General features: G+C 51.3%; 1 protein-coding gene and 1 long non-coding RNA gene across 5 annotated transcripts; both read right to left on the reverse strand.

Annotated features, from left to right (window-relative positions):
- Positions 1–707: 707 nt before the first annotated feature.
- Positions 708–60,773, reverse strand: PRIMA1 (proline rich membrane anchor 1). Of its 3 annotated transcripts, XR_003134844.3 has the most exons (6): positions 60,494–60,627; positions 59,683–59,808; positions 52,288–52,423; positions 15,910–16,039; positions 6,556–6,724; positions 708–3,726 (listed from the first exon to the last, which is right to left on the reverse strand). XR_003134844.3 is itself a non-coding variant. In XM_035720132.2 (5 exons), exons 2-5 carry the CDS (start codon positions 59,773–59,775, stop codon positions 3,624–3,626), a joined length of 462 nt encoding a protein of 153 aa, XP_035576025.1. In that variant the 5' UTR covers positions 59,776–59,808; positions 60,647–60,773; the 3' UTR covers positions 708–3,623. The 3 variants fall into 3 exon arrangements, 2 of the variants coding, with proteins under 2 accessions (XP_035576025.1, XP_025298646.1); XM_035720132.2 differs by lacking the exons at positions 6,556–6,724; positions 60,494–60,627 and adding an exon at positions 60,647–60,773; XM_025442861.3 differs by lacking the exon at positions 6,556–6,724.
- Positions 60,774–116,098: 55,325 nt separating this feature from the next.
- LOC112657388 (uncharacterized) lies at positions 116,099–125,181 on the reverse strand. Of its 2 annotated transcripts, none has more exons than XR_003134969.2 (3): positions 125,062–125,181; positions 120,347–120,762; positions 116,099–116,315 (listed from the first exon to the last, which is right to left on the reverse strand). It is a non-coding gene; the product is annotated as an uncharacterized LOC112657388 (long non-coding RNA). The 2 variants fall into 2 exon arrangements; XR_004818272.2 differs by having other exon boundaries at positions 125,034–125,150.
- Between the last annotated feature and the right edge of the window lie 17,169 nt (positions 125,182–142,350).

A 142,350-nucleotide genomic window follows, 5' to 3' on the forward strand; every position in this document is an offset into this window, starting at 1 on the left:
CCTCTGACCCGGCTCCTCACCCCTCCACCGGGAACGCTGATGCTGCAGAGGCCCTGCTTTCTTCACTGCTGCTGGCCCATCGGACAGGGACCTCCCAGAAGCGCTGGGAAGGAGTCCGCCCTCACAGGCTGCTCACCCTCCACTCCATCCAGGGGGCCGGGGACCCCGGGGCCAGCCTGCGCCCTTCGGGCTCCCTCTGCTTACGGTTGCTCTGGGGAGGGGTGCTGCGGACCGACTCTGGGGGAGAGGGGCTGGAGTCTGGCCAGAGGGAGGACACAGCGGAGGCCACAGGCCTGACCTATCTCCCCTCCAGCCTGGCCCGATTCCTAGCAAATCAGGGAAACTGGCCTGTCCTGTTTGCCTGGCGCTTCTCTGGTTTTAGCCCTGGAAGAGCCACGTTTTAGGTAAACCTCCCAGTCCTGGCAAACTGGGACAGTTGGTCACCCTCTTCTCAATGGAGTCAAGGATCAAGATAGCTGGGTCGGGGGAGAGGGGCAGGATTGGGTACCTTAGAGTCCCCATAGACGCCGGCCTTGCGGTAGTAGGAGAAAACTGAACGGAAATAAGGCAGGCGAGTCACCTAGCCCGGCCCTGGGTTTGTAGCAGGGCCTCAGGGCAGGAGCACCCCCCACACTCAGCACCCTCCCTCCTTCCCACGCCCCCCACCGCCCAGGACCAGCCCCCACCCCAGAAGACAACCAACCATCATCTTTATAAGTACATTTTTATTGAAAATAAAAAAGGCATGGTACTTCCGTCCTTGTAAGTAGCGTCCATGGCCCCCCAGTGCTGGCGGTCCTGCTCCGGCCACAGCAGCGGCTCGCTGGTGGACAAGACGCACAGACTTGACATCCGCCCCTGGAGTCGGGACTCCTAGAGACAAGAGGCCTCTTCCTGCGTGCACCTGGCGCACCGTCGGGAAGGCAGGCCTCAGGGTATTCACATTCATGCATTAGACAGCGCACGCGACCCGGGTGTCGAGGTCGGCCTTTGTACGGAGCCAGAGAGTACGGGAACTTTGTATAGATATAGATATCTCTTTAAATATATATATATATATATATAACTATATATAATATATAGGTCTATATTTTTTACAGCTATTAGTCTTCCAAAACTTGCTTTAGAAGCTTCTAAGGAACACCTAAAAACTCTGGGAGATCCTATATGCCATTCTAAGCTGGGCTCAACTAGGAGACAGTTAAAAAATATCTATTTGAGAAAACGCAGAGAAGAAATGTGCATTTCGTTCTCAGCTTCAAAGTCTGGGCAAGTCTGAGGATTGGTCTGTGTCGAGGGACTGCAGATACATTCCTTAAATGAAAGTTCTGAGCTCAAATGCCAGGCTGTGGGGTTTTTTTTTTAGGGACACTTTTTGTCACTGAAGCCAAAAATCCGGTGAAGTTCTCTTGCAGCACGTGGGAGAGTTTCCAAATGGCCAGTTCTAGGATTGGTGGGTTGAATTCTCATGTGGGTATTTTTTCTTTTTTTAAACTGGGTTCTTCTCTTGGTTTCACTAACTGAGCAAGAGGCTTTACACACCCAATTTGGGGGAACTTACGCACAAATGTTTGCTTTTCCCAGAGCCTTGGCTGTGGCCCCAGGGAAGGGGATGCTGGCCCCAGAGCGTGGTGGGTGGTCGTCAAGGTTCCTCATGGGGAGCCTTGCCAGGGCCTGAAGGATTTGGCCAATTGTAAAACCTCCTAGGTTGAAGCCTGGGTCAGGGAAGGTGGGGCCAGTGGGATTGTGCAAAGCTGGCCTGTGCCCTGCTTCCCTGGATGTCTCTCCAGGCTGGCTGCCCACTGCTCCATGACCCCTTAGACCAGGTTCTCCCTTTTCCCCCTCACTTCTGAGCCTGGGGTGGCCTGTGCACAGGGCGGGGGTCCTGCTTGGGTATCTGTTCAGGAAACGGCTGGGGACTCAGCGTGAGGGAAGGCGCCTTGCTGCAGACCTGCACCCTCTAGCCTCTTGTCACTGGCTCTGCATCCCTCTGGGAAGTGGAAGGCATGGACGGAGAGGACCACAGAGCACTCACCGGCTTGGGGCAATGGCCAAGGTCACGGTGGCACAGTGTCACGCTAAGGTAGGCAAGGAAAGCAAAATCCAAACTCAAACCCCAAACAGGTCCTCGCACAGAAGGAGAACTGGAAAGAAAGACCCTTTCTGCGAGGGTGTGGGCCTGGGCCTATCCTCAGCCTCCTCCTGCTGACCTTGGGGAGAGGACCTGGGTTGGAGTCACAGCAACTCACCTTCTCCCCTCTGCTCTCTGAAACACAACGGAACACAGGCAACTCCAGGGGCCCAAGGGCTCCAGGACAATGGATTTCCAAGGTCTGGGCTCACATGGGGACTCGTGTGCTGTCAGGCTTACCTGTATGGGCAAGTCTCACCATGGCCCAAATGACCTCCTGGGAACTACACTGGTGGCCTGGGCGGCAGGCAGGGTCCGCCTAGCTAAGTCCCCACGCGGGGAGGGTAGAGCCGTTAAATGTGTCTGGTTCCTTCTGAGCAACTGGATGGGACGTGAGGGAACCCTCGGGTGGGGAATGTCCTCCCAATCCACCGGGGGAGGCCAAGCCACAGGCCACGGTCTCCACGGGGCTAGTGACATGCCCACGGGGCCAGGGGCCACCTGGGATTCCCAGGCCTGGAGAGGCCTCACCTTCCATCCTCCTTCCTTCCCTTTGTCCACCAAGCCTTCTGGAGGTTTCGGCACTTTCAGAACACAGGACCTCGGGAAGAGACATTCGAGAGAACACCAGTGCCTGGTGGGTGAGGGGAGGCCGAGGGCACTCGAGAGGGGGGCTGAGTACCCGGCCAGGGCCTCAGGGGGTCGTAGGGGTGACCCAGTGCCAGGCCGGGTCAGCCTAGCCCAGAGTGCCCACGGTGGGCTTGGCACAAGGGTGGCCTCCGCCGGGGGAAGGCAGGGCCTGGCTCACACCGAGGCATCAGCTCCGATGAGGATCAGGTGTGGGAATGAGTCTGAGGACAGGCAGAGGGGCCTCTGTCCTTCCTGGCGCCTCGGCCTGGTGTTCGGGGAGTTGTTTGGCCCCTGGAAGGTCAGACACTAGGTCTGGGTGTAAGAGCCCCTCTGCGTGCTCAGTCAGGAGGGGGCTTTGCAGGCTGGGCTCACAGCCCTCCGTGGCAGGGGGTCAGGAGTCAAGAGCCAGGGGTCGGGGTGTGGTGGGAACGGGTGGGAGACAGTCACAGAGGGGGTGACAGACAGATGGGTGGGAAGCACCTTTGGAAGGGGACATCTCATGGCTGTGCCGACGGCTTCCGTGGGGATACAAGGTGAATGGAGAAGCGGACGGGCTTGCTGGGGAGGAGGAGAGGTTTTCCAGCTGGGGAGGGATCCCCGGATCACCTTTCTCTTGGCTAAAGTGGGAGGCCTCCCCAGCCCAGCAGACAGATTCCCTGGCTTCGTCAGAGCGCGGCTGGGAGATGGTAAATCAAATACAAGCCAGGAAAGAGACGGGCAACCTGGGGCAAGGCTGGGGAGAGGATGGTGTCTTCTTCAGAAGTCCCAGACAAGCCCGGTCTCAGCTCCTGTCACCTGCTCTCCCGTGTTCACTAAAGCCACCAATGTGCCCCTCTGACCAGCAGGTCCAGAGTCTGCAGACTCACACCACGGCGCTGTTCACGTCGGCCCCTTTGTTGCTCGGCGAGGAGGTCATGGGATACTCAGCAACACTGGTGCCGTTCTCTTCTTTTCTCAGTGGTTTCCTGGGAGGGGAGGCAGGGACATCCATTAATGACCAGTGACTGGGGTGGGGGTATCGTGTCCTTCCAGTGAGCCCACCGGGTTCTGTTCCAGGTTAGCATCCTTGGGCTGCTGGCCCTCTTTGGGGCCAATAGGACACTGGAGGTGGTCTCAATGAGGGTGACCACGTAAAGTGTCATACACACCAGGGCACGGTTGAGGGCGAAACAGGGGAGCTTTTAATAATGAAGCAGGGACAACAGGCATGGATTGGGACTATTCTGGACAAATGAGAATGGAGAACGTATGGTCAGCCTAGTAGGACATGTAGTCAGGCTTTGCTCTCTTTGATTATGAGCAAGCAGATGTGAGGATGAATATTTGGGGGTGAAAAGAGGAGAGGTGCCAGAGATTGGATTTTGCAGCCCCCTCTGTGTGATCAGAGGTAAGTGGAAAACGTGATGAAGAAGATGGCGGAGGAGGTGATGCTGGTGGCAGTGATGGGGTTTGAGGTGGTGGGAATAGTAATGTGGGTGGAGGTGGTGACGGTGGTGGCTATGGTGACGACAGTGGTGACAATAGTGGTGGCTGTGGTTGTGTTGATGGTGGTGGTTATGGTAATGATGCAGCTGATGCTGGCATTAGTCACGGTGGTGGTGGTGGTGTTGGGTTGACGGTGGCAGAGGTGGTGGTAGTAAAGTTTCAAACTAAAGGAGTGCACCCTAGTGGTTTTCGAACACTTGATGTTGGGCCACTTGAAGCTCATTCCAGACTTGAGAGTCTGGTGCCTATGGGATAGAGTCTTAGGTGAATTAGTTTAGGGGAGGCAGGGTCTGCAGGGTGGTTGTTAGCAGTTTCACGGGTGGGATTCTCAGGCCCATTCGGAGGCGACACCCTGAGATCATAGCTATTAACTCTTCCCGTTTTTCTTGCAGCAGAATTAGCTCACGAAACAGAGAGAAACTGTGTGCTCTCAGTTTCTCTGAGACCGAGTGAGCAAAATGGTGGCTTCTAGAAATGTGAGATGCAAACCAGCACTTCCTCCTGCGGTGCATCACGCTTTGTGCAAAGCACTCTCCGTTACAGATTTTCTTGTCCCCTCTCCCAATGGTCCCCTGGAGAAGCTAGGCCTGGGGTTAAGGGATTCATCTCATGGAGAAACTGAGGCTTAGGGAGAGCGGTGACTTGCCCAAGGTCCCTGAGCTGGTTGGTGTCTGGGCCTGGACTGCTACCTGCTCCTACCATATCCTTGCCCAGACAGCTTTTCATGAAGTCAGCATCCCCCAGCAAGGGTTGTCCCCTGGCTCGGGGTCTGGATCCTATCACCTCCCACCACCCTCCTCCTGGAGAGTTCCAAAAGTTTTGCTTTAACCCAGCACATCCCCCAAACCCTATTTATGGAGATACTCACAGACACTTCCCAGAGGCCCCGGGTTGGTAGGGGTCAGACAGTTGCCTTGTTTGTTATGGGCTCGTGGAAACCAGCCTTTGTCCCTGGGTCTCCTTCCTCGCTCCCCTCTGCCCACCTACCTCTTCCCAGGGGCTTCGAGCAGTTCTGACTTTGCTGGGTGGGTTTCATCTCCGACTCTGAGTTTGCAAGGTCTGGGAAATTGGGGAGGGGGTGCGTTTTCTTATAGGGAGAGCCCACGCTGATGGGCTCCAGCCAGAATCCTACATTTGTCATCAATATTCGAGGGGGAGGGTGGGCATCAGAAATAGGAGTCCAGGAACCACGAATGGGAAAAACCTCGGAGCCCAAACCCACACGGCTTTCTCCCTAATAAATGTTCAGTCTTGGGCCAGGTCTGAAAGATCAACTGGAGCAGGCAGGTCTGGGTCAGGGGAGATAACGCTGAAGAGCCTTCCAGAAGGGATACTGGAGAGATGAAGAAAGGGGCCTGGAACCCCATGGAAATGGGCAAAGCATGGAGGGCACAGAGTTTCCACCTCTTTAGGGTGAGGGGAGGATATCAGCGGGATTTCTTCTGCGGGAGAAGAGGTGACATTTCCACGGCCAGCCTGCTGGCTAGGAGAGCCTTCTGCAGTCCCCGGGGCCTTGGAGGGAAACGCTGGCACAGAGGGCCTGGCAGGAAGCAAGCCTGGCTGGAGGGACACTGAGGACAAGGCAAGGGGACAGCCCCAGGGCCTTGTCAATGGTCCTAGCCAGCTTCCCAGGCAGGACAGGACGGGGGTGGGGTGGGGCAGGGGCTCCACCCAGCAGAGTGGCACCTGTGGCTGGCACAGCCTCCCCCCCCCCCCCCCACCGCCGGGAGCATTCCTAGAGCCTGGGCACGGCAAGGGGAGAGGGGGACGCTATCTCGAAGGTTCTCCTGAGAAATGGACTTGGTCTGCTCGCCTCCTCCACCAGAGCTGAGGCCCCGACCACTCTACTCTCTGGGCTGCTGCCCCAGCCCACTCCCCAAGCCCTCCTGGGATTCACGGAGGCCCAGTGGAATCTGGGGTTTTATCTACAGCGGGAGATGGCTCCACCTGGCCCCTCCCTGCGCTGTCCTTCCACTAGCAGGGCACTTCAGGGGGACGCTGCCCAAGGGCTGCGAGGTCACGGCTCAGTAAACCCAGGCCCCACCACGTCGAGCTGTGTGATCTTGGGCAAGCCACTTAACCCGTCTATGCCTCAGTCTCCTGACCGGTCAAATGGGTACCATAAGGGTGTCCGTCCCATAGGCTTGTTGAGAGGAGGAGGGACGTTAATGCAGGTCGGCACTCAGACGAGCACCTGGCATAGAGGAAGTGCTCCGGAAGTGTCTGTTAGCTCCGGTACCGCTGCCGGAGGGGTGGCAGCAAGGCGCGGGCCCGGGCACGCTCCACTGCCGTCTGCACAGACGTCCTACCTACTGTGTACCCGTGGGGCTCCGGAAATGCCAGAGAGGCTCGCTGGGACCCAGCGTGGCTCCGCGGCGCTCTGAGCCAGCCTGGGCCATCCCGCTAAAGCAAAGAAAGGCATCTGCACCCTGGTGCAGGAAGGGATGGCCACAGACGACTCCCTACAAGGCCTGGTTCCTAAAACCAAGAGAAAGGGAAGTGAGCTTTTCCTTGGCCGCGTCTGGGGTTCCTGCCTGCAGGTGGTGGCTTCTCCACCTGGGACCCCTGTGCCCTGGCCCAGGGCTGGTCAGGAGTGGACCCTCCGTGTTCTTTGCACGGAGCCCTGGGCCTGCAGCTCCGGGGGCGCGTGCACCAGCCACAGCCTCTGCAGGAGCAGCCTTTGCCGGCGTGGCAGGCCTGGGTGGGGGCAGGCTCCAGGCACCCCTCTTGGGTCCCACTGACAATGATCTGACCAGTCCCCCCCTTATCCTGTTGCTCTGCTGTGGGAGCTGGAGGTAGGGACAGCTCTGAGGAGCTTGAGAAGGGAGGGCTGCTGGCTCGCTTCTTGCCTCCTGTGCCCCACGGAAGGGTCTGTTTTCAGCAAAGTTCAGAGGCCTCGGACTCCCCTTTCCAAAAGCATTCATCCTCCCCTCCACCCGCACCCCAGAACACACACTCATGCAAATACACCCCACTCACACAGACACACACACACACACACACACACACACACACACGAGTGCCCATACACTCTCGCCCATAGCCACCCCCTCACACACACACACACACACACACATCCACCCACAATGAGCTGCCTTTGTGGCCTGCAGAGGTCTCCAAACCTGGGTCAGAAGCCAGGAAAAGCCCGTGTGAGCCACCAAGGGTGTCGCTGACCGTGAGAAGCAGCAGACTCCTTTCTAACCCGGCGCCACTTCCTCCCTCACCTGGGGGAAGGTGAGCCAGGGATGCAGCTGACGAGCATCCTCGCGCTCCAGCTGAGCCCACTGTTGGACCACCTCCCTAGGGTGTCCTTGTTCAGGCATCTCTGGCTGAGCAAGCCGAAGGCTGGCGTCCGTGAGTCTCATGGGCTTCTGCTCGCCCCTGGGACCCAGCCAGCAGGGCCAGGCGTTTGGATCTCATTCCGAGTGCAGCGGGGAGCCATCGGAGGCCTCCTTAAATCAGGGATTCCTGTCTAAGCCCTGGCCCTGCCCCACATCCTCCACCTAGCCTGTCTACAGAGATGAGTTCAGTGAGGGATGGAGCTTCCTGGTGACAAAAGGGCCCCCCCAAAAGCAGGACCCGTCTGGGTCTCCCAGCCATTGGGACTGAGCATGCCCACAATGGGCCTGTCTGTCTGTCAATGACTGGCCTGCGGTGCCAAGTGGCTCCACTGCTCGAGGCATGCCAGGCAGACAAAGCCGCTCACCCCTGCCTGCCTCCTACCACCAGGATGGCATTCCATCTCCCACTACAGCAGGTGGGTGCCTTGTCGGGGGCAGGGCAGGGGGGATAAATGCGCCCAAATAAGCATCTCAGCCCAAGGCAGATGGGGACACACAGAGCCCTTGCCCCTTCTGGGCCCAATCTCTTCTCAGAGGGAGGACTGTGGCGGGGGATAATCAAGAGATACTGTGGCATGTGGGACTCAAAAGAAGCCTGTGTGTTGACCCCCCACTGAGGAAAAGCAAGCCCTGGACTGCCTGGGCCCCGGGGAAAAGGGCACCGGTGCTGAAATTGGAAGACTGAGGCTTGATCCTACAGCAAAGCACAAGAATCCAGCCGAGGTCCCGAAGGAAGGAAGATGGTCCCGGAGCAGCCACGGCCATGTGTCGGTGCTTGGGGCCCGGCCAAAGGCAGTCCCTCCTCGGAGCACCCCAGCTTTGACCTGGCTCCCGGTACAGTTAGACGCGGTGCTTTCCACTTGCAGCGGGGAGGTTGGATTTGGCGCCTGGGGGCGCGGTGTTGTTACAGGAACGGAGGGGGACAGCAGGGAAAAGTGACAGATGGGAGCGGCTGCGTCTCAAGTGTCTGCATCGGGCCCCACCTGGCCCAGGAGGTTTTGGTGCAGAGACAGCTCCAGTCTCAAGACCCCAGGGATCCCAGGCGCACTCAAGGTGACTGTCTCGCTCCTGGAAGCTCAGCGAGAGGCGGCTGGGCGCGGGGCTCCACTCCCGTCCTCAGCCCCCGGGCCCCAGCGGTCTCGTCCTCCTCCCGCCCAGCTCTGATCCCGACTGTGCAGGTCGGCGGGAGGCCGGGGGCGAGGGCTGGGCTGGTGGCCTGCGCGCTGGGCAGGAGGAGGCGGCAGCAGATGGCGGGGCCCGAGGGTGTCACCCGGGCGGGAGGGAGGCCGGGTCACTCGGGGCGCAGGTGGGGGGCCGCTGAGTCACTGAGCACGCACGCAGTCCAGCTTGAGCCCAGCAAGAAGGCGGAGGAGCCTAGGGCTCGGAGGGAGGGCAGAGGGTGGAGGACGCCCCAACTGGGACAGGCCAGGCATCGAGAACCGGGCACATGCCACCCGAAAAGCAGATTTTACTTCACTCACCCGGAGGGAGAGAAAACACCGAGTTTACCAAAAATCTCAGTAGAGTTTGCTAATTTATTTTTTTGTTTTTATTTTTTTTTTAATTTTTATTTATTTATTTATTTATTTATTTATTTATTTATTTATTTATTTGAGTTTGCTAATTTAAAAGGTAGGATCTGGGGGCGCCTGGGTGGCTCAGTCAGCTAAGCACCCAATTCCTGATTTCGGCTCAAGTCATGATCTCAGGGTCGTGGGATCGAGACCCGTGTCGGGCTCTGGGCTCAGCTCAGAGTCTGCTTGAGAGTCTCCCTCTCTCTCTCTCTCTGGCCCTCTGCCCCTCCCCTCTCTGCGCAGGTATGTGCTGTCACTTTTTAATCAAATAAATAGATGAATAAATAAATAAAAAGTAGAATCTGGCAAGTCTGTGTAAACAAGCCTCCATTCAAGCCACAGAAAGTCATGGACTAGTGACTACGTGCTGGACACAGTCAGGGAGAGGGACGAGGAAGGCGAGATGGCCACCCCCCCTTCGCATGTTTGTGCAAGTGTGCACGCAGTCCCTGACACACACGCGGGGGCACATGCACCTGTAGACACCAACATCAACCTGCCTAGAGCAGAAAGCAGAGACGGGAATCAGGCAAAGTGACAGCTCCAGGGCTTGGGCTGGGGAGAAGGATCCAAACCAGCCCAGGAAGCCCGTCAGAGGAGGCGGCGCTTGGCCTGGGGCTTGAGTGAGGAGCAGGAAGGGCTCAGCTGGCAGTGCTCAGCCGGAGGCAGCTCCCTGCGAGCTCCAGAGCACCCAGGAGGGCTGGGGACCTCTGTGACCTGAGCCGCTCTCCTCCCCAGCCAGGACTCGGTTTCCTCCCACGACCTTGGAGGCTCATTTTGGCTCCGACCCCACAGGAAACTCATTTCCACCCCTCGGTGGCCTTCCATGGCCCCAGGCCACCCGGTCTTCTCTACCTGCCACACTCTGTAAGAACCGACCCTTCCTGGCCACCGCCCCTCGCCCAAAGCTCCAAAGAGAAAGTCAATTCTGGAAAGAACATTAACTTCCCTGGCTGACTGCTGTGGAGTCTGTGATTCAAGAGAGATCTTGAAAAAAATCCCCACCACAGCATCAGGCTGGAGAGAGAAACGGAAGAGGGGAGAGGGAGGGCGGGAGGGCCGAGTGTGCAAGTTCCCGGGGACGGGGACAGAGCCACCTGCCGCTTCCAGAGGCACTGCTGACTCCAGGGGAGCACGTCCATCACCTACGAGGGGGCTCCGCAGCAGACAGGACGCGGTCCCGCTAAGGTGGACGCGAGTCAGCGCCCCCCCCCCCCCCGGGGACACCTGTAGGCAGGGGTGGGGACGGGGCGGCGCTCTGTCCGATCTTGGCACGTCAACAGGTAATGTGCGAAATGGAAAGAGAATTCTCATAAGGGCACAGTCCTCGCTTAGAGCGTGGAGGGAGGACGGGGACAGCTGACACCCGAAGTGGTTGTCTCTCAAGGGTGTGACTGGGGGGGCGGGGGGCCTTTCAGGGGGCTTCTGCTTTTCTCACTAGGCTTGTGGCACGTTTCAAGCTATGTGCATGCATTACCTCAATAACCATTAAAAAAGGCAGTGGTGGGTGCACAAAACCCTAAGCTTTCTCTCTGATCATAAAGCTGCATCAGGAAGGCCGAGCACTCCTGAGCCTTGGGGTGGGAGGAGCACCCCGACCCCTTCTCCTTCTCCCTTCCAGCACCCTGGTCCTCCCCCTCCTTCACAGCACTCACACTTTTTAAAAGCATTTATTTATTTATTTGTGTAACAGCTTGCTTTCTTCTTTCTTTCTTTCTTTCTTTCTTTTTTCAAAAAGATTTTATTTATTTATTCATGAGAGACACAGAGAGAGAGAGGCAGAGACACAGGCAGAGGGAGAACCAGGCTCCACGCAGGGAGCCCAACGTGGGACTCGATCCCGGGTCTCCAGGATCACGCCCTGGACTGAAGGCAGTGCTAAAGCGCTGGGCCACCTGGGCTGCCCCCTTTTTTTTCTTTAAAAGATTTTTTTTTTTTTTTTTTGAGAAAGAGAGTGAGAGAGACATGAGCTGGGTGGGGGTGGGGGGTAAGAAGGGGGAGAAGGAGAAGCAGACTCCCCGCTCAGCATGGGGCTTGATCCCAGGACCCTGAGATCACACCCTGAGCCAAAGGCAGATGCTCAACCACTGAGCCACCCCGGTGTTCCAATCACCTCATTTATTAACTTGCTTGTGTGTGTGTGTGTGTGTGTGTGTGTGTGTATTTAATCCACATCCCCCCTCGTGAGGGGGCAGAAGCTCACCTCGTGTATCTCTACATCCCTGCCGTCTAGTCTCATCCCCAGCACACAGTAGGTGCTCAGTATCTGTAGAGCAAGCTGGGGAGCCCCAGGGCACACATGCGCACATACACACATGTGCACCTGAGCCCACCCCCAGGGAGCAGCACGCTTGCTCACTGTCTGCAGTTAATGGTGTGCGGGACCGGCCACACTGGTGGCCACACCGTTCTGTAGCCTCTTCCGTCTGTCAGCCAATACCCTTAAATCAGAATGAGGCGGCCGTCAAATGGCTTAATTGGCAAATCGATGGCAGAAGGTGAAGGCCTGGGCTGCGGACAGCTGGAGGAGGAAAGGTGTGCTTCGTGGGCCGGGGGTGTGGGGGCGACTCGAGGCAGGGGCCCCCAAGGGGATGGGGATGCGTCCTCTCTCTGCAGCACAGGTGTTCTCCGCACCAACGGTGTGGCTGTCAGAGAAGCTGAAGACACCACCCTGGGACGGTACCCCCGTAAGAGTCCAGGGGCCTGGGAACTTCCTTCCCCTGGCCGGCTAGGGGTCTGAGGCCTGGCCCTCCTACCTGGGCGCTGGGCACCTTGCACCCTGGAGCTTTATCTCGGTGACTGTCACGGATCATTGTTGTTTGAGGTCCCCATCCCATCCTGGACCAACGGCTTCTTTCATTGTGTCTGCTTACAACTTATTTCTGCTTGATAGTCCCTTCGGCTACTCCCCTTCAGAGGGTGGAACACCCTCTCCTCCCCCCATGAGGTGGGTACCCCGTGGGCAGAGACGGTGCCCAAAGCACCCAGGATAGGAGCCCCTGTGCCAAGCACGGCCCCACCGCCTGGCCTAGACTTTGGCAGGCACTTCCGTCTGCAGGGATGCCTCTGAGCAGTGAAATGCCCTAGGTATTCCCCTACAGGTAAGGGAAACAGGCCAGGGAGGGCAGCGACACCTGCTGAGCTGGGGGGGGGCAGCTGGGAATGGGGCACAGAGCTCTGGACTCCCAGTCCTGGGTTCTTGGAACAACTCCAGGCTGTCTGATGCCATGTGCACATGCCAGGCCTGGGGGTGGGGAGGAGCCCTGGGTGGAAGCACAGGGTGCAGAGCACACAAGGGCTCTGGGGCTCCATCACCCTGCAGCTGTGAATAAAGAAGCTGCTGAGAGTGTCTGGGGGTGTGATCGGTTAAGTATGACTCTTGGTTTTGGCTCAGGTCATGATCTCAGGGTCCTGGCCACTGCTCACCTCGGGGTCTGCTTGCTACTCTCTCCCTCTTTGCTCCACACCCATCCCTGCCCTTCTCACCCTCCCCCCATGTAAATAAATAAATCTTAAAAAAAAAAAAGAAAGAAGTTGTTCACAGCAAGCTCAAGGCAAGGAGGCCACTGAAATGCAAGCTGTGTGGGCTCCCGGGCTGGGGACCCTGCAGAGGTTGGGGTCATTGGCAGGGGACCTGGGGGCCACTGCATGCGCCAGTCCCAGTGTGAGCGGCTCCCCTCCTCAGGCCCTTGGTCTGATAACTCCCTCCTGCTTCCTGCTTCCTAGAAACCGCTTGGGGCCCTGGGTCTGGGGGAGGTGCTCCTCCTTGGGCTCCTCCCCTTGGAGCCCCTCACCCCCGAGCACCATATCATCTAGCACAGAGTTGGGACTCTGGATGCATTTTTTGACTCAGGCTGCAGTTCGATTCACTGAGTCTGTGAGTCCAAAGTGCTAATGAGACCCCATCTCCCACCAAGGTCAGGCCCGGTGGGGGCTCTGCGGGGTGCCGCTCTGCACCTGCTCCCGTCTCCTCCCACTCCTGCAGAAGCTGTGGGCCCTGTGGCCTGCACCCCAGATGCCAAACCAACCTGGGATCTCCAGAACCACCTTCCTACCCCAGCTGATTCTAGAACCATCCACCCGGTGAGCTGGCTCCCAAAGGCTGTGTGGGGGCCCTTCACAAAGATCTCTCGGAAATCCTCCCCCAGGACTCCAGGCTGTGAGAGTTAAAAAAAGACCCGGGTTCATCACTGAATTTTCCTTTTAATGGTTTTACAGTGACATGAAATGCTTTTGTTTCCTGAGAGAAGAGGCATGTTTCAAATGAATTATTAACCAAAAAGAATTGGCCGTGAGCAAGACATCCTCCGTTGACTCCGGAGAAAAATGCAGACAGACAGCTGGCTTGCATGGTGCTATCTCTTACAGCCCCCAGCAGAGGTCAGCCTGGGCAACAGGAGGGGGCATCGGCTCTCCCACCAGCTGTAGCCCGGCCTGCTGCCCATTCGTCCCCCAAGGGGTTGAGCCTCCCACACAGGCCTCCTTCCAGGCCGGTTCTGGGGTGCCGGCCTCTATTTCTGACTCTGCTGGACCCTGAACGGAGCCCCCTCTGGTCACGGACTGTCCCCCCTGGGGGCTGGGATGCCCTTGCTGGATTATGAGGTCTGGAGGAGCAGAGGGCTGGGCCTTCTTCCCAGGCCCCAAGGCTTGCGGAGGACAGTGTGGACCATGGTGCTGTCGCAGCGCAGGGACTGTGCTGGTCTCTATTTCTGCGGCCACCCACCCATTCCGTCCTGTCCTCTCTCCCTGCCCTGTGTCCCGGGAGGCTGACGCCTTCCGCTGCATGTCTTGGGCTCCCCTGTTCCTTGGGTTTGGCCAATGACATGCACCCTCAGGAGGACTAGGGAGGGTGGAGAGAGGTTGGGGTGTTTCTCCCCTTCCTTTCTTGTTTAGGGGTTCATCTCCATCTGTTCCAATCAAGCTCCTGCGAAGCGGCCCCTCTTTTGAGTCTCAGGCTCTCTAGGTTTTCTAGTTCCTGTGGCACGATTTCCTCCCCGTGTCCTGTTCCTAGGGGTGCTGACCGCCCCCCCTTATAGTCCTGGAGGACTTCACGAGCCCCATTTACATCCAGGACCTGCCCACACCCCTGGAAGGGATCAACTGAGCCTTGTGGCTTGAGTTCCGTGTGTTTCTGGGTCACTGACAGACCCAGGAACCAAGAGCTCAGAGCCTGAGGAAGAGGACAGAGGGCAGCCAGGAGGCCCCTCGGGCTGCTCTGAGGGGAAGTGAGGGGGCGCCCCCACACGCCTTCCTGGAAGAGCCCCAGCTCCGCTAAAACAAAGCTGGCGACACTGCAGGTCTTCTTGTTTTTGGACACTGTCTGTCAGCCTTGGAGCCTGCGAGCAAGGGGTGCAGGGGGCTCTTGGCCGGGAGGTAGATCCCCAGGGCTTGGCCTCTCCGCGTGGAGCTGCTGTACCCGGGCCCTGTCCCCCTCGTGTCCTGCCGCCGAGCCACCAGGACACTCCCAGGCTGTTGCCTTATCTGGCCCTTCACCCTCCATGCCTGAACGCGCATTCGTTGTAGGACTTTTAACTCAGTATTTTACTTTTCCTGCTTTTGAATTATTAAAGTGAAGCCCAAAAGAACAACAGATTAAAAGGCTAAAGTGAAATAGTTGAGCTGTTACAATTGTTCTTAATATATATCCCCTAACTTGGGGCCTTCAGGAATTTTCAAAAACTTTATTAGAAATCGATGAACAATGCTTAGGACCCTTAGGGGTTTCGCAACATTTTTGTCTTTTGCCTCTGTCCTCCAAGGAAGGAGGGGTGTTGGTGAGGGGGTGCTTTCTGGAGGCTGGGAAGCCTGGAGGTCAGGGCCTGCTGCTCTGTAACTCTGGGGGGCTGCCATCCACAACATGGCAAGACTGAGGGCCCCAGACACTACCTGAACCTCCTCAGACCCCAGTGCTAGCCACACTCCGCTGCAGCCCCCAGCTCAGCATGGGGGGGGGGGCGGTGACTGGTGATCACTTTTGTATTTTTTGTTTTTTGTTTTTTAAATTTTATTTATGATAGTCACACAGAGAGAGAGAGAGGCAGAGACACAGGCAGAGGGAGAAGCAGGCTCCATGCAGGGAGCCCGATGTGGGATTCGATCCCGAGTCTCCAGGATCGCGCCCTTGGGCCAAAGGCAGGCGCTAAATCATTGCGCCACCCAGGGATCCCTGGTGATCACTTTTGAAAGGTAAAGTGAGTTGGTAGGTACAGAAAGGACAGCAGTGTCTGTGAAAGCCAGTCTGCTGTTGGCATAATTAAGGACTCCCCTGGAGCATTCCCATTCTTTCCTCCCATTTTACAAGTAGGGAAACTGAGGGCTAAAGAGGTTAAAGCGCTTTCTTCCTGGTCACACGGTTTGAACTGGTATTTAGATCTGACCCCAAAGCCCCGGTTCCTACTCCAAACCAGCGTGGGCCCTCCTGGTGGCTCCATCCAGTGGCACCCTGCAAGGATCATGTCCATACTCCCAGGTGCCTTAGTGAGCTCCTGATGGCAGGCTGTGACTTCCAGGTAGGGATACTATTCACACACACACACACACACACACACACACTCACTGCCCTGGACCCAACACATAACTGGCGCTCATTCACTGCTTGGCTGAAGGAAGATGGGCATTCACTGTACATCCTTCCTGCTTGTTAAATGCTTAACAATTTTTATGGTTTCAAAAAACACGATGGGGGTGGGCGGAGCGGCCCCAGCCCAGGCGGAGCCCCGTCGGGGCTCAGAGCCCAGCGAGCACTCACCTTTTGATGGCTTTATAGCAAATGATGACAAGCACAGTGAGAAACACCAGGGAGGCGCAACATACCGCGATGATGATCACCAGCCCCGACCACCAGCTTTCCTCAGCGGGGCACGAGGTAGAGTTGGGGGCTGAAAGACACAGGAAGAGGCTGAGTCTCCCCCGGAGGAGCAGGTGTCGGCCGCGTCGGAGGTGGACCGTGGCGGGTGACACGGCAGTGTCCTCACCGTCATCCGGCCCCCGGGATGGAGGCTCCTGACCTGGGCCGCTGTCCCCGTCCCCACCCCCACCCCAGCGGCAGGTGACGTCATGCCTGGCCCCCCGCCAGACACGTGCTCTGAGCAGGGGTTAACGCTGAGGCCCGGGCCATCCATCCTCCCTTGGCATGAGCTAACTGACAGCAGGGTCAGGTTTAATTTCCCATGAAAAATAACAGAACATCTCATTCTCTCAGTTGAGGCATTAGATCCACTTCCTCCGAGGGTGGGGGTGGGGAGCAGGGTGCACAGGGCACGCTCCAGGAGGGAGGACAGAAAGGGAGGCCCATCAATGTCAGTTTGGTAAGCCAAGAGGCAGCCTGTCTCCCTGCTTGGATCCGGCCCATGTGGGGAGTACCTACAGCCGTCTCAACTGGCCGAAACCCGGCAGAGTCTGTCGCTGACACAGCACCTGAGCTGTGCCACAGGGCCCCTTTGTCATTACTTGATCCAAGGAAGGGGTACCCGGGGTGAACCTGTCCCCCCCCCCACACTTGGCACCAGCTGTGCGGGGCAGACCGCAGCACAGGGTAGACGAGGCCCGCTGCAAAGCTGGTTCACTCTTCTGAGAACCGTGGAGACATCACACAGCCTCATCCCAGAGGCCCTGAAAGGTCCAGACACAGCTGGAAAGGAGCGCCCCGAATTGCAAAAGAAATAGGAGGGGTGGAGGGGAGAAAAGAGAGAAAGAAGGGAGAAGAGGGAGGGAGCGGAGGAGAGAGGGGGGCAGGGAGGGACAGACGGATGGACAGATATACAGACACTACTAGCTTTGGGCAAGTCTTCAAGACCTGTGGCTTTATGTAAAGGGATCAAAACTATGCCCTAGACTCTGTGTCCACTTAATAATCGATACTTTCAGGGGTGCCACAGAACATGGGGAGTAAGTGAATGGTTTCCCGGGGATACCACAGATGCTTTCGTCTCTACCGTCATTCTCAGAATTGACTCCTCACGGTGTAAACCGCACACGGTGATTCTTAACCCTCTGAAGTGTCCAGTGTGATCCGCTTTGACAAATGAGTTCACCTGCCTAAGCCACACCTCTGTCATGACATAGAATATTCCCACCACCCCAGGAAGTTGCCCTGTGTCAATCCCTGCGCTGCAGGCAAACACTATTCTGCTCTCTAAAATCAAAGATTAGGGGATCCCTGGGTGGCGCAGCGGTTTCGCGCCTGCTTTTGGCCCAGGGCACGATCCTGGAGTCCCGGGATCGAGTCCCACGTCGGGCTCCTGGCATGGGGCCTGCTTCTCCCTCTGCCTGTGACTCTGCCTCTCTCTCTCTCTCTCTATGTCTATCATAAATAAATAAAAATAAATCTTTAAAAATAAAATAAAATCAAAGATTAGATTTGCCTGTTCTTGAAAGTCCGAACATGGAATCATGCAGTATGTTATATCTTTGCTCCCTTTATTTAGCAAGATGTTTTTGAGATTTATCCACGTTATCGCAAATTTCAGAAGTTCCTTCTTTTTTTTTATTGCTGAGTGTGGTATTCCATTATATGAAGAAACCACAATTTGTTTATCCGTTCACCTGTTGTGGGTGGACTCCTGGGCTGTTTCCAGGTTTTGACTTTTGTGAATAGACCTGCTAGAAGCATCTGCAAACATGGTCTAGATCTTTTTTTTTTTTTTTTTTAAGATTTTTATTTATTTATTCATGAGAGACAGAGAGAGAGGAGAGAGGCAGAGACACAGGCAGAGGGAGAAGCAGGCTCCATGCAGGGAGCCCGATGTGGGACTCGATCCCGGGACCCCAGGATCACGCCCTGGGCCGAAGGCAGCTCAACCGCTGAGCCACCCAGGGCTCCCCTAGACCTGTCTTCATGTTTTTCCTGGATAAACATCTGGGCTCGCTGGGCCCTATGGTGTGTGTGTGAGTAACTTTATAAGAGGCTGCCTGTTTGTTTCCCCAAGTGCCTTTTCTCTTGTATATGCCTGCCGGGAACAATTAAAGAGGAGTAAGCAGAGCAGGGTAGTTCCAAGTTACCAAATTGTTATCAGATTGTGGTGTTGTTGCAGCTGGGTGGGGAGACCCAGCAAGCCACTAAGTGCTCTTTGCAGGGAGCAGGTGCTAAAGCCCCTTTAACAAATGTCAGGTCCCCAGATCTGGGGCTCAGATCACCACACAACCAAGCTGGTTCAGAAATGCTTCCTGAGAGACACCAGGACAGGGATGTCACCGAGCCACATGGCTGCTCTCAGCCAGGGCCGGGTCAGGCCATTAAGAACTCCAACACTGAAAAGATACAGAATATGAAATTCAAGATAGGAATAAACTCTAAAATAAGGGAAAGGAGATCCAAGAGGATTCTCATTTTTCCCATGATGAATTTCTTCAGTGGTTTTTTTGTTTTGTTTTGTTTTTGTGAAATATCAAACGCAAACCTCCGAGAAGCCTGGCTCTCCTACCCCAGTTCCACATTTTGGTGTATCCCAAATGTCCCAAATTTGGCTTGGCTGAGTCTTCCTGGGGTGACCCAGCACAGATTCAGGCCCCATTTTCCCTCCAATGGTCAGTGCATGATAGTCAGGAGTGCAACCAGATACAGGGGGATCCCAACCCCAAAGGGCTTGCCTCCTTGTTTTTGCCACAAAGGGAAGCAATTTTGGCTTCTGTCAATTGTACCTCAGGCTGTAACACCTCCGGGCCAAGTCCCAAGGGCCATGCCTGCAGCCCAAGGGGACCCTCACACCTGTCCACAGGGGACCCACAGGGGGCCGGGGCTCACAGCAGCTGTGGGCAGCCCTTCTCCAGAGGGTCCCTGGAAATAAGGGGAGGGGGGCTGTCTTTGGTTGTCACAGTAAGTGAGCCCAGGAGCTCCAGAAAACAACAGGGGCCTGGATATTCCTACAAGATTGAACTGTCCCTCCAAAAAAAAGCCACTGAGGCCCTCGTTGAGAAATACCATCAACGGGAAACAGAAGGGTTGATCCGAAACCGCCTTTGGTATCTGACACCAAATTTCAGAGTGTCTCTTTTGAGGTTCTTTACGTTCATTGGTAATGAGGTGGGGATCTCCTTCTTGCTTACTCGTCCCAAACACAATCGACATAGAAAGCAGGGGGACTGGTTTGAGAGGGTCCTTCTGCGTCGGGCCCCTGATATTATTCAGCAGCGTGCTGCCCAGCACATGCATGTGAGGAAGCTGAAGCTACTCCAGGCAAGAAGCTAACACATGAGCAAAGAGAGAGGTATTTTGTGAATCTAGCCTGGGGGTATAAATCTTGGATTTTGCCAAGAAAACGGCTCTTGTGTTCAAACAATGCATTCTTATGTCTCCTAGCTCCAGTCATTCTTTTTACATTAAGAAGCATCAGGAACTGTTGGAGCTGGAGGAAGCCTGAGAAGTATCATTTCAGCAAAAGGACACACACGGACACCCAGGATCAAGAAGCAACTTTTCCCAGGGGCCAGCGATCGGGACACCAAGCTTTGGGCTTCAGGCCAGGTCTGCTCCTGCCTGAACTTCCTTCCTACTGGTGTGGCCAGGACTCCTTTGCAGATGTGATAAGCTTAGCATGTGAGCAGCCTGATGGTGCACATTTGAGAAGATAGCATCATGAAGGTGCTCATTCATTCATTCATTCATTCATCCACCAGGCATTTGCTGAGCACCTGCCATGCTCTAGCATCATGCTAGGAGCTGGGAGTGCAAAGATGGATTTGCTAGAAACCATGCCCTTACCAGGTCTGGTACCAGCTGCCCACAGATCATCACAGGGCTGGCTGAGACCTGGTCACCTTTGCTCAAGGGGCCAGCAGGCTCCAAGAGGAGATGAGACATGCAGATTTCCTAACGTGCGAGGTGCAGGTCATTTGTGGCTTGAGGAGAGGAGGCCATTTGGTGCGAAGGATCAAGGAAGAGGGTGATGTCCATGAGAGGCAGATGGTCAGGCAGGGAAGGCTGAGACAAGCCGGGTGTGAAGTCCAGACATGAGACTGCCGGGGCTCCGCTCCCTCTGGCACAGCCCCTTGTTTGTGGCCAAGATTCTGCAAACACTGACAGAAAGGCAGGAGCTGTCCTGACCTCTAGGGGTTGCAGCCCCCTCTCTCCCTGTCTCTACTCAATAAAGCTCTGTCTACTGTATTCATTAAACACTCCTGACGTCTATAAAGATGATAAAAGTAACAACCACAGAGCTCGGTGTAGAACCACCTGGGCTCAGTTTTGCTTTATCAAAGGAGCTGCTTTCTTTCTAATCAAGAAATGTATCATTTAAACTTATATTTGGGGGGTGCCCAGGTGGCTCAGTTGGTTGGGTGTCCAACCCTTGGTTTCGCCTCAGGTAGTGTGATCTCAGGGTTGTGGGATCCAGAACCGAGTCGGGCTCTATGCTCAGCTCAGAGTCTGCTTGAGACTCTCTCTCTTCCTCTGTCTCTTCCCTAGCTTGCATTCTCTCTTTAAAACAAATACAGCAAAAAATAAATAAATAAAAATTACAAATAAATAATAAAAATAAATAAATAAATAAATACAGCTTAAAAAAAAAAACCCTCATATTAGAGACTTCTTCCAGCCAAGATACAGTAACAGGGACAGATTTGTTCCCCCCCCAAAAAAACACACATCTGAAACATCTACAAAATATACCAAATACATACGACAATGGTTTTCAAAATAGCAGACATCAAGGCAACAGAAGGCACTGATCTCTGAAGTACAAGAAACGAAGAAGGGGAGTTCGGGCTGCCCCAGATCACTGCCCGAGAGTTTGCAAAGAGCGGTCCTGGAAGGGAGAAGCCAGCAGGATCCAGACATCTGCGTGAAGTTGGGGAGCTGGAACTGGGAGTCCAGGGAGTGAGCACGATGGATATGGTCTCCCCCCAGGGTACTTCCAGAAGAGGGGAGGAAGCCAACAGCCTACAAAGAAATCTACCAAGGAATATATAATGGCACGAGTGGCAAATGCTAGAAAGAGATGAAAAGGAGGTCATCTTGTGGAAGTGTCTAGAAAAGAAGCAGCTGTGAATGTGCCCATCTGAACGGTATCAAGGAGCCTGAGCAGACCAACGGGACTCCAGTGCCCCAGGGGAGCCTGTGAGGTCAGGCAGGAGCCCCCAACCCCAGTGCTCCCGCTGACCAGCACCTTCCCTGTATCGCTCTCAGGTATTGGTGACCATCAGATGAGACAGCAGGGGCAGGGTTCTTGAGGGTCCCAGGAGTAGCAACCATCATCACCTGCTGGGCACTGATTCCAAGGCACGCGACTGGTCATGGCAGTGCAGAGCCCACTGAAATCCCCTTTTGTAAGTGGGGAAACAGACCACACAGTCAGCAGAACAATCACGATTCGAACCCAAGTGTGCTTGCGACAGCATTCATGGTCAACTCAACATGCTTACGTGTGATCAGGAACCTGCCACTTCCATCTCCTTGCCTGCCAGCTCTACACAGGAGGTGCCTGACGGGCAGCGGGGTACGCAGTGGGGCAGGAATGAATCAGAGGGGCAGCCAGCAGGGGAGAAACAATTCGGGTTTGCAAGATATTTTTCAATGGTTCCTAGAAGAAGGGAGTTATAGCCTTGTCCTTTTTTTTTCTTAAGATTTTAATTTATTTATTGGACAGAGAGAGAGGGGGGGGGGGAGAGGGAGAGAGAGAACAAGCCGGGGAAGGGGTAGAGGGAGAGGGAGAAGCAGACTCCCCTTGGAGCAGGGGGCCCGAGGAAGGGCTCGATCCCACGACCCTGGGATCATGATCTGAGCTGAAGGCAGATGCCTAACCTACTGAGCCACCCAGGCGCACCCCCCGTCCTTTGTTTTAACATGATTTTATCCGTTGTGATGGAGACTATGGATTTATCCATGGTTTGGCCTTTTGACCCTGAGTGGCCACCCTGAGTGGCCAACCACTCGCGTCCTGCGGCTCCTCATTTCTCGAGCGCAGCCTGAGCGCCAGGCACTGCCGGTGACACCGTGGGTGTTCACTCGGCCCCAGGGGAATCATTAGACTTCTCTCCCAACTTTCCAAGTCTTTGATGACTCACGCCAAGGTTGCCTGTGCTGTTTCCCGACTGACTCGAGAGCTGAAATGGCAGCACACTGAGTCGGCCTTGACTGAGCGGGCGGGAGGCCGGTCAGCCTGCAGCCACCCTGCACTGCTAGCTCCCCGCAGTCACGCTCCGGCCCATCAATGGGTCACAGCCACTGAGCACAGGTGCGCAGAGGGTCCCCTGAGCTGCCACCAGCTTCCCTCAAGAGGCTGATGCCCATGAATGCGCTCCCCAACCAGAGGACACGTTCACCCCATACTGGGGTCCCCCGTTGGGAGCTGGCCCAGGGCTCGTGACACCGCCAGGGACTTGCCACTGTTGTGTGTCGGGCACCACACAGGAGTCACGCGGCCCCGCTCTCAGGGATGGCCTCCTGGCACAGCTGGCCCTTAGGGTGTAGGGGAGCCCCTTTTCTGTGCCGGGCCCTCCCACCCACAGGAAGGGTCTAGAAGACACCACCCAGCCATCTGGGCAAAGTGCGCCCCGGGTTACCAAAAGTCTGAAGAGCATTTTGGAGCCATTCAACTCTCGGCCCCTGCCTCAGCCTGTTCGCCCAACACGAGGATGGGGTGGGGTCCAGGAGCTCTGCTGACACGTTCGTGTGGGGACACAACCTGTCTCCTGTGGTCAAAGGAGGGGTCTGGGGCGCAGAGAAGCAGACTCGTCCTCACATCTCTGCCCTGCCTTACATCCGGCCCCCGGAACCAGAGGGCACGCGGCTCCCACAAGCTCCTTCATGGCTGATGGCCCGTTCCCTGCCTCTGCCTCGGTGTCCCCAGCCCCACTGCGGAAGGAGGGGGTGTGGGGGCGCCTCCGTCCCCGTGTCCCACCCCCACACAGAGCCCATTGTTCCTGGCACACAAGGGGCCGACTCAGCTCACTGCCATCCATTCCCGGGCACAGGGCATCCACGGGGAGGCCTGTGCCAGGGCCGTCCACCCTCCCCCGTGGGCCAGCTCGGGGGTGGGGCCGCGCGCTCATCTCCCACCCAAGGTGCCAGGGCGTGTGGCCAGCCTTCACAGCCACAAGTGCAAGATCAGACCTTGACACCATGCAAACCTCTGGAACAAGCCCCTACATATAGAGAGAAAAGTCTCCTTTGGCACCTGTGCCCGATAAAAGCAGTGAGCATGTGCGCTTCAGCTCCAGGGGGTGGCTTTCGCCCCTTCTCTGCTAATAGGAGTCTGGCTCAGGCTTTGAGGATGGGATAGAACCCCCCTGTGATACGTCTTTCCAATCCCCCCACCCCCACGGCCAGAGGTTCCCGTGTCCCCCCATCCGCCACAGGCTCAGGCTTTGGAAAGGCGTGTCCACCCAGGAGGTGGGTTTTCAGTGGTGTCAGCCAGGTCTGGTCGTTCCAGTCCTTCTGACCCTAACTGATTCAGACATGGGCACATCATGCAGATCAGGCCAATGACATGAGGAAAAGCCTGCTGGCAGCTTCCAGAACTGTCTCCTTGCTGTTAAGGGAGAAGCAGGGAAATAGGAAGGCCTCTTTTCCTCGTGGACACCACCATGTCCTTTTTTACCCCTAAACAAAGTAGCTTTGGGGGGCTGAGGGTGCTGGGGTGCAGAGTGGGTGGGTTACAATGTGAACTAGGGCAGCCACGGTGCTTCAAGGGGCAACAGGTGAGCAAAGGGGGTTCATCACACAGGTGCCTGGAGGAAGAGCCAAAGCAAAGGTCCTGAGGTCAGCAGGGATGTGGCAGGTCTGAGGAGCAGCAAAGAGGCCCTTGTGACCGGGATGAAGCAGGCAAGAGAAGGACAGGAGAGATGAGAAAACCTTAAGCTTTTACACTGAGAAATGAGGTGTCATTGGAGAAGGGGTGGTCAGGTCTGACTTCACATTGACTGAATGGCTCTATGTTTAGAGTAGACGTGTATGTGTGTGGTGTGTGTGTGTGGCGCAGGGTGGGGGAGTGTGTAGGAAGCTGGAGGGTCACTGCCAATAGTCTAAGATGAACAGGATTGTGGCTCAGATGGGGCTCAGCAGTGGAGGTGTGGATAAAGGGTGGATTCTGGATACATCTGGAAGGTCAAGTTCACGGAAGTGTGGATGTGTGTGCATGTAGATGTGTGGGCGGGTGCTGGGTGTGACCCAGGAGAGGGGATGGGCCCCATGCACAGGTGGGCGCCCCAGTATGTAGGAAAGGTGAGAGAGGAGTGTATGGGTGGGTGACAGAGCGGGCTCAGGGGTCGCTTCCTTCCTTCCAATGGTTTCTGTTGTCTCGGCGAAGCAGGAAGCAGGGTCAGCAGCTGAGCGAGGATGGGACAGGTGTCCAGGGTGGTGGGGTGGGCAGGGACCCTAAAGTGAGTCCGGTCCAGGGCCAGCCGCTTCACCCCACACGCCTTCACCCCATGCCTGGGACTGCAGGGTCAGGCTGGCTTTCCCCAGGCTGTGTGAAGGGAGGGTGGCCTGGGGCTGAGGGTGCTGAGGGTGTGCCTGGGGGGTGAATGCAGTGCCGGACCAGGACCGGCAGACAGTTCGTGAAGGTGCCCAACGTCCTGGGGCAGGTGGTAGAGCTGGGATCTGAACCCAGACATCTGGCTCCAGGGCCAACCTGCAACCCCCACCCAGAAACAAGCAAGCAAATCCAGGCCCAAAGATACACCTTGGACAAAATGAGACAGGAGGGTCCCATGGAGGGAGGGAGGCTGTGCATGGAAAGGGGACCTCGGTGTTACCTGGGCATCGGGGAAGCCTCTTTGAGGAGGTGGTATTTAGGCTGAGCCCTACAGGGTGGGGGAGAGGGGGCCACCCTATGGAAAGGTCCTATGTGGGTTGGTCTAGGTCAGCAGGGGAAGGAGGGGGGCCACAGGCAGGGGGCACCCAAGCCTCTCTGCTGCCCCCCAGGACCCCAGTGTCCGGGACCTCCCTGCTGAAGCCCTGGGGAGGGGCTCCATGCCCTTCCATCTGTGACTCCCAGCCTGTTGCCCGAACTCCACAGGACACTCACTTCTCTGATTTATTTATTTCTGCCTGGCGTCCTGGGCACGGAGCCCAGCGTGGTGGCGGTGTGGCTGCTTATCATCAAGGACACTGTTCTCAGGCCCGGCTCCTGAGGGGGGCATTAAAAAAAAAAACAACCCAATACATTATTAATAATTGTCTCCATCATCCCCGTGCCTAATTAGGAAAGGAAAATTATGAATTGGGTTTCAGTCTCCATGGTGGGGGCAGCCACGGCTTTTCCTGATGCAAGGGAAAGATCTGGGCGGAGGCCCGGGCAGGAGCTGAGAACAGCAGGCCGCTGCCTGGTGCAATTAATTATGCTTCTGGTGGCCACTGCAGAACACGCCTCCCCTTGTTCCTCGCCCAAACAGCCCTCTTTGTGAGGCTCCTGAAGGCCAGGACTTGTTAGTCAACAGCACTCCTCGCTTTATGTAGCTGCAATCCATCCTTTCTCTGTTCCTTGCCCCGGGGACCCTCCCCGGACGCCCTGAGCCTTCTGTTGCCACCCAGGGCTGCAGATGCCCCGCTGCCCAGAAGGTCCCCACTTGGCAGCTTCAGAATGGCACAGAAGTGACGGGATGATGCCACAGGGGGAAGGCCCTGGGTGACCACTTGAGCCCACCCTCGTGGCCCTGACAACTCCTCATTCCCGTGCTAATCCATTCCCTCGCTCGTGTCTGCTAAGAGCCTGCTACTCTGTGCCGTGCACGCCCTGTGCCAGGTTCTGGGGATGGGAGGGTCAGCGAAACAGAAAGGGGCCTGCCCTCATGATGCTCAGGTCCACTAGAGAATGGACACAAATTCAGGAACCCCCAGACCGATGCCTGCTGATTCCGGTCTCCCTGAGACACTTGGTTGCCCACATGCCTTAGGTTCAAACAGCGGGAAACCAAAAAGCAAAAAACAATAATGCCCTGAACATGGTTGATCGAGAATAATGAGCCTGTCTTTACTTGTGAGACGCTCATGACCTTGGGGTGGGAAAATGCTCCCAAGAGAATATATTAAATGCTCAGCAGAGCCCCAGTTACCTAGTTGATACTGAACAGATGTTGAATTGCTTTCTTCCCTCCCACCCAGCGAGTAATACATGATGGGGTCTCATGAATGCCCCCTCTGATAGAATCTGCTCCGTCTACACAGTTGTAATCATGTTGAAGAGGGGTTCACGATCACCTTGGACCAATGGTTGACAAACCCTGATCCCTAGGCCAAATGTGGCCCACCACCTGTTTTTGGAAATAAAGTTTTATTGGAAAACCCACTTGTTCACATATGGTCGTGACTGCTTTCTGGCTGCATCAGCCAAGCTGAATAACTGCAACAGAGACAGTATGGCCCTGCAAGGCCTGAACTGTTTACCATCTGGCCTTTGACAGAAAGAATTTGCCGGGACACCCGGGTGGCTCAGTGGTTGAGGGTCTGCCTTCGGCTCAGGGTCGTGATCCCAGGGTCTCGGGATTGAGTCCTGCACAGGCTCCTCTCAGGGAGCCTGCTTCTCCCTCTGCCTGTGTCCCTTCTTCTCTTTCTGTGTGGCTCATGAATAAATAAATAAAATCTTAAAAAAAAAAAAAAAAAGGTTTGTCTATCCCTACCTAACTTGGGGTGGTCTTAACCTGAGACTGTTTGACAAACTTAGGAGAGTGATCCAAGAGCATCCTGAAATTATAGCCCCAATTTTCATTTTGCTAGTAACCATTCCACTCTTATATTATTTCTTGGAAGGGTGCTTCACTCCAAATGTTACACCAATACCTTGATGGGAGGTCTCTAGGCATGGGGCTCAGTCTCTGTCTGGCCTGAGAATTTTAACAATGACAGTGTGATGACACGGCGAAAGCGCAGAGGACTGACCGGAGTTTGGATATTGCCCTGCGCGTATCACATGTGCGAAGTGACCCTGGATGGAGGAGCACTGAAATGATACAAGCTCCTCAACCCTTCCCTGGAAGATTGGGGTTCAGCCATGGAGGGGCTCAGCCATGATAACGTGTCAAGTATCATCCTGGCAGTCACCACAACAATGTGTTCAGTGGTTCTCCCAACAGCAGAAGCAACGACATTTGGGTAGATTTAGGACTAACATCCCTAAGAACTGTCTACACCCTTTAACTGTCCAACAATGGAACAGGCTGGTTTCTAAGGCAGGTACAGCCCGCCACTTTGGCGGCAGCCTCCAAGGCTCTTTCTGGCTCCCAATCTGATGACAAGCTTACCCTTGGCTTAGCTGTGAGGAAGGACAGGCAGTTCCATCCCATCCCTCATCCTGCAGTTTCAAGCACACGGGAGAGCCACTGGCCCCTCCTTCCTCCTCTCGATCCCCCTCAGTACATCTTGGGGTCTTTTTGTTTGTTTGGCACTCAAACATCAGCTTCTGCAGCCACCCGCCTCTGTCTTGGCTATGGAGGTGAGCACTAGAAGGTATGGTCCTCTCCACCTGTGCTGGGGTACAGGGGATATGAAGCCACATTACGACCTTCTCAGGCACCTAGAGCCCTTCTTGGGAAGACTGCCCTCAGGCTGCTGGAGTGGATACACATGCAGTGGGGAGCCTGGAAATTTATTCCCCTACACCTAGGAGAGTCCTTGACCAGTGACCGACAGCAGCTAGGCTGGACAGTCTAGCCCCCTGCTGCCAGCTGGGACCACTGGTAGGACATAAGGAATCCTCCAGAATCCCCCCACAGGATGGGGCCCAGGCCTCCTGGATGCTCACTTGGCTTTCTCCTCTTCCCAGTCCCACCTCTTGTGTTGCCTTCCAGTCTCCCCTGGGTACAGTTCCTTTAAGAATTCTTGTCTCTGGCTCTGAGAACAGGTGCCATGTCAGTGACCCCAGACATCAGGTCACCAAACGTGAAAGGTCCTGGCCTGCCTTCCCAAGCATCAGATAGATGACATCACATCCCAATGAGATTCATGGGAGCTTTCTATGTTCCAGATTCCTTCCCAGAATCACCCTTTGCTAGTTCTCTAGACAAAGCCTAAGTCTTGTTTAAAGGTCCCTGTTGGCATGAGCTAAGAATGATCTTGGTCCAGGTGTTACAAAGGGCCGGTGACACAGCTGAGAAAACCCAGTACTGTTTAGTTGCTCTTTGTTAAAAAAAAAAAAAAAAAAAAAAGGAATGTCTGAAATGTCTGTGGCTTTGGGATAAAACCACAGTATTAAAGAGGGGAAAAAAAACCACCCATGCCAATGGTTCATGGCTGCACTCTGATATTATATATATAACATGTGACTACTTAAACTTAAATGAATTAAAACAAAATTAATTTTAAAAAATCCAATAGCCGCACGTGGCTAATGGCTACCACACCGGACAGCACAGACATAGATCATTTCCATGATCTCAGGAAGTTTCTTGGATGGCACTGGTCCAGGGTGATGAGAGGTGAGATGCTCTGCTTCCCTTTCCAAAAGGGCAGCAAGAGCAGTTTCGTGCCCCTCTGAAAGGGAAGGAAGAATCACATAAGTGCTGACACAGCTGTTTCCAAAGCACTTCCTTCTCACATTCTCTTTAAGATTTATTTAGTTGAGGGGAGGGAGGAGAGGGAGAGGGAGATTCTCAAGCAGGTTCTGCACCGAGCACGGAGTGCGGAGCCTGACACAGGGCTCGATCTCACAACCCTAAGATCATGACCTGAGCCAAGACCAAGTGTCGGACACTCAACCAATTGCACCTCCCAGGCGCCCCTCTTGTTATATTCTTTTATTCTCATATCTTCTCCTGCAGAAATAGGCTGCTAGGCAGGGATTATTAATACCACTTCATAGGTAAGAATGCTGAGGATTCCTAAGGGCCAAAGAGGCAAAGTTGCGGAGCTGCTAAGAAAGTGACAGAGCTTCCGAAGCCACTGCTGGGAGGGTCCCCAAGCGTGGGGTGCAGATTCTAAGGCCATGCTTGGCACGCAGGCTCACTCGTTTAATAACCCCAAAGCTTGGGGAGTAGACGGACACTTCTTGAGGTGCTAACAGAGCAGGAGGCCGGGCCTGGTCGCCCCTCTGTGATGAGTGTGCGGCACTGCGGTGAAACAGGCCCAGCCTGCGGCCCAGACACCCCACGATCGCACTATCCCTGGACAACTTCTGGGACACTGGCCTGTCCAAGGGATGGGCCTGAAGGTCCTGACTGACAGCAAGCTCCTTCCCGGGATTTTTTTCCTTGTCTTTCTGCACAAGCGGCTCACTCCAAGGAGCCACCTAACATGGCATCTGGCACTGTCCCGGAAACCCTTTGGACTTTTGCAAGCGCTTCATCAGTCTGGACCTCAAATGGCCATCTGCCCAACCCGAGTGCCAGCCTCGGCCCAGAGGCACTCCTGACCTCCTGGGCTGGATGGTTCCTGGGCGGGCAGGAGCCCTGGGCACCGTGGGGGGTTTAGCAGCATTCCTGGCTTCTACCCACTAGATGCCAGTAGCTCCCCTCTCCCTACCGCGATGCCCAAATGTTCCCCAGGGAACAAAAGCTCCCAGTTGAAAACTGGGGGCCTGGCAGGTGTCCAGGGCTCTTCCCTGGCTCCTACTCTTGGTGCAGAGCCGGATGCCTCCCACGGGGCCACGGCCGGCAGCGCAGACCTGACTCAGCCTCCCAGGGTGCACCTCGCCGAGCCCAGGCAGCGATGCGAGGAGTCGAACTTGATGGCTTTCCAGCTGGAACCTGGGATCCAGAGCCAGTTGCCTCCACGATGACCTCCCGCTACTCAGAGGCTCCACAGCGGAACTGCCCATAACAGAGTCCAAAAGAGTCGAACGCCTTATTTTCCAAGGCATCCATAATTCTCTCTGCCAACACAGGAGACAATGTGCCTTTGCCACCCACAGGCCAGTTCATTCTAGATCTGAGAACAAGGAGCCCATTTACTCTGCGGAGGGGCAGGGGGCAGGCCATCATCTCTTCCAGGAAATGGTGGCCTTTGGCCTGGGTGGCTGGCAAGGGCGACACAGCAACTTGCAAGCTGGGAAGAGGCGCTGCTCTTTTGTCTTGTTTGCTCTGGTGGAAGAAGGGACCATACGCCAGAGGCTGTTCCTCCCTGACCCGCAGAACTTCATCGTCTTTCCCAGGGGGAGGGCCCAGCCATAGGGGTCCTTCTCAAAGGCCACTGGAAGCCACCTCTGCCTAACTGGAGGAATGATCCTACCCTCTTTCCTCCTTTCCCTTGATAAATGGAAAGCACTTTGGAGCATGGCTTCTCTGACCCGGCCCAAATCCGAGCGTGGGATACCAAATGTCATGAAGCATTAAGTCCCATAATGCGAGCCTGGAACACCTTGCTGTTGTAAAAAGATGCTATGATTGCCACCTACACAATCGTGCCGCTGTCACCCTTGTTCGTGCAAAATGCCAAACCTCTGGCCTGGGCCTGCCAGACTCCTCCTTTCTTTTAAAGACTTTATTTATTTATTTGAGAGAGAGAGAGAGCAAGAGCACAGGCAGGGGGAGGGGGAGAAGCAGACTTCCTGCTAAGCAGGGAATCTGACACAGGGCTTGATCCCCAGACCCTGGAATCAGGGCCTGAGCCAAAGGCAGATGCTTAACCCACTGAGCCACCCAGGTGCCCCATGCCAGGCTCCTTCTGGGCCTTCAAACTAGTATTTACTATTTGTCATCTGCTGGCAGACAAGCCATTGCCTGAGGTTTCAGAAAATTCTCTGGAGGAATATCTTTATATTTTCAAAATATTTCAAGCAGCTTAGTAAGAATATAATGGTCTTGACAGCAGCCCCCTTGCTGAGCACTTGTTCAGCCGCACGGCATGCATGCATACCACCCGAGTCAAGTCTCCTGATCCATCGGGAGATGGGAGTGTCACTGTCCCCATTTACAGAAGTGGGGACAGACTCTGTGAGCAGAAAAGTCAACAGAGAACCCAGCATTCCAGGACAATCTGATGCCAAAGTCCATCTTTCTACCACATTCCATTACTGATCTGATAAAGACCAGATTTTTTTTTTCTGGCACAGCACCTTGATCCAGCTGGAAGAACAGATTCTCACATTGCCTGCAGATGCTATGACCTCTGACCTCCACGACGGTGTCCCTAGCCAAACTCTCAGCCTCCTTCAGCCCTTTACTCGCTCCTCTTGAGGGCAGAGGGCACGACTTGATGAAAGAGTTGAGGCAAAGACCTAGGAGCACAAAATTTGCTTCATGCCCACCTTGGACCCATGAGTGATGAGAAAGGGGAGTAAAATTCCCCACACAAGAGAAATTAGGGAGTAATTTTTTCTGTATCACATACAGGATGAATTCTCCTCTCCTTGGATTCCTTATAGTCACGAGCTCCCTGGACACACTGTTCTCAAATCCAATGGACATGGAGCATCTTAAGAACCCCGCTGCTGCTTCCTGCTCTTTATTTTTCCTGACAGCTGGCCAGACAGGTCACCATAATCCACCGTCCCATCATCTTCCTTTGACAGGGACATTAATGGGGCCTTGGGGGTGAGGACCGCCTCACACAGACAGGGTGAAGCCTCAAAAGCTCTTCTGATGCAGACATTCCCCAATTCTGAGGAATCTTCTGAACTGTAAAATATGATCGATAACCCCGAGGGTTCTCAAGACATCCAGAAACTGGTCAGTGAAGGGAAAGGAGGCCCAGGGGTTAGCTCAGGTACCCAGTTCCCCTCCAGAGAGGCCAGCACTACCCTAACCAATTGCTGATGTATCCTTTGAGAGTGTTTTTTTTTTATATATTCCAAGTGAGAGCCCCTCTAATGCCCCCCCACCCCTAAATTCATATGTTAAAACCTAACCCCTACAGTGATGAGGATGTGGGGTCTTTGAGAGGTGATGAGTTCATGAGGGTGGAGCTCTCACCAACGGGATTAGTGACCTCATAAAGAGACCTCCGAGCGATCTCGCCCCTTCTGCCGTAGGAGGATGCCATAATAAGATATCGTCTATGAACCAGGAGAGGCACCCTCACCAGACACCAAACCTGCCTGTGCCTTGATCGTGGACTTCCTGGCCTCCAGATCTGTGACAATTAAATTGCTGTTGTTTATAAGCCCCCCAGTCTACGATATTTTGTTATAGCAACCCTCCTAGACTAAGACCAGCACCCCACCCCTCCACACACACCCCCACACCAGGGAGGCTGTCATTACTGACCTAGAATATATATTCCACTTAGTATATTTTGGCAAAGCTTTCACATTGGTATGAATTGAGCTGCTTTTTTTCCCCCTTTTCTTTCTTTTCTTTTTCTTTTCTTTTTTTTTTTTTTTTTTTTTTTTTAAGAGCTGAATGGAATGCCACTGTATGGCTGTTCCATGATTTATCTAGCTAGTTCAGGAGACGCTGTTTTTCAAACGCAAGGAGCTCAACCTTTTATTTGTCACTTCTAAACCCCAAAGGTAGTCTCCTGTTGCCCAAAGTAGTTTGGTAGCAAAACCTGAGCTGCAAGGAAGGGAGGCTTTCTATGTTCTTGATGTGAGATGATGGTCTCAATGTGACCCCCACACATGTCGCTGCAGAAACATCACTGGGTGCTGGGCTGCTGGCAGTGTTAATCCGTAGATGTATGTGACACTGCTTTTCTAGAATCTGAAGCATTCCGATTTCTCAAACACACCTAGCTCCAAGTTTCTGGTGGGCATGGGGCTTTTCTAGTACTTCTGTTGAACGGAGGTGAGGTAAACCAGAGGTGATGGGGTCCTGGAACCAAATGTATCCTTGGGCCAACTCAGCATCCCTCCTACCCGCCCGCCCCCCTGCCCCACAGCCAATCTGCAGTGATGAGAACCAGGCATTTGCTGAAGGTATCCTGGGGGCAACGCAAGGACAGGACCACCAAGCAAACCAGAGAACAGAAACCGTCTCCAGGCACCCTGTCCCCCTCCCCTGCCTCCAAAGGCCACCCTCCTCGCTCCTCCCCTCCCTGACCCGACACTGCCCCAGACTCTCCCTGTCACCTTGAGGAACTCCCCTCTGAGTTGGCTCAGCCTTCCCCTTCAACAGCATTTCAAGATGCTGATTTTTTAAAAGAGAATACAGAAGTCAGGATTTTCAAAATGTGGAGTATCTTTGATGGTTAAATATTGTTTCTTTCTTTTCTTTTCAAACCCTGGTTGCGGTCCCGGCCCACTGGTGCGGTATCCACTCTGGTTGCCGTTCCCCTACGTCTCGGGCGGGCTGGGGGCAGTGACCCGGGTAAGGGATCAGCTTTAATCTATCTCTTGGGGAATAAAGGAGGAAAAGGAAGCTGTCATCTAGAAAAATGGGAAGAAGAGCGCATGCAGTGTTCTTAGGTCCTGAGATTGTGGTTGGCCTTGACCTGGCCTACCTTAGCTTCTTCCCGGAAGGTGGTGGGGGCAAAGGTCCTGCAGCTGCAGTCCCCGGGCCCCCACCTCTGTCTATACTCTTTCTCCAGAAGATCTCTTCAGTCCCCTGGCTTCAAAGACCAGCCAGATGCCAACAGCTCCCATATTTAGAGCGTCAGCTCTAGCACCTCCCCCGAGCTGCTGATTTGTAGATTCAACTATGACTCAGTGTCTCCACCTGGATGGTCCGCAGGCTGCCCCGAACGGAACTCCTTGCTTTTCCCTCCCAGTCACCCATTTACCCGGTGGCTTGACTCAGAGATGAGGGGTCCTTCCGGACAACCTCTCACATGGACCCCTCTGTCCAACCAAACGTGTCCCGTCCGTTAGGCCTTCAGATTTGGTCCTGGCCCTGTCCCTTTGTCCACCACCTTCACTCCCACCCCTGGCAAGAGCATCCTGGCTGTGCTCTCCCTGCCCCCAACCCACACTCAGCACCATTGGCACCATCACTGCCAGAAGGTTCTCTGTACAATGTAAGTCAGATCATATTATATTCCTGCTCGATCCCCTTCACCAGTTTCTTACCAAATGTAGAATAGAATCCCATCTTTTCACCACAGTCTTTGCTAAACTTCACTCCCCATTTTGGCCGGTTCAAACCCTTGTAGGGAAGAATCTAGAAACTTTCCAGGCAGTGACACAACTGCCAGGGGCCAGCACTCAGTGGGATAACTTCCAAAGGGAGGATGGATAAGTTGTGGGATGTGTGTTAGAGAGAGAGACAGAGAGAGAGAGAGGCAAAAAAAAAAAAAAAAAAAAAAGCAAGCAAGAAAAGGAATTAGTTGTCTTACTTAGTGGCTATACCTCGGAGGCCCCAGCACTTGATAAACATCAGCCGCCAGCGCCTGGGCTCTCACTCCTGCTGGGTGTCCCGGAAAGAGGAGCCGGCTGGGTGCACACGTCAGAGCCAGCTAATCCCACAAGGCTTTAAGTGGCCCGGCAGAAAGCATCTTAGGGTTGAGTAAGGAGATAAACTGCTTTGCTGGTTATAAGGCCCAGAATGTTCTCAGAGATGAGACTGAAATCCTTTGTGTATTTCTGCCGGAATGCAGGGTTCCAGCCCGGAGGTGGTGGGGGCAGGGGCAGGGAGCAGCTGGGCTCTGCAAACCAAAACCAGCCACGGCCCGACCCAACCTCCCCCTCCACAGGGTGCCTTTCTGGCTCTCCAGGGCACTTCAGGGGCGTTGGGCTCTGGCTTGGGGGGAGCATGATGAGTTCAGCGGCAATGGGGCAAGGAGGGAATAAAAGGAACGAGATGGGGGAGAAGTTGACATCTCAAAAGGAGGAAGATGAAATTTGGTAGGTCTTTATAGTGATGGATGGTGCCGCAGCAGAGCCAAGAAATTTAGAGCACCTGGTACAGGATCGAGCTGGATGGAGGCTCTCCTCACATCTAAGAGGGGTGTGCAGTAGTTGCTTGTTGGCCCCCCAACCCTGCAGGCCCCTGGTGCAGTCAGTGGTCAAGGATTCACTGATATGGAGGCATCAACAGCTGCCCCGCACCTCAAGGCTTCCTCATTGGAGCTGTTCACAATCCAGCACTCCCTATGGGTTCTCCTGAAGGTAGCTTCCAACGGAAGTCATACCCTTACTGGGCTCCTTCCCCTTTGCTGGCTGCTCCCCTCACTTCCCTGCCACTTCCTCCTGAAAGCAGTCCTTCTGTGATAACACACGCCTGAACCCCTGCCTCAGGCTCTGCTTCCAGGGCACCCGATCTAAGACAGGATGACTAAGGAAAATCAAGAAAAACATGAAGTCTGTAGAGATGTAGCCCAACAAAGTACCTGATCTCATAAGACTACGTGTGAAAGTTGAATTTATGTATCAACATTCAAAAGCATTGAGTAGAACAAGAGCCCTGGTGACAGACACCAAAAGCCCTGTCCTTCAGCCAACCAGAATGTCAACAGCTATGACTGGAGCCCTTGGGTCAGTTTAACACACCCAAATTTATTGAGTATTCTGTGAGCAAGACACCATGCGGTAGGCTCCAATGGGGTGGATGCAGGGATGGAGTGGACCCATTTTCTGACTCCCAGGGGCCTGCAAGTTAGTGGGTCCTCAAAGATGACTCGCCATTCAGCGAGGCAAAGCACAAGCCCTCTGAGGACTGGCCCAGGTCTTAGATATTTTGCTTCTTGGTTGTTGGCAAGGTGTTTCATAAATGCTTTAAAAATTAATGTGGGGGGCAGCCCTGGTGGCGCAGCGGTTTAGTGCCGCCTTCAGCCCAGGGCATGATCCTGGAGACCCGGGATCGAGTCCCATGTCAGGCTCCCTGCATGGAGCTGGCTTCTCCCTCTGCCTGTGTCTCTGCCTCTCTCTCTCTCTGTGTGTCTCTCATGAATAAACAAATAAAATCTTTAAAAAAAATAAAAAATAAAAATTAATGTGGACTAGTCCAACGACATCATACGAGAGTCAAACAGAATCATCCAGAGAAACAGTAACTGTCTTCCACAGTAGCCAAGTGGGTCCCTGAGTTTTCCAAAAATGGAAAGAATCTGTTCTCCTCCAGATATCAGGTTAGGGTTTGCAAGCTGGCTGGTTCGAAACAAGGCTTAATGGCTAAGCAGATTCTCAGCAGGATTGCAATCTGTACAAAGGGGAGGGACTTCACTGTGTAAAATGGTCCCTTGCGGGACATTCATCATCCTGGCCCTTGCCCACAAAGTGTAGGTAGCACTCACCTCCCCAGTCACTACAGCAACAAAAAATGAATACCCCCACATTTCCAAATGTACTCTAGGGACACAGGTAGGATAAAAGTCAGCTCAAGGTGAGAGAGGGAAAGAGTGTGTGGACCAGACTGACGCCATCTCGAACAGTGCAACAAACCCACCATGATGACAGCTCTGCGACCTGAAGTCTTCTTGAGTGCAGCACCCCCCTCATCCCCCTCATCCCTTCCTTTTGCTTCCCTGCCAGCGTGTGTGGTGTGCATGTGTGTTGGATGCAGGAGATTCATCTGACTTTGGCAAAGTGCGAACCTGAAGTACGACGGAAGGCATCAGAGGGGAGGAAGGGGAGGAGTTAAAACACTCTCAGTGTATTCAAGGTAGCTTTGCATTTCCAGCACAGAGTTTAGAACCTCCTAAACTCAGTCATTCTGCTGGTGGAAGTGGATGGAGTAAGAAGGGAAGCAGCCGCTCTGATCCCCAGCAGCCCAACACGCCAACTGCAGCCCCATTCATAATCTCAACGTCCACACGCCAGGGAGGGGAACCCTTCCGGAAGAACAGCAACCAAGAAGGGCTAGGTGTCATCACCCTGCCCTGAGGTGGGCGGAGGCCCCAGCATGAACACACTGGCAGCTTCCCACACAGGCTGGTCCAAGACACCTTGAGCTTCTACTGAATTCCTTCTCCAGAGGCTGAAGGGCAAAGGGCAGCAGAGATGCCACTGCCAGGTCACAGCCAGTCTTGATAGACTGCAGGAAGGCCCATGCTGGAGGACAGACCCCATCCCCATTTGCAACCTAACCATATTTAGAGAGAGAAATGGGACAGAGAGGCAACCTATATGAGTCCCCATAAATTGATCTGTGAAGGGAAAGAAAACAAGGCCAATGTCCTGGCGCCATCTTAGAAAGAGATGGTTGCCACAGCCAGGACCCAAAGAGACACACAAATGTGCAGTGGAACCAGCCTCCTTCCCATCTCTGTGAGGTTAATAGTCTTCAAGCCCCACCTAGGTTGCTTAACTCAGCTGCTCACCTTCAGCTATTCTATCCAAACTCCTTGGGCCACCCACCCAGAGACCCCTCCACTCCCATTACCCTCCCTGGTACCCTATACTCCTAAAAGGGATAATAACAGTTTCCCAAAAGGCCTTGGACCTTCCCGATGCCCCACCTTTGCTCAGGCCATTCCTTTCCCCTGGAGCACCTCTTTCATCCACCTTTATATCCTTCCCTGCATCTGCTCTTTGAAATCCCAACTGCTCTCTGAGACAGTTCAATGCCACCTCCTCCAAGCAGTCATCCCTGATGGCTCAGGGCTCGCTGTCTCTATGCTCTTGCAGCACTTTGCCTCCGATGCACTCTGTGCTGGATGAGAACGTCTCATTCCCCCTCCCCTGACTGGTGAGCTCAGCCAGGGCCTGGAGGAGTTCTTACTCATCTCTGGGTTACACGAGCCAGACAGAGCCCAGGACGGAGGAGGTGCTCAGTCCACGCTAGCTGGGTAAATCAGCGTCCTTGCTCAGCAGATGATCCCAGGGCCACAAAGCTCTTGGCAGACATTGGTTGGCATCAACTCATCATCTTCGGACCTCCTCCCTTCGACTCCTTCCTTTCCTTCTCTATCCTCCTCCATCCCTGCTGGCTCCCCACTGTTCCAGCCCAGGCCCCTATCTTCTATCACCTGGACAACTGCTGTAGCTTCCTAACTAGTCTTCCCCACAATCCTCTTGCTCCTCCAACCCATCCTCCTCTTGGCCAGCAATGACTGTCTTATTTTTTTTTAAAGATTTTATTTATTTATTCATAGAGACACGGGGGGTGGGGGGGAGAGACACAGGCAGAGGGAGAAGCAGGCTCCATGCAGGGAGCCCAACGTGGGACTCGTTCCCAGGTCTCCAGGATCCCATCCCCGGCTGCAGGCGGCGCTAAACTGCTGCGCCACCGGGGCTGCCCCAATGACTGTCTAAAAAAAAAAAAAAATCCATGACTCAAGCTGTTTCAATGGTTTCCCATGGCTTTAGGGATATATATCATATCAACTTTCCACAGTACAGATATGATTTATAAGGCCCTGCATGATTTTGGTACTACCCTCCTCATGCTGCTTCTGGATTGCTGTGCCCAGCATAGCTGTCCCACCACAGGGCCTTTGTACATGCTGTACCTTCTCCACGGAATGCTGTCCCCCGTCTGCACAAGGCTCCTCCTTCAAGTATCAGGCAGCCTGAAAGGTCACTCCGTCCAAGGCGGAGCCCTCCTGTGGCCCCACTTCTGCCTAGAACCACTGGTACAGCTCACATCCCAGCTCCTGCCACAGCATCTGGCCCAGAAGAAATGTTCAGTAGGTGTTTGCTGAATGAAGAGTGCATGAGTGAGAGACTGATCCTCTTGAACACCTGCAACGGCCTCCCTCTGGGCATCCTGATTTTAGCTTCATTTGCTTCTTAACTAACAAAGTTAGAAGAGTTTTGTGTTGTGAACTTTTTCTTTTTTCTGTTTTTTTTTTTAGTAGGCTCCACACCCAGCGTGAAGCCTGATGCAGGCTTGAACTCACGACCCTGAGATCAAGACCTGAGCTGAGATCAAGAGTTGAACGCTGAACCGACTGAGCCACCCAGGTGCCCCTGTGTTGTGATTTTTTTTTTTTAGCCGAAACCAAGAATGGCTGCTTGCTTCTGAGCATATGTAGCCTCTTTATTGTTATGTTCATTTTTCAGCATTGACTTACTTTAGAGAAACCTTCCCTATGTGTCTTACAGACTTTGACTCTCTTCCAGTAGCCACAGAAAAAAACCTCCCGTGACGGTCCCTCCACGATGGGCCTCTGCCCTAGGCCAGCTTTGGGAACACCAGTACTGGGGGGCCGGGGGGCAGATGTGGAGCAGATCCAGGCTGCACAGCCAGATCCCAGCACTCAGGACAGCGATGAAGGACTCTGGGCTTCCCACCTGGAAGGACCAGGTGGCGGATTTCCCTCCCCAACCCATCAGATGCAGAGCTCATTTCTCCTTTTAATTAGACCAACACCAGGCCACTTGCGAGGCCACCTCATCAGAACCCTGTGGGAATCAGAGTTGTCACAGAGGGTCTGGGACATGAACCAAATGGCTCTGTCCTAGCTCCGGGACAACCCCAGCCCCACCATCCCTGGGGCCGCTCCAGGGAAGACACCACCATTGCTGCTGGCTTTGGAACCACCACAGGGTCCCACCATCCCTCTCCGCTCCTCGTCCTGGCACCCCACGACACTGCCCTTCGGAACCTGGCTTATTCAGACGTGCCCTGGGCTCCCACCTGGAGTCTGGCCGGTTTCACCACCCAGTTGGTGCCATCTGCTCCAGGGGCCATCGCCTCTCACCTGGCTCGCCACAATCGGCTCCCAACCGGTCTCCCTGCTTCTGCGCCGATCCCCAGGGGCTGGTCTACACGACAGCCAGAGCGATCCCATCAGGAACAAGTCCCCTGATGCCCCCTCCTCTATACCCTGCTTGGCCACACGGGCCCCTGGCTGCTCCTCAACCTCCCCCGGCCTGTCCCTGACCCCAGCCCAGCTCTGCTCTCCACCCGGAACAGTCTCCCAGGTGCCAGCCAGCTTTGCTCCCTCACCGACCACGAGCCTTTGCTCCAAGGCCACGCTGCCTTCAGGCTGCCGCCCGGCCCACCCCACTTGCTCCACTTCACTCCCCCCGCCCCCAGCACCTGCTGTTCCTAGCACACGATGCAGCTTCCAGGAGCATCCCGCTCACTTCCCTCTGATGTCCCCCTTGCCGAGATGTCCGCTCTGCATCCCTTTGTTCCATGGTGTATCCCAAACTCCTAGAACGGAGGGATGCTCCAGAGATGTCTGAATGAACCAAGGGCTGCCTGCCCTGCCACGGCTCCCCCAGCTGCACTCAGCGTCCTGGGAACTCTGCCTCTGACCCGCCAGCCGCACACACGCCTGTGCAATGCACGCTCCCCGGGGGCCCTTGGTTGCTCCCAGCCACGTGCAGCCAGCTCCCCTTCGTTCCTCAGGGCTTCCCCACCCTGGGAGGGCAGCTGTACCTCTCCCCGCCTTCCAGGCCCACAGTGAGCTCTGCCTCCTTCCTGGGGCCCCCCTCGAGGATACCAGTGTATATCCCCACCTGCCTTCCCACGGTCCCTAAGCGGGAGCCACCCACCCGTCCCAGCTCTAAGTACCTATCCTCCTTCACTCTCCACTCTGGAGGCACAGGTGAGTGGATCAGGAGGGTGGACACCAGTGCCTGGTTACTAACCCTGTGAACTCTGGCCAGCCCTCAGCTGCCTCCCTCCTCCCAGGTCAGGTCTCTGGTTGTCCTCTTTCCCTCTTTCTCAGGATCCTCTTCCTCTAGAACCTCGGGCTTGTCCTCCCCACCCTCTGGTGGCTTTGGCATCATCGCTATCACTGCCGACTACCCACCCCACCCCCGGCTTACATCCAGCTCAGGCCTCTGCCCTCAACTCCAGACCCACCGGCTGACCGCCCCCTCATCGCATGTCACGTCCAACACCATGTGACAAAACCTTGAACTTCTGAGCGCTTGGAGCACTCTCCCTGTGTGTCCTGTTTCCACAAGAGCATCGGATCAGACACTGTTGTCTGGGAGTCCTCCTTGGTGCTCTCCCCTGACAGGGGTTGGCCACTGAGTCCAGAAGGTTCTCTAGCCCACGACCCCCTTGCTCACACCTGCCACCTGGCCCAGACCACCATTCTCTCCCCTGGTCCACCACCCTCTCCTGCTGTCTGCCTTCTGCCTCCTGCCACGTAGCCCCTAACCAGGGCTGTCTGACCACAACGTAGCTGGTAGCTCTCCACGCAGACCCTCCAACGCTCTGCCCTGCCTGGGGTTCAAGTCCAGGACTCGTGCATGCTGTGCCTCGCCCGTGCTCCTCTGGCTCAGCTCTCGTGCCGCTCGTGCACTTGCAGTCCTGGGAAGGACAGACGCTCTGTGGCCTCCAGCCCTTAGCCCCTGCCGTACTTCCTGCCAGGAGCATGCCCCCTCCCCACTTGCACTCCCAGCCCTCACCCAGAGAATCTTTCCCCCTCAGCTCCCCATCGCCTCCTGCAGGGCACCTGCCCTGGGTCAGACACTCTCCACTCAGCTGACTGGGGACTCCTGGTGCTGTTTAGTCCGCTGTTCCTGTGTCCTGCCTCTCCCAGCTGTCCACACGCATCCCAAACTCCACATGAGAAAAACCAGAACCCCGACCTTCCCCCGTGAGCCTTCCCTGTGGGTTGTCCCCGCCCTACCCACTGTGAAGTCCTTGGCCTCTGACCCCAATGGAGAGATCTACACATATTTTTGAATGAGTAAATGTCTGTGAATGGTTTACGGCTCTTTAAATATATAAACCAGGAATCCCAATGATAGGAGAACACTCGCACGAGAGCTGATGTGCTTCCTTGAGTGGGAAAGAGGGGTGGGGACTCTCGGAAGGTGTCGATCCATCTGGGTCTGACCAGGAGTGTGAGGTCACCCACGGCAATCCCAGTGGAATAAGGGGACAGCGCCCGTGGCCTGTAGCTGGTGTCCTGTCAGGGCTCACTGGCTCGGCTGCCAACTGCTGGGGAAGTGGATGCCCCACTCCCCCTGGGACCAGCACTGTGACCCCAGCCCCTTCGGCCCGCAGGTCAGGTGACTCTCGGGTGCTGTCCTCCACCATTTCCCAGAGCTCCCCACAGGCATTACTGGCTTGACGTCATGCCTTGCCCTGTCTCCCACACCCACTTCTTGTTGGTGTTTTCTGAGGTCAACTCCCAAATAGCCACCTGTACCTGAAGTCTTATCTCAGTATCCATTTCTGGAGCCCAAACAGTCATGGGCCCAGATGCCCCCTGGGAAATGGCAGGCTCAAAACTATTAGACCTTCCTCGCCCCCTTGCTCATGGAGAGCTTATAGCCTGTCTTCCCTGTAAGTCATGCATTTATTCAAACACTCAGCATGCACCTTCTGCGTGTCTCCGAGCTGTCTCTGGGGACAAAGATCAATCAGTAGTCCTAGTCCTTAGGGATCAGATCAGAAACTTAATAGGACAGACCAGCTGCTTCGTCCCAGGCACAAGCAGGGCATCCTATATGAATTCGGCAATAATGTGAAATTGCTAACATTGACAGGCTGATCACCCTGGGCGGGCACTGTTCTAAGCACAAGCCTGTCTGACCCACTCTACAGCTCCAGGAGGGAAATGAGGTCCAGAGTTATGGGGTGCCAGAACCAGCTCTTGATCCCAATGCAACAGGCAGGGGCCTTTCAGCCAGGATCATGTTCCCCACCATGCACCGTCCCTTTCTGCCATGGGAGCCACCTTCTCCGAGCACCTGCCCTGGGCGGCAGGCTGAGCCTGCACGCGATGTCCGGATTCCTCCACACAGCCACACTGAGGGAAGAGGCTTCATCCCCGCTAGGTGGAAACTGAGGCTCGCATTACCTAAGAACACCCAGGTTTATGTGAAATGTCCCAAATAGGGACCACGAGAGGGAATGTCTTAGGACGAATGGGGTTTCCTTTTGGGATGATGAAAATGCTCTGCGATTAGGTCAGGGAGTGACAGTTGTGTGACATTGTGAAGGTACTAGAACCAGCACTGAACTGTATACTTCAAAAAGGTGAACTTTATACTATATGGATTTAGAGCACCCAGGAAGTAGACGTCAGGGCTGGGTGTGTGCTCCGGCCAACATGCATGTTTCCCCGTCTCCAACTCTGGGCTGAGTCCAGATGCCTCCCCAGATTCTGGATTCTTGGAGGATCAGGGTCCTGACTCTGGGTACTTCCCTGTGCTCGTGGTGGCACCGGGATGTCACTCACTGGCGTGCAAGTCTCACTGGCCTTTTGGCCTCAAGTGCACACAGCTGTTCATCTTCTTGCAGCACAGACCCCTTCCTGCCTCGCGCCTCCAGTGACAGCCGAGGGTCTCAACCTTGATTCGGCAAGAATCATCTTCCTGCAGGGTAGGCCTGAGTATGGGTCATCTTTAAAAGTCCCAGGTGATGCCAACACTTCCCAGCAGCCAGAGCTCAGGCATCCACGTAGAGGCCCGGGGCTGTGTACAATTCATCTCTGCAGCCCCGGAACCTGCCAAGGCACAACCTCTTGGCACATGTTTGCTCAGTAAATCAACAAATAAAGGTTGGTTGAGCAAATTAGAGTCTACATAAATGTGTAATCTTTTATTTGCCGGATACAAGCAAATAAATGGCAGACTAACAATTCCATTTATTCAATTGGGAAAAGAAAATTCAGTACTTAAAAAAATAAATAAAATCACTTAAAAGAAAGAGCCAACAACTGCTAGAGCATTCAAGTCCAGAGACAAAAGTTATGCTCATGCACGCACTGTGCTTGGTATGGAGTACAAGGCGAGGCAGAGCCAGCCCATTTTGTGGATGGGGGAGCTGAGGCCAATTTGGATGAGAGATTTGCTCGAGCCAGGATTACGTGGATGAGAGACCCTGGGTACTGAGAGTGGGGAGTGTACCACATGCTAGGCAAGCCCTCACGTACTCTTTCTACTCCCACACCCACCCCCCCTTCAGAGGACAGCATCATCCTTCGCCTTTGGCAGACGAGCAATCGGAAGTTCAGACAGGTGCTGTGACCGGTGCACAGCTGCCAAGGGCCAGAGCCGGGCCCAGACCTCAGGTTCTCCTGCAAGGAGCTCAAAGATGACAGGATGGAAACTGTGTCCTACAAATGATGAACGTCTACTACCCCAAGGTCCAAACCATAGTGACAGTGAAGACCAGCTACACCAATGCAGCCCCTGAAGCCGGGAACGGGCAAAGCAACACGGCTCCTGTTTGATGCCTAGAGTCCCTCCTCGGGTCTCACCTTGGCCAGGACAGTGCCATGGCAGTCACGCACTTCCCTAAGGAGCCCGATGCCCTACAGAGAAGGCCGGTCCCGGGGTCGGCCTTACCCCCTGCACTCATCCTCAGCTTTAGAGGCCTGTAAGGGTCTCCTCCTCTGCTGGTCCCAAACTCCTCACAATCTGGAAGAAAATCTAGTTGGCTTCGGTGATGCAATGAAGTGTTGCTAAACTTTGGATTTCTAAAGCCCCAGAGGTTGTGTCCTTAAAATAGCAGCTGCTCAAACTGCCGGACATCAGAGCGTCTGCAGACCCCTTCACGGCACCATCCGAGTCGGCCTGACCACCCCACTGGTGAGATCACCAGCATCCTGAGGACCAAGGAGAAGAGCAGTGTGGGTGACATCTCATGGATTCTCTGCTCCTTTATCCCCCAAAACCCAGTGGCATCCCTGCCTCCCGACCCTCCCCTACAACCACAGCCACCACTGAGTCCCATCACCCTGCCTCCAAAACCATCTTAAATCGGACAGGGGTCTGACACCGTCACCTCTCCCTTGTCCCCAACCAGGCCACACCACTGGCTCCCCCACCACCATCTGTGGCCTGGACTGAAGTGACAGCCTCTTGACTGGGGAACTGGTCTCTGTAATGTGTAAATGAGGCCACACCACACCTCTGCTCCAAACTGTCCAGAGGCTTCTAGGTGCACTTGAGATCAAACCAACCCCCCTCCCTAGCCTCAGGGATTCTGCATGGTCTGGGTGCTGCCTCCCTCTGGGCCTCGCCTCCTCCTGCCTTCCTTTACCCAGCAGCCAGAAGCCACCCTGGCTCTTCACACACCCCAAGCGCCGCCCTGCATGCATTCGCTGTTCCCTTACCTGAGAATCTTCCTCGCCTGGGTTCTCCTGCCCTGACTACTTCACTTCTATCAGCTTTCACTGAAATATCACCTCCTGTCCTCAGACCATGCAATCTAAGTGATCACCGAGATCACAGGATTCTAACGACCTCTGTAGTAACGCGTTTCTATCTTTGATGTTTTTGATTTATTTTCTCTCCCAGCGCCCCCTGCCCCGCCGGAGCACACACGTGGTAAAATGTAAACTCCATGATTGCAGGGGTCCTTCTGTCAAGTTCACCGCTGCATCCCAGAACCTAGCACAGGGCCTGTCCATAGCAGATAGTCAAAATTATTTGCAAAAGACACGGATTAGAAGCTACTGAGGACCTGTGATATGCCAGGCACGGAATAAGGAACTTTGCTCTATCTAGCAAAGGATCCAGGCATTAGTCGATCAGTTAATTAATGAATTGCTAATGATCAGATTTGATATTTAAAGGGTTGGATGATTGCTATAAGGGAAAAAGATAGTAAAGATAGTGCAAAGAGTGTGTGCGTGAAGATCGAGGGTGGTGTGCTTTTCAAATGTAGGCAAATTCTCTGACACTCCTCTATCAAGAGGTGGGAGCTGGGCCCCACTCCCTAAATGTGAGCAGCTTTGGTCACTCGATTCCAAGGAACAAATGCAGTAGAAGCGGTGTTACATGATGCCCTCAGCTATGTTCCACCTGCTTCTTGGGCTTGGCACGCAGCCACCATGCTTACGCTGCGGGGAAGCCCAAGCCACAGGGAGTCATCTCGTGTGCTTGGTGGACACAGTCGGCTGGGGACCCAACCAACAGCCAGCACCAACCATCAGAGGCGAGCAGGGAAGCCTTCAAGGTGGATCCAGGCCCAGCCAACTGATTGCAAAGGCAGGAAAGACTGCAAGGAAGAGCCTCTTGGTGGAACCTGTCAAGCCCACACCCACGAGTGCACCCATGCGTTACTAACCACTAACTTTTGCAGTGATTCATTCCTTACCCGTAGATAGAACTAGGAATGGTGTGACCTCCGTGGGAGTCAGGGAGGGTTTTCCTGGAGGATATTCGAAGCGTGAGTTAAAGTCAACTATTTTGAGGGGGAGCCTGGCACCCAGGAGGGCTCATAAGTGTGAAGGCTCTGAGATGGGAAGGAGCACAGGCCATTCAAGGAAAGGAGGGGAGAGCCCTGACGCTGTCTGTCCGCAGTGGAGGGGCAGAGGCAGGCAAAGGATGCAGCAGGAAGCAGGAATGACCACCCCTTCTTACCAGCTGGGTAGCCTGGGCCAAGTAACTCACCCTTTCTGAGCCCCAGGCTCCCCATAGAAATTGCAGATCATACCACTTACTACAGAGGCGTGTTTAAGGATTAAATGAGCTGAGGAAAGCAAAACTTCCACCTCAGTACTGGGAACTAATAGCATTTTCCTTTCAGTGTTCTGGGTGAGTGAAAAAAAAAAAAAAAGCATTCTAGAACTTCCACAGCCCCATTTGTTTCTGTGTTAAAACCTGGCCCTTGGCACATGGGATGGGGAGCCAGGTGACCCCATCCCAGCTCTACCACTGCTGTGTGACCTTTGGGAAATCACTTAACCCCTTTCCTGGCTTTTCTAAGAATAAAACAAATGCAAAAATAAAATCTCAATCAGTGACTTGACTCTGTAAAGACAGGCACTATGGAAATGCAGGCTCACGCCTCTGTTCTGCTACAGCTATTTTGGGACCAATCAGCCTCAGAAGCAGGTCTCATGGAGGGGTGTGCATGCTTTTCCTGGAGGGCTGGTACATGTCTCCTTCCACGGAGAAGGAGCCGTGTCTGAGTCACACGCAGGGACGAGTGGGCATCTCTGACATTTACCAAGTGAGCCCAGGTCCTGAGCGCTGCAGGCTGTCGTGGGCTTTCTCCTGGGGCCCTTGAGGGTGCCTTTGCTTTGCCTTTGCCAGGATTCACCCCTGCCCACACCTGCCAGAAATACCTGGGCCTGGGGGCCCCGATTTGACTGTAAGCCTGGCGAGGGAGGCCCCAGAAGGGTCCCGGGGTGGTGGTGGGGTACTCTCTGCAAACCTCCTGTTCATGCTAAAAACCTAGGAGAGCCTACAAATCCTTAAAGAGCCAACTTGATCCTCAAGTTTCTAACCTGATGCTCCTTTGTCAGCAGACAGGGGCCAGCACCGTGTTTAAGTCACTCCCAAACTAGAGGCCAGGGACCTTTTATTATCACTACTGTTACTGTGGATTGTGAATATTATTTATTAGGGGCCATTTATTGCATGTGGCTTGGGCTCTGGGTTCTGCACTGTGTTAACTTTGTGGCACTGAATCCCCCCGGATCCCTCATACATGCAGCCGGTGTTATCATTAGCCCCATTTTTACAGATGCAGAAATTGAGGTTCCCAAGCAGTTAAGGATACCTTGACCAAATCACTTAGCTAGTGAGCAAGATTTGCCACCAGCTCAGGAGGGCAGGAGAGCCCAGCTGGGAGGCACTGGGGAGCCACAGGGTTTTGCAAACATGTCGTTTCTGCCACATGCAGCCTGTGTCATCTCCAGTCTTCCCAGCAATCCCTTCTCCAGTGGGTACCACCAGCCCCACTATACAGATGAGAGAACTGAGGCCCTAAAAGGGAATGTGATGTGCCCAGCGTCACAGAGCTAGGAGTGGAAGGGCCGGGTCTGCCTCTAGAGTCCCCTGACCTGATTGTCATTCGCTAGGACACTGGTTCTCAAAGTGTGTACCCCTCGCCAGCAGCAGCAGCTGAGAATGTGTGAGAAATGCAAATCGTCAGGCTCCACCCAGACCTACTGAAGCAAGAATTCAGGGGATCGGGTCCAGCAACCTGTGTTGAAACAAGCCCTCCACGGGATTGTGACCGCGCTCACATTTGAGAACCCCTGGTCATGTGTCTCCCGACGGCCCACAGCTTGCACAGGTTTACAAAGTGCAGATGACACTTCATTTTAAGTGCCAAGGGTTGTGGGCAGAGCTTGAGAAACAAAGAGCAGAGAGTGGAGATGCTCTTCCAAGCTCCCTCCCAATGGCAGATGGGACTCAGGCACGGCTGTCTCGCTACACTTCCCAGGGGGGCTGGGAGGAACGGCCCGGACCCACCCCCACCCCCCAGGAACACATCGCGGAGCTGCCCCTGTGAGCCATGAGTTCCAGCTGGAAACTGGGGTGCCAGTGTCCCTGAAAGTCTCATGACACAACAAAACAAAACACACCAAAACCAAATAAATCAACACCCCAAAACCACCCTCGCCTTTGCCAGAAGAAGAGTGGCCCAGCCAAAAGGAGACCCACTGTCCTGGTGAGGCTGCAGGACGCTCAGCACTCAAACCAGGACAGTCCTGGGCAAAACACGACAAGTTGGGTACCTCGAGCAGCAGCGTGCTGTTTGGAGGCGGAGGGAGGCCTGCCCGCCTGGCCGTGTGGAGAACACCCAACAATTTCTAAGGGTCACTTTTATGGGAGGCCATACAGGTCTGCATAAAGATGCACAGAGCTTTCTCTCCTCTTTTCTTCCTCTATCCTAGACCCAAGAGGGAAAGCCTTGAGCCTGGAACCTTCCACAACAGGCTAGAACTTTGAAGCATTGTTTGGTGTTTGCTGCATTTGTTTTTATGGTCACCGTCTACTAGGCAAATGATACCGGTTCTTCACTGACAGTAGTTCTATAGTTTTCTTTGGAAATAAATTTGTATACACGCAAAGGTGAGTCTATTTAAAGAAGCCCACACTCCGGCAGACGGACACTCCTTCAGCAGGGAGACTTCCGCTTGATCCTTGGGCTCCAAACTCTGAGCTTTGCTTCAGCTGCTCCCTCTCTTCCACCTGCCGGCCAGCCTCCCTCTGCTCCAGCCCGTCCAGCATCTACTGGAGAGTTCTTTCACGCCTTCCCAGGTCCTCCCCTCCAGCCCCCGCTGGGGAGGACACGTCCCTGTGCACCTCTGTGTGCCTCCAGCGTGCCCGAGGCAGACGCTGGGCACACACTGGCCAGCAAAGGAGAGGCCCTTGTGAGCAGAAGGGGTGCAAAGCACATCCATGGAACAAATGGGCAAAAGGCTGACACGCACCTAGAAACAGCATCTCCGGAAAGATGGCAGGAAAGGACACTCTTGCAAACTCCCTCTGCAAACTGAAGTTCATGAGGGCTCCCCCTCTCTTGCTCAGTGCTGATTCCTAGCCCTTGGCACAGTGCGCGGCACCTGCCGAGCTCTGTGCACACCTTCTGAATGAAGTGACCACAGGGGGGTTTCACTGCACCAAAGCCCAGTGCCCGCTGGGGGGTGGGGGGCTAGTTCTTTGGGGACTGTAGAACACTCTGAGGTTGTGGATGTGGCTCTATCTCTTTCTGATATTTATTGGGTACTGCTCGTGTGCAGGGGTGAGGCTGAGCTCAAGCAGGATGGAAAGAATATACAAAATCTTTTCTCTGCCACTGGTTTAATCTGCCTCCCATGTCTGCAGGTAGGTCACAGCTGAGGGCGGCATCCTCTGTCCTATCCCTGCCCAGTGTCCACGTCCTCATCCTTGAGCTATCGCTGCTCCATCCGGCTCTTCCCTTGGAGAGCCACCTCTCCTCCTCTGACCTCCCTCCATGTGGGCCAAGGCCAAAGGGGGTCATGTGGCCCAGGCCTGACCAATCAGCTTCTTCCCTCCCATAGGCCGCCACCACCACTGATCCAAGGACAGACATGTGACCCAAGCTGGTCCAGTTAAAGTCAGCCCCAGGACTTTGGCTGAGAGATCCAGAAAGGGAAGCTCCCTTTGTGGGAAGATTACTGACAGTAAGGGTGATGGAGTCCTGGAGCCTGGAGCCCCAGGGACCACGCCAGCCTGAGAGAAGAGGCAACCCAGGAGAAACCAGAAGAGAGAGAGGCAGAGACAGAAATCCAGTATCACCATCATACGAGGTCTGCTGCTGGGAAATCCTGACACATGAGCCAAGGAACTAACATCTCTCGCCCTGGTTTTAGCACGGCTTCAGCCACTTCAAGAGGCGTTTCTGCTCCGTGTAACTGAAGAAGCCCTGCCATAGGGTCAAGCCCCAGAAGCACTCAGCCCCAAAGCCCAACAGGAGGCTTCTGTCCCCTCACCAGAGGCACTCCCTCCCCGCTTCCCCTTCTCCGTAGCACCCAGCCTGGCGCCAGGCCCTCGTGGGTGGTCTGACACTGAGTTCTCCGCTCAACTCCAGTGTGGCAGCTCAGCCCAAGCCCATTCTCCACATTGTCAGGGAAGTTGATCTTTCTGAAGAAGACAACACAGAATCATGCCAGTTCCCCTGCTTAACGCCTCTGCGGGCTTGCAGCTATCCGTAGCAGATTCCTAAAGCATGGGGTGCTTGTCCCTGCAGTCAAGTGAGCTGATTGCAGATGGCACATGGACTCTGCACGCTAACACACTGAGACAGAACAAGAAACTTGGGCCCCCTTGGGTTCTCTCACGAGCCTTCTGATTTCTTTATAGAGAAAAATCTCCACGTGGTCCCACGAGGGCTCTGACAACGGTCTACCACTGGCTTCTATCCCTTTTAACAAAAAGAGGGGAAGCCTTGAGCCTGGAACCCTCTACAACAAGCTAGAGCTTTGAGACATTGTTTGGTGTTTGCTGCATTTGTTTTTATGGTCACCTTCTACTATGCAAATGATACCCGTTCTTCACTGACAGTAGTTCTATAAAGTTTTCTTTGGAAATGAATTTGTATAAACACAAAGGTGAGTCTATTTAAAGAAAAACCAAGGCAAAGAACAGGATGTGTTTGGATATGGGTGAATCACGTTTGGCAAACAGATTCACAGGATGAAAAGGTGATAGCTCGGCACACGAGGCCCCTCACAGTCCGCCCCTTGATCACTCCTTCAAACCCACTGAGGGGCTTGTGACTCCCATGATGAGTCTCACAAAGTCATACCTCCGAGCCTCCGCCCATGCCGTTCCTTCTGCCTGATGTCCTTTTCTCATACCCTTCTCATCAACCTAGAATAATCCTACTTATTCCTTCTGGGCCAGATGAATGGTACTGTTTTCTGTGGCCCAAGTACTCAAAGGTCTCGAGACCACCTGTGCTATCTCGGGCCACTTTTTTGCCAGTTGCGGACACTAAGGCCTTCCCTTCGAGACAGAGAGATCCCAGAAGACCAGAATGGTCTTTCCTCTCCACGTGTGGTGCAGAAGCTCAGTTAGCACAGGTTGTAGAAGGGACTCCCACTGGGGGGATATGGGCCCATCAGATGCAAGCACACCTGCAGACAGCACAAGCCCAGAGCCCAAACAGAGGGAAGGGGAAGATTTCTAAAGAAAGGGAGTGATCTCCAGAGGCAGGTGCCTGGGGCTGGGCCCCATGGCACAGCCTGGGGATTCCCTCAGGAGAGAGGAGGAGGTGAGCATCCCGGGCTACAGGGTCCTGCAGAGGCCAGGAGCAGAGGGCCGGGTAGGCCAAGCTTCTTGACTTTAACTTGCCTTTGGATCATCTTTGAACTTATCATGCCAATTCCTAAGCCACACTTTAAAAGAAATGGCTCCTGTGACACTGAGGGCCACACTCAGAGAAGCACAGGGCCACAGGTGTCAGCGACAAATGGAGACAGGTAAGGGCCCTACAGACAAAGTGCAGAAATGCATCTGAATGGCAAAGATCCTCCAGAACATTGCATCACTGTCTGGACCCCGAGAGCCTGAAGACACAGTCTACCAGAGAATGAGCATTGTCAGCGTTATTTAAAATATGCCCAAAATAATTCAAAGGAGAGGTGTTTAATGAGATAGATCCACGCACTACCACAGGCAGCGTACAGGCCGAACCCGGAGGGACCCATCCAAGATACAGGATCTCTTGTTCAGAGAGACCTTCTCCACTCGCAATTGTCAGCATGCGGCAACTTAACCCCTCCGAGTCAGGAGTCAGGAGGAGGCCATTTCTGGCCAAAGAAACCCTCCTTTGTTCGAATGACCAGGCAATCAAATTGCTCATAGATGAAATCAAGGCAGACCAGTGAGAGGGAGGTTTCGAGCAGAACTCGCTGCAAATGGATGTGAGGCATCTGCATGAGTTCACTCCCACTCCCTCCAAGTTGGGTCAGGTCATTACCAACCGCCTTCCTCAGGCGTGAGTTAAAATAGAGAAGTGAAAGCATGTGCACGCGTGGGGTCTTTAAGACCAGTCCGCTGGCTGCTCCCCCTCCCCTTCCAAGCTCTGGCCTTCAGAACCATCCAGGCCGAGTCACTCATCAAATGGAGATTGACTTTTATCTGATTAACCGATGGAGAAACATCCTCCTCCATCTCGCAGGAACATTCTGTGGGAAAGGCGTTTTGCAGTCTGCAGGGAAAGTTGGGCCTTGGCTTCCCTCCTGCTCGGCCAGTGGAAAAATACAAAGGAAGCGAGGCTGTCCTCTGCTCTGCTCCCGGGTCCTTCCCGGGCCCAGAAAACACAAAGAGAACCCCGCGACAAAGCAAACCCCAGAGACGAGAGAGCCTTTCCTTACCTGGGGCTGAGAGGAGTCTGGGAGGCGGTGGGGGTGGCGGCGGCGGGGGCAGCAAGGGAGGGGGTCGGCACTGGCAGATGTGTGGACAGCTGTCGGCCACCTTGGAGCAGGACTTCTGCGGCTCACCGTGCGTCACCTGCAGAAATGGGTGCAGGTGCGCAAGAGATGACAGTGAGGCCACTGGAGCAGAAACAGGCCCACCCACCCCGACACACCCAGCCAGGCTGCAACTGTGGGTCCTGCCCCCCAGACCCTTGAGGGAGGAAGGCAGGAGTCGGGGTGGCTCAAAGGGGAATAATGGTGTGCGAGGCTGGCCTAGCAGGTTTAGAGACCCACGTCTTATCCCCAGCTCTACCAGGGACCTGCTATGAGACGGCGGCAAGTGACTTGGCTTTTAAGAGGGAGACGGGGCAAGAGGAGTGGCTGCCCGAGGTTCCCACGCCCAGGCGGCGACAGGATGCCTATTCTGACTCCTCTGTAACCTGAATCAGCCATTCCTGCAGGCCTCAGGGCTACAGCGCAAGGCCAAGCACGCCCCTCCTCTCCGCCCACAGCTCCCGAAAGCCTTCCTGTGTCCACACAGGGCCAAGGCACCCCCAACCTGAGGGAGGAAGCTTGCCCAGCCAGGCTAAGTGAGCAAAGGTGGCCCAAGTGGTCTTGTGGGAAACACACCCGACCGCACCGTCCACATCCTCCCAATAATCCCTGGGCGCTTGCCCACAGCTCCGGAGCTCACGTGGCCATGAGGCCGTGCTTGAGAGGCCCCTGGCAACATTTCCAGCCCCACCTCACCCATGCTCTTAGCTTCTTTTTTTTTTTTTTTAAGATTTGATTGATTGATTGATTGATTGATTGATTTATTCATTCATTTGAGAGAGAGCGCGCACAAGTTGGGTGCAGAGGGAGAGGGAGAAGCAGGCTCCCTGCTGAGCGGGGAGCTTGATTCAGGACTGGATCCCAGAACCCTGAGATCATGTCCTGAGCCAAAGGCAGACACTTAGCTGACTGAGCCACAAGGAGGCCATGCTCTCAGCTTCTGTTCTGCCCTCAACGCCCTCCTTCCAGGCCCTGGACCCCGGCCACAGCACCCCTCCTTTGCATATGCTTCTCCAGTATCCCACAACATTCTCCTCACACCCTTCTCTGACTTCTTCTATTACTGGCTACAAGCTCCTCAGGGAAGCATCTCTGAGCAGCTCAGATCTCCCTTTATAGGCTCTCCTGGCACCCGTGTGTACTCTGTGGGGCAAAAATCGACATTTGGGTGATTATCTCTTTCCTACCTGTCTTCACCATTGGATCAGAAGCTCTATGGAGGAAGGCGCCCCGCCTTTTTTTTTTTTTTCTCTCACTAAGAGAATGCCTGGCATCCAATAAATATTTGGTGAATGAATGAATATTAAAACCTGGCCCAGAATCCATGCCTCTTGACTCCCAATCTGGTGTTTTTTTTCGACACCAGTCTTTAGTCCTTCACCTGTAAATAAGGATGGGGCTATGCTTGACCAGCAGTTCCCAACCCTGACCACACATGAGAATCTCCCAGGCAGCTTAAAAAATACTCATGCTTGATCCTTTCCCAAGACCAATTAAATCAGAATTTCTGCAGGTGGAGCTGGGCATGGCTATTTTGTTTCATTTTCCCAGGTTAGACTTCTGCTGTACAGCCAGTGTGAGCACTGCTGGTTTAGATGAACCACCAGCACCCCTCCCGAGGGCAGAGCGCCCTAACCCATGAGCCTAGGGTTGTGTGCCTGTCCCAGGGACCAAGCGGATTTAAAGGCATGAAGGAAAGAGTTGGTGGGCATCACCAACCTCAGTGAAGTCCCTAGTAACTTCTCTGGCTCATCTCCGGGGAGTAGAAACCCAGAATCCCAGTTTCTCCGCAACCAGCTACCTGTGGCCTGCCGGGAAGGGCATTCCATAGACTGCCTTTGGAGGTCAAGGCAGCCCTTCCTCCTCAAGTGTCCTGGGCTGGCAGAGAGGGCCCCTGGGGCTCCGATGCAAACAGGCTGGGTGATGACCACTGGGTGATGGCGGCTGGAGGTGGGCTGATTTACAGCCCTATCTTAATATCTAGGAGACCAAGAAGCTGCTGCTCACCACCTTTTAGTGTTCTTAGAGGGCCTTGGACTGTGTTTCAAACTCCAAAGGTGATCTCATCTCCCATTGGGAAGAGCAGATCCTTGGATGGTGAGCCTCTGCTAGTTAGTTACCGGGGATGCCTAACTCCCTACATGGCAGAGGCACCCCCACTGGCTTCTCACCAAGGCACCTGTCAGTTCTCCCGTGCTCATCGAGCCTCCCTCCTCTTGGTTCCGACCTTCTGAGACCTTGGGGGTTGCTCGAAGGCTCCATTCTGCCAATGCCGGCCTCTAAGTCTCTCCTCTGCTGGACTCTACCAGTATGTAAACATCGCGCAATGCCACCGCCAAAACAAGGAGTCCTCCACTCTCCGAGGGGCAATTTATGCGAGAGTTCATGAGGAGCACATCTGCTTAACCTGGCCCAACACGATGACCCATTTTTGTGAGAGGGTACAAGGGCGCAGATGTGTACAAGAGTTTAATGTGACAAAATTAGCTGCAGGGAAGCCGGGGCCAAGTTTCAAGGCTGAAGGGGGAGGCATGACAACAAAGGAGCACATGGCATTTAAACAAATCTATGGTTCCTTGGTCTCTCGGAAAATGGCCCCAGTGAAATGGGAGCAAACACAACTGCTTAGCCAATGGCCCTCACAAAAGTGTCCAGTTTGGGGTGTCTGAACTTCTCTCTGAGCGGCAGGCCCCACTTGGGGCTGTTCACCGGAGTTTGGTCCAGCGCAAGCCTGTGGCCACTGAGCCGCTCTTAACTGACAGTAGGTTACACTGACCTTTATCTACTTGCCAACTTCCCGAACCCCATGTTCCGCACTCCCATCCTTCCCATTAGATCCACCTGCCCAGGGCTGCTGCTTCACCTTATAATCTCTGGGTGGCGCTCTGCTCACTGTTTCGTAATGTCTGTTCCCCACACTGAGCCAGGGAGCCTCTTGGGGCAGGCAGGTGGGTAGGCCTGTGTTTCCTTAGTCCTATCAGGTGCGCCTTCCTGAGCCCTGCTAGGCGTCAGCCATGGGAACGGGGTTCTGGTTTCCTGGCAAGGATAACTGAGAGAGGCAAGTGGTATCATGGAGGCTTACAGGGGGGCAGGGGGAGGCCAGGCCCCGAGAGGCTAAGTCATGTACCAAGATTTCACAGGGCCCTGCATTCAGTTGGTACATAATGAAAAGCTGTGTTGGGGGATGGTCTGCCCATCAGTGGAGAAACACAGGATCTATTCTGCTCCCCAACTCTGGGTCCACTTGGGGGTTCTGTGGAGGGTAGTGTTGTATTTAGACCAGTAGTGGGGAGACCTCAGCATTGAAAGCTTGTCTCAACACCTGGCTTGCTTGGTTTGCATCTTGGGGAGTCCCACAAGGAGAAGGAACTTTCCCTGAAGCCACCAGCTCTTGGCTGGACGTGGCTAAGCAGGAGCAGAGGCTCAGAGAGGTCGATGACTTGCCGAAGGCCCACAGAACCAAAGGTGGCATCATTACTTCCCGCGACCGCTTTTGTTCTAGTCCTGCTGTCCCCTGCCTTCCTGTCCCTGCTCTGTAGCATCTCCCTGGCACCAGGATCTTGTCAATGCTGCAATCATGGAGAGGGGGCTGAGGCACAGGTAAGTCTCGCAGTCACCCTGCTGCTCCATGGCCATCAGTTCCCACTCACTCCTGGCCAGTCCACCCAACTTTCTGGTTCAGGGGATGTTACCTCCCTGCATCCATCATCAATTTCTCCCCATTCCCACCACCACCATCCTAAACCAGGATGCCATCCTTTCTCCCACTGGGCAGCAGCAGCCTCTCACACAGAACCACAAGATAAAATATAGGACACCTTGTTAAATTTTAGACTGAACAACAATTTTTAGTGTAAGTATATCCCAAATATTGGATGGGCTATACTTACACTAAAGCATGAGCTGTTTATTTGAAAGTCAATTTTAACTGCCCTGTATTTTTACCTGCTAGATCTGGCAACCTTCCCCTCCCTAGCGTCTTTGCCCCTTGCCTCACTCCCACCTCCCCCAATCCGTCTTTTCCCTGGGCCTAGACCGAGATTTCGAAAATGCCAGCCTGAGTCTGAGTCATTTCTTGCTTAAAACCTTCCATGGCTCCCATAGGCCTCAGGATCAAGTCCAGGATGTAAGGCACAATGTTAGTGGTTTATAACAGTGGCCTTATCTGGGACTTTCCGCCTCCGTGGTTCTTCCAATGCCCCATTCGCTCCTGTGGACACTTCATTTATGCTGACCATACTCCTGTCTTGTCCTTGTCTATGCTTCAGCCAAAGCACTACATCTGTGAGGCTTCTCGGACTCTTCCACAAGATCTCTCCCCAAGCCATCTGCTCCTGTTGAGTTCTCTTACCTATAATTACTTAATTATCTCTCCAGCATCAGACTGTCGGTGCCATGAGGGCAGGGACCACTAGGTCCTCTGCACTTAACACAGGGCCTGGCAAACAGCAGGTGACCAATAAACGCCACTGACAAGATAACCCAAGCTGTAGTGACTGATCATAGGAGGAGTTCAGCATTGCTGGTGGCTCCTCTTCAGCACAGAGACCTATAGGCCGGGGTCAGAGCCTGTCTCCCTAGAGGAAGTCCACAAAGATGACGGCTCCTGGTATCTTTTATGGAGACAGGCCAGCACCACAGTAACTTGATGAGACACACTCCTGTCACACCTAATAAATTTGCCAGCCTGTCATCCTCTTTGCTTGCAAAAAAAAGGAATCATCTGGAAGTGAACTTACAAGAACCCCAAATCACAAAAGCTTAGAATCTCAATTCTAGACATATTAAAGAAGAAAAGGGAAAGGCTAAGGAATGCCCCCACCAACCTTGCGGCAATTTAAATGTCATCTGACTTTAATGATTACGTTTCTTATCCTCTGGGCAGCAGCCAGAGGCTTCAGGCTGATTCCAAGGTGGGAACCTGGTGCTTTGCTGGGAGGGGTGGGGGTGGGGGGGCGGGGGGGGGGACCTGACCACAGGTCTCTTGCTTCACCAATTATCCTATTAATTACAGCTCTTTGCAAATGTTGGTCTCACTCTTGCAAATGTTTACAACTTGGGGGAGTCTTCTGGCAAAATGCTTATGAAAGCACAGAGAGCTCCGAGTTCTTTCTCTATATTCAAGAAATTCCTAGGATGTGACAGATTTGTCTCTCCGCTTAGAGGGAAATACATGGCTTCATGCACTTGTAGCTTTCTCTACTCACGTTGGTTCCACTGGATTCAGCTCTTTTGCTTAAAAACCAGACCCATCCATTCGAGAGCCCCTCTGCCCTTGGCTTTCTCAGTGTCTTATCATTTGTAGATTAATTTTTCCAGAGCCTCCTGCCAACATTTTGCCCATTTTACTTGTCTAGAGGACTCCTTTTCTAATTGATTTTCACGAAAATTGATTTGTATTGAGTAACAGCATCTGAAACACATACACACACACACACACACACACACACACTTGGGTAAGCACTGCCTGGCTGAAGGACATTGTTAAAAAACTGAGCTGCTTTCATGACATTATTTCTTTTGGTGGCGACGGTGGGGAGGTAGCGGGTCAGCTGTTTGAATCCTGCTAGTCCATACCACAGAATTTCAGCCTTGGAGGCTGACAACAGCATCACGCTGCTCCCTAAGAGTGTTAGGGAAAACTGTAAACAGATGAATATAAAAATGAAGTGAACTTGTGCTCGCTTCAGCAGCACATATACGAAAAATGAAGTGAACTTAACATTTGAGGCTCAACAAAAACTTGCACAAGGGAAGCTGGTCCCAAGCCGCCCAAGTGTTTAGAAGTGACAAAATCTGGAATCCTGAGGAGGCACAGCTGAGTTTAATAACTGCCGTTTCACACATTAAACAAAGCTGTCAATTAAGGAAGGAAAACAATCGTGAGGGAGACAGAGGCAAGCCAGGGATGAGAGCTGAGGATGAAGCCGGGCGCTGGGGCTGGGAGTGGGGACTCCTGGCTGACCCACCCACTCAACCGACATCCTGCTTCCAGCATGAGAGCTCCCGGTGCTCCCGGATGGTCACCCCAGTCACCATCGGAACATCAGAGCAGGACGCAGGACGGACAGCTGGTTCCCAGCGGGGCCCCATCGTCTGGGGCAGCTCAAGGACTCAGCAGACCGGCAAGTGGTCTCATCCTACCCCCCCTTCTTTGGTGTATCACTCCCTACTCAGGGCAACCATGCGAAAGATCCCCAACGCCCACCCCCTTGGCAAATGCCACCAGAAGAACGCAAAGCCGCAAAACCCCCAGAGTTGGGGATTTCAATGCTCAAACAGTAAAAATGTCCTCCAGTGCCTGCGGAACCGCTGAAAATTCAAAAATGTCCAACAGACTGTGTAGTGATCAAGAGAGTACCTGGCCACCCAGATGGAAGAGCAGCGTGACAATTACTCCATAGATAATGGCAGCCACAGCCACCACTAGTATTCATAATGGTCCAGGCGCTACACTAAGCAATCTTTACTCCCTTGGGGGGCTTAACGACAGCACTGTGAGGACCGAGAAACCAGGGCCCAGAGAGGCATTGCCTGAAGCCCTGAGCCGGTGAGGGGTAGAGCTGGGGCTCAAGATGCAAAGCTGACACCAAAGTCCACTTCACCACTCCATGGCACCACTGATCATGGACATTCTAGGAGGTGCCAGGGGCCATGCTGTCTGACCCTCTCTCTGACCCTAACAGAAGTAACCCCAATTGGCGGCCCCCTGGCCTGTGCCCCGGGGTCTCCCGGGCTCCAGCCCCAGGCAGTCCTTACAGATGGACGATTTCTTCCTACCTCCCCACGAGTGGCCACCATGCACCATCTGTCCACGTCCCCAACTCCACTGCCTGCAGGAAGCACAGCCCTAGGTATGGTAAGTCCAGTTTGAGAACGCCAAGTGGAAGTTTACTAGTGATGCTGGTGGCAAATAAAGAATGTTATCCTTCTTGGGATCATTTTCTTTTTAAGTTTGTAAAAGCTCTAAGGTTTCTTTCCCCCCATTTCTGCAACAGAATGTTATTACCAAGACGGCACTGTTCCAAGGCCCTGTCCTGTAGGCCGTAGCAGGCCAGGGCTGAGCTTTACCTTGGACTTTTCCCGCATCTTTTCAGGGCCCAGTATTGGGGGAGGGGGTGCCTAGGGATAGTGGGAGGGCATGCACCTTTTCTTTGGTAAACTCTCCCCAGGAGCAATCAGAGGGGCGGCTGCAGGAAGCCAGGGTCGTGGGAGTGAAGGGCACCCCTCCCCCAGGTCCTGCCCAGGAGGAGATCCTCCAGCCGTGAAGTCAGCCCACACCGCCCCGCCGCCGCTCACCTGCACGAAGCCCCAGAGCGGGTGGAGCGCGCAGTGCAGCAGCAGTGAAGGCCAGCAGCAGCCACGGCGCAGCACCAAGTCCCGGAGAAGCATCTCGGCCCGTGGCACCAGCGCTCCCGGGGCGAACTGTCAGGGGAGCAAAGCCCGGGTGAGGCGGGCGCCGCGCGGGCACCATCGCCGGCGCGAGCACCCGCACACGCAGCAGTCGGAGGTGGGCCGGCACGCCCCGCACCCTGGGGCACCCTCGTAAATCCAGCTGCCCCTTCAATCCAGCTTGCACACTGGCTGACCCTTCGGGCACATTCACAGAAGCCATGCATCCCAGAACACTCAACCCTGGTGCACACCCCCCAGAACCTTATGTGTATACCTCGGCCCCGTGCACACCCCCAGAATCCTGCGTGCACATTTTGGTTCCGTGCACACCTCCAGAAACAGCCAGGCACTCTTCACCGAGCCCGGTGCATTTCTCCCAGAAACCTCCCCAGTCATGCACAACTCACTCCTACGGTGAGCACACTTCAAACCCGGGGCGGGCACCTCTCACCCTGCCTGCACACCCACAGGAACGGCCGTGCACACCCCCCGGCTCCCGCACGCACGCTCGCGGACCCTGCATGCACGGCCCCGGGAAACCACACGCTGCGTGCACCCTCTCTGCCCCGCCGGCCCTCACTGCGCACACTGCAACATGGGCACCTCCGTGCGCACCCCGGTTGCCCTCGCGCGCTCTCCCCGGCCTCCCGCTCCGGGGCGCGAGCCTCCCCCCGGTCTCCGTCCCCGCCCGCGCCGCTCCAGGGCCTCACGCCACCTTGCCTGGCGGCGGCCCCGCCGCTCCTCGGCGCGGGGAAGGGAGGTCCACGCTCCCCCCGCGGCGGACTGCTCCCGAGCCGCCGGACGGCCCCCATTTAAAGCCAGCCGCCTCCCCGGTCCCCCGCCCTCTAGGCGGGGCCTCGGTCCTCACCCTGGCGGCTGCGCGGGCGCCCGGGGGCTTCACACGCCGGGAGGAGCGCCGGGCACCGGAGCAAAAGTTTGCGCGCGGCTGGGGCCTCGCGGGCTGCCCAGCGGGGGCCGGGAGCTGTGCGCCCGCACGGGGCGCGGGGCGCGGGGCGCAGGGCGCGGCGGCTCGCGGAGGCTCCCGGCCGCGCCCGGGGCCCGGGCGGGGGGGCGGCCGAGCCGGGGGGGGGGCCGGGGGGCGGGGAAAGTCTCCTCCGAGCCGCCCGGAGCCGGCGGCGCGAGCCTCCCCGGGTCCCCGCCCTTCCCGGTGGCGCCGCGCGGCTGCCCGGGGCGCGGGGGTGCCCGAGCTCCCCTCTCCGGCCGCGCTGGCCCGCGAGAGGCGCTGCCCCGGGGCGCCCGCTGGGGCAGCAGGGCTGCGGGCGGAGGCGAAATAAATAATGCACGAAAAAGGAAAACAGACGTGAGCCCCGCCGGAGCCTCGCCCGCCTCCCGCCCCGGGCTGCGCTCCCGCCCGCGCTCCCCGCCGCCGCCGCCAGCGCCGCTGCAGTGATTCCTCGTCTCCATCTAGCGAGGCTATTGTGTACTGGGCGCTTAATAATTTATTTATTCACCCGCGAGGAAGAAGACTCCCGGCTCCCGGGGGACTTGCTCCGGGCCTGCCCTGCCCCCAGGTTCTCCGCGGCGGCGGGAAGGGGGCCGGGACCGACTCGAGGAGACCCCTTTCTGCGCTCGGGGCGCGCGGACTGCCTCCCCTCCCCCGCCCATGCGGACCGGCAGGCTCCCCTGGGTGCCGGGGCGGGAAGGTGCGAGGCGCCCCACCCGGGGCGAGGGCCCTTGCCGTCCCTCCTGACTCCCAGCACGGGGACCTCTCCGACCACTCGCTGCGTCTTGGAGGGAGTTGCCCGTGGCCCCGGGGAGGACCTCTCCCTCTCCCCTCTCCGACTCCTCTGTTGGACGCAAGATTATCAACAAGTCGTCGAGAAGTGGCCTGTCACGTTTCTTTGAAACCCGCTGCCCCCGGCCTCCCAGCCCGCAGCGCAGGTGCGCGCAGCTGCCCTGGATGGAAGCGCTTGGGAAGCGCTTGGACTGGTGGACTGGCCTTCCAGAAGGCCCCCAAGGCATGGGCAATCCTATTTTTAGGTTGAGCGAGGGAGGGAACCAGGAGCTCCTGGGACCAGGAGTGGAGAGTCAGACACCGTAGCTAATTTCCTAAAGAAACATTTATTTAGTCCTGTTCTCAGTGTCTGTGGGCACCCAGGTCACCCCACATAAACGCACACTCTAAGTATGAATTACCCTGCAGACCAGTTTGCAGACCAGTTTCCTAGGGACCTCTCTCCTGCAGAGTGCTGCCCCAAGACTGTTGTTCTCCATGTCAACTCTTGGGCAAAGACGTGGAGATAGGGGCACCGGGGTGGCTCAGTGGTTGAGTGTCTGCCTTTGGCTCAGGTGGTGATCCCCGGGTCCTGGGATTGAGTCCAGAATCAGGCTCCCCAGGAAGGAGCCTGCTTCTCCCTCTAACTATGTCTCTGCCTCTGTGTGTCTCTTGTAAATAAATAGATAAATAAATAAATAAATAAATAAATAAATAAATAAATAAATAAAATCTTTTTAAAAAAGAGATGTGGTGATACTTGTTCATTCATTCATTCATTCATTCATTCCATGCATAGTATCCGTGAGCACCTACTAAGGGCCAGACAGAGCATTTGAGGCTGGGTATACAACAGAGGACAAGTGAGATGTTGGTGCTGCCTGCAGGGGCCAGCATGGAGGGAGGACGCATGGGAAGAAAATGCTGGAGATGGGACTCCCCGGGGGAATTTTTTTTACCACTAGCTTGAAGCAGTTGAATGAGTCACAAAATTGAGCCACTGTTTTGTCAGCTGAGGTCAAAATAACACTGATTATTGTAATGCCTTTCTACTTAAGCAAGTCAGGGTATTTTGTTCAGTTCACGATATCAATCTTTCCATGTGGCGACACCTGTCATGTTTCTATATGGAGCTCTTTACCACTTAAAAAATGTCCTCGGGATTCCTGGGTAGCTCGGTGGTTAAGCACCCGACTCTTGATTTCAGTTCAGGTCGTATCAGGGTGGTGAGAACAAGGTCTGAGTTGGGCTCCCCACTCCATGGGGAGTCTGCTTGAGATCCTTTCTCTCCCTCTGCCCCTCCCCATTCTCTTTTTCTCTTAAAAATTTTTTTTTCTTAAAGATTTTACTTATTTATTTATGAGAGACACACAGAGAGAGATAGGGACATAGGCAGAGGGAGAAACAGGCTCCCTGTGGGGGGACTCGATCCCAGGACCCCAGAATCACAACCTGAGCCCAAGGCAGATGCTCAACCATTGAGCCATCCAGGTGCCCTCCAAAAGATCTTTTTTTTTTTTTTTTTTAAAGATCTTTTTTAAAAATGTTCTTTATATCACATTTTAACGCAATTCTCACAACTCTGTGAGCCAAAGGTAATTGCTCCACTTGACAGGTTGGGAGACGTGAGGAACTTGCCCAGGATCACACAGCTGCTCACCTGGGATTCAGAGGTACTGACCCCCAGACAGCCGTTCACGTCTTTGGGAGGACCTACGCAGATTTTATATGTTGAAAAGCCTGCATTAAACATTCTGGCCTTCAGTACTCCTGTACTGGATCCAATCTGTGTACCTCTGGAGTGTCACTTGGTCCCATAGCCTCCTGGCCCTCCTAACAAAGTGGAATGTCACAGCATTATGGTGAAGACTAGGCTCTGTCATGGGCCCCCTCAAGCCCTGGCAGGACGGTGGGAGGCTGTGGCTCCTCCCACCCTTTCTGGACTCAGATGGCCACCCACACCACAGGACCTGGGATCTGCTTACAGGGGGCCAGGTAACTCTATTCAGATACGCAGGGGAGTTAAACCTCGGAGTAAATTTTGACCAATGAAAGACGAGAGGACAGACCTGGTATCTGGATCATAGTGGTCCCATCTGGCCTTATGGGCTATAGGCATGACAAAGCAACTGGCAGTGTTTCCTTCTGAAGACATGGCCTGCTCAAAAGTGCACAACCTTGTGTTTCCTTCCCACCTGGCCTGCTTCCCTCCCCTTTCCCCCTTATTTTTGTCACCCTCAATAAAATGTCAATGGGCAAGCATTATTGCTTCATGCTCTGTGTCCCCATGAACTACAGACAAGTGATACCACAAGTGGCTCCAAGAAGCAGATTTTCAGGATGGGATGTGGGAGCTGGGTTTCCTGTCTCTCTAAAAGCAATAGGGGCCCCATTACTCATGAAAACCAGGGTCATACATGGCATATAGGAATATTACGATTTCTAAAGCTTCCCCCATGGCTACTTGGAATGAGAGGCAAGTAGAAGGCAAGACTTTGGGAGGTCATGTGGCTGCCATACATGATCAGTGTGAGGGAGATGATCATCATAAGGATTGTGGGGTTTGATGGCTTCTGACAGTACTGGAGGTTTTCTGGAGAGACAAGGACAGGTTCATGGAAACCATTGGCCAACTGAAGGCATGCTTGTGAACTCTTTAAGGTCACTCTTAGCTCTTGACAGCCACAAAACAGACTGTGCTGAAAATCAGGCTGGATCTGGTTGTATGGTGGCAGAGCTGAAAAGCAAAACTCAGCTTGCAGCCACACAGGACATGTCCTATGTCCACGTCAGGACTCTGATAGGGAAAAAGTTGGATCCTGTGATCTGGAATAGAGACATTTGGGTGACAAGCCCTGAAAATCTTGGACCTACAAAAGTCCCTAAATCTGTTGGCTGGTAGAAGAACCTCTTTCCTTCTTTGTCAGAATAAAGCAGCTCCTCTTGGCCTAGAGAGCAAGCAATGACCTAATTTGTAGCAGGTGCCTTGCAACATGGTGCTTGTTCTCATGACAATAGCCTATGGGAAATAAGGTGAGATGCCAGAACTTCTTTGGCACACAATTAAAAAAGGAACAGAAGGCACAGAGAGCTGGGAATATTAGAATCATCAGACCCAAGAGCCTACCAGTTGGCTATGTTTCCTGGGATGGCCCTGAGGGCATTCCCTTTATTGTGCCAGAAAGAAAAGCCCTGGTGGGAGTAGGGGAAGCACCAACATCTTTGAGAAGCTCAGTGGTGGCAATCCTCTGAAGGCCGTGTCTGGGACAAGGTGGCGACATAGATTCACTAGTACCAAAAACTAGCTGGTCTACTTTGTCACAAGAGGCAAAGGGGATACAATTACCCAGTGGAAAGCAAAGCTGGAGTGGCAATTAGGGTGTCTTGAGCCAGAGGTGTCTATGTCAATGGCTAGTAGGTCATGGTGTCGCTAGGGATGAGATCGATAGAGAGCTGACAAGGTTATTGCTCGATGTGTATGAATTTTCTTTAAAATAATCAAAAGCGTTAGAGCAAAAAGATGACATCAGCTACTGCAGTGGAAAATTATTTGAGTTTTTCTCACGAGGCAGAGCCCATTGATTGAAAGGGAGGCTGGGTTCCTCTGAAGGGCATGCAATGCCAATGAGTCCTAAGATCAGTCACCACCAGTGGTGATTTGACTTGTGAAAGGTATGGTACATGGAGGACCAGGCTCCAACAGGTCCAGAAGGAACTGGTAAATTATCTAAACAGGTGCCCTAGATCCTCCTCTCACCCACTTCTATTTAAGTTCTTCTTCCATAATTTGTATCTAGAATCTCAAAGGGGGCTTTCATATGCCAGTCTGCTAGAGGAAGAAAAGGACCAGTTTCTCATCTACACACAGGTCAACACACTCTGTTGGTGCTCATTGGAAATAGCACTGTTGCATTACATCCCCTTTCCAGGGTGGAAGGAGAGGGGGCCGGAAGTTCAGATATACATCTGGATCCTACACTGGGGTAAGTGTTTAGGATTAAGGAAAGAATGAGAGAAATCCAAGGGCATAGAGCGCAGGTAAACAATAAAGGCATAAACGCATGGGAGTAGACACAAGGGGTATGGATGTGTCTGCCCTATATTAATACTCACCAGAGAGTATTATTACCAAGGAGGCTCTCGGCAATTAGTTGGACAGGATGACACATGCTGTGGAGGTCAACCAGCCTCTCTCTCTGGCCAGCCTAGTGTTTCCCAAATGACGACATGGTCTGCTGAAGGTTCAGCCATGGTATCACCTTGGAGACAGTGGCTTGCTGGGTTGGGGCATTATTCTCCTGGATGAAATGTGAGTCTGTAGACGTGCCTCCAATACCTAGAACATAGAAATTTGGGAGCTGGAGTAAGATTGGCCCCTCTGAGCCCAACTACCACTCTGTGCTTCTATTCCTGCACTGAACACAGTAAGGGTTCCACTAGACCAGAAGCTGTAACTACTACAAAGCACCTTGGGCTCCTCGCACCTGTAGGCAGCAGTCAGAGAGGGGTTGCTGTACTGGTAGGCTGGTTGTCTTTGATTGTCATGAGGATCTAAGCTTGTGGTTACATGGTGGGCACAAGGGCAGAGTTTGACCAGTGCTATGGACTGATTCCAAATTCATATCTTGAAGCCCCATCCTCCATATGACTATATTTGGAGATACGGCTTTTGGGAGAAAATTAAGTTTAAATGAGAACATAAGGATGGGGCCCTAATCCAATAGGATTCATGTCCTTATAAGAAGAGGAAATCAGAGGGTGCAAACGCTCTCTCTTTCTCTCTCTTGCCCTGTTCAGAGGAAAGGCCATGTGAGGATAAGGCAGCTGTCTACAAGTGAGGAAGAGAGCTCTTGCCAGAAACCAACTCTGCTGGACCTGTATCTTGGGACTTCCGGCCTTCAGAACTGTGAGAAAATTAATTTCTGATCTTTAAGCTACCCAGACTCTGATCTTTTGTTTCGGCAGCCCAAGCTGGTACTTACTGAGGTTTCTCTACTCAGAGATGACCATCAGGGAAGAACACCAGACCAGCTGAAGAGTTGTCCATAGACATCTGAAATGGGAAGTGTGGATGGGGGGAGATGATGAATGTCAATTATGGCCCTAAGACCAGCTCCAGCAGTGGGACTATAGCTTGGTTTGCTAATCCTTTGTGTCTTTAAGGACATTACAATTAACCACTTCAAAACTTGAACTTGTACCTTCACTCTCAGACTGATGGCATTTTGTTCTCAGGTTAGATCCAAGTATCATAGGAATATATGAGCAACTCCAAATAACACGAGGAGCAGACTGTATCGGATCCTGTTTATATAGTATTTGCTTGGCTCCACCTGTCTCATCATGCTGCTCAGTGGAGAAGGTGGCCATTGCTACCAATGGCCCATGTCCTAACACCCTCTATGTCAGCCTCCCTCAAGGTAGAGCTGAGCTGCAGTATGGCCTCCACCATGCTCACCTGGCCGGGGGTGGGGGTGGGGGGCAGCAGCGGTGGAGGCCAAGCCCAGCCTGACCAGACTCATGGAGGTTTCACTCCTACCTCCAGTCCTATACTCAGATGAAGCTCCACACAGTGAGGAGTGGGACCTGATGCCCCCAGCAGCCGTCAGGAGACACCCAGGCACACGACCTACACATGTGGTAGAGTTAACTTCCTGTGGTATGACTTTGATCAATGAGAGACAAGGGTCTGGAAAAACCTGGTAGATAATCTACCTCCCTTTCCCCGTCCCTGGTTCCATATGGCCCACTCAAATTTATCTTGTATGACTGAGCAGTTGGCTGTATTCCCTGGCAAAGCTGTGGCCGGCTGAGTGAACACAGCTCATTCGATCTCCTTTCCTTCCCTCCCTGCCTGCCTGCCTGCCTGCTTCACTGTTTCTGACTTGGGGTGACACCCCCCCCAAATGTATTATTATATACTCTTTGCTTCAATCCCTTCTTTTTGGGGTACCTAGGCCTAGGTCTCTGGAAGTTGTGGCCGCATGTATCAAATGAAGCAGCATGCCGTGGCAATCAGGATATTTTCTACCTGGAACATCTATAGAACTGCAGGGAATTAGAAAGGGTGGTTCCTTAAACAAGCAAATGAGTTTCCTCAGGTCACTGTTCTCCTACAAATATAGGCACATTCTAGGTGGGAAGGGCCTGGTGGCAGCCAACGGCACCAGCTCTGGAGTCAGACTGCCTGATTCTCTGTAGCCGTCTGATCTTTGAAGGATTCCCTAACTTTTATTTGTCTATTATTATTATTACTATTTTTTAAAAGTAGATCCCATACCCAGCATGGAACCCAATGTGGGGATGAACTCACAACCCTGAGATCAAGACCTAAGCTGAATCCAAGAGCTAGACCCACTTAACCCACTGAGCCACCCAGATGCCCCTTAGAGTATTTCCTAACTCTTAAAGCTCACTCTTTTCCCTTGTCTTTTAGGAATTATAATATCATTCAGATATACAGTTGACCCTTGAGCACCAGGAGGGTTAAGGGTGCCAACCCCTATGCAGCCAAAAATCCCCAAAACTTAACTTCTAATAACCCACTGTGGACCAGAAGCCTTACCAATAACATAAACTGTCAATTAGCATATACTTCATGTGTTATATGCTCTATGCATTATATTCTTACAATGACGTAAGCTAGAGCAAAGCTACAGTACTAGTACTGTATTTATTGAAAAAAATCCGTGTGTAGGTGGGTCCATGCAGTTCAAACCATGTTGTCCAAGGGTCAACTCTAATTAGCTTGCAGGGCTCTTGGAAGAATTAACTGAGATAATTCATAGAAACACTGAGCCTGGCACATAGTAACTGCTCAGAAAAGGCCATCTCTAATTATTTTGAAGGATAGAGGGGCAAAGATGCTGCCCCATTGCCAAGAGTGCTCATTGACATCAGGGATCTTTTTTTGAGTAAAACACAAAGAAAGCAAAGGAAATGCTTTACGAGTACTCATTACCGAACATGAAATCACGCAGGCTAATTATGTTTTGAAAAGCTGCAGATAAACACACAATTATTGAAAAAAGACATTGGGATTGTCCAAATTATTCATTACTTCAGCTTGAATTAAATATGTAATTGTCAGGGTCAGGTTTTATGGGTCAGCTGTGACTCTGTCCAGAAAGGATGTTTTCCTGATTGACCACTGGGGGAGGGGGAAACCCAGTCTCTCCTAGACTTTGTCCAAGACCTCACTGGGCCTTCTGAGGTTGGTCCCACGCCCTACCCAGTCACTTCGTAGCTGAGCAAGATTTATTATTCGGGCTAGGTGGGCAGATTTGCCTTGCCCCAAACTCTGAGTGAACTCAGTTTGAATTCCCCAAGAATATTTTTGTCCAAATCCCTTAAAGCCAGTTGTTTGGACATGGAGGAGAGTTAGAAAGAAGCCCAGATTTTAAACTTTGAAAACCACCTGCATCTCCTCTCCCTTGTCATCTTTTCTTAAACCCTAAGAAAGGACTAAATTTTTGGAAAAAATTATCGAGACTAGAGATGCTTGGAAGCACAGCCTGCGCTGGTGCCATTTCCCTGTGTCAACAGAGGTTCTAAACTGAGAGGACTCAAGATAACATCTGACTGGAATGGTTTGGTGGGCGTCCCCTTTGGTCAGGCTGGTCAAATCGAAATGCCAGCCCAGCCAGGAAAGCTGACTCCATCTCTTCAATTCAGCTGAGCACCAACCTATGCTGGGCCGTGCAGGAGCCAACAGAATGAAGGAGAGAGGTCCTATTGTCCAAGGTCTCACGTTGTGTTAGAGGGAGGAGGAATATACATGTCTTCTAACTACAAGTAGGGGGAATCTCTCCTGCTTGCTTAAAACTCCCTAGAAGAGTCCCTAACACAGCACCTAACCACCCCTAGCCCCTGGCTTTTCCTGCAACCCACCCCCACTCTTTCACCCCTGTGTACTTTGTCTTTGCAGCTCCCTGGGACCCACTCTGCTGTTTCACATCTCCCTGCCCTGCTCACCACGCTGTTTTGTCTCCCCAGAACCCCTCCCCTCTGGTCTGCTTGGCTAATATCCACACCATCACCCCTGTCTCCCTTCTCTCCGTCTTATGTATCCCTCCATCATGGGACCCATCCTACTGGACTCTATTAGGACACATGCAATCAGGGATGGGCTTCATGGAAAGAACTCTGACTTTGGTGTCACTTGAATCTGGATCAAATCTGGAAAGTTCCCTTAACCTCGCTGAGCCTCAGCTTCCCTGACTCTAAAGCAAGGATGCTGCTCTGGCCTTGCTGGGCTGTAGTGGGGAATCCTAGAAATAAAGTATGTAGAGCTTTGGTCCCAGGCCGCTGTGGGCAGGCCTCACAGGAACCCCATCTAGCTGAGGCTGTCTCCTCTCCTCATTCTGTGCACTGTCAGGGGCAGGGGCTCTGTTCTAGTCATCTTTGAGTTCACAGCATGCCACATGTCAAAGGAACTCCATTAATATTTGAGAGTAACTGCACAAACCATGTGCCCCTGGGCCTCACGGGAAGGGTCCCCCCTCACTTCTGGAGCCTTACCTTCTCATTTCTCCTTTGTCCTCCCTTCCTCCGGCTTCGCTATTTCTCAAGCCTTCAGCTCTAAGCTGCTCCAGGGCCTTGGCCTGGCTGTTCCTGCAGCCTGGAATACTCTTTCCCCACATCAGCAGGGCCCACCCCTTTCAAGTCTTTGCTCACATGTCACTTTTTTAACAAGACCCACTATGACCACCCTGCGTAAAATTTTATCCCATGCCTGCTGGCTCTACTCGTTCCCCTTCCTTATTTTTTCTCCCTAGGAGTCACTGCTGCTTCTTTTTTTTAATTTTTATTTTTTTAAGGATTTTATTTATTTATTCATGAGAGACACAGAGAGAGAGAGAGAGGCAGAGACACAGGCAGACAGAAACAGGCTCCATGCAGGGAGCCCGACATGGGACTCGATCCCGGGTTTCCAGGATCAGGCCCTGGGCTGAAGGCAGGCGCTAAACTGCTGAGCCACCAGGGCTGCCCCTTTGGAGACAGTTCTAAGGCTCATTCTGTTTGATGTCCAGGGGGTCCCCAGGGGATGAGGCCCCATCACCCACAGAGTGACTGTCTCGGTTAACAGCTTAACCAGCTCCTCCCTCATTCTGGGCTCACCTCCCAAACCGATCACCTGTGTGAGTCCTTCATCCCATGCTCTGCTTTGGCGGGAACCCCAATTAAGAAACGGCGAGTGACCTCTGGCCTGGTACGTATTTGTTGAGTGAGTGAGTGAATGAAAGAGAAACGATTTACAAAGTTTTATATTTTGGGTCTTGTCTTAGGATGAAATATTTGGGTGACTTTTCATCACGGGGAGAGCTTGCTGAAACTCTGCTTCTGGGTGTTTACACTAGGATTTTCACTGAGTGGCTTCTGACCGGAAACCTGTCTGTCTTTGAGCTTTGTAGATTTTTCAGGGAATGAGGATTTTGCCATTTACTTTAGTCAGAAATGTCAGAAGCCGTCCGGGGAGCTAGAGGAGCTCCTGCTAACACCTGAGCTGACCAGCCCAGCACTCAGCTCCTCGTTGTAACTTTTCTAAGAGCATGCCTACCTCACAGAATGGTGTAGGGGGATTGATTTGGGGGATAGTCCCTGAAATGTGGTTGAGGGTTGAGAGAATCTGTGCCTCTTCGGGCACTCATCCAACACGAATGCAGATGATGTGCCAGGTTTGGGTACTGGACATCAGAATTGCCCAAGACAGAGTCCTTGTCTTCCCTCCAGGAGCCCCAGGCCGGTGGGGAGGTAGAGGTGATGGCAGACGTGGTACGGGAAGACCTGTGCTGGAGGGAAGCGTAGGCTGCAGATTTGCAGACTTGTGCATCAGTGTCTCGGTACAATTCTACTTTCTGCTTCAGATTCACCAACCCTGTGTTCTGCACACATTTGCTGTTTACGTCTCCTTGCCTTTGCAAGAGTAGTTTCCTCTGTCTGGAAGCTTTCCCTCTGCCTTCCTGGCAAAATCCTCCTCACCCTTCAGATCCCAGCTGATGTCACTTTGCCCAAGGAACATCCCCTCCCCTGTGTCAACTCCCACTGAGCTCACCCATCCTCTGTGCTGTCTGTAGTCTGCATTATAAGGGTCTGTAGAGCTGCCCTTTTACCTCTTGGGTGAGTAATGAGTAACAGGGAGGGTTATGATTTAGGAGGAAAACATACTGACTCTGGAATCAAACAGAGCTGGGTTGGAATCTCAGGACTGTTGTTTCCTGGCTATGTTCTCAGGCCTGGCTGGTGGGAGAGGGGAGAGAACAAGACACGAGGTTGTAGAAGGGAAGGGCTCTAACCGTAGTGGGACTTGTGAGCCCTGCTGAGACATTTGGGATTCACTCTGGGGGCAGTGGGAAGCACGGAATGGTTTTAAAGCAAGAGAATGGCGCTGTGCATATGCATGCAACATTGGGAAGAGGGACGTGGGTATGGGATGGGCAGATGGAAGGCAGGCAAGCCAAGGGTGGGCTGAGAGCCTACACCTAGAGTCACCAGTCTGACATTTGAATAGCAGCTTTGCCTAGCTGTATGATCCTGGGCAATCATCTACAATCTCTGAGCCTCATTTTCCTCATCTGTAAAATGGGAAGAATAATATTTCTTCTTTGCTTGGGAAGATCACAAGAGACTATTATATAAGGGAATGGGTTTCATCAACTCTAAAGTGCCATGCAAGGCTTAAAACTGATCAATAGTCAGAAGAGGCTTAAACATGATAGAAGTTTGTTTCTGGTAAAAGGATGTCTGGAGCCAATATGCTGCCCCACAAAACAGGGTCCAGGCTTTCTCTAGCTGGTTGATCTGCCATTTTCAGCACATAGATTTCTTTTTACCTCATGGTCTAGTGTGGTTGCTCAAACTCCAACCATCAGATTCACATTCCGGCCAGCAGGAAAAAGGCAGAGAAAAAGAAGAAGGGTATTCTCCTCCATTTGAGAGCACCTTCCGGAAATATCAAAAGAGACTTCTTATATCCTACTGACCTGGACATAATCACATGATCACACCTAGCTGTAAGGGAAGCTGGAAAACACATTTCTTATTTACAGCAGCCACATGCCCAGCTAAAAATCAGAAATTCCCTTATGAATGATTAACAAACATTTTAATATTGGGGAACAACTAGACAAAGAACAATTTCACATCTTTTTAATGATTTGCACGATAGAGTTTGATAAGCTAGATTTCTCAGAAGCGGAATATGCATCACCCACAGGACATTGAACAAGAAGCAGCAACCCCAGAAGTAATGTTGCAGGAAGGATGCTTAATTATGTTACATAAGAGGCTCAAAGGCAGGGCACCTGGGTGACTTAGTGGTTGAGTGTCTGCCTTCAGCTCAGGTCATGATCCCGGGGTCCTGGGATCAAGTCTCGCATCAGGCTCCCTGCAAGGAGCCTACTTCTCCCTCTGCCTATGTCTCTGTCTCTGACTCTCACGAATACATAAATAAATAATCTAAAAAATATAAAAAAGAAAGACAGAAGTTCAAAGTTTTCCCTTTCCTCCCATGATGTGGGCCCTTTTTGGGGTCATATTCCAAGCAGAAAGAGACATTTACCTCCTTAGGGGAGGCTTGAGAAGCCCCCTTGCATTGATATAATCATGATGAACACTATAGAGAACAACAGCCTCAGGCCAGGGAGGCAGGGGGCTGAGTGCCCCATGGCAGCAGCTGGCCAGGTGGACAGTTGGTAGAGAAGCAAACCTTTCCTACAAATGACCGATGAAGACTGAGCTTTAAGAGTGGGAAAGAGGACTCTAAACAAGAGGCAGCCAGCCCATGCAGATGGCGTAGGGCCAGACTACCTAGACTGCACAGGGATGTGTCCTCGGAAGACCAGATCCCTGCTCAGCCCCTCTGCACTTCCTTTATGAGTGGAGCAGGGAACTGCAACCAGCTACCACTGGACCTCCTCTAGCACCCATGGTTCATACTTAACTGAAGATAGAGACTATTTTGAAAGAGCCCAGAGTAAATCATTCTTTCAGGCACTTTTATCCTTAGATCCTTAGAATGCATGCATGCTACCAAGGTATTAGAATCAAGCTGCTGGTACCAAGTGCAGGTAAACCAGGCAATAAAAATGACATGTTGGTTGTTTACTAAGTGCCAGGCTCTGTTCTGAAGACCTAACAATATTTCTTCCTTATATCCTCATGGCAATCTTACTAATTTTTTCGAAGTAACAACATTTAATGCTAGAAATGCAATGAAAGAAGCACTTAAACATCTTTGATGGTGGTGGGGCATTTGATACAGCTTCTGGAGAAAGCAATTTGATAATACCATTCAGCTTCTGGACATTTTCTAAAATTAGAATTATTTCAGAAACCTTAACGTATTGGTTTAAGCCAAAAGGGGAATCTATTGACTCAAAGAAATAAAAACCCTCCGGGTGTGGTTGGCTCCTGGGTTAAAATGAGGACTCTCTCCACTCCTCACCTCTGCTTTCCTCTACATCATGTATGCTTTCTCCATGGGGAGACTCACTGTTTTCACATACAGGTGTCCCCCCATATCCCAAAGCAGATCGTTCGTCCCGAGGAAACCTTTTGGAAACTGAAAAGTGATGGATCTGTTGCTTTCTGGAAGTCCTAACATTTCAACATGTTTTTGATGCATGAAGGACCATCCTGGGGACATCACATAGCAATTTGTGTGGTATAAGACTCGTGTCAGGCAGGAGCCATTTGTCATCTGGTAAACGTTCTGGAGGTAGAAAGTCCAGGATCATAGTACCAGCGTGGTCAGCTTCTGAGAGCTCTCTTCAGGGTTACAGACTTCTCATTATAGTCCATGCGGGGGACGGGGGGAGAGTCGTCATTACAACCTCATGTAGGGGGAAGATCCCTTCTTCCCTACCTTAGAAGGTAGCTACTGCTGTTGTCACCATTTTATGAACAAGGAAACAGGTGAAGAATGGTGAGTCAGTATCCATGATTCCACCCCTCATTGCGCCCATACCCGCTGCCCTGGAACTTTGGCACTGCCCTCCCTCTCTGAGTCTCGGCCCCTGGGCCCTGCTCTGGATGCTCTCTTTGCTGGAGAGTGTGCTGCAAGCTGAAGCTTAGAGGGCGCTACGTAACGGGGTCTGCTTGCTTTAGTTTCTCTCCCTATGGCTATGTGAAGAACATGCCCTGCCCAGCCTGCTGCAAGGTGGAAGACCTGTGGAGTGGAGGCAAGTTGCTCAAGCCATTCCAGCTGAGGCCATCCTTGCTTCAGCCAAAATCCAATAACCTCAGGCCTGTGGGCGAGCCCAGCCAAGATCAACAAAGCTCCTTCATGGATCTACAGATCTACAGCTACCTGCAAGCCCACCTAGATCCGCAAAGCCTGGTCCAGATCAAGAAGTCCCATAGATTCAGGAGCTAAACAAATACTTTGCAGTGTCCGCCACTGAAGTTGAGCGGCCTTCTTATAATGGTAGATAGCAGGTACAAGAGATGACGTAACTTCCCAACTAATCACCGGAACGGCCATCAGTTGAACCCAGGTAGTTTGACTGAGGACCTTACGCTCTGAGATACTGTTCTATGCCAGTTGTTGGCAGACTATGGCCAGATCCAGTCCTCCACCTGTTTTGTGCAGCCTGTGTGCTAAGAATGGTTATTACAGAGGAATATTTTCAATTAGTGTGATGATAGGTAACGTTACCTTTGAACCCCAATTGAACAAACACTATCCCGTAAAAGGAATTCCATCCTTCTCCTGAATAGACCTAAATTACAAAATACGGTATTTAATTCTTATACTTTGTATTCCATCAGTAATAATTTGTGAAAATGTGTTTCCTCTTACTAAGTAAATATCTATATTACATCCTTGATGTTAACCTCTTGGCCTGCAAAGCCCAAAATATTTACTACCTGGTTCTTTACAAAACGAGTTTCTTGACTCCTGTTCTGTATGATAGTTTGGCAGTGATGTTTGATCTTTGAATTTGGTCCTCAAGAAACAGAAGGAAGCACACTGTTAATAGCACAAAAGGCTCTCCTAGGGCTTCTAATCCAAACTCAGAAACAGAATCAGACTCTGGGTCTCTGGTCTCCTCGCCCTGAGCTCTCCTACTGCTCTCTAGAGAAGCCAATGACAAGAGTTGCATTTGTTTACAGGCCTCCACCTCTCCAGCTGGAACGTTCCTGGGACTCACAGGCTTCTCCAGGCCTCCCACTCTGGCCCTCCCTCCCAAGGGTTCACACTCACTCACGTGGCATGGATGATTCACTCTTTCTCCAGCTCCGCCCTGAGCCATCTAACATGAATTTGTGCTGTGTGCCTCTGTGATAATTAAAAAATTTGAGCATTTAAGACGATTTTTACTGGGGACGATGGAGAAATTCTCTCCCGAAGAGTTTCACAATCTGGCCTTATTACAAAGGAGAAGTAGAATGGGAGAATTGAAGAGAAAACTCATTTCTTCCCTGAGTGTGTTAATGAGCTAAGCCACAGGAGGCCATGTGTAAGTCAGGCTGCGAGCGGCCGTAAATTAAATTTATTATGCGCCAAGGGATTCTAATAAACATTACTTAAAAATAGCAACAGACAGTCATTTGTATTATGTCATGTGACCTGGTTATGGCGACACTTTTGTGCCTTTGCTATTAATCAGAGTTACTTTGAGAGGCAGTTGGTAAATTCTTTTAGAGCTACTGGCGCCTTCCACTTAATTAAGATTGTTCTGGAAAAGAGCAGAGTGAGTCAAAAATAGTCATAGTGTATATCATTGCACCCTGGAGGCCCTCGTTGCTCATTAGGTGATGCTTGTTACGCTTTCAAGAAGGATAAACCTGAAAGAAAATGTCATTGTCCTTAATAAAAATCCTAGACCCTGGAAGGTTAATATGGGAGAAGGCAGTTGCTTGAGGCAGGGGGGGCTGTTGCTTAGCCTTGCTGGGAGCAAGTAGCGCCGGTTTGGGAGGGGAGCCATGTCAATAGCCAATGCCACCCTACTCCAACCCCTGGGGGTGCTGCTTGCCCCTTGCTCCTCTAGGCCCAGTACAAACAAGGGCTTTGCCCTCATACTTTGGAACATGGGATGGAATATTCTAGCAATGCCCAGAATTATCTTTGGAACATCCCAAATAGGATCTCGTCACTCCCTCATTAAAACTCTCAGAGTCTGCTACTGTCTATGATCTAGCCCTTACTCTTCCTGCTTTATTCGCCTTCCCTCCTTCCTCCCAACCTCTGCCACCACCACCCCCGTCTCTCTCCACATCCACCACTGCCTGGAGAGGCAGATGCACTCTGAGCTTAAGACCTTGGGATCCAGGGGATCCCTGGGTGGCTCAGCGGTTTGGCGCCTGCCTTCGGTCCTGGGCGTGATCCTGGAGTCCCGGGATCAAGTCCCACGTCAGGCTCCCTGCATGGAGCCTGCTTCTCCCTCTGCCTGTGTCTCCGCCTCTCTCTCTCTCTCTCTCTCTCTCTCTCTCTCTCTGTGTCTCTCATGAATAAATAAATAAAATCTTAAAAAAAAAAAAAAGACCTTGGGATTCAGAGTCCTATTGACCTGCATTTGAACTGTAGTTGTGCCATTTACTAGCTGGATAACCATGGTAGAGCTACTTAACCCTTACCTACATTTTTTCGCCTATGAAATGGGGTTAGTTATGCATATGGACACAAAGTTGTAATGAAGATTACATAAAATAATCCATGGAGGACTGGGCATTTGGAAGAACTCTCTGAAAGGGTTCAAACAACAACTAAGAGCTTGAGAAGTAGTGCCTTGACAATGCTGTTCCCTTGTATTTCTCTCAAGCCCTTCCCTTGGCCTCAACCAACCTCACCCATTGCTTTGCATCACTAAAGACTTTTCATCCTCTGTACTTCTCAGCTCAAATATAAATTATCTGAGAAGACTTCCCAGGCCCCTGTCTGATTTAGAGACCCCTCTTCTGGGCTCCTATCACATCCTGAATCACCAGGTCCTTGCCTGGGACACTAGGTCAGTACCCCAATCTTCCATTCCTCTGTCTACTGCCGTGCATGAGGCTGAGGTCTTTCAGGGCTGACATCATGTCTGCTTTTCCTTTGAGTCCCAGAGCCTGGTGCAGACCAAATGCTTAAAAAGTGTCTGATGAATGGGAAAAGCAGCAGAGAACATTCTAAATTTAGAAAATGGGACCTACAAGGATATGAGGTGAACTGACTGTCTTGGTTTGGGTTCCCCTGAAAGCAGAGTCGGGGGACTTGGGCATAAACTTGGGGAAGGGGATAATGATAAACCTGCTTTGGCCTGCTGGACTGGCCCCAAGGACAGATCCTACAAGCCACACTCAGTATCCAGGTATTAGAATGCACCTGGATGCCATATGGGCCAGTGTCCATGCCTAAGAGAATTCAGCTTGGTGGATGGACCTGGGAAATTGACAACTCAGTTCTGAAAGGCACGTTGGATAAGATCCCAAGTGTTCTGTTAATGATGGTTATACCATCTAGAGTAGGGGTCTCAGGGCCTCCACCAAAGGAACTGGTTTTCTAGGACCAGGTCCTACTCCCCAAACTCATGTAGAGATCAGTCATATAAATATAAATATAATCTTATTTACCCATGTAAAACAAGTTAACAACACTTATAAAGTTGGTTTCCCTTCCATATAAAGAGAATGGTAACAGTTACTCTGTAGGATTGTCATATGGATCAAATAAGCATATAAAGAGCCTGGCACACAGTGGGTGTTTAATGAAGGGTGACACTTAGGCTCATAAGATCTCTCTCTCACAAGAAGCTCTTTCTGATAATGTCATCTGGAGTTGGTTGCCCCTTCTCTGTGCCCTCAATATCTTGGGCTTACCTCTCAACTGCACGTTATTGCAATATCTGCTCATCCCAGATTCCCCTGCTAGCTTGTGAATCCTTCAAAGTAGGGACAGCTTGTGTTCGTTACTGTGTCCCTGGCTCACAGTAGATCCCCAATGCACATCCATTGCACTCAACAGAAGCAGCCCTTCTCTGTGAAGCCAGCAACAGTTATACAGTCTGTACAACTTATTACCCTTTGTGGCATGTAGGAGGAAGTTGCAATGCTCCAGGAACTCCCCCAGGCAGCAAACCTGGGGTCCCCTGTGCCGCTAGTCCTGTAGAACCATAATTGAAGCTCATGCTGCATTAAGCATTACTTGTATCAGGCCTTGTGGAAGTGCAATTGCACTCTGCCTATAATATGCCACTGACATTCCATTTTTATGGCATCAATGTCTCATTATGACTCACTGCTTCTGCCACAAGATTGTAAAGATTGTAAATACCTGGTATATGCAGGAGGCTTTTCTCCCCATGTGGCACTCGCTTATCTGAAATCATTCCCAATCCTCTCCCCCACTTCTAACTCACATACATGAATGACTCCTGGTCCACTGTTCTTTTCAATGAACTTGGGAGACAGACATCAGTGATGGTTAAGATGATAAACAAGATGAGGAAGACTAAAGCTAATGAACTGAGGGATTATTATTTGCTCTAGACACTATGCATGTTATTCTGTTTAATCTTTATCACCCCAGAGGTAGGTGTCGCTGTTCTCATTTAGCAGAAGAGGACTCTGGGGATTTAGGGAAATGATGGACTTGCCTAAGGTCATAGGAAAGCCCAGTCTTGCTGACTCTTTGCCTAGGGCTTCTTTCAGCTGATTGTTCATGGTGCTCAGATGTCTCTGACCCCATGGACAAGTGCACATATCTGACCCAACCAGTCACATCAAAGTGTTAGGGTTCATGAAGCTCTTAGCAGTGCTATTTTTAAAAGGAATGTGACCATCTTTGATAAGAGTGGATACATATGGCAGGTGGGGTAACCCGGGTTATCTGGAGGGAATGAGAGCTGACCCACACGAGAATGGTAATGAAAGATGTCACTTGTTGAGGACCAGTTGGAGCCAAAGCATATGCTGAGCAACTGGCCTATATCATCTCTTCTCAGTCCTCACAGCCATCCTGGGGGGGGGGGGGAGTTATTATTCCCATTTTACAGATGAAATAACTAAGGTCCAGAGATATTGATTAATTTGCAGCTGCCCAATGGGCCTGCTAATCCTTATCCCTAGGCCTAGATTTTTCTTCTGCCTCCTTCCCTGCTTGATTGATTCCTGGTCCCACAGATCAAAAGTGGAGGAGATGTGATTTGATTCCCTGTGTGTTGAATAATTAAGAAAAAAAAAGAACTAAATAGGAATAGACCCAGAGATACCCAGATGTTAGAATTAGCAGACAAATACATTAGAGAATCTATTATAAATATTTTCAAAGACTAAAAGGAAAAGATGGTCTGATTTAGTAAACAGAGGAGAAATCTCAGCAGACATGGAAATGAAAGAAACATATGAATGTTTTAGAACTGAAAAATACAGTTGGAAGTGATATGACACATTCATATTCACTCATCAGATCAGAGTCAGTGAGCTTGAAGTCAGCCCACAAAAATTATCCTATTTGAAAAACAAAGGGGAAAAATTTTAGACAAATGAACAGTACCTCAATGACCTCTGAGCCAGTATCAATTAAGGTAACAAACATCTATGTAGAGTTCCAGAAGGCATGGAGAGAGAAACTAAGGCAGAAAAGTATTTGAAGAAATTAATAGTTGAAAATTCCCAAATTTGATGAAAAACATGAATTAACAGATGCAAGAAGTGCAGCAAGCCTCTGAAAACCACACCTAGAAACATCTTAGTCAAACTTTTGACAATCAAAGACACATTACACACAGAGGAACAACAAAAATCAAGGCTGACTTCTCATTAGAAACAATGGAGACCTAAAGGAAAATGGAATAAGATCCTTAAGGAAGAGAAAGAAAAAAAGTGTCAACATAGAACTCTGTATCTTTCCAAAAGACGGATGAACTGAAAGTAATTGAAAGCAGGGACTCAAATAGATATTTGTATACTCATGTTCACAGCAGCATTATTCATAATAGCCAAAAGGTGGAAAAAACCCAAGTGTCCATTAGGAATGAATGGAGGCACACAATGTGCTATATCCAGACAATGGAATATATTATTCAGCCTTAAAAAGGAATGAAGTACTATACCTGCTATGACAAAGATGATCTTTGAAAATACATGCTAAGTAAAATAAGGCATACAGAAAAAGACAAATACTGTACAGCTTCACTTACATGAGGTACCTAGACTAGGTAAATTCAGAGACAGAAAGTAAACTGGGGAAACTGGCAGACCATGGAAGAAATAGGCAATTATTGCTTAATGGTTACACTTTTTATTTGGGGTGATGAGAAAGTTCTAGAAATAGTGGTGATAGTTGCACAACGTTGTGGATGTAATTAATGCCACTGAATTGTACACTCAAAATGGCCAAAATGGAAAGTTCTATGTTTTTAATTATTGATCAGAGTTTTAAAAATCAATACTGTAATAGACCAAAAAACACTGTACACTTTAAATGGGTGAGTCCTGTGATATGTGAATTAAATATCAATAAAATTGTTTTTTTAAAAAAGGGGAAAATAAAGATATTTTCAGATAAATGAAAGCTGAGAAAGTTTGTCACCACCAGACCTGTGCTACAAGAAATACTAGAGGAAGTTCTTCAGGCTGAATGGAAATGAATCTACAGGAAAACTTGGATCTGAAGATAGGGATGTGAGCATCAGAAATGACAGAGAGGTAGGGGTGCCTGGGAGGTGCAGTTTGTTGAGTGGCTGACTCTTGGCTTCAGCTTCTGTCATGATCTCAGGGTCACGGGATCAGCACAGAGTCTACTTAAGAATCTTTCTCCCTCTGCCCCTCCCCCCAGCTGTCTCTCTCTCAAATAAATAAATAAAATATTAAAAGAAATAAGATGTAGGCAAATATAATATACTAGCTTTTACTTCTGTTAATTTTTTAAAAGACGTATCACAGTGGAGTCCCTGGTTAACTCAGTCAGTTAAATGTCTGCCTTCAGCTCAGGTCATGATCTTAGAGTCCTAGGATTGAGTCTATGTTGGACTTTCTGCTCTGCAAGGGAGTCTGCTTCTCCCTCTGCCCATCCCTCTCCTGTGCTCGTGCACTCTCTCTCAAATAAATAAAATCTTTTTTTTTTTTTTATAAAAAAGACACATCACAATTTAGGCAAAAATAATATCTTTGTAATATCAAGTTTATCTATGTCAAAGTATATGGCAATAATATAAAAGAAAAGTAAATATAAGTGGACTCTTGTAATGATTTTAAATTTGAGAAATGTGAAGAGTGAAAGATGAAGTGATGGAATATTGATTCTAAGTGGATTGCGGTAAGTAAAAATTGAATATTAGAATTCACAGAATGGCCATTAACAATAAAGACAAGAAGGATAGCTAAAAATGCAGTAGAAGAATTAAAAGAGAATGTCAATAAATAAAATCAACGCAAAAGAAAGCAGTACAAGAGAAACAGAAAAGTAAAAAACTGTTGAGATAAACAGAAAAAGTAGCAAAATCATAGGCTTAGACTCAACCATAACAAAAATTATACTAAATGTAAATGGATCAGACACTTGAATTAAAAAGCAGAGATTGTCAGGCTGGGCAGAGCAGTAAGCCCCAACTACATGCTATCTATAAGAAATTCACTTTAACTATAGAAACATAGGTTAAAAGTTAAAGGAATGGAAAATATGCACCTCATAGATGTTAATCTAAGGAAAGTTGATACATAACTATCTTAATATTAGACAAAATAAATTTCAGAGCAAAGCACATTATTTGGGAGAAAGAGCGACATTTCATAATGATAAAGTGGGCTATACAACAGAAAGATAGAGCAATCATAAATGTGCTAGCACATGGTGGCTGCATAATGCATAAAGCCAGTACGGAGAACTAAATGGAGAAGTGTTGTATCTGCAGAGTTGGATATTTTAACATGTGTTTCTCAGTAACTGGTAATACAACCAGATGCCAATCTGTGGCACTGGGGGACCTGGGGGATGTCTAAGTGCTGCCCCTTCAGATGAGCAGGGGATGAGTAAACCATTATCATGGTTTAGTGGTACCAGGCACTGGGTACCAGGTACTGGGTACCAGGTACTGGGTCAGGGTCAGCCCATTGAATTCTCCCCGAGATCCTGCTAGTTCATGTGTTCTTCCCTCATAATTAATAGTGTCCCACTTCCACTTGAGGAAACTGTACCTAGTAGAAACAAGGCAACTGCACCCCATTGTACAGCCAGGGAGAAATAGAGACCTGATAGGAACTTAGATCTATCCCTTATCTCCTATTCTTTCTACCTCCTGTGATGTTCTGGGGACCCTGGACCCACAACACTCACTTATCTTCAAAGCTCTAATCATGGCCCCCAGTGATGGCCAGGCAGGGACTTACTAAAGATTTTATAAGTAGAAGCCCAGAAACATTAAGTAAGGAATAACTGCAGGACACAGGGTATTCAAATTTATCAGGATAGCCATCACATTCTTGGGCTGCACCCCAGGCCCCTTCCCCAAAGGGGTCAGAAAGAAACCCTGCTGATGCTGAGGAGGTCAAGGTGAATGGCCTGCTTAGCCTTCCTTTTCAAAGGAACTGCTTCTCCCCTTTATCTTTTGTTTTCTTCAATGATTTGATCCAGTAACATTATGCACCCAGCACTAAGAAACCCAGTTTGGGAAATAAAGGGAAAAAAGGAAGTGATATTCCTTATCTTCCCCCATATTGTCCCCTGCCCTGCTCCTTACTGGTCTCCAATGCATGCCTATTTTTTATTTTAATCTGAATTCTGGATATTTTTATTAAGAATCATCTGTGCAGATAATGAAGAAAGAACTTACAGTCCCACCACCAGAGACCAAAGAAATTAGAACAACGTGCAGAATATGAAGCCAGCAGAGGAATATCTTTCCTGCTCACTCTTTCCTGGATATACGCTTCCCCTCGTACACTTGCATACATTCCTATGCACACTCACTCACCCACTTGTTTACACGCAGGCTTCCACTCCCGTTGGCATATGCACAGATGTGTGCACACACACAGGCATGTACACGCACACACAAACATACACCCATGCTCACAAGCTCATTCACACATACATGGAAATACAACCAGGGTTTATCCGAGCTTCAGGGAAACTGTGGGTTAACTTGACTTGTACTCCTGAGTAGTTTTTGATCATGTTTTCCCCAGCAGGAAAATCATGAATTATTTATTGAATTATTCAATAATTAATAAAAGTCATCACAAAAAGCTCAGCTGAGATAGAACCCTGTAAATAATTCCTCACTGTTGTTGGTATGTGTTTGTGTTTGTCTGTGTGTATGTCAGAAGGGAAGAGGCGACAATTTAAACAAAGCCTTTGATTCTAAATTAGCTTTAAAATATGCTGCTTTAGGGCCCTGACTCAGTTTACTGACTTTTTGTTTCTTCACGCTGTCGCAGCTGCCGGGAAAGGAAAAACCACAAACTTGCTCCCTCTGCAAGCTTTGCTCCTGGCTTCACTCCTGATGGGCTGTGTGGCCATTGTTTCACTGAGATTTACCTTGGAGACTCTTTAAATATGCCACGAAAGGGCAATCTGTATAAGAGAAAAGACAAATAGCTAATAAGCTTATGAAAACAGGGTTCATTCCAACATGAATCAAAGGAATGGAAAAGCTCTAAGCACAATAACGAAATACTCCTCTTCCCTATCAAATTAGGAAGGATTTTTTTTTTTTTTAAATGACATGCCAGCATTCTGGAATGGTGCATGGGGATAAAAACCCTCTTTCAGGTTGTTGGGGTGGCAAGAGCTGGATCAACTGTTTGGGGAAAGCAAGTTCACAATATGCTTCTGGTGTCATTTTAACATGTTCCTGTGTCTCCATCCACATCCCCTGGGAGGACTCAGTTCTGAGAAACTAGTGCATGCAATATGAAATGTCTTCGTGTGCAAGGATATTCACCCAGCCGAGGCTAGTGATCCGCAACCTGGCTGCTCATCCTAGCCTCTGGGTGTCCTGGTTCCTCCACCCCAGATCCTCCCACCCTCCTCCAGGCTGAGTCAACAATGTCACACTTGCCCTCTGCCCCACGTATTTTCCCCGGTTCTCTCGCTCAGTGGGTGGACTTGCCTCACCCAGCAATCAAGGAGACACAAACGCCATCACCACCTTGCCCTCTGAGCAGCCCAGCTGTGCTCACTGGACCCAATCTCTTTACCTTCCCGCTAGTGACCACAAAGCAAGGGCCCCTGTCATGTGCTGGGTCCCCTGCCCTCTCACCTGTCCAGGACTTTGCGAGCATCGCCAAGCTTTAAAATGTCCCCCTCTGACCTCACATCCCCTCCAGGGGACACCCATTTCTCTGTTCCTCTTCAGGGGTAGAAAGTTCTGAAAAGCTTGATTGACCCAGGCCCTGAAGTCAAGTGTCTGACGCCACCAAGTCAGGCACGTTGCGTGCCAAACGCTGTTTGTTTTTAATGAGGAGAAATTCACACAACCTAAAATCTACTTTTTCAAGTGAAAAATTTGGAGCTATTTAGCTGACTTCCAATATTGCACCACAACCTAGTTCTAAAGCATTTTTCTCACCCCACATAAAGCCCCAAACTCATAAAGCAGTCACTCTCCCTCCTGCCCTCTCCCCAGCTCCAGGCAGCCACCAGTCTGCTCTCTCCACGGACTGGCCCATTTCGAGTATTTCATATAAGTAGAATCATACCATATGTGACCTTTGGTGCCTGATCTTTTCCAGTCAGTTTCCAAAGTTCATGGCGTTGTAGCAGGCACCCGTATTTCACCCCTTTTTTGGCTAATTAATGTTCTATGTATGGATAGACCACAGTTTCTTTACCCATTTATCCATCTGTGGACATCCGGGCTGTCTCCACCTTTTAGCTGTCATGACTAGTGCTGCTATGAACATGTGTGTATTTGGGTTTTTTTAAAGGTGTATTTATTTCCTTTAGAGAAAGAATGTGTGTGTCAGAGGAGGAGCAGAGGGAGAAAGAGTCCCAAGCCGACTCCCTGTGAACCTGACTCAGCTCCATCTCATGACCCTGAGGTCATGACCTGAGCTGAAATCAGGAGTCTGTAGCTAACTGCCCAGGTGCAGAGAACATGTGTGTATTCACGCTTGCTAGAGTCTCGTTTGCATCCTTTCTGGCGTAAACCTAAGAATGGAGCTGCTGGGTCACATGGAATTCTCTGTTAACCTTCTGAGGCTCCGCAAAACTATTTTTCTGCAGCAGCTACATCGTTTTACGTTCCCACCAGCAATGCACCAGAGTTCCCATTTCTCCAAATCCTCAGGCACACTTGGGGTGACCTCTTACACGTGGTCTAGTTAATCCCTCCAGGAACCCAGTGAGGTCGGCAGCGTGGCAATGACCATCCGACGGAGCAGGGAGGGTAAACTTGCTCACGTCATCCAGCAGGGAGCTGCAGATGCCCACGCAGGCCAGGTCACTTCCCCAGGCTCTGTGGCACCACCCGCCCGCCTGGGGCCCCAAGAAGCCCGCATTACCAGCCCCTTGCGCAGTTTTATCATAACCTTCCAGGCTGCCTTTTCTTTGAGACCTCTGCTTCCAGCTGGCTGGTAAACCCCATGCTGGGGGCAGTAGGGAGGGGGGGCCCTTAGGAACACCCCCAGGTGTGAGTGCATGGCATGGGGTGAGGTGGGAGTTGCTGGCTGGGGCTGGGCCCCCAAGAGTGGAGGAGGGAAGGCCAGCGGCCTGGACTTGGTGTCTGAACGTAGTGGGTTCCAGTCCAGGCTTTGCCACCGCCAGCCGTGTGACCGTGAGCAAGTGCTTTGGACTCACTGAGCTGCGGTAGTGACGGCTCTCCAGTGTGTGCCAGGGACCCTTCTATGCCCTTTATGTCCAAGGGCTCATCTAGTCCTCCCGCCAGCAGGGCCATGGCTGTGATTACTCACCCTTGCTGACAGGGAAACTGAGGCATGGATGGGGGGAGTGGGAAGCCAGACTGAAAATGAGCTGTCAGGACTCTAAGGCTGGCCTCTTGACCACCACCTCGGTACACAGCAGGCACTCAGAAGGTGCTCCAGAGCTGCAAAGGCGGGAGCCAGCACATGAGGGTGGCACTGTGACACTCAGAGGCAGTGGGCAGGGCAGCAGCTTCCCCCCAGCACCTGCTGCAGGCAGGGCTGTGGGGAGGTGGTGACAGCAAGGCAGTTCCTGACTCAGCCACCGTGCAGCCTGTGTGGGAACCCCGGGATGGGGGGGCTCTCAACCCCGTCGAGTGCCCACGGGGGTGGGGCTGTCATGTGGCTGCTCTCTGAGCGCTGCTGATCCAGGGAGCTCACAGAGCTGCCATCCTCACCGGGGCTCGTCAGCATTGGTGTGTGTGTGTGTGGGGGGATGCTTCGTGGGGTCTGAGAGTAGCTCTGTTGGCTTCACACAGGAGCCAACTGACCATCAGGTCATCCCCAGTGAGCAATTTCTGCTGCTTCTTGCATACCTGCTGGGACAGGAGTCTCACTACTGGTTCCACTTGGGGTCAGCCCTGGCGTTTAGTTCTTTCTTGAATTGAGACAGGTTTCCTCTCGTGACTTGTCTCTATCGGATTCAGTTCTGCCCTGGGGAGCCATCCACCTTTTGATTGATTGATTGATTGATTAATTGATTGATTTTAGCAGGCTCCATGCCCAGCATGGAGCCAATTGGGGCTTGAACTCAGTACCCTGAGATCGAGACCTGACCTGAGACCAAGAGTCGGAGCCTCAACTGACTGAGCCACCCAGGCACCCTTTTATTATTATTATTTTTAACTGCAGGGAAGGAGGGTAGCATAGAGGGGAGGGCAGGTCTGCCATTCAAATCTCGCCTCCCTTCCTTACCAGAACTCTGATTTCGGGCCACATCAGAGCCTCTGATTGGTCATCTGTAAAATGAGAGTAAATAGGACTCCCCTTGAGTTTGCTGTGAGGGTCCAATGAGAAGAAGAAGAGCCCCAAGTGCAGGGCTGGGCACGTGGTAGGTGCTCAGTGAGCAGTAACTGTTAACTCAAATTAATTCTAATTTCTAATTTCTTTTCCCACATAACCATCCCCTAAAGTACTTACAGTTCTCAAGTGCCCCCCAAACCTCTGTCCCGGGTTAAATACCTTCCCTCGACATTCCTGGTTTCCAAAGCCTCCCGTGGGGTGCTTGTGAGCGCCCCTGTGTGATGCGTACACAGTGTAAGCGCCTCAGTCCTGCCCTGGGCACTCCGCCGGGTGTGAAGCTCCAGGCACTTCCCTCTTGCACGCCAGGCCTGCACCTGCTTCTACCCACTTTGTTTTGTTTAGTATTTAGCATGGCCTCGGGCTCTGAAAGCGAATTTCATTTCCTTGCAGAAATGACAGCTGGCAGGCCTCTGGAATGCCTTTCTGCTTTGAATTGGATGATACAGAACTCTGAGAAGGGACTCTATCAGCCTCGGAAAGCCGCCCCTGGCTCAGGGGGCATGGCCTGGATCCTTGGCTTGGGTCCTTCCTGGAAGATCATGTTGGGGGGGGGCGGGGTTAGCTCTAAGTCCTGATGGCTTTCCAAATTCCCCACTCCGGCACTGGGGCACTGGGCTGTTTGCACTCGGGCTGTAAACTGGAAGATGCCACATAGGATTTTAAGTACGTCCTGATACTGAGTCGCGTCCCTAAAAGGCCTGGTTGGGGAAATCCGTCAGTCGGGGAACCGAGCTTGCCTTCCTGCTGACAGTTACAAACTTTGTCACTTTGTCAAGTCAGCTCACCCTCCTGAGCCTCCCTTTTCTTGTCTGGGAAAGGGGAAGAATGATACTTCGCCATAGGGATCCCCAAAGGGCTCCAAGGAGAAAAGCACATGAAAGCGTGTCCCGCAGCAAATATGCATTATGCTGACATTCCTGCTGCCCTGGGTCATGTTCTCTGGGGGGGTTGGGCAGTCTTCAGTGGCCATGGCCCACGTGGCAGGCTGACCAGAGGTGAGCTGGGGCCAAGGCTTCCTGCTGGGGACATGTGTCAAGATGCTACCTGAGGCCCGTTGTTGCTGCTTGCATCAGAGCTTCAGGAGCGGGGGCCAGTGGGGTGATTACAGATGACAGAAAGCTTCCTGGTGGTTCCAGCAGGTGGGTCTGTCCCCCATCAGATGTCACACTGGGCTTTCTCTGGTCTTGTCAATGGTGCTTCCCTGGCCTTGGGATTTTGTTGGTCATGTAACAGAGATGGATTTCAGGGACCAGGAAGTATTGATTAGATCACATCTCTAAATTACTCTGCTGTTTTCTCCCAAACATTAATGATCATTTTCCAAGAAGGCCCTTGCCAACAGTGAGCTTTTCACTTAGAGACCAGGTCCCGTTCAGAGGCCTGACCATGGTGGTGCTCAGGAAATGCTGCTGGATGCATAAATAGATGGATGAGAGAGAGAGGGCGGGAGGGAGGGAGGGAAAGAGGGAGAGAGAGAATGATGGATGGAAAGAGAGGTGGATGGATGGATGGACGGATGGATGGAGAAGGCCATACTTTCCCTGTGCCTGAGTCTCCAGAAGTAGGCACCGCTCTTTGAGGCCTCAGTCATTATCTTAGCACCTGCTTCCGGGGCATCTACCATGTGCTGGGTAATTGGGGCACAACAATCAAGGAGATACCACTTCTGCCTTCAAGAAGCTTCCAGTTCTATGGAGAAGAGGTCTGTTAGGTTCAAGTATAGATGAGGGTACAGGGTACACAGCCCCAGGGTTGCTCATGGGAGGCACCAGTGCGGCCAGAAGAGAGCCAGGGAAGGCATCCTGGAGGAAGGGGGATCATCTGAACCTCACACAGCACACACTCAAAAACAGACCTTCGTTGTAACCTCTATATTTCTTATTTTTTAAGTGTTTATTTATTTATTCATGAGAGATACAGGGAGAGAGAGAGAGGCAGAGACACAGGCAGAGGGAGAAGCAGTCTCCATGCAGGGAGCCCGACGTGGGACTCGATCCCGGGTCTCCAGGATCAGGCCCTGGGCTGAAGGTGGCACTAAACTGCTGAGCCACCCAGGCTGCCCTCTTTTTTGTTTATTTCTATGAGTTTTATAAAGACCTTTGAAATCTCATGCTTTGATAGCTCCAGAGTTCCTAGGGAATAAACTTGGACTACTGTCCAGGGGAGCACACTGGACTGGTCTCCGCTGTGCCACTGAGTTGCCGGGTGCCCTCGAGTAGGAGGCTCTCCCAGCATGGGCCTCAGCTTTCTCATCTGTAAAATGGCCCAGTGAACCCTCAATTCTTCTCTACTCCGAGAGTCACACTGCAGGGCCAGGCTGATCATTCAACACCAGGCCTGCCCCAGAGTTGCCCCTGGTCTCTGTCTCCCTGTAGGGCTTCCCTTGGAGTCACACGGGGCCTCTCCAGTCATGCAGTCCTCATGGTGCCTCCGTGGCCTGGGGCCCGGGGCTCTGTGGCTGCTGGGCCAAGCCAAGGTGACAAAAGGCCCATTTCCTCCAATTACCTCCTGGCGGTGCTGAGATGGTAAAATGCTGCTGTGTGCAGTCAGTCAGGAAGAGCACTGGGCAGGGAGTCCACATGTAGGGGACATGTTGACAGTGCTTTGATCCTCCAGAAAACTTCTACACATTTCTCATATCCAGACCAGACATCACCTCCCCTGGGAAGCCTTCCAGGATCACTTCTTGTCCACTCACCTTGCCACCCCTGGCAGGGCCTCCATGTTCTCCTCTGCTCAGGTTGACTTCCAGCCTGGCCCTTTCACTCTCCGTGTGATCGCAGCCTCGTGGGGAGCTGGGGCCATTTCTTCTTCTGCCGTGGGTGCCCGCAGTCTGGACTGAAGACTGGAATCTAACAGAGGCTTGGTAAGCCTTTGTTGAAAGAACAAATGACCAAACGATTAGATGAATTAAATAATGATTCCCATGATTTCTAAACAGAAATCCCTCCCTTCTCTGAGCCTTCTCATGTCTTGGACTGGGTGGTCTGAGATCTCTTTCAGGTTTAAGGCTTTGTAATTTGATCTAAACTTGCCCACCTGGGATATCTCCATCCCCTGGGCTTCCCTTACACACACACACACACACACACACACACACACACACACACACACATACACACACCTCACCCGCCTGACACTTGGCCTCTTTGGCGTCTTGGGTTTGATGGGTGACTCTTTTCATGACTATGTTCCTTATTTGACAGATGGCAGGGTGGGTGTGGGCTCCCCAGGAAGCCATCAGCTCTCCCTAGGGGGAGCACCTTTTCCTCATGTTCTCTCTTCCTTGGCTCTGTGTATCATACCCCAGGCCTTGGGATGGGTTCCAGTATGGCCCATGGTATATGACAAGGGTTGTGAAGGGGGCAGTCACCAAGAGTTCAAAAAAATACAATCCGGGGAGGCTTCTGGAGGAGGCAGCATTTGAGATGGGCCTTGAGGCAGGGAGACTATGCAGCTGCAGCACCCTCCCTGGGCTGGGGGACACCTTGACCGGAGCTGCAGTTTGGGAAGACAAATCTGGCACCATACTGACGGTTAAACTGGGGGTGGAGTGAGTCTGGTGGTGGAAGAAATAGCTGGGGGCAGTTGCAGGGGTTCCTTTGAAGCCGCGAGTGGGGGGTGAGCTTGTTTCCCTCATTGTGTGTGTAACAGCACATCTTGCCAGGACCTGTTGACTCAACACCTCCTGCTGAGCTGAAGGTTGACAGGTGGGACCCTGGGCTCAGAGTCCTCTCCCTTTCTGGGGAGGCCCAGCCTATTTAAGCAGACAGGCGGGCGGGCGGTGCTGTGGCTCCGGGGACGTTGGACGGTGCCAAGGCCGGTGGCTGCCAAGCTGCAGAGCGTGTCTCCCGGACCGAGGACTTCATGCCAACATGCTGTGCCCCGACCCCGGATCCTGGGCTCCAGGCTGGGACGTCCTCCTCACTCCCATCTCTCTGGCTGCTTGTCATCTTTGGGGAAACAGAATGACTTTATGATCCCAATGCCATGTGGGCCACGGAGGGGGCGTCTCTGGAACTCTCTCTCAGACTGGATCTGCAGCCAGGCAGCCTTGGTCCAGAAGCCATTCCCAATGAAAGAAGAAATCCTAACCCAGCCTCTTGGACTCCCCCAGGCCCCAGGGGTTTGGAGAAGTTGGAGGGCCAGTTATTATGGGGGGTCATCGCCCACAGAACACTCCCCAAGGGTGTGCAGGTGACACCTACCTCTGACAGCCTGAACTTCACCGTCCTGCCCCTTCCCCGCCCTTCCCCCCTTCCCCTCTGTAATAACTTACTTTACTAGATTTCCCACTCCTTCTCTATTTTAACCCAAATACGAATGAGATCAGCTCAAACTTGCTTGCTTCTGCTGCAGAGTGGGGCCTCTGCTGGGCTCTGCCTGGCACTGCTGCCCGTTACCCCCTCACGGCCATCCCGGTGCCTGGCAGAGGAGGTGAAGCTTGCAACAGTGAAGTGACTCACCTGGGGCCTGGTGACCTTGACATCGAGAGCTGGGGCCTGAACCCAGAGCCCATGACTTGTCCAACCACATCCCTGCTATTCTCTCCCACGTTTCCACTCTAGGAACTAACGCCAAACTGCTGAGCCCTTCTTCAGAGGAGAACAAAGCTACATTTTTTTTTTTGAGTAGTCACTCTCCTGCTCCAGAACCTTCCATAGCTCCCCGGTGCCTTGATAATTAAGTGTGAAGTCCCCAGCTGGCCTTTTGGAGCCTCCCGAGAAGGTGCACCCTGTCCATAAACAGACCTGGGTTCCTGCCCCACCAGCCATGCCCTGTGTGCTCTGTCTTGGTACAAATGCCCCTCCCTCCATGACGCCTTCAGAACCACCCTGGACCGAGATTCCCCATCTCCGAATCCTTCGTGAGTACTGTTCACATGCCACCGAGAGTAAAGGTCTTGCTAAGCACCTATCATGACCTTCTGTGTGATTCCTCTGAGGCCCACGGGACACAGACAAGTAAGCAGGGCAGAGGGTGAAAACAGTGAGCCTGAGCTGACCCATCTTGGCCCCAAACACTGTAGGATTGTGTCCCACAGAGCCAGCCTTTGCCCGGCCTGCCCTCCCAGCTCTCATCCTACTCCTCTGAGCTTGGGTTCAGACCTGGCTCTCTCACCTGGCCTGGTCTTTGCCTGGGCACCTTGTACCAGGCACCAGCCACTGTGTTTTCCTTGTACAATTGCCATTTCATGTTCATAACAAGCCCAACAAGTGTCTCATTTTGCAGATGAGGAAACTGAGGGCAAGATGGCGATTTGACTTGTCCAATGTGATCTCCCCAAAAGTTCATGGCTCGAAAGACAGAACAAAGACTTATTCATTCATTCATTCATTCAACCAATATTTACTGAGTGCCTAGTGTTTGCTGAGCCAAAATGGTCCCTATTGTCCTGAAACGAGGCTCCAGAGCCTGAGCCTGGACCCCCACAGGAGCTCAAGGCTCCTGAGGCTAGGAGACACAGGAGCCATGTGTCTCCTTGGACCTGACTGGCTTCTTCCCCTGAAATATGGAGATTCATGTTATCTCCCTGTGTTTCAGGCACTCAATCCATCATGCTTTCTGGCATTCAGGGCCGCCAGTGGCTTGGGCTGAAATCCGACGGAGTTATGCTTCCTCCCATTTAATCTTTAAAATGAGAGCCGAAGGGCTGTTGATCACTTTCATGAGCTGCAGGAGATGATGGGAGCCTGATGGGGCTGTAATTTCCCAACCCCTGTCTTCTCTCCTGTCCTGCAAATTGATGGGACAAGGCTGTTTACCTCCAGGGACTGCACTCTGTCATCCCAGCCATGCGTCCTCTGTCGGCTTCCATTTGATTTGCTCTTCGGCTTCTCGAGTCGGAGCCTGTGGGGGCAGGAGCAGAGGCAAGAGATGTCTACTGGTCCATGCAGAAGCCAGCTGGTGCCCATGGCCTGGCCAAGAGCTTCCACTTGTGTGGGCATCACTGAAGCAGTGGTTGGGGGGCAACCAGAGATCAACTCTGCTGGCATCCCGTGGCCAGACTTTCTGAGGGTGGTGCTGGAGTCTGGGAGGGAGAGTTAAGGGATCCCTCAGTCCAGAATCTGTTCCCCATGTTGCTGGAGGAGGGGAGAGAATGAAACAAGATCATGGTGGGTTTATTATGAGTCACATGCTGTGCTAGACCCTTTACAGACTCTATCTCATTTAACCCCCGCAACAGTTGTATGAAGGAGACACCCTTGGCCCAATTTATAGACATGAAAACTGAGACTCACCGAGGTCGAATGCCTTGCCAGAGTCCTACATGGTGGCAGGGCTGCGATTTAGGCCCAGAGCTGAGATTCAGGCCATGATTGTTCCCTGTATGGCTTAGGAGGTCCAATAGGGCTTGAACCACACCTATCAAAGTCATAAAAGACTGATATACAAACCAGAAAGTGAGGTGATTGGTTTGCAGCATGGATATGACTTCTTGGTGTCTGGAATATTCCTGGGCATCATAGCTGAGTTAGTTATTCCCTGGTTTTCTGTACACACAAAAGCAGAGGAAGCAAACTTATGCAATCTTGGGGGATATTTCACTGAGGCCACAGGAAAGTCTAGTAACGTCTTCCAAATCTGCGCATGGCTCCTGAGTGGGGGAGGTAGGTGGTGGCTTCCACCAGCTGCTAGAGAAACAGATAAATCTTCCCTATTTGGCTTCCCTTTCTTTCTTGCTCTCAATGCCTTTTGGACTATCATCTTGGTTATCTATTGTTTTGTAATAAAACAACCCCAAACTCAGTGACATGAAATACCCACCTTTTCTTTCTTCTTCTTCTTCTTCTTCTTCTTCTTCTTCTTCTTCTTCTTCTTCTTCTTCTTCTTCTTCTTCTCTTATGCACGAATATCGTGAGTCAAGAACTCACCAGCTCCCCCTCAAGAGGCCTCATTTAAACAGGGCAGAGGGGATGGTTGTCTCCATGATGTCTTCTTAGGGAACCTCACTGGGGAATGCCCAGAGGCTGCAGATGCCTGGGGGTTGGCATCATCTGGAAGCTTCTTTACTCACACCTGTGGTACTTACCCTGGCTAAGATGCCTATTTGGACCTCTCTCTTTCCATGTGGTCTCGGAGATTCACCACATGGTAGCACCACCAGAGCTTCAAGCATCAGGACAGTCAGATTACTAATTAATACTAGCTCTGGGTGAGAAAAGCAGGAGTTTTTGCATACGAGGCAGAGTCAGACTCAGAAGTCACACGGCCGCACTTCTGTCCTGCTCAACTGGTGGAAGGGGTTGCGAGTCCACCCAGATTCAAGGCAAGATGATGCAGGCCCACCTCTTGAAAAGAAGAATGTTGGAGAATTTGCAGGCATGTTTCAAGAACTACCGTAACCACCTGCGTCGTGTGTACCCTTCTTTCTTCAGAAAGCCACAGCTGAATTAATCCATATGTGGCTTTCTTTTTCAAGCTCTGGCTTCACTTCCTCAAGATGATAAGTTCATAAAAAGTAGCAGTTTTCAAGCACTTACTTTGGGCTAACAGCTATGCCAACTACTTCAGGTGAGGAATGTCCCCATTTTACAGATGGGAAACCAAGGCTTCCAGCAGGCCAGGAGGTTGCCCCAATCACCCAGAGAGGAAGCCTCAGAGGAAAGATCCACACCCTGAGTTCCTTGTCTGCAGACCCTCACACCCCCACAAGACCACCTGTGAGCGCACTTGGCCCAGTTTGACTGGCAGGACCTGGTTGCTTCCCACCAAGGAAGAAATCTTCTGGTATCACTCAGGACCTCCATATCTACTGCACATGGGTCCCTCCTTGCCCTCACTCTCAGAGAGGGAAATCTTACCTCCGTGTTCCCAGGGACACCTAGTATTCCTCTTGTTCTGGCCAGGGCTGGTATATATTTGGTGGTTTACTGGATGCTTTCTCTATAAAAATGCTTTATGAAGCTACAGTAATTAAAATTGGGAGCAAGCCAAATTTATGTCCAGCTGGGAAATGGGTAAACTATGACATGACCATACAACAAAATATTGATTATACAATGAAATATTATTATACAACAATAAGAAGGAATGAATGACCTCCTGGACGAGCCTCACATGCATCATGGTGAGTGAGAGAAGCCAGACCCAAAGGGCTGCAGACCATTTGATTCCATTTATATGACATTCTGGAAAAGGCAAAACCCCAGTGACCAAACACATCTGGACCTTGGGGAGGACTAGGAGTTGACACAAAAGCTCACGATAGATATAATGGAATATTATTCAGCCTTGAAAAGAAAGGAAATCTGATAAATGCTACAGCATGGACACACTTGGACGACATTACAGGAAGGGAGATAAGCCAGTCAAAAAAGAGAAATTCTGTATAATCTCATTTGTATGAAGTTGAAGGAGTAAATTCATAGAAATGGAAAACAGAATGACAATGGCTCAGGCTGGCCAGGGGTGAAAGAGTTGCTGTTTAATGGGTCCAGAGTTCCAGTTTTGCAAGGTACAAGATATAAAAGTCCTGGTGATCCACTGGGCAACAAGGTGAATATACTTAACTTTACACTTAAAAATGGTTAAGCTGGGATCCCTGGGTGGCGCAGCGGTTTGGCGCCTGCCTTTGGCCCAGGGCGCGATCCTGGAGACCTGGGATCGAATCCCACATCGGGCTCCCGGTGCATGGAGCCTGCTTCTCCCTCTGCCTGTGTCTCTGCCTCTCTCTCTCTATCTGTGTGTGACTATCATAAATAAATAAAAATTTAAAAAAAATGGTTAAGCTAAAAAAAAAAAAAGGTTAAGCTGTAAAGAGTACACTTATCACAATGGGCACCGAGTAACATATAGAATTGTCCAATCACTATGTTGTACTCCTGAAGCTAATATACCCCTGTATGTTACCTATTGTGAAATTAAAATTTTAAAAACTTAATAAAAAATGATTAAGATGGTACGTTTCATATTATGCAGCTTTTTAAAACCACAATTTAAAATTCAAAAAATAAATTTAATAAAAGGCATGATAGACTTTTTTTTTGAAGTGATGAGACTGTTGTATATCTTGATTATGGTGGTGATTTCCTGACTGTATGTGTGTGTTAAACTCACCAAACTGGACACTAAAAAGGGAGAACTTTACTGTATGTGAGTTATATCTGAGTAAATCTGACTTCAAAACAAAAACAAAACGTGGTCCTGGCATAAAAATAGCCCAGGGGCACCTGGGTGGCTCAGTCAGTTGAGTGTCTGCCTTTGGCTCAGGTCATGATCCTGGGGTCCTGGGTTGACTCCTGCATCAGCTCCCTTGCTCAATGGGGAGACTGCTTCTCCCTCTCGCCCTGCTCCTCCCCTGTGTTCATGCTTTCTCTCTCACTCTCTTTCTCTCAAATGAATAAATAAAATCTTAAAAAAAAAATGAAATAGTCCATTGAACCAATCAGCATGTATTTCTTGAGAATTTACTGTGTACTGAGCACCATTCTAGGCACTGGTGGTATGGAGGCAACTGCGATGGTGTTTATACTTTTGTGAGAATGTGATACAATGTAATGATTAGATAGATTCCTGGAGTAGAAGGGATAGTTCAGAAATAGATGGAGATTATCTCTATATATTCATATCTACATGGAAATGTGTGCATATATACAAATTTAATAAAGGATAAAAATGACATTTCAAATTATAGAGGAAAATTAATTATTCAATGATTTCTAATTTTATACTATGTCCCCAAATAAATTCCATATAAAAATTGAAATGTAAAACAAAATCTAGATGTTGAAAATGTAGAAACCATAGAGAAAATAGAAGTATCTCTGTAATTTTGGCCTGGGGAAGAGCTTTCTAAGCCTGAAACCAAAGGCAAATGAATGAAAGAAAAGATTAATAGGCCTGACCACATGTAAATTGAAAAGCCTGACACCAAAAATGCTATAAATAAAACTAAATGTCAAAGCACAATGAGAAAATATTCTTTGCAGTGTGTATTGTAGAGCAAGGATTAATAACCTTAATGCAAAAAGTAGTGTTATGAATTGATAAGAAAAAGGCAAATATTGTCATAAAAAAGGGCAGAGGACATAAAATCTAACATTTCATTATTTTAGCTTTATATTTCAATGATTCATAAAACAAGCAATAAACATGGTGGCCAAAAACATAAGAAATGTATTCAAATCACTGAGAATCAAAGAAATGCAAAAGAAGACAGGCAAGAAATTTTTGAGGTCAAAGCTTTAAATGATAACATTCAGTGTTGCAAAACTTTGAGGACTAGATGTTCCCATGCTCTGCTAGCAGTAACTTATAGGGTAAGTTGATATAAGCTTTCTGAAAGATGATGGAATAGCAAAAGCCTTTAGACCCTTATTTATTTAGAGTTTATCAATTCCATCCCCCTCCCCCATCTCTGCTGTATAATACAAACTATGTTTTCCAGACACCTTGTTGGCTTGCAGTTGGCCAATGGGTGGAACCTGGAAGGCATGAAGAGAAGATACAGGACTGTCTTTTGGTGTCCAGCTGAGGTCTGTATCCCTCCAGAAGCAACCGTGTGGTTTGCACCCCCTGGTGTAGCACCAGCTGGTGGTATGCACATCAGGCCCATGGTGATCTGACAGAAAGTAGCTGTGGGCCACCCTTTCAGGAGTCTGGGCCCCCCAGTATGGAGTCATGGGTTGATCTGTGGCCCCCCAAAAGATATGTTAAAGTTGTAACTCTTCAAACAGCAGAGTATGAATGTATTTGGAGGTAGCATCACCGCAGGGGAATTAGCTAAGACAAGGTCATATTGGAGCAGTGTAAATCCTTAATCCAATATGACTGGTGTCATTACAAGAAAAGGAGAAGGGACACAGAGACGCATCAAGGAGACAACCATGGGATGACAGAGGCCGAGATTGGAGTGATGCTGCCACCAGCCAAGGATGCCAAGGATTACCTGCAACCATCAGAATCTAGGAGAGAGGCATACGTGGAACGGATTCTCCCTTTGAACCACCGAGAAGGAATCAACTCTTGATTTTTCACTTCTGGCATCCAGAACTGGGAGATACAGGTCTTTTGTCTCAATCTCCCTGTTGGTGACACTTTGTCAGGGCTGCCCTAAGAAACTCTACCTTCAATGACACTGGTTAAATAACTGAGAGTATCGTCCCAGAGGGGAAACCAGTGCAATGATTAAAATACAAAATCACAAGGTGGAAGAATTAGTAATGATAGGACAAGATGTTCCAGATGTGTTAAATTAAAACAAAATTTTACATAACTTGAGCCTGTTTTTGTAAATTAACAGCGACAACCAAAATGTGTGCGTGGTAAATGACAATCTGTAAAGTAGTACACTAATACAATAACATCAGTTACACACTGGGGGTGGAGGTGGCAGGCAGCATTGTGAGTGGCTTTAAAATAAAAGCCTTTCTTTATCTTGGCTTCTTTCTTTTTTTTTTTTTTTTTTTTTATCTTGGTTTCTAAATATCCTACAATGAGATGCGTCTCACTGTTGAATAAGAAAATGAAGGCTTTAAAAAGAAGTGTTTTCTGTTCCAGCATTTCCTCTGACCCGGGCAAGGGACTCAAAGCAGGGAGTCCCACACTTAATGTTCTATGGGGAAACTGAGGCCCACAGTGGGGGTGGGAATGGGGGGCAGGGAAAGGCATTTCCTTCCGAGGCCACATCCAGGCCACATCGAGAGTTGAAAGAGCACTTATTCCTGGAGGGGTGGGGGGGACATTTCTTCCTCTCCTTGAAACTGAGCTCCTTCCAGGACATCCAGAGACCCAACGGAGTGAATGCGTGCTTCGATGATAAATTATCAAAGATGTCATGTGGAGAAACCAAATAAATCTCTCGGCTATTTTTAGCACCCTCAGTTTCCATCACTAACTCTACAGACAGAACCTGAGGCAGCTTCCCTAGGAGGCTATTTTGCCATTTACTTAGAAATTTGTTTTTCATTGATTTTAAATTTTTATTACAAAATTTCCAAATGCTTAAGAGTAGAGGGGACGGTGGCCTACTGAGCTTTAACTGCCAACAAAATTCAGCCAGACTAGTTGTCTCTCCACCTCTTATTTTAAAGGAATTGGCAAACTTTAGGTCATGTGGCCCATAAATACTCCTATTTGCACCTCAAAAAAAGAGGGGGGCAGGGGACATTTTCTTATAACTTCAGTACCGTTAACACATCTAACAACATGAAATATATTTAATTAATATGGCCTGGTATTGGGATATCTGGGTGGTTCAGTGGTTGAGCGTCCGCCTTTGGCTCAGGTTGTGATCCCAATTATCCTGGGATCGAGTCCTGCATTGTGGTTCCAGCGAGGAGCGTGCTTCTCCCTCTGCCCGTGTCTCTGCCTCTCTCTGTGTCTCTCATGAATAAATAAATAAAATCTTAAAAATATATATATGGCCTGGTATTTGGCTCCCAATCAGTGTCTCTGGGGCCTTTTGGGGGTTCCCTACAATCCCAGCACAGAGGAAGTACCCACTGTAGGGATGCTTCAAAACCTCCAGCACTAAACAGATGGTCGTGTGATACAAGGAGGTGGTGTTTCCCAAATCTCTGGAACTTTTATCCTGCTTCCATTGCTCCTTCCCTGGCAAGGGGCAGGGTGATGGTGCTGCTTGCTGTTGGAGAGAGAACAGGTACAAGATGGAAACACAGCAGAACTCAGTGGAAAGAAGACTTCAAAAGAAGACTGATCTGGCTCTGCTGTGTGACCTTGAGCATGTTACTTAACCTCTCTGTGCGTCAATTTCTGCTTCTGCCAAGTGCAGAAAATGATCCGAGCCTGTGATCTGCCTGTTTGTCCTCAGAGCCATTGGCTGCCCTTCCTGTCTGGGTCTATAGGGCAACAGCTTGAGGACGGCCCAGGGGAAGGATGGGAAGAATCAAGGTTCTTGATAACGTTGTGGGGCTACTGAATCAACTGCCCACCCCTGGACAAACGTGTTACAGCTCAGTGAGCGGAATAGGGGTTTGACATCTGGAAGTGGCACTGTTTCCACAGAAGGGTGGTACCTGGCTTTATCAGTCTGGAGTAATTTTTTTAATTGGAGACTTCTAAAAAGAAAGAAAGAAAGAAAGAAAGAAAGAAAGAAAGAAAGAAAGAAAGAAAGAAAGAAAGAAAGAAAGAAAGAAAGAAGGAAGGAAGGAAGGAAGGAAGGAAGGAAGGAAGGAAGGAAGGAAGGAAGGAAAGAAAGAAAGAAAGAAAGAAAGAAAGAAAGAAAGAAAGAAAGAAAGAGAGAGAGAGAAATCCCAGGCAGTTAGTTGAGAAAGACTGAACTTCCACAAGAACCAAGTATATCCATATTTAGACACGCTTTTGAGAGAGTTTACTTGAGTGTGATTATGTAGCAAGTTAGAAAGTAATAATCAGATGCAAAGTCATAATCAGAAGATGAATCTATTGTCACCACGAATTCCTTAACCGGAGTTCATTAGCCCAGTCACGTGTTCATCCTAGGAGTATTTATTGAGCACCAGCTGTGTAACAGACACCGTGCTAGTCACTGGAAAGTACAAAGATCATAGGGTGGGGAGACAGATGTGTAACTGGCCAATCCTGCCAGGGGGTGATGAGCACTGGGAGTGGTGATCACATGTCCTGAGTTGCTTGGGACAATCTCATCTTATGCCTGTTCTGGAATTAATCATTCATAGTGGCCCTCTATTACTGTCAAGTGTGTCCTGGGTTGGTTGCTAATTATGTGATTCCCCTAATAATGAGAGAAGTATGAACAAAGTCCAGTAACAAAAAAGAACATGGTGATGCTTCTACATCATCCTGGTGTCATGTTGTTGCTTTGACTCCATCCTGGTCCAGGTGGCCCAGGCACGCAGCAGTGACGCCACTTGTCTACAGACACAGACTTCTTCATGGCATTTCTTCCTTCCTTCCCCCTTCTCCCCCTCCCTCCGTCCCTCCCTTCCTCCTTCTTTCCTTCCCTCCCGTCCTTCTCCTCTCCCTCCTCCTTTTTCTTCCTTGTCATCATTGTCGTTTTCTTTTGATCAAATTTATACCTTGCACACAAAGAGTCAAATGTTGTATTTCATTGAAGGTGATATAGATGGTAAATTACCCCCAAACTTTGCAGCTCCAAGCAACTATGCATGATCTCCCACTGTTTCTGCATTTTGGGAATCTAGGAGTGGCTTAGCTGGGTGGTTCTGGCTCAGGGTCCATCTGGAGGTTGCAGGAAAGCTGTCAGGCAGAGCTGTGGTCACCTGAGGGCCTGTCATGGGGCTGGGGATCCATTGCTGAGATGGGTCTCTCCCATGGCTGTTGACAGAAGACCTTAGTTCTCTGCTGGCTCGGTTCTTTGTCCTAGGAGTCTCTCCTCAGGGCTGCTGAGTGTCCTCATGACACAGCAGCTGGCTTCCCCCAGGGCTTGCGACGACGCAAGAAAGAAAGAGCAAGGGAGAAGCTGCAATATCTTCTATGACTCAGTCTTGAAAGACACATGCCAGCAGTTGTGTGGCTACTTTACGCAGACAGACCCTGATGCAAGGTAGGAGTGGGGAACACCAAGAAATAGGAATCGTGGAGCCATCTTGGGGACTGGTTAGACCAGGAGGCAAGCACCCTGAGCCTTGCGTCTCTAATAGTCTAACTGGCCATACACTGAATGGACAGCTCACTAGCCACATTGTTCTACATTGGGAGTCATTCTTCAGAATCCTGGAGGCTTTCCTTCATTAGTCCCGGTTTCCATTGCTGCTGTTGGGAATTCCGCCAACATTTGGATTTTTCCATCCTTCTCTCTCTCTCTTTAAAGATGTATCTATTTATTAACTGCAAGAGAGGGAAGGAGTAGAGGGAGAGGGACAAGCAGACGCCCTGCTGAGCACAGAGCCTGACGCGGGACTTGATCTCATGACCGTGAGATCATGACCTGAGCAGAAATCAGGAGTCAGGCAGTTAACCGGCCAAGCGACCCAGGCACCCTCATCCTTTACTCTCTTTTCACCTCTTCTCTTTGCCCCCTGCATCCTGAAACTTCACCAGCAAGGGTGGGATCTTGGCATGCGTTTACTCCTGCCCCATTGTCATGGGCACTCCGCAGACCCTGTCGGTTCAGACCCCATGTATCTCACTTCTTCCTTGTTCCACTGTCTCTCCTTTCATTTTCTCTGGCCCCTCTTCCTCTCTTATCATTTGGTTATTGGAACTTGAATCTTCTCATTTTTAATTTCTTTGCCTTTTTCTCTACTTTCTGGGAGATCTTGGCGCCTGGTTTAGGGGTGGGATGGTGTAAGAACAGTAGCACCATCTAGGCACTAGACACTATCCTAAGCACATCATATATATTCATTCACTGCATCCTTACATCACCCCATGGGGAAGTGGGGTCACAAAAGAACAAAGGAGGCTAACTCTCATCGGGTGACGCAGCTAGAGCGGAGTGATGCTGGTACTAGAACCCAGACAGTATGGCCCTAAAGCCCACACTTGTGGTCTCAGCCACCCCGACATCCTGCCAAGTAGTGTGGTCCATATGGAAAAATGGGGGAGACGCAAGCCCTCCAGGGACCACAATGTCCTTACAAATGGGATATTTTTTTAACCTGTAGCCTCCTTATAAACAGCATTTTGAAGACAAATATAAGCACAGAGATATCCTCATGAGCTTGCAGGTGACTAACGGGTCTCCCAAACAAAAGGTGAATGTTTGCTTCCTGTGTATACCTACAGATGGGGAGACATCAAATTCACCCATGGGTGCCTTTGTCGCAGGTGTGCTCCAGGCAACACCACCTCCAGCTACTCTATAAGGCATGCAGGGGTTTGAGGGTGGCTGTCCTGCAGAGGCAATATTGATTGCATCTTTAGCAGCGGGGACCATATCCTCTCTATCTCTAGCACCTAGGAGAGTGCCTGACACATAGTAGGTGCCCCATCAGTATTTGTTGAATGCGGAGATTAATGCTGACCCCTCTCCCACCTCTCTTCTTTCTCCCGGTGGTCCCATAACCAGGCTGACTACCCTCCACCTCTCCCACTCTCTCTTGGAGTGCAAACAAGCCCACCTGACTGGATTCTATCCCATTCCTTGGTTTCTGATCCTTACAGGCCAGCCCTCTGTTTCTGGCTCCAGCTTGCCTCTTGAACACAGTGATGAAGTCAGCTTTCCTGACTGTGGACTCACCCTTTAGATCCTCCTGATTCTGGCTGCACTTGGGCAGGGTTCGCCCTAGGTCTTATGTTAGCATACAGACTGAGCCACTGTAACAAGGTGTCCCCAAAGAAGGTGGCTCACATAGATAGAGGTTTCTTTCTTTCTTGAATCAACGTCTAAATGTGGGCAGGTGTGGTAAATGATGGACCCATCTTATCACCCCTTTCTAGATCTCTTTCTTTGCCACATGTCTTTATATTTTCCCCAGTAGAGGTGCCAGGCACTTCCCTGTACCGTCGTGTAAGGCTCAGTGATTTAACTTGCCAGAGCCAGTGGCATGTGGGTGGCAGTGGAAATGTTCTGGCTAAAGTAGGCTATGAGAAGGCTTCCATGCTTCTGCTTGCCTCTCTTGTTCTGCTTTCTGTCATGAGAAGAACAATCCCCAGCTAACCAAGGAAGACGAGAGAAAGTGGAGCCCACTCAGACTCAAACAGAAACTCGGCCACCCAGCTGAGCCCAGACAGGTCTCAGGCAGCCTCCAGACACGTGAGTGAATTACATGTTGGTGGTTGTGGGCCACGCAGACTCTGTGCTTATTACAGTGAAGGCCCAGAATGGGCATGCAGCTGTGCTTCATGAAGTGGTTCATGGGCCCGTGTTAATGGTCAACTCTGCTATCCTAACTTGTGACTCTCATCTGTGTCTGTGGCAGCTGCTCCAGCCAAGGGGAGGAAAAAACCAAAGATGAGAGGGGTGTGTGGCTTGACTTTAGGGAACTGACCTCGAAGCTGTACATAGCATTGCTGCTCATTAGCTCATAGGACTGAGCCCAGTCACATGGCCCTGCTGAGAGCCTGGGGAATATGGACTTGCTGTGGGCTGATTTATGTTCCCCTAAATCGATATATAGATGTCTTAACCTCAGAATGTGAGTGCTTTTGGAGTTAGGGTCTTTAGAGAGATAATTAAGTTAAAATGAGGTCATATGGGTAGGTCCTAAGCCAATATGACTGCCATTAGGACATAGACACACACCGAGGAAAGACCACGTGAGGACGCGGGAAGATGGCCATCTACAAGCCACAGAGGCAAGTTGCCTCTCCTTCCACATCTTCCCAAGTCCCCAGACATCTATGCATGGGCTAAGAGGAGTGTGGGTGAGGTGTGGTCAGGCCAGTGCCATCTAAGCCAGAGGCTTTGCTCTATTCCCGGACTTCCCACACTCTTTGACTTCTGCTACAATGTAGTATTTTTCTTAAGATTCTATTTATTTATTCATGAGAGACACATAGAGGCAGAGACATAGGCAGAGGGAGAAACAGCCTCCTTGCATGGACTCAATCCCAGGACCCCAGGATCACGACGTGAACCAAAGGCAGATAGATGCTCAACCACTGAGCTACTCAGGTGTCCCCAATGTAGGTATTCTTAACCGCCTCTGTGTGTGGACCACTACATAGAACATGGTGGAGCCTTTGGACCTCTTCACAGAGTAATGTTTGTAAGTGCATCTGATAAAATACAGAGAATTTTTTTAAAATGAAATTAGAATAAACTTACCAAAATATTGTAAAAACCAATCTTGTGACATAGTACTATGTGTTTTTCTTTTCCAATGCTTTAATCCTAAGATTGGGCAAAGGTATTCTGTTTCTTTCTTTTTTTTTTTAACAATTAGCTTTTTTAAAAAATTTTTTATTTATTTATGATAGTCAAACAGAGAGAGAGAGAGGCAGAGACATAGGCAGAGGGAGAAGCAGGCTCCATGCACCGGGAGCCCGACGTGGGATTCGATCCCAGGTCTCTAGGATCGCACCCTGGGCCAAAGGCAGGCGCTAAACCACTGCACCACCTAGGGATCCCAAAGGTATTCTGTTTCTATACATATTTCATAATGGTCATAATATCAAAGTAGTGGTGAGCATAAATATTTTGAGATATCTGTGACAACCATAATATGGCACAAAAATATCTGCAATTATTCGTAGTTTCAAAGTACTACTAACATTACTGAGGTTTGTTGCCTGTGATATAATTTTTCTCATTTAAGTCCACGGGCTCCCCCAGATTCCATCTACACATCACTTGGGGGTCCGTAGACCCAGATTGAGAACTCCTGCTTATTACTGGGTTGATTGCTAGAAGAAGCTGAGCCCTGGATTTTACAGCCCGCCTGCTGTCCCCCACTCCTGAGCATCTGGAAGAGGGTGAGCAGCTATTGCAGTCATCTGGCAAGCCTCGACATGTGGCCTGCGACCGATAATTACTTGTTCATCCATGCATCCATGCACATATGCATGGATCCCTTCCGGCATTTGCTCAACAAATGTTTATAGACATTTTTTCTGGGTTCTGGGTTGGTATCTCAAGGGGTTTCCAGGCGGATGGAAGAGAAACACACAAGTGAACGACAATGTAATATTAATGCTAACAGGAGGTATGAACAAAGAGAGGCAGACACAAAGTTGGGGGCAGAGAGGCATCCCAGATAGAGGGAATGTCGTGAGTGGCATCCTAAAGGTGAGAAAGCGCCCGGTAGGTCTGAGAAACAGTGTGGTGGTGTGGGTCACGTTTGGGAATATGGATTTCATTAGCCACTGAGGTCTCCAGACAAGACAATGCATGATCAACTCTGCAGAGACAGGGATATGGCTTGGAAAGGGCAAAGATTGGAGGCAGGAAGGCCAGTTAGGAATTTTTGGAACAAGCCCAGCATGAGGTGATGATGAGACCTGAGATCAGGTACTGGCCAGTGGCCATGGAAAGAGAAGGTGCATAAGAGAACTTTCTTAAGTGGGACAGACTGGAACTGGTGACCAACAGGGTGGGGGTGGAGGGCTCCTGGCTCTCTGAATTGGGACCTGGGAGCCTACTCATGCATTAACCCAGAATGGGGGGCATGGGGACAGAACGGGGAATGGAAGGAGATCGTGAGTTTGATCTTGAGTTTGCTAAGTCATTCAAGTTCCTGTAGCACATCATGGTGGTCTTGTCAGACAGGAAGTGGCCTCCATGGAGTGGAAGGGTGGACGTCATTCCTGTTTGAGTCCTCTTTGCTCAGGAAAAGAGAAAAAGCAACAGGACCCATCCCAGATACGCCTCTCAGTGTGCATGGGAGTCACTTCAAGAGTTTGTTGGGAAAGACGTTGAGTGTGAGCCGGTCTTGAGTGTGAGGGGCAGAGGAGGGTATAGTTCAGCTGTGGGTTAGAGGGCAGAGCTGGTCAAGCAGAAGGTACTAGTTTCCTACAACTATTGTGACAAAGTATCACAGACTGGTGGCCTTAACAACATAAATGTATGGACTCAAGGTTCTGGAGGCCAAAAGTCCAAACTCAAGATGCTGGATAGGTTGGTTCCATTCCCCTTGTGGAATGTCTTCTCCTTCCTGTGTCTTCCCTCTGTACCTGTCTCTGTCCAAAGTTTTCCTTTCCATAAGGATGATTAGCCCACCCCAGTGACCTCCTTTTACCTTATTTGTCTATAAAGACTCCTCTCCAAATAAGATCACATTCTGAGGTCCTGGGATTTAGCACTTTAACATGTGAATTCTGGGGCATACACAAATCACCCTCTAACACACTGTGGGAAGCCAGTGCAGAAGAAAGATCCAGAGATCCTGTGAGAGCACAGGGGACACCGGCCTCAGGGTGTGTAAGAGAACCATCAGGGCAGAGAAGAAGTCTGTTGGAACATATCCCCAGGGCTGAGCATGATCAGGTGGACAGTGTGGCAGGTGGGAGCCGTGAAAGGCATTTGAGCAGGGGAGAAGTCACTCATTCTGGGCTTTGGGAAGACCCCATGAGGAGAAGGGGGCAGAGGTGTGACCACTGTGAGCTATCACCCTTCCAGGCAGCAATGAAGTCTCAGACCGAGCCTTCTGGTACATCTTGCCTGGAACAAGGATACAAATAGATCTGCCATGGCAGGGACATGAGTGTGCCCGGAGAAGTCCCCTAGGACCACTCACTCTTCAGAAGAGGCAGGAATCCCAGGGATTAGAGGGAGCTGCGGCCCTGGGTTGAGTCAGCACTAACACCTGGGATGTGAGGCTCTGAAATGGCTCGCTTGATTTCCTGACCCAAAGCCCCTGCAAAACCAGAAAATTAAAGGCAAATCATTTAGAAACAGTTCAGTTAACTCTTGGGGATTAATGTCAGCCTTGCCCTCTGGAAGCCAAGCCGGGGCCATGGTGGCAATGAGTGACGCATCGTCTCGGTTTTCTGGAAGCAGAGAGCAGCAGAACGGGGCTCCTTCCGGGGCCTTGGGCTGCTGCCTGGTGTCCTTTCCAGGCCTTCCTCAGAGGGTCACTGGTTCTGTGTTGCTGTGGGTTAAGGAGCGTGTCCTTTGGGATTGGCACACTCTGCTGCGCCTGGGGAGGGAGGCGTACGGACCCAGCGAGGGAGGAGGCCCATCTGCTGGACTTGACACTTCCTCATGAGCAAGAGCTTTTCTGGCTTGGGTTTCAGGGTGGCACCCATGTAGGACAGACGTTAGAGTCCAAAGCTGACCACCAAGAAAGAACTCTTGAGACGGCTTTGGTGCAGCAAGGTGGTTTTATTGAAGTAGGGGACGGGATGGGTGGGCAGAAAGAGCTGCACTGGGGTCATGAGGAGTGGCCCATCCTGTACTTTCAAGTAGGGAGAGGGTCAGGGAGAGCGGAACCCTCCCAGGGATTTTGGCAACAAGGTTCTCAGGATCCCAAGGGGGCTAGCTTTTGTTGGGAAAGGGCATTTATTAAGTAAACCCTCAATCACGAGATCCTCCAGATGTAGATCGGTGGGTCATATGCTTGGAGGGTGATTGCCAACATGAATCTTGGGAAGGGAGGAGGGGGAGGGAATTGAGATAAAGGAAGTTTCCAAAGGAATTTTTTTTTTTTAAGATTTTACTTGTTTATTCATGAGAGACACACAGAGAGAGACAGAGACACAGGCAGAGGGTGAAGCAGGCTCCATGCAGGGAGCCCGATGCGGGACTCGATCCCAGGACCCCGGGGTCACGTCTTGAGCTGAAGGCAGATGCTCAACGACCGAGCCACCCAGGGCCCCCCCAAAGGAATCTTTATATGCTGAAGGAGACTTACAGGGTCCTGGGGGTCGGGCTAAGACTGCCTCATGCCCTTAACAAAGTATCAGCATCCAGGCAGTTGAGTCCCTAGAGGAAGGTCACTCTGCCTGCTTCAAGGACTTGTCAGCGGGCTGTAGGTAGTGAGGAAACGTAATAATTTTCCTTTTGCCTTTGCTTCCCACATCAGCACTGCCAATCCGTTCTCTTTGGGTCTCTGCGGTTCTGCCCCTGTCCCTGCATCCTGCCGCCTGTTCCTGTCTGTCCTCCCTTTGCATTAAGTTCGCCCTCACTCTGTGTGCCTCTGGGCTCTCTGTGTGCCCCAGCCCTCCTTATGTCTGCTCTTGGGGGGCCTGTCTGCCTCTCCCTTCATCTCCGAGCCCTTGTCTCTGTGTCCCTGTTGGCCTCTGAATCTCTCTGTCAGCATATCTCAAAGTGCCAGGTTTTCCTGGGCTGGTCTTTGGTGGCTGCAGCGGGTGGTGGTGACAGAAGCTGGGAACCCCTGCTGTGAATCCTGGACATTCCTGGACATTCACACCTACATTTGCTTGTCAACAGCACCAACCGGCCTGCAGAAAACCACCTCTCTCGTCCCTGTTTTATTCCGTGCTTTCCACCTGACTGGTTTGACTACAAGGGTCAATTCATCCCCCACAGACACCTGCTAACATCCTGCGGAATAATCTTAGAGTTCTGCTCTATGTCTTGGCCCTGCTCCCTGTTTGTCTACCCAGCTCTCCTCTCTCTCTCTCTCTCTCTCTCTCTCTCTCTCTCTCTCCTCTCTCTGTGTCCCTGAGTCTCCGTCTCTCCCTTCCTGAGTCCTAGCCCTCCCGGTAATGATGTGTCTGTCTGTCTGTGTTGGCAAGCCAGGAATGAACACTGAAGGAGGAACTGGTGTCTTCTTAATTAAGCGAGTTATTAAGTACTGGCTTTGGAAAAACCTGGTTTTGATAGAACAGAATGGGATGAAAACCTAAACTCAATATTGCTTATTTTGCCCCCTGAAATAACAGAGTCCTATTCAGACAATCACTTGGCGACAGGAAGGTCAAAGGAGAAAAAGTAGGCAACTCAAGGGTGGGCTATGATTCCTTTAAAGCAGAAGAGCGGCAAGCTTCCCCCCCACCCCATTACCAAATGCCACCTTTGCCTGGGGCCTTTTTTTTTTTTTTTTGCCTGGGGCCTTTGCAGCAAGCAGCGTCCTGCCCCAGCTCTAGCACCTTTTCATTTTGATAAAGACCTCACTGTCTTTTTACCAACTTACTACTTGAAATGATAATATAGCCTGCGTTTGGTGTTTCAAGGCTGTGATCTATTTTCCTAGTGGTTCAGTTTTAAAAAAAAAAGAAGGTTTAGTTTTTCCTAAAAAAAAAAAACCCCAAAAAACAAACAAACAAAAAAAACGGAGGGCCCAGGGAGGTTTTCTCCCTTTCTCCTCTTGCTGACTTGAGTTCTCTGTCTCTCTCTGTCTCTCTCTTTACTGCTTTGTCCTGGGACAGCCTTGGCCTGAGGTCCCAGGAGGGTGGGGGCTCCTTGGCCTTTCCCAGGAGCTGGGGTGCTGGGGGGATGGGGAGCAAATGGTGAGCTTTGTGGATCAGACTGAGGTGCAGTGAGGGCGCTTTTCCAGCAGCAGAAGCCGGGAGCCAGAGGGTCACCAAGCCGCAGATGCTGGGGGTGCTTCCAAGTCCTGGGTGGCAGGGGCAGGCGGTGGGGGGGTGGTGCGAGGCCAGCCTGCTGCAGGACTGGGGCATGTGCCTGAGCCCCACTGGCTTCCCGGGCACTGCCAGAGATCAGCCCGGGCCACCCACACGCCGAGGACTGACACGAAGTAACTACACGGAGGAGAGGAGGGGGACCTGGGCTTTTGAAAGCGCATCACTACTGTTTCTTCCTGTCCCCACTTTTTCTCCCTGTCTCTCCCGTCCACATGCCCTGTGACTCCTCTCCTTAGCTCGGGCCTGCGGCCTCCTTCCTCTCTCTTGGCCTCTTGAGCAAGCTGTTACCAGTTTCTGCTCTCCGAGGGGGTCCTAAGAGGAAGGCCTGGCGTGTGCCCAATGCTTCAGACCTGAAATGTCATCAAGAACTTTTACACTTGCTGTACAGAGAGAGCAGCTCGGTTTCCATTTCATGGATGAGAAAACCCAGAGAGGGTGAGTGACTTGCCCAACATCACACAGGAAATAAGTGAAACTCAAGTCAGCCAGGGAAGTCCACCTTTCGACCATCCCGTGACTCCCATGGCCTCCTCTGGAGGTTGTGGGGGGGTGCTTTTTCCAGGGACACACCATTTCCCTCACCCTCCTTCTGGCTCTGACCCTCTTTGCTGTGTGGCTCTGGGCAGGACAGCACCACAGGTGACACCAGAGCCCCTCAGGCTTCGCAGGCTCACCCTGCCCGGGTCGGTGACCCCCACACTGTGTTGGAGGCTGGGCACCTCGGCCCTGGCAGGTCTTTTGCTGATCTGTCTTCTTTTCTCCCAACCTCGACTCTGTTGTGCCAGGAGGAGCTGCAAAGAAGGAGCTGGCCCTGATACAAATGATTTTGGCTTCTGGAACACTGACCATCAGCAATGTTGGCAGCAGGTGAATTTCCAGTCCTGTCTTACATAAGGAAACACCAAGTTCATATTTTTAAACATACCAGAAAACTGTTCCTCAACTGTGACCTGCCATCAGGAGGGGCAAAATGAGGACACATGGTGGAGTGAGAGGGGCTGACGAGGAGGGGGCTCAAGGTGGACCTACTAGTAGCAACGGTCCCGAGCGTCTGCGAAGAGCTGGCTCTGTACCAGGCCCGTAGCCATTCCATCTCACTAAATCCCTCCAGGAGCCCTGGAGGCAAGGGCTGCCGGTCCTGATCTGGAGAAGAGGAATCTGAGGCTTATACCCCAAGGTCCCCAAAGCTCCCAAACCAGGAAGGTCAGACTGCAAGCCCCGTTCACCTACCATGAAGTGAGTCTCCCCTGGGAGAGGAGGCATGCTGTTGAAGCAGTGACTTGGTTGCTGTGGAATTGGTAACAAAGCTCAGACAAGTGCTGGACGCAAGGCCTTTGGTCTCAGGCACTGGAAGATTTGGAGCATCCTCAGGCCAGTGGTGTGGCCAGAGAGTAGGCTGCTGCTGTGCACATTGTCTAGAAGGAGCCCAGAGTTTCCCTGGGGCTCCAGCAGGGATCTGGAAAGTGCTCGCCTGCAAAGGGGAATTATCTGACCGGTACCTTCAGTGCCCATCAAGAAGAGTCTAGATAAACAAATCATAGATCAGCAACTAACAAGATCTACAGAGCTCTCTGAGACTTACGAGGGGAGAAGTCCAAAATCCAGCAGCCTGTGGTTAAATGTGGAGTGAACTGCAGAATGGAAAAATCACTTGTGTTAAAAGATCCCCCAATACAAAGCCTAATGTTTCCATGGGTAGTTTTAAGTGTGTGTCCATGCCTGTTAAGAGGCCCCCCCAAATTGCCGATGGGCCTGGGCTCCCTTTGGGGGAAGGACTGGAATGAAGGGGGCAGAGGGTGATGGGGAGGGGCAGGGATGGGTGGGTGGGGGAAGCTGGGATTTCTCTGTAGTGCTTGAATGACTTACAGCAAAAAATATAATCATGTGCTTCTTGAGCAAAAATAAAGGCATTAAGAAAATCAAAAGAAAAGGGCAAAGCTGCTTTGTGGATAATAAATATATAGGATGGCAGCTTGGTTTGATGGATCAATTCATTCGTTCACTCAGCCAATAAACATTAAAGAATATGTGTCCTCTGGGACAGGCCCTGTGCTAGGGGCTGGGGCTGCAGGGATGACAGACGGAGCCTGTGTCCCCAAGGAGCTTAGGATCCAATGAGGAAGGTCTATGGCAAACCCAGAGTGACAACCAGGATGATAAAGTCATTCCAGGAGCTGCGATTGCCCAGGGGATCACGTCATCTGGCTGGTCCACAAGTATCATGAAATTGTTGTCAAGAGGGTAATATTTAGGTGGGGCTCTCCAGGAAGACCAGGAGCCAGGGAAAAGGTTCCTGACAGAAAGGACAGTGTGAACAAAAGCTGCACAGCAGGGGAGCCCAGAGCCACGCTCTGGTGGGCTGTCACTAGTCTTCCCACACATCTCCCTTCCTCCTGGAGCCAACATAGCTGGGTGACTATGTCCACCATGAAGACACCCAGATTCTAGAGCACCTCTGTCCTCTCGGCCACACAATCTCTCTGATCCTGTTTCTTGTCTGGAAAAGGATTGGGGGTGGGTAGGGGTGTGGGGGGGTGGTGATAATCCCTGTCCTGCCAAGTTTCTAGGATCATCATGAGGACAGGTGGGCTAATGATTGAAAAAGCATTTCAAAAACCAAAATGCACCAAAGACTTGGATTCTAGTCTTGCTTTTAGAGTCGGAGCCATGCACCCATACAGAAAAATTAAAAACAGAAAAAAAAGGACCTGGATTTCTCCCTCTCTTATCCCCAGGCCTCCAACAACCTCAGGTAGACAAGGCCTTCTGAGACCAGCCATCAGACTGAGAAGTTAGGGGCAGGGTGGGGAGGGGTCATGGGGGTAGGGCAAGGGAAGAGATGGCCACATCACAGCGATGGGCTATGAAGACAGTTGTCCTTTCCAGCAGGTTTGTGGTGGGGCCTGGCCAGGCTCAGGCCCAGCTATGAAGTCACCAAATAGGATTTTCTTTGCTCTCAGACTTGGCTGTTTTCCATTTTCTTAACATCTTGCCAAGGAAAATAGCTCTTGGGAAGATTCTGCACCCTTTCTATCCTGCAGAGGAGTGATCTGGCCTTTCTCTTGGTAGTATCCAGGGGCCACCAGGTTAATATGGTCACGGTCACCTCAAGCCCTCTGTAGCCTGGGATGTGAGTGAAAGTGGCGCTTAGAGCTGTCAGAGCCTTGACAGGCTCCTGAAAGAAGCCCTCCTTGACTTTCCCAGGGATCAGGACAGTGAGGTGAAGGGAGGCAGCTGTCAGTAGTGAGTAGATGAGACTGTATTTACTGGGGATAGTGGTAGGGGCTTCCAGGGCTCTGCTGATCTTGCACAGCTTAGATCATTGTGGATTTCCTAGGGCCAAGGAGTGGTCCCTGAGACCTGTAAATGACATCATTGTCCCAGACAGAATGTCAACAATGGTCTGCAACGGGACTGTCATGTTTGAGTGTGTTGTCCCTCATCTGCAACACTGGCCTGAGAAACCCAGGTTTGTAATTTGTCGAGCAAAAATCAGAAGGCAATCTAGGGAAGGATATGGTAACCTAGAGCCTTGCCTGCTGTATCCAGCTCATGGAACAGGTGACAGCGTGGATGGTAGGAAATTGGGGTGAAACCTGGACACCTGGGATCCTAGCTTACAGTCTGCAGGGGTGGAGGGAATCACACATCTCATGAAACAGGATGGATTCTGTGAGAGCAAGTGTGTTCGAGAGCCCTGAGGCTATGCTTAGGTTTGATGATTTGCTGGAAGGACTAGCAGGACTCAGAGAGCTATTGTACTCACGGTTATGGTTTATAACAGTGAAAAGACACAGGTTAGAATCAGCAAGGGGTGAAGATGCATGAGGCACAGTCCTGGAGACACCGTGCACCAGCTTCTATGTGCCTTTCCCAGGGGATCACAGATTACAGACTGACTGATTTGTGTGGCAATGATGTGTGACAGCCAGAGAAGCTCACCTGAGTCTCAGTATCCAGGTCAGCATGTAGGCATGGCTGTCCACACCGTGGCTGACCTTACTGGGTCTCCAGCTCCTCCAGAGATCAGACTGATGCATGTGGCCCAAAGCTCCCCACCCCCACCCTCTCCCATTATAAGTCTTATTGTTTGTGTGGACTATCTGGCATGGCCCAAAGACACTCCAGTCAGGACGAATAGTCCAAGGACTTAGTTTCTCTCACACTCCTCTTTGGAATCTGCAGGGTGTGGACAACCAAGTCTTGCTGGGACAGTCCTTTATGCACACTAGGATTGACAGAGAACTCAGAGAGTCTGAGTCTTTCCCCTGCTGGGTCAGATCAGACGAGGAGAGGAAGCAGGAGAGTGCCTGGCTTGGCTGGCATGAAGCCCTCAGGGTCATGACTGTCAGGAGAAAGTGGCTACATTACACTGATGGAGGACCAAAGCCATCTATTAAAGGAAGAACCCCCCCACTTGGTCCCCCCAGTGTTCTTATGAAGAATTTATATAAGATGAGGGACAACCCGGAAGGGCTGAGGTGGATGGCAGGGCTGCCATCTGGGGTCCCTGGCACAGCCACTGGTCTCATGTGATGACCTCCAGCACAGAGACCCCCAGCCAGAGACAAAACAAGCTGGAGCAGCTCCTCAGGCAGCTAAGAGTGGCACAAGGAATGGGGGGGCGGGTGTTTAACAAAGGTACAGAGGGTATGTCTCTTATTTTTAAGTGTCCCCTCTTCTTGTTGCTAAGGTCACAGTTCAGAAGTTAAAATAAGACTTTGTCTCTTCCTGAGATAGTAGATGGCAGTGGGGAAGACGGGTACCCTCGGAAGAAACCTGGAGCCCTGCTCCAGAAACCTGGAACCAGATCTGTTGATTCCAGCAGGTCATGGCAGAGGAGCTGACCAGATGGGTTGGTCTCCAGAAGACAGAACCGGAACAAGGGAGTACAACCAGAAGGAAGGTTTTAGCCTACATACAAAAGAATTTGCTAACGACCAGAACTTCCAGAAGCAGGCAGGAACCACTTGGGTGGCAATAAGCTCCCTGTCATTGGAACATGCAAGCAGGAGCTGGGTAGCCACCTGCCAGTGATACTGCAGAAGGGATTCTTGCTCTGAGAGGGAGAAAAAACTGAGATGACCCATTCCCTACTCTCTCCCGTGGTGACCTCTTCCAGACCTGGGCATTAACCACCTTTTATAGTTCAAATTTCCCCCATTTAAAATTCCAGCCCAGACCACTCTCCTTAGCTCTAGCACCACGTCAGTCTTCTCCACTGAATGTCCAGTATGCGGAATACATCCGGCACACAGTGTTCAGTAAGTATTTTTAAACAATTAGATGAATGTCAGCACCCCCATCATCTCCACCCCCCCATTCTTTTCTCCTTTTGGGTTATTTAATCAGCACTTCAGGCATATAACCTTCATGCAAGCTACGGTCCCTTGAATCTTATGGCAGCCATGCCAGCTCCACTCTTGACCTCCTGGGTCATGACTGGCAGGAGAAAGTGGCTACATTACACTGATGGAGGACCAAAGCCATCTATTCAAGGAAGAACACCACCCAGCTGCCAGGACCCCCAGAAGCATAAGTCAGACATTCTATGTTGCTTTCCCTGTCCAGAGCCCTGTCACTGTGTATGCCCTGCCTCCTGCGGCTGCCTCCTCCGAGATGGAGTTACTGGGGGCAGTGCTTGCATCTGCTTCATCATTGCTCACCCAATGTCCAGCCTCAGCACTGGCACAGAACAGGTGCTCAGAGCCCAAGCACTGCACCAAACTGCCATGTTCCCAGCTCCGATCTCAGCCTCGGTAGGCTGGGGCTGCCCGTCCCTCCTCATGGCTTCTTCCAGTAGAGCATGTGTGAAATTAATGGACCAGCTCTTCCCGGGCTAGGAAATCTATTTCACTTTAATGAAATCCAATTAATGCCTTCAGTGCGGAGCCCTGGGCCCTCCTAGGCTAAAGATGTTGAATGAGGGGCCGCCTCTTCCTGTAACCCAGATGTGCCTTCTCGCCTTCATCTCCCTTCCAGGAACAGCTCTGCCAGCAATGATTTCTCAGTCTCTTTCATCTCCAAATGCACATCTGTTGTCCACATATCCCTGTCTCAGGGATCTTAGAGTGTCACTCTGCGGAATAAATGAAGAGGGTACTCTTTCACGCCACCTACTCAGCCACATGCCCATCCTTCAACTTACTCATACTCTTATTTGCCCACACACACATCTACTCAGCCACCCATCTAATTGGAAACTTATTCATTCACCCATCTGCTCCCTCCACTTATCCATCCACTCATCATCCTACCTATCCATCCCCCCATCCGTCCATGCAAACACACCAAATACTCATCTCCTTGAGTGTCTACTTTATCTTAAGTTCTTTGCCTGGCGCTAGGTAAATAAAGTTGAACAAGATTCAGTTACTCCCCTGGAAAGGCTAGCAAGCAACTTCTAGCAACTTTTCCACTAACTGCTAGCTAGCAACTTTTTCAGGTTTAATAAGAGAAAACCAACACAGTGCTATGGTTAAGAAAAGTATGAGTTCGGGGTTCCTGGGTGGCTCATTCAGGTGAGTGTCCAGTTCTTGGTTTCAGCTCAGGTCACGATCTCAGGGTCGTGGTATTGGGCCCTGAGTCGGGCTCCCCACTCAGCGGGGAGTCTGCTTGTCTCTGGCTCCCTCTGCCCCTCTACCCTGCTTTCTCTTTCAGAGGAAACAAAAATAAAATAAAAAAATAAAAAAGAAGAGCACGGGTTCTTGTGCTAGAAAATTTGGAGTAAAATACCAGGTCAAGTACTCAGTAGCTCAAGAACATGAACAAATTGCTAAAGTTCTTTATGTTTCGATTTTCTCATTGCAATGAGAAATGGAATTGTGGCATGTATTAAGTGATCAACAAGTGATCAATAATACTATTATTTAATGTTGTTGCTCTGATCATTATGGTCTATTCCCTCATATATTAATCACAAGATGTGATTACTTGTGCATTTAATGATTAATTTACACATTCAATGAGTATTTATTATCCTCTGCATATTCCAGCCTGCGCTAAGCTCTGCATACTTCAGAAGTTTAGAATTTTATTGTATAGACAAGGCAGGCACCCCTGGAAATAATAACACCATAATAACAACCACATGAATGGTTGTAATAATAAAGACAGCTTAATAGCTGTCAAAGGCTTACCATGTAGGCATTGTTCCGAGTATTTTCTGTATATGAACTCATTTCAAATTCATAACAGCTCTGAAGCAGGTCCCAACATGCTCCCCATTTTACAGAGGAGAAGATCAGGACCAGAAGAGATTAAATGTCTCATCCAGTGTCTTATGGTTGGTGAGTGGAGGACGTGGGATTTGAGCCATCATAATAAAGGGGGCTTAACCGGAATAGGGCCTTGGAGTGTTTGTTCTTGAGGCTCAGCCAGAGCCGCTGAATCAAAACCACTGGGTGCAGGGCCCAGGAATCTGCATTTTGAGCATGAGTTACCCCCTCTTTAAAGCTTGAAAATTCCTGCTCTGATGTTGGAAGTAGAAGCCCGCCCTCAACTTCACCACTTACTCCCTGTGTGATGCTTAGCCCCTCTGGGGCTCCGTTTCCCCTTTAGGAAGTGGGGATTGGTACTATTGCCTCTTGACCTATAGCTTAACAAGGTGATCAGAAACATGAGTGCAAGAGTGTGGAGGAAGGGGAGGAATACAATGTTTGGGGGCCAGGTTCTGGGATGTCCTGCAGGTGGAGGGACGTGCAGATGGTAGAAGGGAGGCCAAAGACCAGTGTGGACGCTTCAGAGTCTGAGGATCCCTTGGGAGCTTTGTGTTAGATTCATTAGGATCCTTCTGAGTTTCTAGGCTTTTGAGGTATCTGTTAAAACAGGTCCTTCCTCACCAGGGACACGCCTGACGGCTTGGTTCTTGGAAGCTTCTTCCAGGACCAATCAGGGTGAGTGGCAGAGTGTGCTTGCAATCTGAGGGGAGGTCGTGGCACGTGCCACCCTCGAGCCCACGTGGCATCTGTGGCTGGTCCCCACACATTCCTAGGAAAGCTCTCTCAGCCCTTCCAGCTTTGCAGGCAGCAGACAGGGTGGTTTCAGGACGCAGCACCTGCTTCTGCTGGGTGAGTGACGGGGTCGCCCCGGAAAGGGGGCTCTCTCGGGTAGGCATGACCGGGGGTCACAGTAACAGCTGAGAGATGAAAACTCATCCATCAGTATGCCTGTCACCATGACTGTCACCATGAGCAAACACTCCTGGTGGCCCGTTCATTGACTTTTTGATGCAGACTGCATCACCTTAGGGAGTGAGGGTGGCATCTGGCAGGAATCTGGCCCAGCAACAGTGCCCACGTCACGGCATCCTGAAGTTTGGATCAGTCTGCATTTGGTCAGGAAAACAGCTACTGCCAAGTGGCTCGGGAACAGGGCTGCAGTGGAGGAGGGGAGTTTTGCAGAGCCTGGGGAGAGCTGGGGCCTCTGGAGGCTCTGGTGACACAGTCACCAAACCTCAGCCCAAAGGCCCCAGAGCAGGGGAGCGACTAGGTGTGGGGGTCCCCACAGACAGTGCTCATGAGGTGGTCAGAGAAGCCCTGCATCTAAGGGAGTGGTTGGCCCCAACCTCCACGGCCTCCCAAGAGTAACTGTACCTCCCAGTTGCAAGAGAGCTGGTGACACTGGCAAGCCCCAACCAGAAGCTGCCTCAGTTCTCTGGGCTGTAGGAACAGCACCAGGCTGGCAGCTTAACCAAAAGAAATGTATTGTCCCACAGTCTTGGAGGCCAGAAGTCCAAGATCAAGGTGTCGACGATGGGGCTGGTTCCTTCTGAGGCTGGGGTGAGGGGGTGGGAGTGAAGAACACGCTCCAGGCCTCTCCCCGAGCTGCTGGGGGTTTGCAGGCAATCTCTGGCATCCTTGGCTGTAGAAGCATCACCTCGATCCCTGTCTTTGTCTTCACGATGTGTTCTCCCTGAGTGCATGTCTGTGCCCAAATGTCCCCTTTTTAGAAGGTCATATTGGATTGGGGCCTCCCCTGGTCCAGCATGACCTCATCCTAAGTAATTACATCTGTAAGCCCTCTAATCCCACATAAGGTCACCTTCTGAGATATTGGGGGTTAGGACTTCAACATACAGGTTTGGGGGGAGGGACACAATTTAACCCATGACAGAGAGGAATCTGGGAAACATAGTTCCCAGCCTTAGAGGAATGTGGTAAGAAGATGAGGATGGCCTCACCCACAGAAAGCCGGCAGGGATGCTTCCCCACCCATTCATCCCTTCATGAAACGTTCACTGAGCACCTACTACACGCCAGGCTCTGTTTGGTATTGGAGACCCAGGGGTGAGTTAGGCCTTTCCCCTGTGTTTGTCCTGGGCATGAGTTGACAAGCAAATCGAGAAATTATGATTTTTGACAGAATGCTCACGGGAGGACCAGAGGAAGCCCAGCCCGCCCACTTGGAGACTTGAGGATGAGTTTTGCAAAAGAGGAGGTGGAGCTCAGTGGGGAGTCAGGAGGGGCAGTGAAGTGAGGAAGGCATTCCAGCTGGAGCCACCAACCCGTCCCAGCAGGCACAGAGAGAGGGGCCAGGGAGGAGCAGCGCCTGAAGGCAGGGTGCCAGAGCTCCTTGGATCCCAGGCAGAGGACTGGGGCGGGGCGGGGGGGGGGGGGCATGGGTACGCGTGCACTCCCACCACCAATCCTGGACTGCTTCCCCATCTCCTCAGGTTAAATATGGGGCAGCCGGGGTGGAAGCAGTGTGAAGGAGGTGGCAGGCAAGTGCAGATGGCCAGGATGAGTCACTTATGCTCCTTAGGGGGCTTTGATCACGCAGAAGCGCTGCTCCTTCGACTTTGTGATATATTTAGAGCCAGCCCCTTCCGCCTCCATGTCTGCAAACTCTGTCCTGCCACCCGAGAGTGGGGACTCTGCCTTCCTCGTCGTGGGTCCCCCATAGCTGGTCTGGCACCTGGCCTGGCAAATTGCGGGCTCAGAAATGTTGAACACAACAGCAAAGTGGTTTATTTGACTGTTGCCACCCACCTGGCTGCTGCCAGCAGAGGGCTTATGCCAACGTGTTTGTGTTCAGCAGCCCTCATAAATGTTTTTGGATCTTGATCTCTTATATTTGCACAACTTGAATAAACAAGTTTATACCCATTACCTTATTTCACGTCTGGACAACAGGCAGGGCGGGGAGGAGGTGGTTCTCTCTCTGGTGTGGATGAGGGTGATGAGTCTGCTGAGAAGTTCCTCATCTGAAACAGGTGCGGTGCAGGACTCTGGGGGGAGGTAGCCAGGTGTCCTCTGCTCTGGGGTCAGTGCTGGGGGACAGGCAGGTGGAGGTGGGGGAGAAGCCACGTGTCTGGGTGGCTGGTGCTTTTTGGCTTTTTGATGAATGGCTTAGTCATAAACAGAATCTGAGCCAGAGGCAGGAAGGGAAATGGGCAGTGGCTACAGAGGCCATGGCAGGAGCTCAGGAGAAAAATCCAGGTGGCTCCGATCCTGGAGGAAGCAGTGTGGATGTACGGGTGTGGTGGAGAGCTGGGGGGATGCTCAGGGTAGATGGACCGGGCAGTTCTGGAATACAGAACAGACAAGACTTCCTAGAGGTTGACAATAGGGTGGGAGGGGGCACAGAGATGACCCCGAAGTCTGGCCTGAGCACCTGGATGACCCCGAGGTCTGGCCTGAGCTCACATTTACTGCATGGGGAGGGGCTGGTTAGAGATCTGGAGGGTGCACGGAGGGTTTCATTCTGGATATGCCAAGTCTGAGACCCAAGCCCAGCTTCCTGGTATGACACGAGGTTTCTGTGCAGGGCGGATCCACACGCATTTCTAGGAACGCGGTGGGGCTGGAAACATAGCCTGGGGAATTCCTTTAAGGAAAGAAACAAAATCCTGAATAGAAAATTCGATATGATTATATATGCACTTATTTGGCTGACAAATATTACAAAGGGAAAAGGCTCCGTACAAGTGAGGAAGGGAAGCCCGGGCTCCTGAGAGCCCCGCCCGCGCTCTCCTGCTCCTCCAAGCTTTGCTCAAGCTGTCCCTCTGTCTTCTCTTCCTCCCTGGTGTCTCCTACTCTTCCTTTAAGACCCAGCCTGGATGTCCTGGCCCCCAGCTGCCTTCCCCCACCCTCAGGCCGAGTGACTGCCTCTTCTCTGACCCCAGGGCCAGCTGCCCCGTCCTCTTGAGATTGTGAGCTCCTCAAAGGGGGCAGGGCTGCATTCCCCTCCAGGCCATGGCACACGTAGATGACACTTAATCGGGGCTATCTGACTGATAATTAATCATCAGTTTTTTAGTGAATGGATGGTTAATTCAAGAGCTCATGCTCTAGGGGATTTGGCAAAACCAAACTTTCCATAGGCAAAGAGCAAGCAAAGGATTCCAGTATTTTAAAGTTCATTAAAACAAACATTTCCTGGGGCACCTGGAGGCTCAGAGCCTTAAGGGTCTGACTCTTGATTTTGGCTCAGGTCGTGAGATAGAGCCCCAGCTGGGCTCTGGGCTCCTTGATGGGTATGGAGCTGGTTTAAGATTCTCTCTCCCTCTGCCCCTCTCCCCCCAAGAACCCCCCCCAAAAAAAAACCCCATTTCCTGTGCGTGCTTGTGTAGAGAGTCTGAGAGGGCTCTGTACTTTTCAGAAGGGCTCCAACCCGAATCATCTCGCCTGATCCTTCCAGGAGCTCTGGAGGGAAGATGGGACTTGTTCCAACCCCAGAACCCTTTGGTTTGGATTCAGGGTCATAAGGGGTTTTTGTCGGTGCCACGTGGCGGGGGTGGGTGTCTAGCAGGAAGGAGGAGGAGTGATGGTGCAAAGGCCACGGGACACCTGCAGTACAGGGAGAGACCTGTCCTTGCTCTCAGGAGGCTCACACTCCATTCAGAGCGGCGGAGAAGAGGGGAGTAACTAAGCTGCACTCAGGGAAAGAGCAGAGCCCCGGCACTCTGTGTGTCCTCAGGCCCCTGGAGGGCTCTGGGGTAGGAGCAGCAACGACTGGGGGATTGACCTCAGGGCCACCAGGGAGGGTGGCAGGCTCTGCCCATGGAAACGGCGAAGGCCGGAAGACAGAGTGCCAGCCCGGAACCCCTTCTCTGCACATTAGGATTAGGCAGGAATTGTTCCCACTGAAATTCCCCCATCCTAACAGGCCAGCCTAAGCCCCCTTCTCCATGCAGCCTTCCTGGGTTCCCTCTGCTGGCAGAACCCGTGCTTCCTGTAACCCCCGGGGCATGATACCTCTGCCTGTCTTATGGTGGAGTCCATGGGGCCACCGCATCGCTTCCATGTCATTCTCTAAGCTCTAGAGGGATGTGACCTGTGTAACTCAGCACCTCTTCACCTGCACCTCCAGTAACAGAGACGGTTGACATTTGTAGAGCTCGGTGACCCTTATCAGCTGCTTCTCATAGATCTTCTAACCACGGGAGCCCTGACATCCCTGCTGCAGCCAGGCTCTGAGATCAGTCTTGGGTTAAACCTTATCTCCAGGGCTCACAGGGCAGCAGCCTTGCACTGGTTACTGAGCCTCCCCCAGAGCCTGGTCTCCTGGTCTGTAGTAGGGGTGTCACGCCCCCACCCCCAGGACTGGCTGGCCACCAGCGCTAACCATTATCATATAGGAACTGGCCTCAGAGTGGGTGGTAATCAATGTGTATTCAATCAATGGCTGACGGATGTGCAAAAATGTGCCTTGCCCTTGAGCAAACTTTTTTTGCATCTGGAAGGAGGCGGGTGTCAGGGGAAACTTGATGATGTTAATTGGAAGTCAGGTGGTGCTAAACTGCTAGGCTGGAGGAGGCAGCCACAAAGCCATCCGCCTTCTTGTTTAAAGTGAGTTATAATTCCCCAGGGAATGAGGAACCAGGCAGTTTGCTCCAGCAGAGAAAGGGAAGCCGAGCACCCCTACCTCCGGTGCCCCGTTGTGTCCCCAGGCTAATTAGTACTAGGACAGGGACATAGGCAGGCCCTCGAGGGGGTCCAGGAGGAGCCTCGGGAGAGGAGGGACCCAGGCCAGACTGCAGCATCCAGAGGAGGTCCCAGCAGATGCCGCTGAGAGCACTGGCCACCCCTCCCCCCTGGTCACCGGTGACCAGCGTGGACTCAGCGGAAGTTCACTGAGCGATTCCCTTCCACAGAATGACTGATCACCTGTCCTTCGGGGCTACTTGCCTGCATGGGGGGGGGGGGGCGGGGAGGTGTGCTCAGTGCGCAGGAATAGAGACCTAATGGGGTAATTCTATGCAGGGTAGAAAGCATCTGGCAGCCATGATCCAGCCCACTCTGCCTTTTCCTGGCTCTGTGACCTCGAGGCAACACTGGAGCCTCAGTTTCCCCAAATCTGGCTGGAGGGGGTGGAATTTGCTCTGCCCTACTCAAACCTTAAAAAAAAAAAAAAAAAGGTGCTTCTGGACCAGGGCGTTTCACCTCTTCCCGGCCCCTCGGGGATTCATTTGCATTCTTGGAATAAAATTGTTGACTGTACTTCATGCTCAGTCGCACATTTAAATGCTTCTGTGAGGTTATTTTGGAGAAGTAACTCTCTGGAATGTTGGCAGGGCAGGCACCCCCGCCTCCCCTTGGAGAGGCAATCAGCCCCCTGCCGAGGCTGGAGGCGACTCGGGGCGAGCATCCTGGCCCCGGGGAGGCGCTGTCCAATGAGAACCTCACCCCAGGGGCTGTCTCGAGGCTGTTGGGAAATGTCTCATTTTTATATGTAAATAAATCATTTCCAGAGATTGCTCTGATCGCAGCAGGCTGCTGCTAAAATGTTTTAAGTGGGTCCTTTGCCACTGTAAACTTTGTTAAGCATTATTATCATGTTTGGTTCTGTTTTCCTCTGCCGAGCCCTCTGCTCCCAGCATTCTAGCCCCTTCTGTCATTGTATCCTGGTTGCATACCTCTGGGGACAGAGAGCTTACTACCTTCAGGACACCCATTCCAGGGTAGGACAGCACTGACTGCTGGAAAAGTCTCAGTGAGCTGGAATTGGAGCTGTCTTCCTATCGTTGGTCACTGCTACCCTCTTGAGCCAGGCCTTGCTCTGGCCTCATAGAACCAGCTTGCGCCCTCTTCCTCGGCTACCTCCTCCCTGTGCCGGACCAGTGCTCTGACCTCCTTGCCACAGCCCATAAAATCCTGATCACCTGGCCCCTTGCTCACCCTTATCTGCTCTCCCCCTTACTTACTATGCTCCAAAGCTGCCAGCATCTGTTCCTCCAAGACACAGAGCACTGTCCCACGCTGGGGCCTTTGCATCTGCTACTCCCTCTGCCAGGATGCTCCTTTCTTGAGTTTCCTTCTCAAGGTTCTCAGCTCAATGTCACTTCCTCAAAGATGCCCTCTCCCTGGCCATCTTCGCTAAAGTGTCCCCTAACCCTCTCACATTTTCCCGTGCGGTTTCCCACTGGACTACCCCATAAGGCAGGACAGTATATACTTATTTCCGTGTTGCTGTCTGCCCAGTTTGAATGTGAGCCCCCTGGGGATAGGTCTGTCTTGTTCTTGCTGTAATCCCAGGTCCAGCACACAGTGGATGCCTAATAAATGCTCATTCTGAGAGTGTGATGCTCACTTCCTCGGAGTCGCCTTGCTGCTGGTTCCTCAATGGCCACTGGCAAAACGCAGGATGGGGCGGCTCCCCTTCCTTTTCTCTGGATATGCTTCCTTCTGCATCAAGAAGGCCCAAACTCACTTAGCAGCAGCAGCTGGTCCCCAAACACAATCTTACAGCAAGCTCAGTCTACAGAACAGATAAACAGGGAAGTGGTCTGCCTGAAGCAGAGTTCGCTTCGTATGATGCTTGGCCCCCCTGGCTCCCCGTGCGGACCCTCGGGCACCTGCAGAGATGTGTCTGTCCATACTCACGCCCCCTCAGTCTGGCGTCAGCTCCTCCTTTCCCTCAGGTCCCGGCCTCGCCCATTCTCAGGCAGAGATTCCATCCACCAGGCCTAGCTCATCAGCTGGTGCCACACCCCGGTCACAGGGTTTGGGCTCCAGAAGGACACGTGACCCCTGCTGGTTTGGAGTCTGGCCTTGGAAGTTTTCCTAGAAGCACTGAATAGGAAGTCTGCTCTTTGTGCTAGGGTCACTGGGCTGCTTGAGTGCGAGCCAGGATCTGTGGGCATCCTCAGGGGAGAGCCTTCCTGAAAACAAAGCAAACCAGAGGATTGCAGACTCGAGAGATGGAGAGAAAGTAGGCGAGTGCTCATGATTGTCTGGACTCCTGGATCTGGCTGTACCTGCAACCGTGCACTTTACAGTTACCGAAGCCGACAGATTTCCTCCTCTGCTTACGCCTGTTTGAGCTGGGCTTTTTCTCACTCGTAACTCAGAGAATCCTGACTTTGGCTTTGGGGCCACGCACGTGGCTCCATGTCATCCTTAAAGTCAGCCAGGACGCATTCCATGCTTTGTCTTCCACTGGCTTATTTGCGTGGGCAGTAATGATAGCAACAACACCTCTCTCTTCTCAAGTGCTTTTCAGCTTTCACTGTTTCCAGGAGAACACCATGGAAAAATTACTCTGTTTTTGTCTTGCAGATGAGGAAACTGAGTTCAGGAGCTTGAGGGCATTGCACAAAGTCACCTGACTACACGACAGAAATGCCTCTGCAAAGGTTTTCAGGATTTATGACACCTACGACAGAGGTGGATTAATGCTTTATTGATTGATTGATTGATTGGCTCGTATCTGGTCTTTGGGCTTTTAAAGATCATTATTTTAATTACATAAGGAGCTTACATAAATTGGTAAACAAAACAACTGAACTATCCTCTGGCAGATGAGTGAGAATAGGGAATTCACAAAAGAAACAATCCAGGAAGTAAATAAAAAGTGGAAAAAATACTCAGGCTTACTAGTAATCTAAGACACCCAAATCAAAACAAGATACTAGGTTTCTTATCTTTAAAATACGCAAAGAGGGACACCCTGGGGCTCAGCAGTTGAGTGTCTGCCTTCGGCTTAGGCTTAGGATGTGATCCTGGGGTCCCAGGATCAAGTCCCACATGGGGCTCCCTGCATGGAGCCTGCTTCTCCCTCTGCCTGTGTCGCTGCCTCTCTCTCTCTCTTTGTCTCCCATGAATAAATAAATAAATCTTTTTTTAAAAATGTGCAAAGATTAAAACAAAAAACAAACACTGAATGCTGTCCTGGATATAGGAAGTTCTTCCGTGATGATTGTTTTGAAAAGAATTTGGCAAAAGCATGTTTAAAACAGAGGCTGGCAAATATTTTCTGAAAAGGGCCGGATAGTAAATATTTTTAGCTCATGGAACCATATGGTCTCTGTTGCAACTACTCAATCCCCTGTCGTAGTTCAAAAGCAGCCATAGACGGTGTATAAATTAATGAGCAAGGCTGTGTTCTGATATACCTTTATTAGTAGGAACAGGTGACAGGCTGGATTTACCCCTCAGGTCATGGTTTGCTCATCCCCTAGTTGTAAACATGTATTATTAAACAATTATTAAAATGATGATTATACAAAAAATGTAGAATGTAAAGCTAAATGGAAAATTCCTGGCTACCCAGTTATATGCCCCAATACATATAATCATAGCCATGCAGAGAAACCTAGGGGGAAAAATCTTAGAAAAAGAAAATATACCTGAGTTAGTTAGCTATGGTGGCATAAAATATCCCCAATTTAGGAGTTTGAAATAACCATTATTATTTCTCCTCAGGCTATGCATATGTTGTCTGGGCTGTTCTGTTGGCTGATTTCTGGACAAGTGTCTGGGGATTCTCTGCTGCACAGGGTCACCTATGTGCCTGTGCCATGCAGGCCGGAGGGTGCTGAGAGTGGTCTGAGAGGTAGCCAAAGCACCCAAGACCTCTCGAGGTCTAGGGTCAGAGCTGACACTGTCACATCCACCACAGCCTATTTGGAAGCAAATCACAGGCCAGTGCAGAGTTGCACTCCTAGGGCGTGGACAGGATGGGGTTGGTAGAGAGTTGACCGAAGCACCAAAATGCTACTTGGGAGGGAAAGACACCAGCCTTCTCCGATGCCAAGCTGAGTCAGAGGCTGCCTCGGAAGTCCCGGAGCCCTGTTGCTTCTGGATCCTTATTGGCAGGTTCCCACTCCACTGACACTGCCAGGAGGCCATGATCTGCAACTCTCAGAGCAGAGAGCAGAAGGGACTCGGTGCCTGCGGTGGCATTCTTAAACAGAGGAGCACAGAGTGTGAGCACCACCCCTGCCACCACCGGCGTGCTGAGGGGAAGATGGGAGGAAGGGAGAACCCAAAGCAAGAACTCTAGAATCTTCCTCTGATGGATCTAAAGCTTCTGTGCAACTGAGCAAACAGCTCATTCCAGGTGCTTGGCTGCTCCCTCCATTTCATTTTGGAAAAGCTTTCCCACTGGGGTGTCTGGGTGGAGCTGTTGATTGAGCGTTGGGCTCGGCTTTGGCTCAGGTTGTGATCTCAGCTCATGATCTCAGGGTCACGAGATTGTGTCCCAAGTTGGGCTCTGTGCTCAGCAGGGGAGTCTGCTTGAGATTCCCCCTCTCCATCTGCCTCGGCCTATCCTCACCGCACTTTCTCTCTCTCTCAAATAAATAAATAAATCTTTGAAAAAAATCTTTCCCATTAGAACCACACAAGTTCTGTATCATTCTATCGATGGCGAGCCGCATTCTAGAATGCCAGCCCCATAAAAGCAGAGACTAGGTCTGTGGTGCTGGAGCCACCAGAGCCAGTGCTCCCTGACCTGGTCCAGTCCCTCATTTCCTGCTTCTTTGTGCTTGGATCATTCCCTCCTCATGTCTGCCTCTTAAGCCTAATGTGGTGAGCTGTGTCCAACTCTTACCATCTTACAAAACAGAGTGCTCTTTGAAATTCAGACCCTGTCTACGTAGATCCTGAAAGCTCCCGAGTGTTTAGCCATGGTCTTCCCCTGGGACAGAATCCAGCCCAGCTCCTCCAACAGCCCTACAGCATCCTCAGCAGTTGGCAGGTGTTGGTGACCTTTTGCACATCAGCTCCTGTACCGAGTGCTTGTCCCTCGTCGTCTCATTCAAGCCTCACAGCAGCCCAAGGAGGGAGATATAAATGCACCTCCTTGTTTTTGTAAATGGATTTCATTTTTTTAGAGTGGTGTTGGGTTTACAGAAAATTGAGGAGCTAGTGCAGAGATTTCCCATATGCCTCCCTCACACACACTGTGTCCCCTATTATTAACATCTTTTGGTACATTTGCTGACATTGGTGAGCCAGTTTTGATATGTTACTATGAACTAGAATCTGTAGTTGATATTGGGGTTTGCTCTGTCGTACATTGTATGGGTTTTGACAAGTGTATAGTATCACGTATCCACCATTACGGTATCATACAGAATAGTTTTACTGACCTAAAACACCCCCTCCCTGTTTAGTTTTGTAAGAAACCACCAAACTGTCTTCCAAGGTGTTTGGCATTCACACCGGCAATAAATGAGAGTTCCTCTGCATCCTTGCCAGCATTTGATGTTGTCAGATTTTGATGGTCCTGATTCGAGCTATTCTGAGGAGTGCATGATGGTATCTCATTTTATTTTTTTTATTTTTATTTTTTAAAGATTTTATTTATTTATTCATAGAGACACAGATAGAGAGAGAGAGAGAGAGAGAGGCAGAGACACACAGGCAGAGGGAGAAGCAGGCTCCATGCAGGGAGCCCAACGTGGGACTCAATCCCGGGCCCCCAGGATCATGCCCTGGGCTGCAGGCGGCGCTAAACTGCTGCACCACTGGGGCTGCCCTGGTATCTCATTTTAATTTGCATTTCCCTGATGACACATGATGTAAACATCTCTTCACATACTTATTTACTACCTTGTATATCTTCTTTGGAAAGATGTCTGCTCAGACCTTTTGTTCATTTTTAGAATTGGGTTGTTTGTTTTCTTACTGCTGTGTTTTAAGTGTTCTTTATATATAATGGATATAAGTCCTTTATCAGAAACATGTTTTGTAAAAAAATTAAAAAAAAAAAAGAAACATGTTTTGTGAATATTTTCTTCCCATCTGTAGCTTGTGTGTTTGTTCTCTCCACTGTTATTTTCACAGAGAGGTTTTTAATTTAATTTTATTAAAAAAATTTTTTTTTTATTTATGATAGTCACAGAGAGAGAGAGAGGCAGAGACATAGGCAGAGGGAGAAGCAGGCTCCATGCACCGGGAGCCCGATGTGGGATTCGATCCCGGGTCTCCAGGATCGCGCCCTAGGCCAAAGGCAGGCGCCAAACCGCTGCGCCACCCAGGAATCTCAGGTTTTTAATTTTAATGAAGTCCAATTTACTAGTTCTTTTTTCTTTCATGGATTGTGCTTTTGGTGTTGAATTTAAATCTCACGACCCGAGTGAAGGCAGACGCTCAATCACAGAGCCACCCAGGTGCCTCTAGTTTTGTGTTTGATATTAAGTTATGATCCTTTTTTTTTAAAAAAAGATTTTATTTATTTATTCATGAGAGACAGAGAGAGAGAGGCAGAGACACAGGCAGAGGGAGAAGCAGGCTCCCTGCAGGGAGCCCGATGTGGGACTTGATCCTGGGTTTCCAGGATCACGCCCTGGGCTGAAGGCAGGTGCTAAACCATTGAACCACCCAGGGATCCCCTCATGATCCATTTTGAGTTAGTGTCTACAGAAAGTGTAAGGTCAGTGTCCAGACCTTTTTTTTTTTTTCTCATGTGGATGTCCAGTTGTCCTGGAGCCATTTGTTAAAAAGCTTATCCTTTCCCCATTGTATTGCCGCTGCTCCTTTGAAGAACAGGTGACTATACATGTGGGTCTATTTCTGGGATCCTTATGCTGTTCCTCTGATCTATCTATTTTTTCACCAGGATCACACCATCTTGATTGTTGTAGATTTACTGTAAGTCTCAATGTTGGGTAATATCAGTTCTCCGACTTTTTTCTTCTGGAGGGTGTTGTTGGCTCTTCTTGGTCTTTTATCTTTCTGAATAAACCTTAGAACCAGTTTATTGATATCTGCAAGATAACCTGTTGCCATAATGATTGGGATTACATTGAATCTATTGATCAAGCTGGCCAAATATACCTTGTTACAAATGTAACCACAAAGGCCTAGAGAGGCAAATGGACTTGCTTATGGTCAATGGAATTAAAATTCATATTTCGGGATGCCTGAGTGTCTCAGTGGTTGAGCCTCTGCCTTGGAATTGAGTCCTGCATAGGGCTCCCTGCAGGGAGCCTGCTTCTCCCTCTGTCTGTGTCTCTGCCTCCCCCTCTGTGTCTCTCATGAATAAATAAATGCAATCTTTAAAAAATTAATAGATAAATAAAATTCATATTTCATTGATTCTGACAGACACATTGTATCATCTGTGAAATGGGCATGCACTTTACAGTTGATGCTGACAGTTGATAGTCATCGTAGAGTTGGCATTGCCCACATTCGCACACAAGAATTTGCAGAATGTGGGCAGTGGCTTAGGAAAAAAATCCCAGAGACAACAACGGAGCACTTCTTTAAGAAATGTTGCATTGCCAGTGCTCCTGATGGCCCAGAGGTGGTACAATGTGGACAAACAGGGTGTGATGACCTGGAGGCGAGAGTGAGATCTGAGTGCGAAGGGAATACCTTAATACCTTAATTGACTTACTTTGCTTACATTTTCCTTTTAATGCATGTACAAGAGTGATACATTATTTTTAAAAATCCTCCAGGTGCCTGGTGGCTCGGTCAGTTAAACAGGTTTTGGCTCTCTTGGTTTTGGCTCTTGGTTTTGGCTCAGGTCATGATCTGAGGGCCCTGAGATTGAGCACATATGTGGCTCTGAGCTCAGCGGGGGAATCTGCTTGTCCCTCTCCCTCTGCCCCTCCCCTTACTCTTGTATGCTCTCTAGTTCTAAGATAAATAAAATCTTTTTAAAAAAGTCTTAAAAAAAAAAAAAAGATTCTCCCTCTCCCCTTGCCCCACCTCACCCCTGTACTCTTTTTCTAAATATGTATACAAATAAAAAAATAAAATAAAATAAAATAAAATAAAATAAAATAAAATACCCTCTGGGTCTAAATAAATCTAAAACAGTTTTTAAGATAAATATGGAATTAAAAAGTTTTTTTAAAAGATTTTATTTATTTATTCATGAGAGACACAGAGAAAGAAGCAGAGACACAGGCAGAGGAAGAAGCTGACTCTGATGTAGGGCTCGACCCCAGGACTCTGGGATCATGACCTGAGCCAAAGGCAGACGCTCAACCACTGAGCCACCCAAACGGTCCCTGGGATTAAAAAGTTTAAAGTGACAGGAAAGTGTCACTGGTTTTTAAAATTTTATTTTATTTATTTATGTTTAAAATTTTTATTTATTCATTTGAGAGAGAGAGAGAGAGAAAGCACAAGGAGAGGGAAAGGCAGAGGGAGAAGCCGGTTCCCCGCTAAGCAGAGAGTCTGACATGGGCTTGATCCCAGGACCCTGGGATCATGACCTAAGCTGAGGCCAGATGCTTAACTGACTGAGCCAGCAGGCGCCCCTGAAGTGTCACTGTTTAAGGGTCTCATTTGTGCTACTGTTATGGCAGAGGTTTACTCTTAGTGGGAAATAGAAACAATAGCGCATCTCCAAGTTGATGTTCCTAGGTAGTATGATGCACAGTAACGGTTGCATCGCCAGCATCCTGGGAGAAATCCCAGCACGTGTGAAAGTGGTCACAGGTTTGAGAAAGGGGACATTAGCAAAGTCATGGGCAGGGCTAAGGGAAATCTATAAGGGATAAGGCAGTGTCTCAGGGCTGACAACACCTGGGAGCTATCGTCACCTCTAGGCCTGAGGGGCAAGGATTGCGAGAGGTTACCAAAGCCTGGGTGGAGGCTGTGGGAGAGAGCAGCCTGGCTGGCCCCGCAGTCTTTGGTAGGGAAAGAGCCAGGGAATAAACACCCCAACCTCACTCCCTGGTACCCCGATCCTGTGCATGCACCTACCTTTGCGGGGAAACCACTGAGAAGCAGTGATCACCCTCCCAGGACACAGAACAGCCTGGAGAGTGGGGGTGGCTTTGGGGAGGGCTAGTGGCAAGCATCCCGCTGACCGGAGGGCCAGCATGCAGTCTGCCGCTTCTGCTCCACCACCCCTGCTCCTGACCACAGTGCTCCGCACTTAGGCTCCGTGGGCAGAGGCCGCTGACCAGGTGGATGGGTTACTTCGAGCTCCCCCACTGTCGTGGAGGCTCGCTAGTCCTCACCCTCCGTGGGCTGTGGCCGGGTCCTGCCCCCCACTCCCCTCTCCCCGCCCAGCACCTGATTTGCCATGCAGGACTCTGTGGGCGACACGAACTTCTGCTTCTGGGCTGAAACTTGGCTCAGAAACTGTGGACGTCAACTCCCAGGCCCGATGATGGACAGCACGGACTCGGATCGCAGTGTGTTTATAGCTTATAAGGGTGAGTTGTGCGTATTTCCAACTTGGCCCCAACACCTGCTTCCCCAGTTGGCTTGTCAGGCAGGGCCTACTCTGATTTAGAGCTCTAGATCTGGCAACTTGGGTTTTGAGTTGAACCCCTTTGTTTGCCAAATCTGCCCGAGACTTGGGATCAAAGGATCTGTGCGCGTCAGAGCTGGATCACCAACCAGGGCTCCCGCTCTCTGCACAGACGGGGATCCTGGAGAAGAGGGAGGGTGCTGGCCCCAGGCCACAGCACCTGGTGGGGTGACAGAGAATCTGGGGACTGGAGTCTGTTGCCTGCCTTCAAGGTTTAGCTTGGCCGTTAGCTGTGGGATCTTGGATAAGTCCCCTAACCTTCCCGTCCTGTTTCCCACTCTGCAAAATGGGGGTGAGCATAACTCCTGTCTCACTGGGTGACTGTAAGAATTGAGTGAGCTAGGAGCCAGGCAGGCTGAGCACTTCTGAGGAGTGCTGGTTCACGTCCACAGGCCCTGTGAGCTAGCTCAGAGTGGGCCCTCAGTGTTTGCTGAATGACTGAATGAGGGAAAGGAGCTTCATAGACTGAGGTGTGGAGGAAATGCTACTCATTATGTTAATTATGCTCTGTAATGGGGCCAGGTTCCTGCAAAGCAATGAATCCCATCAACCCCATCCGTGGGCTAGAGTCCCCAAGATGAATGTCCTGTTTGTTCTCCTTAGCAGCAAATCCAGATGTTTCACTTATAGATTTATTTATTTTTAAAGATTTTGTTTATTTATTCATGAGAGACACAGAGAAAGAGGCAGAGACACAGACAGAGAGAGAAGCAGGCTCCACGCAGGGAGCCTGAGATGCGGGACTCGATCCCAGGACCCCGGGATCACAGCCTGAGCCCAAGGCCGACGCTCAACCACTGAGCCACCTGGGTGCTCCAACTCTTAGTATTTAAAGGAGATAATGACAGTTTCAGCAAGAATCTCCCCTCCCCCCCCTTAGCTGTCAGGTGCTGCCCTGAGCAACCGCTCAGCCTGGATGCGTGATGCCGGCCTGGCAGCCCAGGCAGTCACGAGGCCCTGGGTCACGGCCACGGCCAGGAGGAAGCAGTCGATGCACAGAATGAGTCCCCTGGGCTTCCCGGGTGTGTGTGGGTTGGATGGAGCCCAGAGGAAGCTCCGTTCTGCAGCTCGGAGGCCCATAGACGCGCCTCGGCTCCCGGGTTGCAGACAGGGGCCAGCCAGGAGAGGCCACGTGGCCCTTTCAGTGTTAGATAGAGTCTGTCGAGGACCCTGGCAGTGGTCATGACCTCTGTATCAGCCATCGGGGAGCTGCTGCATGTTCTCAGAGGTGAGTGGTTCTGCCAGTGTGAACATAGCCGCTGGACATGGCCTCGGAGGCCACTCGTCCCAGTTACTTTATGGAGAAAGGGGCAGAGGCCCAGAGAGGGGTCGGTTTTGCCATGTGACACGGCAGGTCACCCTAGAACTCAGGCCCTGGTTTCCTGATTCAGGGCTTTTATATTGTCGTCAATCATATTAGGGAACAGTTCTCAGGATGCTGGGTGTGGCATGTCCGTGGAATAGCCAGGATGCTCTCAGCACACAGCACGGCTCTCTCATACTCTAGTCTAAAGAGATAGCAGTGCCTAGAGTCGTGCAGTGCATAGCCTGTGCAACCGTACGCAGCAGCCCTTGCTGGAACTCATGTGAAATAGACTCTCCAGATGGTGGCAAGGGCATGTCCAGAAGTGATCCATATGCAGTGTAGATGTTCCCATCATTCTTTTTAGTTGGTGTCTTTCTTAAAGAACGAGGATATGCCCTGTTAGACAAGTCTGGAATGTCCTTTTGAGGCCACCTCATCCACTTTTTTTGTTTGTTTGTTTGTTTACTACTACATAAATAAGGAAACTAAGGCTGAGAGAGAAGGGACTTGTCCATAATCATGCAATGAGTCAGTCCCAGTTATGCTTCACGGCCTGCTCTGCTGGCCCCTCTGTGGCCCTGGAGTTTCAGTGAACCTTGCCCTTGGCTTCACTCATTCCCGAGCCACCTGTGCTCCCTGCACTCACTCCCGCCTCCTCGCCTGCTCCTCTCCTGTCCACCCTGCCTGCCACTGCAGAGGACACTGTCCCTGAGACCGGACACCTACCATTAGTCTGGCTCCTCTTGTCAGCCCTTTCCCTGGCCCATTGCTCCACGTTCACCTCCCCATGGGGCTGTCTTGGGGCTCTGGTCACCAAGGCACAAGGCTTCCAAAACAGTCTCTGCACAACTCGCATCCCATCACCCACTGCTGCTGCCTTCTCTCCAGCCCTGTCCAAATATCAGCCTTTTGCAGGCCTCTGTCCCTTTCCCTACACACCCTCTCTTCCTGGAACATCCTCTTGCCTCCTCAAAGACCCAGCTCAAATGCCCTCTTCTTTGAGCGCCATTCCCTAAACCCTGGAAGCACAAAGAATTTATTTTTTTCCACTGTCCCAGGGCAGCTTCAGCAGGACACAAGTCTACGCATCAGACCGAGTTCTCTGCATGGTTGTGCTAACTGCACCCCAGGACATTCTAGAAATCCTGATGTTTGTACAGGAATAACTTGACCTCTGCTCTGGGCCATAGCTGGTAACAGTTGCCTTGCTGGGCACCTCACAGAGGGTGACAGCAGCCAGCGTGTGCCACGTCCCACTGCGGGCTCGCAGCTTTCCAGGCAGGCGTAACAGTTTCCGCGTCCGCCTCCTGCCAGATGGCACTCCCTGGTGCGGCAGGTGTCATGGTGCGTGGGGAGAGCTCTGGGCCAGGGCCGAGGGTCGGGACACCTTTTCCCCCCACCAGGATTCCGTGTTGAGATGCCTGCGAGGAGAGAGGGATTTGCCTGCTCCGAACCTTCTCCCTCCGACTCTGCAGGGGCGGCCCTGAGTTATGCTTATTAACAAGCTCCCAGGGGATCTGATTTGCAGGCTGGCATTTGGAAACTTCTAAACAGTCATTCCCACAGGGCTTAGCATCCATTATCATCATCATAGCTCTATGAAGCAGGTGACTGGTATCGCACCTGCTCGCAGGGGGGTAAGGCAAGGCTCCGAGACAGGAGATGACAGGCTCAGGACGCACGCGGGCCTCTCCCTCCGGCCCCTGGGCTCCTGCACCTCCCAAAACGCGGAGGCCTGACTTTTCAGTGCTCAGCTGATCAATGAGGGGGGAAAGTGGGGAACACTGAGCATTCTGCACTCTTACTGCCCCTGGGAGTGGAGCCAGGCCATTTGAACCGGGAAGCTGTGGTTGGCGATGCCTTGGGCCACCTGGTGGCGACTCTGGGAATTGCAAGCAGGTACCCAGGACACCCCCGCTCTCCGCCCCCAACCATCCCCCCCACCTGCAGCCATCCCTGCACCTCCAGGCGGCAAAGGCCCCTCCATTCATTATGGTGATGGGATGGTGCGACAGAGGCACCAATACCCATTTGAGGGGTTTGCTCCTTTTGATTCCGGTTTAGAAATCTAGAGTCTCTGAGTTGGGTCTGGCTTGGCTCCAAGGAAGTTAGGGCTCGGTTTCAGCCTCAGTTTCCCTGCTCATCAGTGAAGAAGAGGCTGGTTGAGATCTCTGGGGAATCTTCTGAGCTCTAAAAAGTCTTCTGCATTATTACTAGGGACAACTGGTGACGGGTTGATAGGGCTCACATAATTCTTTTTCAAGACTGGACGTCAGGATTTGGGGGGAGCGATCCCAGACTCCTTGGGCTGGATACGGGCTTTGTGGGCCTCACGGGGACAGAAACAGGACAAGGATGAAACGTGCTCGGTTCTCCTCCTGGACTCTTGTGTTCACCAGGCATTTTTCGAAGATGCTCAAATTAAAGCATAATTGAAAAATGGGGCTGTAAGTGCAGGAGCAGGGGTGGCGGGGCCCAGGGCTGCTGACTTAATCAGGCGGCCTAATGTCGTTGCAGGCCGTGAGGCCGCAGGAGAGGACCCTTCCCCGACACGAGGACACTTTCCAGCTGACAGGGCTTCTCTTCTTCTGCTTTTCACAGCAATCAAATGCCGCTGGGGTCCTTTCTCCGTCCCAGAGAACTCCCTGGAGTGAGATAAGCCTATGGAAGAAGACGGGCTTTCTCTTCTTTCTTCTAAAAGCCTCAAGAGAAGGGAAAAGGTGCATCCTCGTGGGACCTGGGGGAGGGGAGGTTTTATCCTCAATAGGACTTTGCGTGAGGGGCCCCAAGACAGGCCCTCCCCGGCCCTGGAGATGGGGTCGCTCACGTGGGGCGCCCCCCTCTCTTCTTTCCTGATTCTGTTCACCCCTCTTTCTGCCTTCCCCTCCCTTTACCAAAAGCAGGCGCTGTCCAGACCCACGAAGCCAGTCGGGGTGGTGGGGCTGCTGGGGGCTCGCCTTCCCCCAAATGCTGGGGTCCTTCAGCTCTGGCCCCCGCCTTTTGCCTCATTTTAATTTGGGGAAATTCGACTAATAGGAAAATGAGAATATCACATGCCTCACCACTCTGAATGAACCACTGTTAATACGGGACATTTTGGCATTTTTGCTTTCAGACTTTTTTTTAAGAAAAGCCCTCCTCCTCCTCCCCCTCCTCCTCCTCCTCCTCCATCCTCCTTTTTCTTTTTCTTCATCTCCTCCTCCTCCTCTTCTTCTTCCTTCCTAAAAACGATACATGCAGGCAGCCTGGGTGGCTCAGTGGTTTAGCGCCGCCTTTAGCCCAGGGAGTGATCCTGGAGACCCCGAATCAAGTCCTACATCAGGGTCCCTGCATGGAGCCTGTTTCTCCCTCTGCCCCTGTCTCAGCCTCTCTCTCTCTCTCTCTCTCATGAATAAGTAAATAAAATCTTAAAAAAAAAAAAAAAAAACAACGATACATGCTTGGGACACCTGAGTGGCTCAGTCGGTTAAGCGTCTGCTTTCGACTCAGCTCATGATGTTGGGGTCCTGGGATGGAGCCCCCTGCTCAGCAGGCAGTCTGCTTCTCCCGTTCCCTCTGCCCTGCCACACCCTCCCCACTTGTGCTCTCTCTGTCTCTCAGATACATAAATATTTTTTTTTAAATGATGATACATGCTCATTTTAAGAATAAAGATGAAACCACTGCCACCACCTATTGCCACTACCCACAACTGGCCGCTGCTACCATTTTGGCATATTGGCTCTCTCAGCCCTCTTGCTCCATGTATGTCAAAGAAGTGAAACAGTATATGCATATACCATCCTTTAAAAAACTAGAACATTCCAGGGGCACTTGGGTGTCTCAGTGGTTAGCATCTGCCTTTGGCTCAGGTCGTGATCCCGGGGTCCTGGAATCGAGTCCCACATGGGGCTCCCCACAGGGAACCTGCTTCTCCCTCTGCTTATGTCTCTGCCTCTCTCTGTGTGTCTCTCATGAATAGACAAAATCTTTAAAAAAAAAAAAAGAAAAGAAAACAGAACATTCCAGATACAGTTAGAATTCCCTTCATCCACCCCCACCTTTAATTCCAGAGACACCCCCTCCCCCCAGCCGCTGCCCACTGTTGGCAGTTTGTCGTGGGTTCTCTGAGTCTATTTTAAATGTATTTACATATAATTTTGAATTCATTGAAAACACATGGCATCGTTTGTGCTTTATTACTTGTCCTCAGCTGGCTTTGCTCTCTGCTTGAACTGTATTCCTTTAGCTTATTCTGTCTCTTCCTCCCCCTCCTGCCTGCCCACCTTCCACCTTTCCTGTCTCTCTCCCCCATCCCCCCAGCCCTCTCCCTTCTTCCATCAGGGCCTGTCCATTCCCTGGCTTTTGTGACTGCCCCTGAGCCATGAACAGGACCATCAGCCCAGACCCACCTCTGAGCCCCCCCATCTAGTGCACTCGCTCTACCCACTCAGAAAGCCTTCCCCAACCACCCTCCTCTCACCCACCTCTGGCTTTGTATTAATCTTTTGTGCTTATCCCCTTCTAGCCTGCGCTCACCACATTTTGAGGCAATTGTGGGGCTTTATTGTTGATCTCCCCTGCGGGCTGTGATCACCTCTGTTCCTGGCGCCCAGCCCAGGAGCGCTCAGTGTGTTCATGCACACGAATTAAGTTCCTTCAGTTGAGTCACTTACAGACCCAGTCTGGCCTTCACAGCTCCCGGGGCAGAGTGCTCGCCACCTAGGATCAGGAACGATGAACCAGAGGACACCGTCACTGAGACCCGCGTGGCTCCCTGCAGCAGTCCGAGACCTCTGGCAGGGGTGCACTGCCCGCCTGGCACATGTCATGTGGCGGCGGTGGACAGGGTGGGGGTTCTGGGGTGGTGGGTTGAGCTGTGTCTCTGAAGAAGGTATGTTAAGCTCTCACCCTCAGTACTGGTGAACGTGACCCTATTCGCCAACAAGGTGTTTGCAGATGTGATCAAGTTCAGACCAGGTCATCCCGGGTGAGGGCGGGCTTTAAGTCCAATTCCTGATGTCTTTATGAAAAAGGAGAGGGAGCTCTGGATACAGAAACATGGCAGAGGCATAGGGAGAAGGCCACGTGAAGACGGAGGCAGGTGATATGGCCACAAGGGAAGGGACACCCGGGATATCTGGAGGGCCCCAGAAGCTAGGAGATGGCAAGGAAGGATTGTCCTCCAGAGCTTTCAGGGGCAGTGAGGCCCTGCTGCTACCTTGATGCTGGACATCTGGGCTCCAGAATGGTGAGAGAATACATTTCTGTGGTTTTGGAGCGTGCAGATGGTGGTTCCTCGTCAGAGGGTCCTACGGACACTAAGACTGCTCGTCACACAGCAAAAACTAACTGATACACTCACAGATGCATTAAGTGATCATCATGCAACCTTATGAGAGCTGGTGAGGCTGTACCAATGAGACCAGAACCCCGGCTCCTGCTCCTCCCGTGCAGATGCCCAGCTTGGCGTGGCCGTGGGCCTGGGGCCACATAACGGAGCAGGAGACGAAAAGATGCTTGCAGCTGCCAGGCCAAGGCTTCAAAATGTGAGTGTTGTCTACCGGTTTTCCTTTTCCCTTCCACTGCCGAGGCTCTAGGGTTGGGGGCAGCCAGCTAAGGCCTGTGGGCCACAGGGGGTCTGTAGGACAGTTTTTGCCTGACCCACAAGCTAAGAATGGGTTTTGCATTTTTTAAAAAAATATTTGTAAAATAAATAAATAAATAAATAAATAAATAAATAAATAAATAAATAAATATTTGTTTGTTTCTTTAATCTCTACACCCAACGTGGGACTCGAACTCACAACCACGAGATCAAGAGTCACATGCACCTCTCTGACTGCGCCAGACTGGCTTTATATTTTTAAAGGGTTGTAAAGAAGAAGGGGGGGGTGGACCAGGAAGGAGAGGAAGAGGAAGAAGAAAAAGGAGAAGAAGACAATGTCTAAGTGACAGATATTCTCAAAGCCTAAAATATTTATCATCTGGCCCCTTACAGAAAAAGTTACAGACTCCTGCCCCAGACTCCTGGTGGAACCCCAGGATGGAAAGAGTCAGAATCCTTTAACAACCTGATGGGGAAAAGACCAGGAATGTCCACCATGGATATTACACAAAAGAGTGAGATATAGATTTATGGTTTACATAACAAAATTATATTATGTAACATATATGACATGATATACTAATGTAAGATGTATAATAACATAATATAATAGAACAATTTGGGGGCCTAATTGTCACTGCAGTTTAGCCTTGCCTAACTATTACAAAGTGAGAGTTTCTTTCTTTCTTTTTTTTTTATTTTAAAGATTTTATTTGAGAGAATCATGAGCAGGGGGGAAAGGTAGGGGAAGAAGCAGACTCCCCGCTGGGCAGGGAGCCCGATGAGAACTTGATCCCAGAACCCTGAGATCCTGACCTGAGCTGAAGGCAGATGCTTAACTGACTGAGCCACCCCGGCGCCCCAAAGTGAGACCTTCACTTTGATTTCTGGGATAGAGATTCTTATTCTTACTTCCTAGACCTGAAAGCCAAGACGGGGGCAGAACTGGTGTCCATCCTGCTACAAGTGAATCCTGGGGCTCCAGCCTGGAGAGGGGAGGATGTAGAAGAATTAGAGACAAACCTGGTCCCGATGACATGGTCTGAATTCTGGAGCCAGCCATACCTGCAGCTGACCTTCCTCGCTACTTCTCAGCCTACAGGAGCCAGTAAATTTCTCCTTGTATTTAGACAGATTGACACTGTTTCTATTCCACACAACCAGAAGATTCCTAACCTGCTTTGGTATTCTTAGAGCAACAGCGTTACAATTGCTGTCATTCCTTGGGAAAAAGAATGAACTCATTTCGCCAACTCTGGTGCTTTAAGTAGCTCGTAGCTACAATGAACTGATGACACACCTTCCAAGGAGTAGAGTTTCACAGGGGCATTTAAAGACTCCGCCCGAGCAACTGTTCTGGAAGTACAAGTCCGGCTTCAGGTCAGGGAGCCCGGAATTGGGGTACCAGGTAAGGGCCTGTCTTTATGTAACTGATTAAAAAAGAAAAAAAACCGAGGAGCTCATTTACACACTGGCCTGGACTGGTCCTGTGGTCCCGAGGTCACACACAGTGTGCTATCATCTGCCTACAAATACACACACGATGGGAGGAGTTGGAGACTGTGTCTACACCCAGCAGCCTGGAGTTGCCCGGACCATCTCTGGAAGGACAGCTGCCCCCAGAGGAGGGACCCGGGAAGCTGGAGCAGGGGAGAGGTGCATGTCGCTTTTTACTCTTTGTTCTTTTGCATCTTTGGGGGAATGGGGCTGGGGAGAATGTGTGTGTGTGTGTGTGTATGTGTGTGTGTGTGTGTGTGTGTGTGTGACTACCCTTGGTCATGGGCGCCGACTGAGGCTCCAGAGCCAGGCAGGCCCAGGGACTGGGATCTGAAGCTCACCCTTTGGACCACATGTGCCATGAATAATCCACCCAGGCGTGGACTGGTGCCTCCCTCCTTTCTCACGCATCTTTGCTCATGATGGTGTCTGCCCTGCCGGGGTCGGGGAGACCAGGGCTTCTCACCAAATCAGAGAAGCCGCAGGAAGGACAAACGTCCTTAGTAAAGGAGCTGGAGACAGCTGCTGCAAGTCCTAGCACAAGACAGACATGCCCTACAACCCAGCAGGGCCTCTGTGATGTGTTCCCAGCTCGCCAGTGACCCCTGTTTGGACAGATGGGGCTGCCCTTGGCTTTCACCTCTGGCGTCCAGAGAGCACCTGCTCTGAAGCTGTTGTAAAAGAGGTGCCTACAGGACTCTAGGGGGAGGTGTGGGTTCCATAGTCCCTGCATCTCCGGGATCCTGAGTCCCAGTGGGCTCCTTTCCCGTCTATACCTGGGAGGACAGTGGAGGCCGCCTGGCTCCTGGATTGGGGGACCCAGAGGGCCAGGCTGGCAGGTGAGTGCTGGGTTCCTGACACACCCTAATGGGGCCACGGGAGGAAGCCAAGTAGCCAAGTCCTCAGAGCAGGCACTTTATAGGAGGCAGGGTGTGCGGGGAGGGGGCACAGGGCCCGCCTTCCCTGCCTGCTCTCCCCTCCTGTCCTGTACTCCGTACTCTTGTCCTGGGTGCTGGTGTCTCACCCCACTTGCCAGCCAGAGGGGGGGCCAGCTCCCTTCCCGGCTCAGAGCCCACCCCTTTCCCGAAGGCCAGGCCTCCTTTCTCTCCCCCTCGGGGGGCTGACACCCTGCTGGCAGCCCCAATATGTTGCAGAGACTCATGAGGGCTCTTGCAGAATGACCTCTACTCCTTGCCTACCCTTGAACTTGAAATCCTACACAGGCCAGGCTGGAGGCAGGTAACAGTGAAAACCCCACTGGGGGTGGAGGGGGCA

This window comes from Canis lupus, chromosome 8 (assembly GCF_003254725.2).
Source record: "Canis lupus dingo isolate Sandy chromosome 8, ASM325472v2, whole genome shotgun sequence".
Classification (NCBI taxonomy): domain Eukaryota; kingdom Metazoa; phylum Chordata; class Mammalia; order Carnivora; family Canidae; genus Canis; species Canis lupus.

Bases quoted from the DNA above. Each gene is read 5' to 3' on its own strand.
- PRIMA1 (XM_035720132.2), bottom strand. From the start codon at position 59,775: ATGCTTCTCCGGGACTTGGTGCTGCGCCGTGGCTGCTGCTGGCCTTCA. The intron at 52,424-59,682 runs GTGAGCGGCGGC...CCATTTCTGCAG, and splicing joins CGCTCTGGGGCTTCGTGCAG to GTGACGCACGGTGAGCCGCA. The intron at 3,727-15,909 runs GTGAGTGCTCGC...CTCCCCTCCCAG, and splicing joins TGCTATAAAGCCATCAAAAG to GAAACCACTGAGAAAAGAAG.